General features: G+C 40.5%; 8 protein-coding genes and 1 non-coding gene across 15 annotated transcripts in view; 2 read left to right on the top strand and 7 right to left on the bottom strand.

The window, feature by feature from the left end:
- Window positions 1–4,275: 4,275 nt before the first annotated feature.
- On the top strand, window positions 4,276–12,988 carry zgc:113090 (uncharacterized protein LOC553741 homolog). Of its 4 annotated transcripts, none has more exons than XM_036590238.1 (3): window positions 4,276–4,342; window positions 8,270–8,484; window positions 11,217–12,988. In XM_036590238.1, exons 2-3 carry the CDS (start codon window positions 8,301–8,303, stop codon window positions 12,101–12,103), a joined length of 1,071 nt encoding a protein of 356 aa, XP_036446131.1. In that variant the 5' UTR covers window positions 4,276–4,342; window positions 8,270–8,300; the 3' UTR covers window positions 12,104–12,988. The 4 variants fall into 4 exon arrangements, with proteins under 4 accessions (XP_036446131.1, XP_036446132.1, XP_036446133.1 ...); XM_036590239.1 differs by having other exon boundaries at window positions 4,282–4,342; window positions 8,267–8,484; XM_036590240.1 differs by having other exon boundaries at window positions 4,336–4,483.
- On the bottom strand, window positions 12,859–29,839 carry rusf1 (RUS family member 1). Of its 2 annotated transcripts, none has more exons than XM_036590236.1 (15): window positions 29,797–29,839; window positions 27,753–27,918; window positions 26,399–26,476; window positions 24,582–24,696; window positions 24,446–24,491; window positions 23,860–23,892; window positions 23,667–23,772; window positions 22,983–23,084; window positions 21,167–21,237; window positions 20,708–20,892; window positions 19,828–19,885; window positions 19,658–19,722; window positions 16,762–16,899; window positions 15,142–15,207; window positions 12,859–13,120 (listed from the first exon to the last, which is right to left on the bottom strand). In XM_036590236.1, exons 2-15 carry the CDS (start codon window positions 27,903–27,905, stop codon window positions 13,035–13,037), a joined length of 1,302 nt encoding a protein of 433 aa, XP_036446129.1. In that variant the 5' UTR covers window positions 27,906–27,918; window positions 29,797–29,839; the 3' UTR covers window positions 12,859–13,034. The 2 variants fall into 2 exon arrangements, with proteins under 2 accessions (XP_036446129.1, XP_036446130.1); XM_036590237.1 differs by having other exon boundaries at window positions 27,753–27,915; window positions 29,797–29,838.
- Window positions 29,840–34,746: 4,907 nt separating this feature from the next.
- LOC118821265 (transmembrane protein 265-like) lies at window positions 34,747–44,685 on the top strand. Of its 2 annotated transcripts, none has more exons than XM_036589802.1 (3): window positions 34,747–35,199; window positions 42,503–42,710; window positions 44,138–44,685. In XM_036589802.1, exons 2-3 carry the CDS (start codon window positions 42,558–42,560, stop codon window positions 44,318–44,320), a joined length of 336 nt encoding a protein of 111 aa, XP_036445695.1. In that variant the 5' UTR covers window positions 34,747–35,199; window positions 42,503–42,557; the 3' UTR covers window positions 44,321–44,685. The 2 variants fall into 2 exon arrangements, with proteins under 2 accessions (XP_036445695.1, XP_036445696.1); XM_036589803.1 differs by lacking the exon at window positions 34,747–35,199 and adding an exon at window positions 41,453–41,494.
- A 5,038-nt stretch (window positions 44,686–49,723) lies between these two features.
- Window positions 49,724–70,665, bottom strand: prr14 (proline rich 14). Of its 2 annotated transcripts, none has more exons than XM_036589762.1 (9): window positions 70,510–70,665; window positions 68,698–68,853; window positions 66,309–66,468; window positions 62,221–62,264; window positions 57,864–60,774; window positions 55,958–56,093; window positions 54,426–54,535; window positions 54,257–54,325; window positions 49,724–50,490 (listed from the first exon to the last, which is right to left on the bottom strand). In XM_036589762.1, exons 5-9 carry the CDS (start codon window positions 59,735–59,737, stop codon window positions 50,157–50,159), a joined length of 2,523 nt encoding a protein of 840 aa, XP_036445655.1. In that variant the 5' UTR covers window positions 59,738–60,774; window positions 62,221–62,264; window positions 66,309–66,468; window positions 68,698–68,853; window positions 70,510–70,665; the 3' UTR covers window positions 49,724–50,156. The 2 variants fall into 2 exon arrangements, with proteins under 2 accessions (XP_036445655.1, XP_036445656.1); XM_036589763.1 differs by lacking the exon at window positions 70,510–70,665 and adding an exon at window positions 69,777–69,865.
- On the bottom strand, window positions 52,123–52,193 carry trnag-gcc. The gene has a single exon. It is a non-coding gene; the product is annotated as a tRNA-Gly (tRNA).
- A 3,488-nt stretch (window positions 70,666–74,153) lies between the features above and the next one.
- Window positions 74,154–86,666, bottom strand: cd2bp2 (CD2 (cytoplasmic tail) binding protein 2). Its single transcript, XM_036590244.1, is given in 7 exon segments — window positions 74,154–74,470; window positions 76,815–76,900; window positions 81,585–82,167; window positions 83,307–83,464; window positions 85,072–85,204; window positions 86,591–86,641; window positions 86,643–86,666. Coding segments are annotated over 7 exon segments (1,146 nt in total). The 3' UTR covers window positions 74,154–74,359.
- Window positions 86,667–95,413: 8,747 nt separating this feature from the next.
- Window positions 95,414–103,185, bottom strand: mylpfa (myosin light chain, phosphorylatable, fast skeletal muscle a). The gene is made up of 7 exons (XM_036589252.1): window positions 103,054–103,185; window positions 102,287–102,379; window positions 98,308–98,383; window positions 97,495–97,599; window positions 97,323–97,401; window positions 97,183–97,231; window positions 95,414–95,797 (listed from the first exon to the last, which is right to left on the bottom strand). Exons 1-7 carry the CDS (start codon window positions 103,054–103,056, stop codon window positions 95,696–95,698), a joined length of 507 nt encoding a protein of 168 aa, XP_036445145.1. The 5' UTR covers window positions 103,057–103,185; the 3' UTR covers window positions 95,414–95,695.
- A 13,934-nt stretch (window positions 103,186–117,119) lies between these two features.
- On the bottom strand, window positions 117,120–123,868 carry zgc:153733 (uncharacterized protein LOC556313 homolog). The gene is made up of 4 exons (XM_036589431.1): window positions 123,694–123,868; window positions 122,180–122,321; window positions 119,368–119,671; window positions 117,120–118,798 (listed from the first exon to the last, which is right to left on the bottom strand). Exons 2-4 carry the CDS (start codon window positions 122,258–122,260, stop codon window positions 118,356–118,358), a joined length of 828 nt encoding a protein of 275 aa, XP_036445324.1. The 5' UTR covers window positions 122,261–122,321; window positions 123,694–123,868; the 3' UTR covers window positions 117,120–118,355.
- A 7,937-nt stretch (window positions 123,869–131,805) lies between these two features.
- LOC118821021 (TBC1 domain family member 10B-like) overlaps window positions 131,806–144,179 on the bottom strand; it is a 35,882-nt gene continuing 23,508 nt past the window's right edge. Inside the window, exons 7-10 of the mRNA XM_036589430.1 lie at window positions 143,080–143,145; window positions 142,030–142,219; window positions 137,855–138,009; window positions 131,806–136,429 (exon numbers count right to left, since the gene is read on the bottom strand). Coding sequence (XP_036445323.1) covers window positions 135,518–136,429; window positions 137,855–138,009; window positions 142,030–142,219; window positions 143,080–143,145 — 1,323 coding nt within the window. The 3' untranslated portion in view covers window positions 131,806–135,517. The remainder of the gene's footprint in view (window positions 136,430–137,854; window positions 138,010–142,029; window positions 142,220–143,079; window positions 143,146–144,179) is intronic.

The following is a 144,179-nucleotide window of genomic DNA, read 5'->3' as shown; positions in this document are numbered from 1 at the left end:
AGACTCTGAGCTCTGTTTTATCTGCTTATAAACAGTCACTAAAGTAGCTTCTTACCATGTGAGAAAATCACCAAAGTTCAGCCTTTTCTCTCTCAGAGCGACGCAGAGAAACTCGTTGCTGCGTTTCTTCAGCAGAGTTGATCACTGTAATGATCTTCTTACTGGAGAAAACAGTCAACCCTCTAGAACCCGTACAGAACGCAGCAGCTCGGATCCTCACAGCACCTACACAGAGAGCTCATATCACCCTGTTACACACTGCACTGACCGCCTGGATCTGTTAGAGAGAGTTCAAAGCTCAGCTGCTGGTTTTTAAAGCTCTAAATGACCTTAAAGTTCCTGAATGTCTGTTTATGATCTTAGATCTGCAGATTCTGACCTTCTGCAGACACCTTGGAGAGGAAAACCTGAAGAGACTCGTTCAGCTATTCTGCTTCTAAACTGTGGAGCTCAGTTCAGCTTTTATTAGCCAGTCGAGCTCAGAGCTCACTTTTAATAAACATCTGAAAACGCAGCTCTTTAACTCCGCGCTTCAGTAAAACTCTACAGCTCTTGGTATTAATTTTTTCAATCTGATCTGTTTTTTTTCTTATATGATTTTAAATTAATACTCATAATTTCTTCTATTTCTGTTAAGCTTTATCACCTGTCTGTAAAGCACTTTGAGCTGCCACCGGCGTGAAAAGATTATTATTATTATTATTATTATTTTATTTTTTTATTTTTTCCAATATGTTAAACTCAGAAAATTAATAGAAACGGTGCACAAAAATCTGCAAAAAAATCCATATTTAAGTGTGTTAACTTTAAAAAAGAATCAACATAACTTGCGGTGTTAATTGGGGGTGTTCAAACTTTTGCATATGACTGTATAACAATAAATATTTGATTTAATGTTTCTCAGAATGGTATCATTTGTATTTGATGAGGATTGTATTTTAGATATTGTACTTATTATTATCATTATTATTATTATTATTATAGTTGCAGTTAAATAAACCATATTTATTGTTAACCTAGCTGAATTTTATTAACTTGGACCCAGATCTTCTGTCGTAATGACAGACAGTGAAGTGCTGTAAGTGGCAGCTCTGGTCACTGAAGGCCTCGGCGACTGAAGCATGTATGTACTGGGTTGTTTGTGGTTGTACAGTAGAATCCTTCACTTCCTCTGAACTCTCCTAATGCACTAGTCAGCACTGTCTGCACAGCCAAACGCCAAACGCCTGCCTGATGATGATGTCAGTATGTCGTTGTGCAGCATTTTGCTCTCGCTTCCACCCAAATAAACTCCGGTCAGATCTAAACCTCTGAGTCTTGGTTCTTTTGTCTGATTAACCTTCGTCTGCTTCAGCATCACTGAGCTCATTCTTTTAGGGGGGATTTAAAAGTTGGTCGTTCTCAGCACGTCTCTGACTCGGTCCTTTACTGGAGAGCTTTGTTTATACTAAGTTAAATGCAAGCAGGTGATTATGTACAGCTGCTGTGTACAGATTCTGAGATCATCTGAGACGGTTGGTGAATGAGGCCCAGTGTCTTCGCTGAAGAACCCTTGAAGAACCATCTTTTCTAAGAGTGTATCACACACAGGTTTTTTTTTAAGCAGGTTGCCAGTCTAATGATGTCAGTTCAGTGCACGGTAGCATTAGCTCACATGTAACAATATTCATATTTCAACTCTTTAATGACCTCGTAATTCAGAGGATCCAGTGATCTTCGAGAGAAGAATGTTCACAGGACAAAACGACATGCGACAGCGGTGATTTTCAAAAACTCCATTCCACACAAAATTCCTTTTAGACCCGGACTTCCTAATATGGGCATAAGAGCAGGACACCCACACGACCATAGGACTTGTAGAGAGGAGAATTCCCACTCCGTAATGTCTTCTGGGTTTCTCAAACACTAGAGGGCGCTCCAGAGCGAGTCCAAAATGAATGGGTTAGGATGGAGCATTTGAGCAAAATCATAGTTTATAAATGCTTAAACATTTTTAATGTAAAATAACTCTTTCATCTCCTGATCACAGATAAGCTGTTATATTTTTAAGAGCTTTTAAACTCGAGTTATAGGTGTTTAAAGCGGCCGCTCTTGTACGTTCATGATGTCTGTGAAGTCTGACTTGATCCTTTACTGGAGAGCTTGATTTTTACCAAATAAATGCACACAGGTGATTATATACAGCTGTGGCGCTGGATTCACATGAGCTTCTTAAGAAAGTTCCTTATTTTCTCAATGTGTAATTGAAACATTTTGTAGGGTGGGTTGTGTTTCGGACCCCTTCCCCAAGTGGATGAATCTGATGACTGAAAGAGAATTCAAAGAGAACTCAGTGTAAACTTGGTGAAGGAGCGTCTTCTGAGGATGTGAGTGAATTATCTACTATGGTCATCACATCTTCATCAGAATTGATGTTGATTTTGAGATCATTTGAGGCCGAAACATCGAGCCGGACCTTCTTTTTGAGTCTGTGTGATGTTAAAACGTAAAGATGTATGATGTTCTCTATAGAACCTTGTTGAAAATGGATCTATATAGCACCAAAAAGGTTCTTCTATTAGTGCACAATTAAACGGTTCTCTGCATGGTGAAATGGTTCTTCAGATTGATGGAGAATATGCTGTATGTGCTTCTATGTAGAACCTTTCTAAAAAGGGTTCTATACAGCACCAAAAAGGGTCCTACTACTGTTTACAATCAAGCTTGTAATAATAGAAGAACGTTCTCTGTGTGTGGCGTTAATACGTAATACTTAATGACATGCAATAGAGAAGCGTTTTGAATATGGTTCTGTATAGCACCAAAAAAGGTTCTTCTATTATTACAAGCTTGACATCGTAAACAATAGCAGAACCCTTTTTGGTGCTGTATAGAACCCTTTTTAAAAAGGTTCTATATAGAAGAACATACAACATATTCTCCATCAATCTGAAGAACCATTTCACCATGCAGAGAACCCTTCAGTCATGCACATGGTTCTTTAAGTGTTGGTGATTCTATACAGAACCATTGGACCTCATTCTCCAGTATCTTCCTAAGTTTGTTCCTGAATGTGTTTTTGAGAAAGGTTCTAAGAAAAAGTCATGACGTGTTCTTAAAGCGCGGAACTGTTCTCACCTTTGTGCTCTTGAGTGTGTGTAGATTCTGTTCTTACCTGAGAACAAACCCCAGATAAGAGAACACTGGTGAATGTCTTCGTAAACTGTGTGGGTTTTAAGAAGAAATTTCCTCTTAAGAACAAAAGGTGAACGAGGCCCAGTGCCTTTACTGAAGAACCCTCGAAAGAACCATCTTTTGTAAGAGGTACCACACACGTTTTCAAGTAGGTTGTCAGTCTAATGATATAAATTTGGTGTGTGGTAGCTTTAGCTCACACGTAGCAATATTCATACACCGATCGGGCATAACATTCTGACCACCTCCTTGTTTCTACGCTCATTGTCCATTTTATCAGTCCAGCAGTGACACTGAGGTGTTTAAAAACTCCAGCAGCACTGCTGTGTCTGATCCACTCAGACCAGCACCACGTCAGTGCTACTGCAGTGCTGAGAATGATCCACCACCCAAATAGTACCTGCTCTGTGAGGGTCCATGGGGGTCCTGACCACTGAAGAACAGGGTAAAAGGGGGCTAACAAAGTATCAGAGAAACAGATGGACTACAGTCTGTAACTGTAGAACTACAAAGTGCACCTATATAGTAAGTGGAGCTGATAAAATGGACAATGAGCGTAGAAACAAGGAGGTGGTCATAATGTTATGCCTGATCGGTATATATATATATGTATATATGTGCACTAAGTAAAAAACACACCTGCCAGCAAAATGACCTTTTTTTTCTTGAATAAATTATAAGATAATTATGATACATGCAAAATGTTTAGAGAATAAGCTGCGTGTGAAAAAAGAGGACGTTCAAAAATTACCCTGACAATATTATCTCAAGATAATTAACCTTAAAAAATATTCCAAGATAAGTATATCTCGAGATAATTTTCTGGACGTCTTTTCAAAAAATAAATAATTAAAAAATGAGATTTTGTACCTAAAATGTTAACGTTTTGGCAGATTAAATCCACGTATTCTTTCAATTTCAGCGTTGAAAAATGATTTTTAAAAGACTTGGCAGCCCAGTGGTGGAATCAAACTACGGGTCCGAGCGAAAAGCTCTGTAACTCGGTATAACGTGTGGTTGATTTAACGCCTGCAGGCGTTTAACTAAATATGAAGTCCTTATTAGGGGGATTTTGGTGCACAGCAGTGCAATCTGGCAACCCGGGCGGGAGGAAGCACGTGGTCGCGGAGCAGGAAGAGGAGAGATCAGCACAGCGCGAGAGGAGAAGGTAGGAAAATAAAGCCATAATAAAATAATAAAGAGCGGAATCTGAGCGCGGAGAGGAGCTTCAGCACAAACACAGCGCCCCAGCGCCCACAGCCGCTCAGCCGCTCAGCTGAGGATCAGCGCTCATCACAGCTCTGAGTCTGTGAGGCTCCTCATCACACACACACACTCACACTCACACTCACACACACTCACACACTCACACTCACACACACACACACACACTCACACACACACTCACACACACTCACACACACACACACACTCACACTCACACTCACACACACTCACACTCACACACACACTCACACACACACTCACACACACTCACACTCACACACTCACACACACACACACACACACACTCACACTCACACACACACATACACACACACTCACACACACACTCACACACACTCACACACTCACACACACACACACACATACACACACACTCACACACACATACACACACACTCACACACACTCACACTCACACACACACTCACACACACACTCACACTCACACACACACACTCAGACACACACACACTCACACACATTCACACACACACTCACACTCACTCACACTCACTCACATTCACACTCACATTCGCACACACACACTCACTCACATTCGCACACACTCACACACATTCACACACACATACTCACACACACACACACATACACATTCACACTCACACACACTCACACACACACACACACACTCACATTCGCACACACACACACACACACACACACTCACACACATTCACACACACACTCACACACACTCACACTCACTCACATTCACACTCACATTCGCACACACACACACACACACTCACATTCGCACACACACACACACACACACTCACACACATTCACACACACACACACTCACTCACATTCGCACACACACTCACACACATTCACACACTCACACTCACACACACACACATACACACACACTCACACACACACACACTCACTCACATTCGCACACACACTCACACACATTCACACACTCACACACACACACATACACACACACTCACACACACACACACACACACACACATTCACACTCACACTCACTCACATTCACACTCACATTCGCACACACACACACACTCACTCACATTCGCACACACACTCACACACATTCACACTCACTCACATTCACACACACACACTCACATTCACACACACTCACATTCACACACACTCACACACACACACAGATATTAATACAGTTTATTATCATCATACAGATACAGAGAGCCTGGTTTACATCAGAGAGCAGCACAGAATAATCATAATACTAGCACTGCTAATAATAACAACAGTCATAACTATGATGATGACTGAACAGTAAATTACCATGATAATAATACTAGTAATAACAGTCAGTATTATAGTAATAATAATAATACTAGTACTTCTAATAATAAGTCATTATCATCATAATAACAACACAGTAAGCTAAAACCATAATAATATAGTTTGTTGTTGTTGTTGTTAGTAGTAGTACTAGTATTATTATAGTTATAATAGCAAAAGTAAAATGATAATGATAATAATTATATTTGTTGTTGTTTGTATTAGTACCAGTGTTATTATTATTGTTATAATAATGATGATTGTTGTTGTTATTATTGTTAGTTTCACTAGTGTTATTGTTATCGTTGTAATAACAAAACAGTGAGTTATAATGACAATAATGATTGTTATGAATTTTATTAGTTTTATAGTATTATTGTTATCATTACAGTTATAATTAATACTAGCACTACAAATAATATCAACAATCATAAAATGATAAATGTAAATTATAATGATGATAATAAGTAATTAGTCATTATTATATCAAAACAGCAAATTATAAGGATGATAATAATACTAGTACTTCTAATAACCGTCATTATTATCATTGTAATAAGCAGTAAGTTATATTGATAATAATAATGATTGTTGTTATTTGTAGCACTAGTGTTATTATCATTGTAATTGTAATAACAATACTGGAAGTTATAATGATTGTTGTTTTTAGTAGTATTAGTATTATTATAATAGCAGAAGTAAATTGTAATAATAAGAATAATAATGATTATTGTTGTTGTTATTATTAGTACTAGAATTATTATTATTGTTAGTCATAATAACAAAACAGTAAGTTATAATGACAATAATTAGTTTTATCATTATAGTTACAATAACAATAAGTTATAATGATAATAAAAATTGTTCTTGTTATTAATATTGTTAGTTTTACTAGTATTATTGTTACCCTTGCAATTATAATTGATACTAGCACTACTAATAATAACAACCATTATGATTATGACAAAACAGTACATTATAATGATAATAATACTAGTACTTCTAATAATAACAGTCATTATCATCATTATAATAAACATTAAGTTATATGTTATTATTAGTACTAGTGTTATTATCATTATAATTATAACAAAACAGTAAGTTATAATGATTATTGTTGTTTTTGAGTAGTATTAGTATTATTATTATAGTTACAATAGCAAAGTATGACTGTTATTAGAAGTACTTGTATTGTTATTATCCTTATAATTTACTGTTTTGTCATAATCATAATCATAATGATTGTTGTTATGATTAGTAGTGCTAGTATTAATTATAATTGTAATGATCGATAAACAATACTTGTAAAACGAACAGTATTAATACCAATCATTATCACTATAGCTTATTGTTATAATTATAATAATAACAATAATCCTAGTAAAAGTAATGATATTAATAACAATCGTTATTGTCCTTATAACTTACTGTTTTGTTATTGTAATTATAATGATAATCATAATGATTGTTGTTATTATTAGTACTAGTGTTATTATTATTGTTATACTTATAATAACAAAACAGTAAGTTATAATGATTGTTGTTTTTAGTGGTATTAGTATTATTATAATAGCAAATTAAATTGTAATGAATAATAATAATAATAATAATATAATTATTATACTCATTATAATCATAATAACAAAACAGTAAGTTATAAGGACAATAATAATAATTGTTATTATTAGTTTTATTAGTATTATTGTTATCATAATAATTACAGTAAGAAAACAGTAAATTATAATGATGATGATGATAATAATAATAATAATAATAATAACAAACCAGTATTATCATTGCAGTTTACTTTTTTGTTATTACTATTGTTACAGCATATTAATTAGCATTGAATAACTTATTATTACATCCAAAATACTCAAAGTATTGAATAAAACATCTAAATATATATATATATATATATATATGTATATATATATATATGTATATGTATTTGTCGCTGTTGTTGGAAGAAAACCTCATATCTCCAAAATGGTAGCTTCACAGAAGAAGGAAAAAACCTACTCTACCTTTAATGTAAGTCAATGGAACCAGAGTTTTTTCTAAGTCATTTTAGGGTAACAAGTAAAGGGTAACAAGTATTTTCAAATTATGTCAAAAACTGACAAACGTCATAAATGGAGATACAAGGTTTTCTTCTGACAACATCGATATATGTATGTATACATGTATATACAGTGTGAAAGCTGTTATTGTGAATTCCTGTGCATGTATTCAGAGCTGTTGATTGACAGTGCCGGTTTCTGCAGCCCTGCAATCAAACAGATAAGATACAAAAGAGGAGCAGCCTGTAAAATGCACTGTGTTCAGAAAGCGCAGACTGCTGTCTGGTTAGATAACTGATCTTTTTCTTTCTTTTCTCAGGCCTTATAATACAGTTTTGAGTTGATATAGAAGAAATAATGCATCACTTTCCATATATATTCAGCTTGGATCAGCCAGCAGAGTGGACTTGTTAGGATTTAGGATGTTAATTTTGACACATGCATATTCAGTAGATGCTAATATATCTGCCCATCAGCAGATCCTGTGACTGAGGAAGCTCTAAACTGAAGATGACTCAGATGGACCTGCTGGTCACCAACGTGGCTGACCTCTTGGCCACTGCAGTACACGAAGTTCTGCGTCTGATGGGTCAGGCCGTGTCCGAGTACCGAGAAGAGTCGGCCAGAATGCGGCAGGAGAACCAGAAACTACAGCGTAAAATGGAGGAGCTGCGAAAGAGGCTGGACGTATCAGGTCTGCAAGAAGGAATTATATCTATAATTAATATATTGAGTTTTATTCAGTTAAGTAATCTAATCTGTCAGAATGACCATGCAGTTGTATTATAGAGGCTTTTTAAATGAAACAGTAGAAGCCATATCGCCCCCTACACTTCCTGTAGTGTATTACAGTCTGTCAGAATGACTGTGAGGATCATATGAACATTATAGAGGCTTTTTAAATGAAACAGTAGAAGCCATATCGCCCCCTACACTTCCTGTAGTGTATTACAGTCTGTCAGAGTGACTGTGTGGATCATATGAACATTATAGAGGCTTTTTAAATGAAACAGTAGAAGCCACATCGCCCCCTACACTTCCTGTGGTGTATTACAGTCTGTCAGAATGACTGTGAGGATCATATGAACATTATAGAGCTCTTTTTTTTTAAGTAAGTGATTTGTCCTAGGTGGAAACCCATACTTTTACTTGTATAAAATATATTTGTTTGCCCACTTTGGAGGTAAAAGGCTGAGATACGGAAAATCTAGTCTAACTAAAGTATATAGAGAATACAGAAAAAAGGAAAGAACCAAGACATGTCAATACCAGGGTTTGTTTCTGACTACATATAACCCATCAACTTTACTCCCATGTAAAATTAGCAGAGCTTAAAGCCTCCACATAACTAAGAAAGCATTACCGCTGACCCCTTAACCGTGTACCTGATCTTCTCCGGCTTTATGAAATACAACATATCCCTAATCCATAGTACAAATACCGGGGGATGACTATCTTCTCATCTAACCAGAATTTGTCGTCTAGTCACCAATGTGGCAAAAGATAAAATACATACTTTGTTGCTATTTAATGTAGATTTTGTGATACCACACCAAATAAAGAGAGAGGCTGGTGGTTCTAAGGATTCATCAGTAATATTAGAAAGCATGTCATGTATTGATTGCCGTTGATCATGATTTTTTGATGGTGGAATTTTCCATATGGGTATCAATTAATTGATACAGTTTGGAGGCTGTGAATAGAGGGTTTCCTGGCTCTAGAGATTGATGCCTACGTCTGCATACGTTTGCATGTTATATTGATTTTCTGAATGAAAATAAGTTCACGTCCTCTACAGCAGGGGTGTCAGACTCAACCACTAAAAGGGCCATATTAAATCAGTAAATCTGTGGGCCAGAGAACCGTCAACAGCAAAATATAGGCACTTGTAATAAACCTTCAAATATTACAAGTTTATACCTAATTAATTAATTAATTAATGACACACATTTTAGGCTACATTACATTGCTGTGTATGCTGGGGATTGTAGTGCAGTGCATTGTGAAATAGGCTAATATTAATAGAAAATCAAAATAATTTCTCCAGTTTCTGCCGCAGGGGCCTAGGCCACCAAGGGCCCCCCTGCAATCTCGCACTGCCTATATGGCACTGCACCGCTCCCCCATGCTGGACCTTGCAGGTGGACTCTGCCAGGGTTGTGCCCTGTCTCCAGTCCTGTTCGTGATATTCATGGACAGGGTGTCAAGGCGTAGCCGGGGTCAGGAGGGCATTGTGTCTGGAGGCCGGAGGGTGGCGTCTCTGCTATTTGCAGACGATGTTGTTCTTTTGGCTGGATCACATGGATGCCTCCAGCGCGCACTGGAGCGGTGTGCAGCTGAGTGTGAAGCGGTTGGTATGTGTATCAGCACCTCCAAGTCTGAGTCCATGGTCTTAGCCTGGAAAAGGATGGCATGCCCACTCCAGGTAGGGGGAAAGGACTGCCCCAGGTGGAGGAGTTTAAGTATCTCGGGGTCTTGTTCACGAGTGATGGGAAGAGGGATCGTGAGATCGACCGCAGTATGCGGTCGCTGTACCGGACCGTAGTGGAGAAGAGGGAGCTGAGCCGTAAGGCGAGGCTCTCTGTTTACCGGTCCGTCTACATCCCGACCCTCACCTATGGTCACGAGCTGTGGGTAATGACCGAAAGAATGAATTGAAGGAATTGCGAATACAAGCGGCGGAAATGAGCTTTCTTCGCAGGGTGGCAGGCTACACTCTATTTGATAGGGTGAGGAGCTCGGAGTAGAGCCGCTACTCCTCTGCATTGAGAGGACCCAGCTGAGGTCGTTTGGGCATCTGATCCAGATGCCCCCTGTACGCTTCCCGGTGGGGGTGTACCAGACACGGCCTACCGGAACAAGACCGGGGTCGTCCTAGGACCCGCTGGAGGGATTATATCTCCAAGTTGGCCTGGGAGCGGCTTGGGGTCCCCGGGAATGAGCTGGAGGAAGTTGCGGGGGACAGGGTCGTTTGGGATTCTCTGCTCTCCCAACTGCTACCGCGACCCTATCTGGACTAAGTGGTTAATGATGATGATGATGAATAATTTTGGCTGGATGAGATTGTGCTACAGGCCTGATTTTCCCCGCGGGCCTTGTGTTTGACACATGGGCTCTATAGGGAACACACTTAAATCTGGTATTTTAGTGCATAATTTGTATTTATTTGCCGAGTCTAACATAATAGAAATAATACAACATACAGTATGCCCTAACCTTCACACAGGCCATGTTTTATGTTGTTTTTTTCAATATGTTAAAGTAAGTTGAGTGCCCAAACTTTTGGACACGGCTATATAATGTGCTGACTTGTCAACGTTGTCGACTAACTAGCAGCATTCGTGTGTTGGGGGGTATTTGTAGTCAAATCTATTCGTTTACTTCACTAAAATCCAAATAAACGCTAACAACTTCCATCTTCTGCAGACGCAGTGCAGCAGGTCTCATCCTCTGGATCTGCTGAAGAGTCTTCCTTCGAGATGCACCATCAGCAGATGTTGGGCTGTGGAATGGAACAGGAGCCGATGGTCTCAGAGGAGGAGCATAAACATCCTGAGCCCCAGAACCAGTCATTCAAAGAGGAGAAAACAAGCGAAATCCAGCTGGAACCAGAAGAACAGGCTGTAAACAATGCATGGCTTCCTAAACCCACATCTCCAATATGCAACTCTTCTCCAAAGAGTAGGAGGCCTTTCTCAAGGCCGAGGAAAACCACCCCAGCTTCACCAAACATCCCCGCAGCACCGGAAAACGGTGAGTTTGAAACGCCACGGTATACGATTTCAAATAACGTTAAAATGGAGTTAAACCCAGAGCCTCCAGAATGTGTCCTAGCAGGCCATTCAGATGGATTCATGGCAAGTGATGCTGTTTTTAACCGTACGACTCTAGAAGATGGACAAAACCAGCAGCCCTACAGCCCAGACCACTCTGAGCCCAGCTATATCGTACAAGACCAGTACGCCTTACCGCATACAAACATCCTCAGCTCCAGAGTGGACAACATGCTGGATATTCCCAACCCTTCCCGCCTAAACATGAGGAGAGAAAGCTTGCACGCCTGCCACATTTGCGGCAAAACGTTTGCGACGTCCTCCAGCCTTGGCGCGCACTTTGTATGCCATTCTAACGAAAGACCCTTCGCATGCAAGTGCTGTAACTTCAGGTTCAGCCGTCTGGCAGATCTGAAGAAGCACGAACGGATCCACACCGGAGAAAGACCGTACAACTGCAGCCTGTGCGGAAGGAGGTTTAACCGCACGGAGAACCTGCGACGCCACCTGAGGAAAGTCCACCATGGAGCAATGCTCTAGAGAGTGGACTGACCTGTCCAGGCTCTGCCCACAAATGCATTCTACTGTAGATACTGTTGCACTAAGATTTGGAAAACATTAGCAAATATCCCACTTAACACAGTTTATATCACAATACCTACATTTAGAGTCAGTTATTCATTCAGCCTAATGAGAAACTGTAGAACGGACTCAGTTTTACGAGATATATATATATATATATATATATATATATATCTATCATGATATTCCGTGATATGTTTGGTAAGTTGGAATTGAGAAAAAGCCACATTTAAAAATACTATAAAACTATGAATACAACGACTTTACGTCCATATTTGACCCCCCTCGCTGTGCTAAGTGTACTTAAACAGCACTCATTCTGCTCTCTTTGTCAGGAAACATGCAGTCGGTCAGTGTTCTTTAGTAATGATATCCACAATATGCACAGAAATGTATAAATTCTATATGATCACAATAACAATATAGTCATATTGCCCTCAATTATTCTAAATGGACATATTCTGATATAAACTGTGTGCTGCTGTTTCTCTTTAGGTTGAATGAGATTTCTTTTTTTGAAATCAGCGGTTTGTAAACCTCGTTCAACCTAGCAACAGTTGCTATGAAAGAACGCATCTGTGGGCGGAGCCTGGACAGGAAGACCAGACTACAGTCGGGAACGCCTACAGAAAAGGGCTGTTTGTAACTGTGTGCAGTGACTGTGTGAAGAGAACTTTAATTTATGTTGGTGTGATAATATACACACACATTCATAAGACGTTTTCTTATGTTTAATAAAAACAAATCAGAACATCTTTCACACAGCTGGAATACATGAACTGATAAAAATGATAATAATGTCCAATGAAACACGAATTTCAGATTAAAAAAAAAAGCTCTTTTATTCTCCTTGTTTGTTTTTGTCCTCCGCTTCATTTCCACTGCTCCTCTAGTGGCTCTTCTTCCTCCACTCCACCCTCCATTCGTCCCAGTCCAGCAGCGTCTGGTCAGTTTGCCATTTTGCTCGTTCTAGGCCTGAGAGGAACACAGCAGAACCCACACAGAGTTACTGAGCAGAACATAATACAGATACACACATAATACACATAATATCATGTTTCAAAAAAGAACAATAAAGGAACGTTACACTGTCGCACATCAGCAGAGGGTCTGAAATCCACCATCCAGTAAAGGTACTGTGACTTCTTTATTAATGTATTATTATGACTTTGGGTTGTTTCTACAGTTCTATCTATGGCACAGGATTAATATAACCTGGGGTTATCACTATGTTTTATAGTTTGGGATTAATATAACCTGGGATTATCACTATGTTTTATAGTTTGGGATTAATATAACCTGGGATTATCACTATGTTTTGTTTTACAGTATGGGATTAATATAACACAGGATTATCACCATGGTTTGTTTTAAAGTATGGGATTAATATAACCTGGGATTATCACTATGGTTTGTTTTAGAGTACAGGTTTAACATAACCCGGGATTATCATTATGGTTTGATAGTATGGGAATAATATAACTCAGAATTATCACTATGTTTTATAGTATAGGATTAATATAACACAGGATTATCACTATGGTTTGTTTTACAGTATGGGATTAATATAACACAGGATTATCACTATGGTTTGTTTTACAGTGCAGGATTAACATAACCTGGGATTATCACTATGGTTTGTTTTATAGTACGGGATTAACATAACCCGGGATTATCATTATGGTTTGATAGTATGGGAATAATATAACTCAGGATTATCACTATGTTTGTTTTATAGTATGGGATTAATATAACACGGAATTATCATTATGGTTTGTTTTACAGTATGGGAATTAATATAACACGGGATTATCACTATGGTTTGTTTTACAGTATGGGATTAATATAACACGGGATTATCATTATGGTTTGTTTTACAGTATGGAATTAATATAACACGGAATTATCATTATGGTTTGTTTTACAGTATGGAATTAATATAACACGGGATTATCATTATGGTTTGTTTTATAGTACGGGATTAACATAACCCGGGATTATCATTATGGTTTGATAGTATGGGAATAATATAACTCAGGATTATCACTATGTTTGTTTTATAGTATGGGATTAATATAACACGGAATTATCATTATGGTTTGTTTTACAGTATGGAATTAATATAACACGGGATTATCACTATGGTTTGTTTTACAGTATGGGATTAATATAACACGGGATTATCATTATGGTTTGTTTTACAGTATGGAATTAATATAACACGGAATTATCATTATGGTTTGTTTTACAGTATGGAATTAATATAACACGGGATTATCATTATGGTTTGTTTTACAGTATGGAATTAATATAACACGGGATTATCATTATGGTTTGTTTTACAGTATGGGATTAATATAACACGGGATTATCATTATGGTTTGTTTTACAGTATGGGATTAATATAACACGGTATTATCACTATGGTTTGTTTTATAGTATGGGATTAACATAACCCGGGATTATCACTATGGTTTGATAGTATGGGAATAATATAACACAGGATTATCACTACGGTTTGTTTTACAGCACAGAATTAATGTAATGTTTATTTCCATGCTTTGTTTTTTGGTACAGGATTACTTAAACCTGGGGTTATTTCTACAGTTTGTTTCACAGTCTGGGATTAACACACCCAGGAATTATCACTACAGTTCATTTAATAGCACAGGACTGATATAAATGGGGTTATTTCCACACCTTGTTTTATAGGAGGTTAAAAACACGACATTTTACTGATGTGGATTCAGACACGACTGAAAGCAGTGAGAAACACTTATTACTACATTAAACCACCAACCCATTAAATATTAATTCTGTCCTAATAGTGCTTTGGACTCAGCCAACACTTAAAAATCAGTGCAACTGAACTGCCAACTTCAGATGGAGGCACTGTTTCACTCTATTAGCCACAGAGAGGCAGCAGTGCTTTGGTGCTGGTTATCTTATATGAGCACTAACACTGAGTAATACAGACAAACAGGTTCCTTTCCTACCTGTAAGGAATGGCTGGAAAATTCGGTCAATCAGCTTATGGCTTTCTGAAACCAACTCCCAAGAGTCTGTAAAAGACCAAGAAAACAATAATCATATATCTGTTTGGATATATGAGTGAACAGTTACTGTAGCAAGCAAAAACCTGCCACATGATATCCACTGCCTGTCAGTAGTTTGTGTACATTAAGATTTTTGAAGTGTTTTAAACCAAATTACCATGTTTTCTTTATCAGTTTGCAGTAATTTACCATATTTAAGCCTAATCTGATTTATTTAGAAAAGAAAATATCACACATTTTTAAGAATTTCTGCATAATTAAAGGATTAAGATGTAAATAAACAAAGTCATTCAGAGTGGTTTGGTGTGAAATCCTCTGATCCAGAGAAATGTACTTGTGACGCAAAATAGTCCCCAAAGAAAACTTTCCACTATTTTCCATCATCAACATTCCATATAAACTCAGAAGACTCGTGTAGGTTCACTGGTGGTTCTGGATAGTAAATAAAATGTCTATATTTGTGTTGTAGTCATGGCGACCCCTGGTTCCTATCATCACCACTGTAAAGACATCTGAACCATTTCACACCAAACCACTCTGAATCTCTCTGGTTACATCTCACACTGAGTTATGCAGACATCAGTGTGTTTCCTTTTAACAGTAGTTTGGAAAAGAATCATTATTTAGTCCAGGGTTCGGCAACATGCAGCTCTTTCACTGCCCTGTTGTGGCTCCACAGCTGAATCAGATTAGTAGGTAAAAATAAAATAATCCTCCTTTACAGTAAAATAAAGCTCTGCTGATCGTTCAACACAGTTTAACAGTAAATGGTCTTAAACTCTGGAGTTAATGTAGAACTGCTGATTCACCCTTTAACGCTGAAGATCAGCGCAGACTGCTGGTCACCATAGCAACACAGACAACAGTCTCGCCTAGCTAGTAGCTACGAAACGGCAAAGAGAGAGATTTAAGATGAACATCGATAATTTGGAGATGAATGGACTGATTAGTGTTTATAATCACTCCAGCTGGTTTCCTGATACACTAAAAAGTCACTGAAGTCAGTTTCTTATTCGCCAGCTTCTCGTTCTAACTTTCCCGTTCCACCTTAAACGGTGCCTGAGGCGCCAGAATGTAACTGCTGCCCCGTTTAAGGTGGAACGGGGAAAAATAATCGTTGAGAGACATTTGATAAGAAACTCTTCTACTTTTGAGGAAAAGTTTCCTGCTGGAGATGTGAGAAAAGCAGCTATAGCTGATCTAAAGCTTAAAGCAGAGCAAAGTCAGTCTGTGTTTTCATTTACTTTATATTTTTACTCTATTCTAGTTCATCAGCACATACTGATACACATTTACAGCCAAGATGGTAAAATGTTACATCAGTAAAATGGACATAAGGTGGTTTGATTTTTGTTGAAAGGACAAAATGGCTCTTCTTAACATTTGGGCTGCGACTCCTGATTTAGGCAAAACCTCTTTTTATACCAAGGAAGACTCTCTGATGAGCCTGCAGGTGTTGAAAAGTAATTTCAATTAAATTTTAAACATTAAGCAATTTTTTACAGGCAGTGTAAATTACGGAAACTATTTCTGTGCTATGATGATGATAAACGCTGGTACCTCTGGTGTTACACAGCTGTCTCAGTGCGCCGTCGTGCTGTGGTTTGTGTAACATGGCGCTGATACACACAGCCTGACAGGCTGCCATGATCTCATCACCAACTGAAGCATCCGCCGCCAGACAAACACACACACTCCCTACAGAGGACATGAACCATCAACACACTGTGGTTTTAGTGAGCTCCACTCTCATGTTCATTAAAAAACCTTGTTACTGCTATTTAAACACCCTTTCTGTAGCTTTTAAGATAAGATAAGATGATCCTTTATTAGTCCCACAGCGGGGAAATTCTCAGTGCTACAGCAGCAAAGGGAGAAAACAAGGCAATCAAGAAAAGAAGTAACAAGAAGAGAATTAACAAAGTAATTAACCTGGTTAATTACTCAACACGCTTACGGTTTGTTACTTATTACTGTAAACACTATATATATATATATATATATATATATATATACAATATTAAAGATAAAAAATATAAGAAAAAATATGAACTCTATCTTTCACATAAACTCTATTCACAAAAATTAACAAAATAAACAATTACAAATAAAAAAAGCAAAAAAATCAAGTGATATTGGCAGGGAAATATATCAAGAGAGCAGAAATGAGGCATATCTTTTTATAATTCATCTGAATTTGTAATTACTAATTTAATGTATTTTTATTTGTTTATTCATTTAATTTTGCTTTATCTTAAAACAAATGGTTTACCGATACAAATATCACAAAAAAAGAATATTTCTAAACACAAACATTGAAAAATAAAGTATTAACTACTTTTTCATTTTTCATATATTTCATCAAGTGGAAAGCCCCCTGAATGTTCAAAAACAGTCCTGAACTGGGTTGTACTGGTTTTGCTCTCCATTTTTGTCATTTTTCAGTTTTTGGTCGTAATTTGGAAATACCTGTTGTCTTTTACATTGTGTGTAAATTTTATGATGAATGGACCAAAAGAAACGGCCCAAAATGACTTGAAAAGAATTCTGGTTCCATTGACTTACATTGAAAGTAAAGTATGTTTTTTCCTTCTCCTGTAAAGTTACTATTTTGGAGATACGAGGTTTTCTTCCGACAACAGTGATATGTTTGTACTGCAGTTTGTGCTTAAATTCTGTACGAAGTCCTCAGTTAACACTAGTTAGTTTGTATCTAACAAACAACTACGAACGCTAAACACTACAGCTTTAGCATGACAACAAGTTCAGAATGAATCTATAAACCTGTTGCTGTGGAAACAGGTAGGTCAGTTTGTGCTGACTTTTTAGGTTCCACTGAAAAAATATCCAGTATAGAGAAAAACAATGTTACCAGTTTAGATTTTGTAGCACAATTTATTTATTCATTTATTTATTTATTTATTTATTTATAGGGAAGACCGTTGAGACCTACTTAAATGTGCAAATATGAAACTGAACACCTGTAGTCACTATTTATTTGTTAACAATAAGCTTTATTACTCAGTAACTACAGGGACTCCATTGCAAACTAATGGAGCTATTCTTAGGTTGTAGAAGTGTGTAATAAAACTGGCTTGTTAAAGGGTTAAATCAGAGTCCTGATTAGAGCTGAAAACCAAACCGCAGAATTTAGTGTTTTGTTGGCTTACACACAAAAATACACCAGCAATTTGTATTCTGGTCGTGTTTCTGGTCTTTCTTGTGCTGCATCTCTGGTTCCCATTGGTTTTCCCCAACACATACAGGCATGCAAAAGTTTGGACCTGGTTTGGACCTGGTCAAATTCCATGTTTTGTTAATTTTCTAAATAAAAATAAGTTAAAACATCCTCAACAGGGTAGACAGTTTTAGCTTTTTGCTAATTTTCATGCAACATTTCTACATATTTAACAAACTGGAAAAAATAAAACACAAAATAAAAAGAAAATGTCCTGAGTTCCACTTTTCATGTTTTATTTTTTCCTTGAATATGTTAAATTCGGTGAATAAACAGTGAGTGAGTTTACATGCACTCAATAATCTGCTCATAATCGGATTTCTGCAGTTATCCGATTATTTAAATGGCCATGTAAACACCATACTCCAATCTAGAAATCCGATTAATAAATCTGATAAAGAGGCTGGATTTTAGCTCAGTTATCAGATTTCTCAGTGCATGTGAACTCTTACTCTGATTTCTTTCGCATTTCTCAGTCTGAGCATGTGTGAAACAGACAGTGGTACTGGAAATAAGCGAGCAGCGTCACCGTGAGAAACACTTTTGGAGCGACGCTGAAACCAAAGACATGCTTGAAGAAATGAAGGATGTAAATAATCTTCATCTTCTAGATGATGTATGTTCATATTTTGAGGTGAAGTGGCTCGGCGCGAAGTGAGGTTTACGTTACATTTACGTCTCGTCTTCTTCTGAGAGTCTATTGGCTGGTTGTAAAGCAGAAATCTGATTACTGTCTGACCTGGAGTTTCCCCATTCTCTGATTACTCAAGTGCATGTAAACACGTTGATCGGATTACTGACAAAATCTGATTTTCTGCAGGCGTCTGATTATTAAGTGCATGTAAACGCACTCTGCTTGGGCATTTTAATGGGCAGTAGTGTGTCTCTGTAGAGGATGTGTTCACTTATTTACACTTAGAAAATCGACAAAACATGGACCGGGGTGCACAAACTTTTGCACACGACTGTACCCCTGCTGAGGGGGAGGTGTAGATGTTGAGCAACTATTAACTTCATCATAAAGACTGGTTTGTGTGGTGCAACCCGATTTGATGTAATAATGCATGAATCTGAACAAATGGGCTTATTTAACACTGACGTTGTAACTGGGCTGCGTCTGAACTCGCGTTCAGCTGGTGAAACCGGCCCCTCAGCTTTTCTCTAAAATCATCACGCCCAGTCAGTCTGAACAGGCTGTGTGAAGATCTGTGCTCGTACCGTTTTGTACTCCGATGATGTAGGATTTGTTGTTGTTCTTCAAAGCCAGCTGCAGCTCCTGAGGGCTACAACACACGGAGAGAGCGGCCACATTAATGGGCCAGGAGCATTTATGACTCACTCAGAATGAATTTGAGTTCAAAGGATACTTTAAATATAAGTGAACTCACTCTTTAACAGTGTCTCCCAGCCGCACTCCTAGTCTGACGGGCACTTTCCTCTTAAACTCTGAAAAGAAGAAGAACATTTAAATAGAAACAGAATATCAAAGTTCAGATTTCTTATCCTTTATAACTTCAGAGTTATTACTTTCATATTACTACACCATTCAAATGTAACTGCGCTATAACGTGTGTAATTACACAGTGAGTTGCACAATTAATTACTTTTGCCTTTGATGTGGCATAGATTGCTTCTGCTTGTTTTAATGTGTTCTAACCGGCCACTTTATTGGAAACACCCAATTTGTACTTCCACCTACTGGCCACTTTATTAGAAACACCCATCTTGTGCTTCCACTAACTGACCACTTTATCAGAAACACCTACCCTGTGCTTTTACTCACTGGCCACTTTATTAGAAATACCTACCTTGTGCTTCCACTCACTGGCCACTTTATTAGAAACACCCACCTTGTGAGTTCACTCACTGGCCACTTTATTAGAAACACCCTCCTTGTGAGTTCACTAACTGGCCACTTTATTAGAAACACCTACCCTGTGCTTTCACTCACTGGCTACTTTATTAGAAACACCTACCTTGTGCTTCCACTCACTGGCCACTTTATTAGAAACACCCACCTTGTGCTTTGGGTGGTGCTGGTACGAGTGTATCAGACACAGTGGTATACCTTCTAAGATGAGAGTGGACCACCCAAAAATATCCAGACAAGAGCAGCTCTGTGGTCAGAAACTGACCACTGCTGAAGTGAAGATGGCCAACACTACACTGTGCATCCACAGATGAGCTAGTCTCTAACTGTATTCCAGAGAGGTGGAGGGGTTTCTGATAAAGTGTCCAGTTTTAGTATTGCATCAGATCAGTACGTACCCAGAACCACAGGCTCTCTCTGATTGGCCTCTGCAGGACTCAGAATCCGTCCGTCAAGCAGATACTGTTGAAGGATGATTGACAGGCGAGCTTCATTCAGCGTCTCCATGACAACAGACCTAACTGCTTTGTAGTTGGCAAACAGGTGGAGAACGGTGAAGAAGAAGAAGAGGATGAAGGTCAACCTAGAGTGTAAGTGGAAAAGAGGAACATATCAATAATACAGCACATATTTATAAATTTGAGATGGTCATATTGACAATATTTATTGCTATCGTGATACTGCATTCTGTCATTTCGCCCACCTCTAAAATATTTTCTCCTGTCTGAGAATAATTTCCAGTGTGTACTATATATATATATATATATATATATATGTGTGTGTAAATCAAGTGCATTACATTCACTACATTATATTTTTTCAGTGGTTTTAAAGGCAAAATAACTTGAAAAACTCACACTGGGTTATTAGTGACGAGAGGGATGAGCACCAGGCTGACCAGCAGTCCAGCCAGGTTCACCAGAGTCTCCTGATGGACATACAAAGCACATGAGGCCACAAAATGTATGCAGGAAAACAATCAGCACCATTCCTCACTGTATTAGTAGTATGTTGTTTGTGGTGTTATTCAGGATTGTGCAGTGCAGCATCACACTACAACCTTCAGCCTCAACAGTTTGACAGAATTATTTTAGCTCGCTGTCCTCCTCATCTGGTCATTTCTGTGCTTTGAGTAATCCGTTCTCTCCACTGAGTGTGTTTACATACCCTTAATAATCCAATCATTGTCAGATTTCTGCAGTTATCTGATTAATCGAATGGTCATGTAAACCGCACTCTGATTTTTTCGATTGAAATCTGATTAAGAAATTCTGGACTTGAGCTGAGTAATGTTTTTTTTCAGTGCATGTAAACTCTTACTCTGATTTCTTTCATTTCTCTCAGTGTGAAACCAGAGCGATCCACCCCAAAGCAGTTCCTCCCATCCTCAAGACAAATCTTCAGAAGATGATCTGTCTTTAAACTGGAAAATCTAGAAAGTTCCTAAGGCTGTGTTCACATTACCAGGCTGAAGTGGCACAAATCTGATTTTCTGCCCTAATGTGACTCAGATCTGATGTTTTCAGAGCTGTGTGGACACAAATCTGATCTTTTCAAATCCGACCTCAGCCACTTTCATATGTGGTCCTAGATCAGATACGTATCCGATTCGTGGCCATGCGACCTTAATGTGATGCTCAGATCGGAATTCATGTGCTTTTCTTCCACTGTGCCATCATTCAGCGTTACCATGGCAGCAGCGCCGAACAGAAGTTAAAGCCTGTAAATGGTGGAAAAGCAGCTCATCTCACCTTTTTCTCCTTCGTCTCGCTCTAATAATGAAGCTGAGAGCTGATCAGAGTTAATGATCTTCTCAGCGAAGCTCGTTCTGCTCGTTAGTTTGTGCTGATGATGAACGTGATTCATTCACGTAACGTTACTGAGTAGGATGAGCTCATGAGGGTCATTTCAGGACGCCGGTTCGTCACATTAATGACAGATTTGAATCACTTACCTAAATGAGCGTGAACCATCGTGTCAGAGAGATCGGATTTGAGCAAAGAATCGGATTTGAGTAATGAAGCTTGTAATGTGAACGTAGCCTAATTCTCTTTTTTGGTTTCATTTAATTTTGTTGGTTCAGCTCATACACACTTAAAAAAAGATGGTTCTTCAAGGGTTCTTCACTAAAAAATGGTTCTATATAGACTCAAAGAACACTCAAAGCGCTTTGCATGATTAAAGGGTTCTTTGTTCTTCAGATTGATGAAGAATGTGTTTTATATGGTTCTATATGGGACTTTTTTGAAAAGGGTTCTATGTGGCACCAAAAAGGGAAGAACCCCTTTAGGTGTTACATAAAACTCTTTTCTTTACTAACGTACTCTTGAAGAACCATCATTTCTAAGAGTGTAGGACTGCCAACATCTCTCACTTTGGAGTGGCAGCATTTTATTTTAGACCAAAAGAATCCAAACAGAGAAAAACAGAGCTGTACAAAGCAAAGCACAGTTCAGTTCTGATGGAAGCTTGATGAAGTAAGAAGTTCCACTGTGGTTCTACAGTTCTGGACCTCAGACTTTTCTGACTCCGTGTTGGGTTTTGGTAGCTTCTTTTACATCTACTTGTGTGTTTATTTCACTGTCCTAACAACACATTCACTGCAGTCTGGGTAGAAATCTGCAGTGGAGCAGAGAACTAACCGAATTATTTCAAGAGAGTAAAAGCACCAACCTGACTGCCGTCTTTGGCAGAAATGTCAGCCATATTGTTCCTGCGAGCCTGGTGAACAGTTAAGGCAGCTCTAGTGGCGCCTCCGGCCACGCCTACAATAGACTTGAGTGGAATAAAGACAGAAAAAAGTCAGACAAAGTCATTCGGAGTGGTTTGGTGTGAAATGGTTCAGATGTCTTTACAGTGGTGGTGATAGGAACCAGGGGTCGCCATGACTACAACACACATATAGACATTTTATTTACTATCCAGAACCACCAGTGAACCTACACGAGTCTTCTGAGTTTATATGAATGTCGATGATGGAAAATAGTGGAAAATCTGAAATAATAGGTTTTCTTTGGGGACTATTTTGCCTCACAGCGCTCTCCATGTTATGTATCCCTCCACCATGAGTTCAAGTTCTCAAAACTATCATAAAACAGTGTCTCAGTCATCAGGCAGTGAATTCATAACCATTTCATGTAGACACTTTCTGTGAGGGAGCTTTTAGAGGTGGACGTCTGGTTCCTATCACCACCACTGTGAACAGTTCTGACTCGGTAAGTTTCTCTAGAACGAAGCACTTCACACCAAACCTCTCTGAACCACTCTTAACCATTTAACTATACAGATATTTTGGAAAATTGGTGGAGTTCCTCTTAAAGTATTTATATCATTTATGTCACAGTTTGTATGTTATACCTTAAATATTCCAGCGATGCACACAATGAGAGTAAAAAAGGGAGGAAAATGTGGAGCTGCAATCTCCATAAACATCGCAATGTCATTCAGAATGTCAGCGAAAAGCCTGAAACAGATTTAACAGCATGATTTAGAAAGTTTGTTATGTAAATATTTAAAGCAGGAAACTTTAAAATCATTGTGTACACTTTACCTCCACTTTTTGGCCTCAGAATCCAACTTACTCCTGGAAAATAGAGAAGACAGTCAAAGAACACCCTCTAGTTTATTTCAATTCCAGTCAAACAGCCATTAAGTACAAGTTATTCATTTTTTCAGGAGAAAATCAATATAAAAATAAGAGTTTCCTGTGAGAAGACGACTCAGCGCTGTGGGTCTGAAAGGATGTGTAGCTGTCAAGAAGAACCTCACTGAGAAAAGGAGACGGACACATCAAACAAAGAAGCTGAACGATGGACTGACCACCCCAGAGTCCAGATCTCAACACCACTGAATGTGTTTGATTACTTCAGAAAATGATCAACCAGCTTCTAAGACTGAACTTCGGAGGTGTGTCTGCAGATTCTTTGAGGAGCTGAAAGTGAGTCTCCTGAAGAGAGCGGAAGCTGTAATTTCTCCCTGATGCTGAAATTGAATGATGAATAAACTTGTACTTAATGTCAGTTTTGACTGAACATTAAATAAATGAAAGCATAATCTCTGACTTTTGCACAGTACTGTACACTGTAAACACAATCAGATCATATAATCTGAAAATCAAAATGCTTACAGTGACTCACCCTTTAAGCCAGGCAAAAATAATTCTACCCAACATCCCCGTCCCATCTGAGCAGAGAGAGAACAGTGAGTTTCATAGGGTAGAAAACACTGAAACCTGTGTTTTTCACAGATCAGCACCAATAAAATCACACACACCTCTGAGTAACCAGGTAACTGTAGCTGCAGCAACCGTTGCTTCTTGATTTCCGACTCCGACGCCCCTCAGTGAGGCCTGAGTAGCCAGAGTGCCGGAGAGGGAGCTGGAGAACGCCTTACGGAAAGAAAAAGAAACGCTCTGTTCTAGAGAAACTTACCGAGTCAGAGCTGTTCACAGTGGTGGTGATAGGAACCAGACGTCCACCTCTAAAAGCTCCCTCACAGAAAGTTACTACATGAAATGGTTATGAATTCACTGCCTGATGACTGAGACACTGTTTTATGATAGTTTTGAGAAGATCTAAACCAATTTTTTTTGGTTCTGGATAGTAAATAAAATGTCTATATTTGTGTTGTCATGGCAACACCTGGTTCCTATCACCACCTCTGTGAAGTAATCCGAGCCTGTAAGTTCCCGTACAATGCTCTATTTCTCAGTAAAACACTCTGAATGACACGTCTCAACAATTGAATTATTCCAAAATTTCCTTTTAGACACATTTTATAAACTGTTTTCTAGACTGCACTGATGTGTCTGATCCTGAGCAGCTTGTATCCATGGGTAATTTCAATAAGCAGCTTTATGAAACATCTTGCACAAAACCTCATCTACAGAGAACACGCGTCTGTCCATTTTAGTGCACAATTACTGTTTATTTGCTGAATTTAACATATTAGAAAATAAATAAAACATAAAATGTTAATTTATTTGCTGAGTTTTATATATTGGAACAAAAAAAACATTGAATATTTTAATAATACAGTATAATCGTTTTTTGTGGAACTATTGTTTTAAGCAAAAATAGTCCCCAAAGAAAACTTATTATTTCAGATTTTCCACTATTTTTCATCATCAACATTCCATATAAACTCAGAAGACTCGTGTAGGTTCACTGGTGGTTCTGGATAGTAAATAAAATGTCTATATCTGTGTTGTAGTCATGGCGATGTCTGGTTCCTATCACCACCACTGTAAAGAGATCTGAGTCTCAACAAACAACCATTTCACACCAAATGTGGAAAAGTCTAATGCTTCTCTATCAAAAGCCGTTCTGTTTCCAGAGTTTTCCATCATGAAAATGAAAGATATTGTTATAGGCTGTCAGTATATTCCAGTATATTCCTGTATTCCAGTATATTATTTACTGATGATATATTTAAGATGTTTTCTGTGAGCAACCTCTTATGGTCTAAAACAGGTATGATTTTACAGGTATGCTTTTTTGCCTGTGCTTATTATAATATACAATGTTTATTTTTTTCCCCAGTATATAAAACTCAGCAAATAAATAGATATTGTGCAGTAAAATGTGCAGAGAAAATACCATGTTAAGTATGTTCTCTGTAGAGGACGTTTTTACTAATTTTCACTTAGCATATTCATTGATTCTAATATAATGCTACTCTACATCACCACAACATAAGGAAGCAGAAAAGCCTAGAAATGCTAGGTGTGTCCAGAATGATGAACAGAGCTGTAGAAGATTCTACAATAACTGAGAAATCTGTAGAAGAACAAATAGAACTAATATCCAGAATGATGTTCTAATGAAAGTTAAACAGAAAATAACAGTAATTTTGAAAGTCAGATAATGTGACAAAAAATTGCAGTTTATTAATTATTACTTACGCTTGTTGTCCCCAAAAAAACTTGTAATATTAAATAAAACATCTAAAAACAGCTACTGGTTTCTAGTTTACAATTCAGTATACAATGTAAACCTGATTACTGAATAAACAACAATTAATAAAATTATAGGAGATTCTATTTGAACTGCATGTTCATGTTAATGTTTCTGTTCTGCATGCAGACTGACCTGTAGTGTGTCCCACAGCTGATACTGCAGGTAGTCCTCACTGACACTCTCAGGATAACCCTGGGGCAGGAAGACGCTCTGCGGGGAAGAAATCAGGCTTGTGTTAAAGCATATGACACTGCAAACAGCGCTGGGGTGTTATAAATACAGTACAGCAGCAGATGTACCCAGTGGCGTGTTTAAGAGGGAGCAGTGAGGCGACACCGCCCCAGAGAAATTTCACTGGTCATCATGAGTGACCCCATCTATCTGAAGATGATAGATTATTAATTAGATTATGAGGCCTAGAACTGACTGGGCTGATGATGTGCCAAAGGGGAAAACCACTGATTTTCCATTTACTGCATAACTCAGTGTGTGAGATGTAAACAGAGTGATTCAGAGCGGTTTGGTGTGAAATGGTTCAGATGTCTTTACAGTGGTGGTGATAGGAACCAGGGGTCGCCATGACTACAACACACATATAGACATTTTATTTACTATCCAGAACCACCAGTGAACCTACACGAGTCTTCTGAGTTTATATGGAATGTTGATGATGGAAAATAGAGGAAAATCTGAAATAGTAAGTTTTCTTTGGGGACTATTTTGCCTCACAGCGCCCTGCATGTTATGTATCCCTCCACCATGAATGGAGTTTAAGGCCAAAACCTTCTCAAAACTCTCATAAAACAGTGTCTCAGTCATCAGACAGTGAATTCATAACCATTTCATGTAGTAACTTTCTGTGAGGGAGCTTTTAGAGGTGGACGTCTGGTTCTTATCACCACCACTGTGAACAGTTCTGACTCTGTAAGCTTCTCTAGAACGGAGCGTTTCACACCAAACCACTCTGAATGACTCGCTTTACATCTTAAACATTTAATTATGTGGAAATGTCACCAATTAGTAAAGTCACATTGTGTAGTTTGGTATTGATTTAAGTTACAGTTAGTAAACAGATGGTCATTTTAGAGAAGCACAGTAATGTGGAGCTTTAATACACCTGCTAAGCCACACCGGTGTCGGTGTGAAACGGACTGGGATAACATCTTTTCTTTTGACTTTGCGGCTCATTCTGACCAGTTTGAGCTATTCAGTCGTTTCAACATAAGATGGAAGAGGTCAAGTGTAAGATAAAAAGCGCTAAAACACTTTTTTTTTCCAGAATATTTATAAACTGTGGTTAAAGACTTTTTGGTTTTGCCAATTTAACTGTTAATTCAAAGCATTCCTTGTTATATTAGGTATATAATAATATTGTATCCCCGGCCCAAAACCCATATTCTGTGCTCGACATGGACGCCCCCCCTTCTAAAACTGGTCTGGACACGCCACTGGATGCACCCCCGAAGCAAAAGAGACTGTGATGCACTTTGAAAGCTGCGGTGATGGAACTGCTTGGCTTCTCTCCGTCCTCTCCCACTCTCTCTCTCTTCATCCCTCCGCTCTTCATCCGGTACCTCCATGTCTCCTGAGAGCCAAACTTCTCTGTTGCAATCAGCCCTTCAGCGCCTTCCGTCTCCATCTCCACACAGCTGCTGTAAAGAAACAAAGAGGGGATTCAGCAAAACACTCCAGCTGCACTGTATTAAAGGAGAATTCCCAAAATGGCTGAAATGTAATCAGAGTGGTTTGGTGTCAAACGCGAGTCAGAACTGTTCACAGTGGTGGTGATAGGAACCAAACGTCCACCTCTAAAAGCTCCCTCACAGAAAGTTACTACATGAAATGGTTATGAATTCACTGCCTGATGACTGAGACACTGTTTATGATAGTTTTGAGAAGATTTTGGCCTTAAACTCCATTCATGGTGGAGGGATACATTATATGCAGGGCGCTGTGAGGCAAAATAGTCCCCAAGGAAAACTTATTATTTCAGATTTTCCACTATTTTCCATCATCAACATTCCATATAAACTCAGAAGACTCGTGTAGGTTCACTGGTGGTTCTGGATAGTAAATAAAATCTCTATATCTGTGTTGTAGTCATGGCGACCCCTGGTTCCTATCACCACCACTGTAAAGAAATCTGAGTCTCTGTAATCAACCATTTCACACCAAAACAAATGTGGAAAAGTCTAATGCGTCTCCTTCAAAGTAGTGTATAATCACCTGTAACTATGAATCGTTTTTTGTTTTCGTTATCTTAGAATGAGCCCTTCATATCTACATGAGGAGCAGCTCCTCGTCCAACTGAGGCTGCCGCCATGTTTCTACAGTAGCCCAGAACGGACAAACCAAACTCTGGCTCTAGAAGGCGCCTTTCGTGCTTTTATGTTAAAGCGGCAGCTTGAATTTGGTGGCGTTGAAGCAGAGAACTTGTAGAGAGGAGAATTACACTCTGTAATGTCCTCCAGGTTTATCAGACGCTAGAGGGCGCTCCCAAGCCAGTCCAAAATGAATGGGTTGATATGGAGCACTTGAGCAAAATCATAGTTTATAAATGCTTGAACATTTTGAATGTAAAAGAAAGCATTTATATCCCGAACACTGAATAGCATAAAACATTTTAACATTGCTGTTATATTTTTAAGAGCTTTTTAGCTTGATTTATAGGAGAGAAAGCAAGAGAGGTTGAATCTTTTTCATCAAATAAGCGAAAACATGAAGAAGCAAAACGGCCAGTGCAGGTTCTACTATACTCTTGGAAAGGGAGGAGTGAGGTAGGGGGATTCAGCTGGTTGTAATCTCCAACCTCACCACTAGATGCCACTAAAAATCTTACACACTGCACCTTCAAGGTAAAGGAAAACCTTATGGCTAAAATTTAGTCAAGATGCAAGTGACCACAGGGCCGTTTCTCAACATACTGTTTTGTATGCAAGAATAAAAAAAGAATTAAAATATTTCATTTTGATCAGAAAAAATATATATAACAATATGTAACTATATGAGGGGAAAATAGAATAAAGAAATAATTAATGATTTAAATAAAAAATGTAAGCCACATGTGTATCATGTTCTTTAAAATGCCAGGGTATTTCAAGGTTTGGAAACACTTCTTTTTAAATATTTATGTATATAATGCACAGTTATGTCTTTTATTTCCATCGCATGTTTTTCATGCTACTGTAACTTGCTTTACTGGAAAGCTGATGCTCCATTCTATCAGGTCTGTGTGGAGCAGCCTCATCTTTTTAGCTGTATTTTACTTTAGACGCACAAAAATACACTAAAATCAAACCAAAACCTCAGAAATCTGAATTCAATGGTGTTGCTGTAGTTCATTTAGGCACATCTGCTCTCGTTCACATTCAGCACCGCTTTACTGCCCTGAAAAATCCCATCAAACACGCTCAAATGACGCGATTATCAGCACAAAGGCGTTTTTACTTTTCATATTTCTTATATTTCATTCTGAAAAGCTGTGTTTAATAAAATCATCTGTAACTAAATCGCCACGAACACACACTCACCCTGCAGCAGCTTCCTCTGTTTACTTCCACCGCCACGTCATCGACACGGCTCGCTCCGATTGGTCGACAGAATCTTTCCGGGGGGTGTGGCTTGGACACAAATGAGCCAATCATAAGACAGGAAAGCGTGGAATATTTAAATAAAGTTCTTTTTTATATATTTATTTTGTGTTGCTGCTCTCATTCATAGAAAAGCAGCTAAAAGTATTACAGATAAACGTAAACGGTAAAATAAAGAAAGAAAATAAAAAGAAAGAAAAGAAAAAAGCTCCTTTTTAAACGGAAATGTCACCAGTTTTTCAAAATTTCTACATACAATTTCTACTGTTCAGAGTGGTTTGGTGTGAAACGCTCTGTTCTAGAGAAAGTCAGAACTGTTCACAGTGGTGGTGATAGGAACCAGACGTCCACCTCTAAAAGCTCCCTCACAGAAAGTTACTACATGAAATGGTTATGAATTCACTGCCTGATGACTGAGACACTGTTTTATGATAGTTTTGGGAAGATTTTGGACTTAAACTCCATTCATAGTGGAGGGATACATAATATGCAGGGTGTTGTGAGGCAAAATAGTCCCCAAGGAAAACGTATTATTTCAGATTTTCCACTATTTTCCATCATCAACATTCCATATAAACTCAGAAGACTCGTGTAGGTTCACTGGTGGTTCTGGATAGTAAATAAAATGTCTATATTTGTGTTGTAGTCATGGCGACCCCTGGTTCCCATCACCACCACTGTAAAGACATCTGAACCATTTCACACCAAACCACTCTGAATCACTCTGTTTACATCTCACACACTGAGTTATGCAGAAATATTGAAAAATTGATGGTTCAACAGTCCAACTGAAGTTTTCATGTAAACATTCCTTCATCTTAAGTGAGCTGCATGAAAAAATTCTTTAAAGTGAAAAAAATTGAATTATTATTGTCAGATTTATGTGAGCAGCCTCTTACGGTCCCAAAACTTTTACAGTTATGAATCTTTTTTCACTTTCCTTGAAGAAAATGTACATAGTTCACTCAGAGTGAAGGGAAAACTTATGGCCAAAATAGTTATTTTAGACAATAAAATAATGCAAGTGTATTATTTTTATTTTGTATGCAAGAATGAAAACATTTACTTTTGATCAGGGAAAATTTTTTTAAAAATCTCTAATGTAGACACAGTAAATAATGTATAATTAAATATGGAGGAAATAGAATAAAGAAATATTAAATTATTTAAATACTAATAATAAATAACCAAAATAAACTTTATTTGCTGTTTATTGGGAGTTTAATCAGCGTGTTTATCACACTCTTTACCATGTCAGTGTGTTTCACTGTTTGGAAGCCCTTGTCTTCAAATATTTTTCCATCTTATGTTTCTGATGCCTCTGCAAGTTGCTTTTATTTATGTAAAACGCGCTGAATTTCCTTTGTGTATGAAATAGGTTATATAAACAAACTCGCCTCGTCTCAGACAGAACTGATAAAGGGGTAAGACTGTCTGTTCTGCTGTACAACCCGTATCACATCTAATTCTAATTAATGTAGAGTCGGTCAGCAGGGGGCGCTCTGCCCTGTAATGTAGGCGCCGCAGGTCCTATTAGTCTGAACGGCGGTGACGGGGCGCTTGTGGGCGAAGCGCTGGTGGGCGGAGCGCTGATGAGTCATAATTCACCGAGTTTCACTGTGAAGTTACTGAGTTTGGTGGAGTTCACGGTGAATTCCAGACAGCAGATCATCCGGACTCAGCTATCCCATCACTGCCCCAACACACCCTACAGTAACAGTAACAACATACTACAGGTTATACAGGGGAGAGAGAGAGAGAGAGAGAGAGAGAGAGAGAGAGAGCTACTAGTTATATTAATAATAATGAGGATCCCCAAAGAAAAATCACCCATTCACAAAGATTCACCAATGAAATGATATCACACCCAGATTCACCTTCTGCCCTTCAGACACCAACCTGAAGGACTTCCACACTGATAACTCAGCTTGTCCCACAAAAAAAAATTAGCCAAGGTACATTTATAACGCTGAGCTTTAGAGTATTTACAGCCAAAAATAAACAGAACCAGGAACCAGCCCTCTGAGCGCCCTGTCCAGGAGCTCAAACATGACTGAGACTCTGTTTTATGAGAGTTTTGAGAAGACTTTGGCCTTAAACTCCATTCATGGTGGAGGGATACATAATATGCAGGGTGCTGTGAGGCAAAATAGTCCCCAAGGAAAACTTATTATTTCAGATTTTCCACTATTTTCCATCATCAATGTTCCATATAAACTCAGAAGACTCGTGTAGGTTCACTGGTGGTTCTGGATAGTAAATAAAATGTCTATATTTGTGTTGTAGTCATGGCGACCCCTGGTTCCTATCACCACCACTGTAAAGACATCTGAACCATTTCACACCAAACCACTCTGAATCTCTCTGTTTACACCTCAAACACTGAGTTATGCAGAAATATTGAAAAATTGATGGTTCAACAGTCCAACTGAAGTTTTCATGTAAACATTCCTTCATCTTAAGTGAGCTGCATGAAAAAATTCTTTAAAGTGAAAAAAATTGAATTATTATTGTCAGATTTATGTGAGCAGCCTCTTACGGTCCCAAAACTTTTACAGTTATGAATCTTTTTTCACTTTCCTTGAAGAAAATGTGCATAGTTCACTCAGAGTGAAGGGAAAACTTATGGCCAAAATAGTTATTTTAGACAATAAAATAATGCAAGTGTATTATTTTTATTTTGTATGCAAGAATGAAAACATTTACTTTTGATCAGGAACAGAGGACCAGCCCTCTGAGCACTCTGTCCAGAGGACCAGCCCTCTGAGCACTCTGTCCAGGAGCTCGAACAGAGGAACCAGCCCTCTGAGTGCTCTGTCCAGGAGCTCGAACAGAGGAACCAGCCCTCTGAGCGCTCTGACCAGGAGCTCGAACAGAGGAACCAGCCCTCTGAGTGCTCTGTCCAGGAGCTCAAACAGAGGAACCAGCCCTCTGAGCGCCCCTGTCCAGGAGCTCGAACAGAGGAACAGAGCCCTCTGAGCGCCCTGTCCAGGAGCTCGAACAGAGGAACCAGCCCTCTGAGCGCCCTGTCCAGGAGCTCAAACAGAGGAACCAGCCCTCTGAGCGCCCCTGTCCAGGAGCTCAAACAGAGGAACCAGCCCTCTGAGTGCCCTGTCCAGGAGCTCGAACAGAGCAACCAGCCCTCTGAGCGCCCCTGTCCAGGAGCTCGGACAGAGGAACCAGCCCTCTGAGCGCCCTGTCCAGGAGCTCGAACAGAGGAACCAGCCCTCTGAGTGCCCTGTCCAGGAGCTCAAACAGAGCAACCAGCCCTCTGAGCGCCCTGTCCAGGAGCTCGAACAGAGGAATCAGTCTTTGACAGTCAGAAAAAGCATGAAAAACAGTATCAGGATTATTACAGAAAATGCAGAGTGGTTGAACAGCCGGGGTAAATTTTGACACAAACCCATTTCCAGACCCTCAGGGACAGAGAGATGGGCTCTTCATTTAGAGTCACGTCTCTCCTTCAGCTCATGAAAGTGCAAGTATTTAACACAGCTCTGGTACAAAGCCTTCTTTCCAGCTGTTGAGAAAGGCAGCTTCCGTATCCCACTTACAGAGAGAAGCTGCCCCTCAGTAATCCCAGGTTCGGAAACAGAGGGGCTGACAAATAACTCTGGAATGACATTTCGGCCAATCCACCAGCCACAAAAGCCTTCAGAGGTGGAGGCAAGGAAGCTTTAAAAGTAGACAGAAAGAGAAAAGAGAGGGAGAGAGAGTTAGATAAAGAGAAATTAGAGAGAGGAAAGAGACAGGGAGACCAGGCTAAAGAGAAAGAAGAGAGAGAAAAAAATGAAAGACAGAAAGGAGAGAAAGATAGCTTCAGAGAATGAGGAGAGAGAGAGAGAAAGAGACAAAGAGAGATAAATATGTGTGTGTGTGTGTGTGTGTGTGTGTGTGTGTGTGTGTGTGTGTGTGTGCTCTTTTATTGAATAGGCAGCTCTGTTGCTCAGTGCTATTCAAGTGGTCAGGACAGCAGGCAGGTCACTTCTAGCCATACACTTTCTCTTGATGGTAGGCACGAACCCACAGCCCAGCACAGAACAGCATATCGCTGTCATCGGAAGAAAACCTCTTATCTCCATTTTTGACGTTTTTCAGTTTTTAACATAATTTGAAAGTACCTGTTACCCTTAACCTTCTTTGTCCATTTCATGATGAATGGACTGAAAGAAATGACCCAAAATGACTTGGTTGGAATTCTGGTTCCATTGACTTATATTAAAAGTAAAGTATGTTTTTTCCTCCTCCTGTAAAGTTAGATTTTACTCTGACAACAGTGACATTTAACACATCTACACTAATAACAATCATACAGCAGCAACAGGGTGTGCACCTTTTTTCTTACCGGGAGTGAGGCGCCTCCCAGAGCCTCTCCGCATGGTCTCTTTGCATGACCACGCCTCTTGCGCTCCTATGGCAGCATGGCCAGTGGTGGGACGCCACAATACATACAGTACTGTGGGAGATTAGAAGATGTGAGACAAGTGAAAAAAACAAGAGATTCTGAAAACTCTAAAAAAGAATAAAAGCCTGCAAGGCCGCTAAAACGATCCCTATCAGATAAATCACATCACACAGACCACCCCAGGGTCCAGACCTCAACATTGCTGAATGTGTTTGGATTATTTCAGAAAATGATAAACCAACTTCTAAACCTGAACTTTGGAGGTGTGTCTGCAGATTCCTTTGAGAAACTGAAAACCACTGAACAACGTTTTGTTTTTATTAGACATAACAACTCCAGAGAAAGCTGTGCGTCTGTGCTGAGCAATCTCAGCCGGGCTACTCAGCTCTCAGGAATGCAGCGAGTAAAGGAGGAACCTGGGCATGAATTGAAGGTGTGGGAGGGACGTAGGAATGGGCTGGGCGAGAGAGAGAGAGAGAGAGAGAGAGAGAGACAGAGAGAGAGAGAGAGAGAGAGAGAGAGAGAGAGAGAGAGAGAGAGAAGGAAGGCTCTGTCTTTACTGTAGCTGCAGGTCCAGAGGTGTGTTTTCACTCTCAGGTTGAACATTAGCAGCGACAACACTGCACACTGAGAAGAGAAGAAAGGAAGTGAAACAACCTTCTACCAGCACTTCTACCACAGAAACCAGCGCAAACCTACTGCTGGGAAGGGAACCGGAATCAAACCGAGGACTTATTTATTTATTTTCTGCTTCATTTCACTCAGTTACACCATAAACCTTCTTTATACAGCCTGAAAAAGAGGTACAGAAGCTCAAGGTCTATCAGAGCTGGTGAGGAAAAACATCTTGAACCGGGTGTTATATCACCTCTGACCGGAGGCGACTGAAGGCTGAGGAATCTAGAGCAGCTTTGATCTACTCAAGCCTGGACGAGTCTGTAAGTGCTGAGATATAATCTGCTACTCTTTCTGTTACAGTGGGCAGACGGGCAGACGGGCAGGTGGGCAGACGGGCAGACGGGCAGAGGGGCAGACTTGATTGTTTCTGTTGCAGTGGCACAGCGAACATCTACAGCACTCTGATAAACTGTATTTTTAGAGCATTTTCATTTGTGACAAAATCTCAGAGAGGTTTACACACGAAATGAAATAAAAACACAGTAACAATCAAAAGGAGAAAACTCTCCTTCACTCATTCTCCTCTAGTACTCTAAACATTATCAAATATATTTTTGAATGTATTCAAAATAAAGCTGTTCAAACTGCTTATTATTAGTATCTACTATGCGTTATTAAATAACTACTGTGAATTATTCAGCATCTACTTTGAATTATTTGGTATCTACTATGAATTATTCAGTCTCTACTGTGAATTATTCAGTAACTACTACGAATTATTCAGTATCTACTGTGAATTATTTAGTATCTACTACAAAACATTCAGTATCTACTATGAATTATTCAGTATCTACTATGAATTATTCAGTATCTACTATGAATTTTTCAGTATCTACTATGAATTTTTCAGTATCTACTATTTATTATTTAGCATTCAGTATAGTAGATATAGAAAAATTCATCGTAGATACTGAAAAATTCATCGTAGATACTGAATAATAAGCTATAAGATAAATAACTGAATAATAAGCAGAATAAACAGCCTAATTTTGAATGCAGTTAAAAACATATTTGATTATGCTTGGAGTATTAGAGGAAAATGAGTAACGGAGAGTTTCCTTCTTTTAATTCTAACTGTGCTGTTATTTCATTTCGTGTGTACATCACTGAGATTTTGTTAGAAAATTAAAGTGCTATGTAGTCTAGAAAACAGTTTAGTTTGGTAGTTTGCACTTTTTGACGCAGCTCTGCTCTTAAAAATGTTATTAAGTTCTTGACAGTAACTGTCTGACCCCTCAATTACCAACTTAATCATCATCACAGATGATATTTATCATAATCAACGTGCTGATGACCGTAACATTGAGTGAAACAGATTATTTTCTTCCCGAGGGCCTGACTGAGTCTAAAGCAGGCTGTAAGTGAAGGTTGGGGCTATTCCTGTAGAAACACCTTCAGAAACTGATAAGATCGTAGAGACAAAGAAAGCTTATCTGAAGACTGTTACATGCAGGTACTCAGAGGGCACCGGCATCCAGTCTGTGCTGTGCGGCCGGTTCTTGTGTAAAAGGGCTAAACTAGGTTTAAAGATGTATTTTGACTCTATCAAGCCAAACATCTCGCTGCCTTTATTGTCGGAAACACTGCGACAGATTTATTTGTTCAGATCTAATTTGATTTAATGAATTTCTGATAAGATAAAGTTTTTAGTTTTACTCTAATTGAGTGTTTGTTATGTTTACTGCACTACTGTATAAATGACCAGCCACTTTAGTGAGTCCACTTTCTTGTATTTACACTCACTGTCCATTTTATCAGCTCCACTGACCATATAGGAGCACTTTGTAGTTCTACAGTTACAGACTGTAGTCCATCTGTTTCTCTGCATACTTTGTTAGCCCGTTCTTCAGTGGTCAGGACCCCCATGGACCCTCACAGAGCAGGTACTATTTGGGTGGTGGATCATTCTCAGCACTGCAGTAACACTGATATGGTGGTGGTGTGTTAGTGTGTGTTGTGCTGGTACGAGTTGATCAGACACAGCAGTGCTGCTGGAGTTTTTAAACACTGTGTCCACTCACTGTCCACTCTATTAGACACTCCTACCTTGTCAGTCCACCTTGTAGATGTAAAGTCAGAGACGATAGCTCATCTGCTGCTGCACAGTTTATGTTGGTCATCCTCTAGTCCTTCATCAGTGGTCACAGGACGCTGTTGGCTGGATATTTTTGGTTGGTGGACTGTTCTCAGTCCAGCAGCGACACTGAGGTGTTTAAAAACTCCAGCAGCACTGCTGTGTCTGATCCACTCAGACCAGCGCAACACACACTAACACACCACCACCACGTCAGTGTTACTGCACTGCTGAGAATGACCCACCACCCAAATAGTACCTGACCACTGAAGAACAGGGTAACAGAGTATGCAGAGAAACAGATGGACTACAGTCTGTAACTGTAGAACTACAAAGTGCTCCTATATGGTCAGTGGAGCTGATAAAATGGACAGAGGAGGTGGCCAGTCGGTGTATGTTCTATACATAACAGAACGACAGAGAGAAGCAGATAAAGAAAGCTAGGATTAGAGAGAGAGAGAGAGAGAGAGAGAGAGAGAGAGAGAGAGGTGTTGAATGTGTGTTCATGTGAGCTGTAATCGGACCCTTTTGTATCAGCCCTCAGTTTCATACCTCTGATGCCAGGCACTCCACCAAACCGTGACTCTCTGTGGTTCTTCCAGTCCATCAGGCTTTTTCTGCCACAATACAGAGAGTCACTCAGCCCGAGAGCAGCTTAATTCTCAGGAAAATCCCTGGCACGCTGTAAAAGAACATCCTCCGCATGTCATCACAATAGCACCTGGAGACAAAAACAAAACTAACTGTTCATCAACCACAGTTATTCTTTACTGTTCAAAACAAAATCTGACACTGATTTGCTCCCCAAAACTGCTTCAGTGGTTTAATTCAACAGATAAGCCACTGAAAAGCTTTCAGTTTGGTTAGAGGGACTATATCCTGCATTTTAGTTATTTAATTATTTATTTCTCTCTATCTTTAGGTTCACGTATGCACCAAAAACTGCCATAATTCATTTTACGTGGCCATTTTCCAGCATCTCTGTCCCATAGAATTAAACAGGCTGCTTTTGTTACTGTGCCTTTAAGACTGATATATGTAAATGAGCTCTGTTCTGATTGGCTTTCCCTGTATTCAGAAAGCCGTCCAGGCTGAAGCACTCCTTATAACTTCAGAATGAGTGGGCGGAGCTAAACCACTCTAGGCTGAATAGGTAGTTACATGTACATACATCTGACATCGCAAAAACATTGAATTCAAAGCAGCTTAGTTTTCACATATATGGACTTTAATGACAGAAGAGTGAACTTTATCAATGTTTAAGTATCACATTAAACTACTTTTATATCAAAAAACGTGAGAAAAGGTGGTGGTTTTCCAAAATATGGGCCCTTTAGGATTGAAAATGTTGTACTCAGCCTAAGGGGGCAGTAATGGGCTGGAGGTTAGTGAACCAGCCTTGTGACTGGAAGGCCACTGGCTCAATCCCCTGAGCTGACAGTACATGACTGAAGTGCCCTTGAGCAAGGCACCTAACCCCCAACTGCTCCCCGGGCGCCGTGGATAGGGCTGCCCACCACTCCAGGGCAAGTGTGCTCACTGCCCCCTAGTGCATGTTCACTAGTGTGTATGTGGTGTTCCACTGCACGGATGGGTTAAAAGTGGAGGTGAAATTTCCCCATTGTGGGACTAATAGGGGTCACTTAATCCTAATAATAAATAGGTTCTCTATAAAATGTCATTTCTATCTATTTTATTTGTTTAAAAAAATTAGGTTCTATATTAAAAACTGCACTGTAAGATCCCAAATTCTGAAAGTATGAGTTTGACATTTAACAGTCCCTGGATTTATCACAATACTGACATTCTATATCTTTAAGAATCTCACAGTAAAGCATATCTTACACAAAATTAAAGGAATAGTTTGGCCAATAGTTTTAATTTCAAAATATAGTCAAATAACCAAGACAAGTTTCCGTCTTTAGTTTTGCACTTAGGCCTCTCACGATCGTGAGATTTTTGCCAATAATCAAATGACGTGTGATTAACAATTGCATTGTCTTTTTTGTTCACTGCATGCAACAAAAGGAGGATGGGTTCTCCTTTGGAGTCTTGGGTCCTCTCAAGGTTTCTTCCTCTTACTCTTAGGGAGTTTTCCTTGCCACTGTTGCCACTGGCGACGCTCATGGGGACTCAGACCTGGGCTTTTCTGTAAAGCTGCTTTGCAAAACTGCCTGTTGTAAAGATCAGTATATAAATAAACTTTGACTTGATCTGACTACTAAATATTAAAGTACAAGCCTAAAGTGAAGTGGCCAAATTTGGCTGATTAGCTACCTCGCGTCTTAGCTAGGTCTACTTTGTAGCTGATATTACGGTGCACCAAAGTTCTCTGAAGGTCAAATTACTGTTTCAAAAATACATTTTAAATCACAGATAAAATCTGACAACAACCTCATAATCAGTTTGTAGCGTTTGGCTCAGTAACCCTTAAAAACGTGTTTTTTGGGTTTTTCTGGCTACTGCACTTGCGCAGATCTCCACCACGAGGGGGCTTTTCCCGCTCACAGCTTAACCAGCAAGCAAGTTGACTCTTTTTCTTTGAGGGGCAGGACGTTACAAGCGTTCCCATTTCGTATTTCCACCAGTGACCGTCTCCTCCTTTATAACGTCTATGGTTGTAATAAAAGAGCTGGTTTATGAGGAGTCTGGCCACTTCCTATTTCCACCGCTGTATCAAAAACAGGACTGCATAACAGCAGAGGGCGCCCGCGAGCGAGTCCTCAATGAATGGAGGTAAATGGAGCTCAACGGCTAAAAACGAAAAAGTTAAAATAGTTTCTAATCACTGAACCAGAACTTTCCTTTAATGTTAGAAAGTAGAAATTTGTATTTCACTAAAAAAGCAAAGAAAACTCACCTGTATGTTTCCTTTTATCTACAGTAAATGGGTTTTGGGCAGCAGGACGATAACATTACTGCTACTGAGCGCTGATTGGCTGTTCGCACTCACTGACGTCATGAATGAATTCTTTTATATTAAAAATGTTTCAGCATTTATAAACTATAATTTTGCTCAAACGCTCCATATCAACCCATTCATTTTGGACTCACTTGGGAGCGCCCCCTGTTTGAGAAACCCGGAGGAGATTACAGAGTGTAATCCTCCTCTATATAAGTTCTCTGGTACTAACATGAAATTATATATGCACTGTTGTGCAAATGTGCACAATTAAATGATTACAGTTACACAGGATCATGTGTGGAGTCAAGCAAAGCCTCTGATTCTCTTCTGAGTGTGAAAACATGCTAACATGCCAAGAGTAGATGCTAACAATATTAGCATTAGCTAACAAGGAACATCACTCAGAGTACCAGCACAGAGCACCCAGTTAAAAGACTTCATTCCTAATTCACATTGTGACTGTTGTGTCACAATATGATTGTGAAGAAAACATAAATAATAGTGATAATCGTAAAAGATTGTGAACAGGCGTTTATGTAATAATTGTGAAAGGCCTGTTCACAGTGTAGCTACAAGGCTAGAATAGCTAACAAATAATGGAAAGCTTAGAAATTAGCACTGTGCTAACAGCAGGCCTATCATTGCACACTTCATTGCCCAAAACTGTTCAGTTTTTTGTCTGTTCTGACATATCAAACCTCATATATGACCATATTGCCCCTAGCAGCCCAGCTAGCGAGCATATATCGGTCCGCTTTCTTGATAAGGTCGGCACTCCACTGACTGTTTGCCACTGCCGGACCACCCTCGGACCACCCAGATTACTGTCCTGCATACAAGCTCTACCTATTTTTAATCTCGCCAAACAGATTTTAAATCAACGTAGAGTATTTTCTAAAATAAAAGGCTAAGACAAAAATATTACAAACAACTGAGAGAAAAAATTCATGACTCGGCCTGATATAAAATGGTTTTATAGAAAATGTTGTTGACACTGTGCTAGATTAAAATTATTTAATAAACTAATTTACAAAGTATAACTAAACAAGGAAGGAGGGAAGGAAAACGTTGGTGGACTGTGAGTGGAAAATAAACGCTGATAAGTGAAATTTTGTCCATAACACCGGTGGGCCGCCTGGAAAACGCTGAGCAAAATGCTAGCGAACCGTCAGCTTTGCCATCAGCAGGCCAACAGTGGTCCACTACACTCTTGCTATCAGGCAGCTAGCATGAGGCTAGTGGAAATGTGTAGCCTCTCAAATAACATGGCTAAGTCTGTTGTTCAGAGTTGTTCAGCATTTCTGATAAACTCACTGTTATCCATAAACATGGACTGAAGTACATTAGCATAGTTAAAACAGTAGCGCTCATCATTTACTTTGAATTTTGTCTACTTTAGTCCATCTTTGTAGATTACAGTGTCGTACAGCGTCAGAAACCACATAATCTGGCTGTTTGGTCACGTTATTAGCTGCAGGCACTGACGGCTTCAAATAAGGAACTACTTCTTATAAAAACGCCTTCAGTCTGAAAGCTGGAACTGAAGCACTGCATGCAGTAAACACAGTGTTTAAAGGTAAGAGGCTAAACAGCTTGAGACTGGTGGCTAACTTGTAGTTTTTAGAGCATGTAAGTCAGCCAGGTAGCAAAACAGCTGATCCAAAATGTTTTAAAAGACTGTGATCTGTAACATCTCTAATAGACTTAATTATGTGGTTTCTGACATCTGGTTATCTATGAACATGGACTGAAATACAGACAAAATTCAGACTTGAAGACGACTGCTACTGTTTTTAGCTATGTAACATATTTTTGACAATTTTTATGTTAGCATAGTGCTAAAAAATGACCATTAGACTATTTACATTGTGATACCAACCTGTTAAAAAAGCCAAAACACATTACAAAACTATCAGGAACCGAACACTTAATGGTTTCTATTGTTTTTTTTTCAGCAGGGCTGTTAGCAACATTAGCCTTGTAGCTCGAGTGCTAAAGCTAAAGAGGCAAACTTTCAGACACCAAATATGTCTTCACTCACTGTCTGCATTGGTTTGGGTGGGGAGGGAAACTATTCTTCTCTTCATAAATTGGGATAGTTTGAGAGTAAATCCAGACTTCAAGATGGCTGCTAATGTTTTTGGCCATGTAACACACATTTGACCATTTTTATGTTAGCACAGTGCTAAAAAATGACCATTAGACTGTTTACATTGTGTTACCAACCCATTTAAAAGGCCAAAACACATTACAAAACTCAAGAAACCGACAGAAACAATGGCTTTTATGTGTTTTTCAGCAGGGTTGTTAGCTACATTAGCCTTATAGCTCCAGTGCTAAAGCTAAAGAAGCAAACATGCCTTGACTGACTGTCCTGATTGCCTGCATTGGTTTAAGAGGTGGGGGTGTGACTGTGTAAATGTGAAACTATTTCTTCATTTTGGGAAGTTAAGTTGGGAAGGTTTGAGGGTAGTTGCTCAATGTTTCCATGATTGTGTCACAGTGCAGCTTATCGATGACGCTCATCACGTCTCTAAATGCAGACTGTGCTGTGATGTCATTGTGGTTTCTTCTGTCTCTGCAGAAGCATCTCAGTCGCTGCGTGAGCCAACCTGCCCAACTCCTCTCCGCCGGGCGAAATGAGTACAAAACTAAATCACTCACAGGATGTGGAATGCGGCCTCATGGCTTCCTCTGGCGGTCAGCACAGAGACTACAGGAAACTGGCCATCGGCAGCATCATCTGCGGCCTTTCCTGCCTCGGCATCATGTCCCTGATTTACTCTGTCAAGGTAATCACGCTCCATATATACATACATACATCCTCCATATATAAATAAACATTCTCATGATCTTGTACACCAATCTACAACTTCTAATACTCTCCCGGCCGCTTTATTAGAAACCCCCTCACCTCAGTGGTGGACAGCTGGACACTGTTTATGCACATTTTGTGTAAGCCGTCCTCCAGACGTCCTCAAAGTACTGACTTGGTATCTCAAAATAATGACCTTTCGTGAAATATTAACTTCATATCTGTAAGTAATGATGTTCTCCCAATATTGACTTAGTAACTCAAAAGAATTTGTTTTCTCAAAATATTGATTGTGTCTTGAAATAATCACTTTCTTGAAATACTGATTAGTATCTCTAAACTCTAATGTATTTTTTGGAATATTGACAATATCTCAAAATAATGATCTATTTTCTTGAAATAATGACTTAATATGTCTAAATAATGACCCATTTTCTTGAATTATTGGCTTAATATATCAAAATAATGACCTATATTCTTGAAATATTGACTTATATGTCTAAATAATGACTTATTGTCTCAAAATATCGATTTAGTATCTTGAAATAATCACTTTCTTGAAAGACTGATTAGTTTCTCTAAATAATGACCTTTTATTGAAATATTGACTTAATGTCTCAAAATAATGTCCTATTTTCTTGAAATACTGACTTAATACCTCTAATTACTTATTTTCTCGAAATATTGACTTAATATCTCTACATAATTACTTATTTTCTCAATATGTTAATTTAGTCGCTTGAAATAATCCCTTTCTTGAAATACTAACTTTTCTCAATATAATGACTTATTGTCTTGAAACATTGACCTCAAAGTCTTACTTTAATATCTCGAAATGTCTACTTATCTCAAAATATATACTCGAGATATATACTTATATAATGCACTTATGTTCTCAAGATTTGAGGATACTATGTTAAAGAGTTAGTACATTTTAAGAAAGTGAGTAATTATTCTGGGATCATTATTATGAGATAGTAAGTTGCACATGCACTCTCCCACTTGAGGGGAACATGGTGAAGGAGGACTCATCTGACCAGATCACTGCTTTCCACATCTCGGAGACCAGTGCTGATGGTTTTTACACCACTGACCTCTCAGACGGTCATTCGTCTCTATAATGAGGTGCTGCCCTGCTATAATATCCCCCTGTATGTGGTTGTGGATGGACTGTTCTTGCTGATATATGGCGCTAATGCACGAACATCACGCACACTGAATGTGACCAGCCCTGTTTACTAAATGCAGACGTCACTTTAGTCACTGTTCTTATTGATACACGAGGGGCAGCTGAGCAGTTCTGAGGGTCATAAAGGATTTTAGGATGTTAATAGCTTAATTCCATCATGCAGTTCACCTGTCTGTGTCCCTATATGTCCTAATGTGTCTCCCAATTCCCACCAGACTCGGGCGATGAACAAGGGAAAGCTTAACATACCAGAAGCAGACAGAGCAAAGAAAGGCAAGGAGTACTCTAAGAAAGCTCGGAATTATGGGATATTCGCCATTGTGGCCTGGGTGGCCCTGCTGATTCTCATCCCTCTGCTGACGGGACTGGTGTCGTACCTCCTGACCTTAATAAACTGAGAGAAAACCACAGAAACACTGAGCAGTGAGCCTGGAAAACCAAGGGAGACGTGACTTGTTGCTATGGACACGGGTTCCAGATTTCTGGACTATGAACTATAAGTGGACACGTCCATCAACAAACTCAGAATAGTAGCCAACCATCTGTCTGGCCCAGCTCATACTAAAGCGTCCAGGAAACGGATTCTATATTGGAATAAAGGCCAGGAATTCCATTATCGTTCAGTCAGTGAGAGTGAACGAGGGATTTAAAGCACCTTCTGCAAACTGAACAAAACAAACCAACACTAACATGTAAAGAGGAATTCCACTGTTTTTAAAACTCCTGTATGATTAACTGGTTAAGATGTAAACAGAGTCGTTCAGAGTGGTTTGGTGTGAAACGCTCCGTTCTAGAGAAACTGACCGAGTCAGAACTGTTCACAGTGGTGGTGATAGGAACCAGACGTCCACCTCTAAAAGCTCCCTCACAGAAAGTTACTACATGAAATGGTTATGAATTCACTGCCTGATGACTGAGATGCTGTTTATGATAGTTTGTGTTGTAGTCATGGCAACCCCTGATTGCCCATCACCACCACTGTAAAGACATCTGAACCATTTCACACCAAACCAGTCTGTTTACTCTACAGAGCCCTGCTGGTGACGTCCCATATAAATAAAACTAATGCATGGCCACAACTGAGTTAAGTCGTGGGAGCGAGTTAAGTCGTGGCCACAAGATCATGCCTTATAAAGCTGTGGTCAAGGCTTGACTATCTTGTGGCTACACCTTACTAAGTCATGACCAAGCATTAGGATGTCGTTGCCACGACTTAATTATCTCATTCCCATGCCTTACTAATGCATAGCTATGCATTAGGATCCCGTTCCCACACCTTACTAAGTCATGGCCATGACTTAATTAACTCGATTCCATGCCTTAATAAGTCATGGCCACAACTTAATTATTTTGTACACATGCATTAATATGGCATGGCCACGAATTATCTCTTTCCAACTCCTTACTAAGTCGTGGCCATGGCTTAATTATTTTGTTCCCATGCCTTACTAAGTTGTAGCCACACATTAGGATCTTCTTCCCACACATTAGTATGTCGTTGTAACAAAATAATTATCTCGTTCCTATGCCTTACTAAGTCAAGGCAACAATTTAATTATCTTGTTCCCATGCCTTAATAAGTCATGGCCATGCATTAGGAGCCCACACCTTACTAAGTCATGGCCCGACATAAATATGGCATGGCCATGAATTTGTTATCTCGTTCCCACGCCTTACTAAATCGTTCCCATGACTTACTAAGATGTAGCCACGCATTATGATCTAATACCCATGCATTAATATGCCGTTGCCACAAATTGTCTTGTTCCTATGCCTTACTATGTCATGGCCATGACTTAATTATCTCGTTCCCATGCCTTGCTAAGTCGTGGCCACACATTAGGATCTCATTCCCACACCTTACTAAGTCATGGCCATGACTTAATTATCTTGTTCCAATGCCTTACTAAGTCGTGGCCATGACCTAATTATCTCATTCCCAAGCCTTACTAAGTTGTGGCCACGCATTAGGATTTTTCCCACACATTAATATGGCGCGGCCCGACTTAATTATCTCCTTCCCATGCATTATTAAGTCATGGTCACAACTTAATTATCTCGCTCCCATGCCTTACTAAGTCGTGGCCACGCATTATTTTTATTTATAAAGCATGTCACCAGCAGGGCTTCGTATCAATCACTGCTTTATACAGAAATTTTGGAAAACCGGTGAAATTCCCCTTCCTTGTGTCCACTTAAGGACACATTCTGTGCTACTTTTGAGTTCTAATCACACACAGTGTCTGAAATACACTGTGTCTGATACAAAACGTGCTAAAATAACATGAGACAGTTTTAAACGTATACATTAATTTGCTGTGAAGTCTTTTATTCATACTCTGTATTCTGGACAGTAAACAACAAGGATGGACAAACATCGTTAATACAAGCTTTCTGATCAAACTACCTTTAAAAAAAGGCTTTGTTACAATATTTTTACATTATTACTATTTAGTTTTAAGCTTCTTTAAAAACTTTATCCGTGCCGGACTGTGCTTCTGTATTTTTGTACAATGAAAATGTTGATGTGAAAATGCTTCTTAATAAAACGTGTAACAGTCAAAGCTTTGCAGCTGCATCTGGATGCAAATCCTTGAACTTTTGTTGGAGGGGAATAAAAAAAAGGATCCAAAAACATTCCATACAAAGCAAAACCAATCACAAACACCAATTTCCAAGCCACAGCATTACTTTGGTAACTACAAAACTATTAAACTGAGAAAATACTCCCCATGATGGACGAAGTGGTCTGGATTTAATCTGGATTCTGCCTGAGCGAAACCACAGAAACAAACAGTGGAAATCTGTGTTACGCAGCAAAACAGCGAACATTCCCATGATGAACAAGTCACAAACTAGAAATCCATCACTGGGAAACGGAAACATTATTGCTGCCTCATGCAGTTGAAAACAAGACCAGTATAAACGCTCTCAGATCCACCTATACAAGAGTTTACACGAACATATGGCACGTTTAAAGAGAACATGGTCATATAAACATGAGTACCCTGAGAGAGTGAAGCGTTAAAGGCACTTCATGACCAGCATTCAGATCCATTCTGCACTTTCCGATCAGTGAAGCTCACCGAACATGTTACAGAGGAATTCCACAGGTTTATCTACACGTTCCTGGCCATGGTCGAGACGGAAAGTCATTCGGAGAGGTCTGGTGTGAAATTCTTGGTGGTAGAGATTCTTTACAGTGGTGGTGAGAGGAACCAGGGGCCGGATTCACGAAAGCTTAAAGAAAAAACTTGCGAAGGTTATTAAGATTAACGCTAAGAAGTTCGTAAGAAGGTTCTTAAAGGCAATTCTCGAGAAAGAAGTTCTGAAATGTTCTTTAAGATAATCTTAATTATTTTCTTAACCCTTTAATGTCCTCACCAAGAGAAAAGCAATGGATTTATATATATATATATAGCAGTTGTTGAAAGAATTTTGTATCTCCAAAATGGTAACTTTACAGGAGAAGGAAAAAACATACTTTACTTTTAATGTAAGTCAATGGAACCAGAATTTTTTCCAAGTCATTTTGGGTCATTTCTTTTGGTCCATTCATCATGAAATTTACAAACAATACAAAGAGCAACAGGTATTTTCAAATTATGTCAAAAACTGGAAAAACATCATATACTGAGTATTATATATAATAGAATATATATAAAATATTGTTTGTTTGGGGAAATAATAAAAACAGTTTTTTTTGTCATTTTTTTTTGACCCCACAATTTCAAAAATATTCACGTCTACCAAAACGGTCAAGATGGTACTTTGTGGCATATATAGTGACTCAAAATGTGCCCCCCTAATGGCTGAACAGAACATTAAAGGGTTAAGATAATCTTCACAGCATTTTATCATGTACCATAAACGTCATGAGATACAGTTTGAATTTGTATTAATGGTTATTTCCATTATTTAATCCACTCAGAGGAGCAAAATGGAGGAAAAACATCAAACCAAGCATTTAAAAAATTTAGCAAACAAGATCTAGAAGTGATGGAAGAAGAAACAGCTGACAGGAAAAAAAATCTGCCTTAGAAAAAATATGATAATTGTGGGGAAACTGATGAGGATGAGGAGCAGCAGAAGCTGCGTCCGAGATAAATACGGATGATCAACTCATCGACTCTTACAGCCTGAGACGAGTGTGAGTCTGTCGTAAAGAGGAAAAAAAAACACATTTAAGATTTTCTTTCTTAAGACACTTTCGTGAATCTGGCCTCAGGTGTCGCCATGACTACAACACAGACATTTTATTTACTATCCGGAACCACCAGTGAACCTACACGAGTCTTCTGAGTTTATATGGAATGTTGATGATGGAAAATAGTGGAAAATCTGAAATAATAAGTTTTCTTTGGGGACTAATTTGCCTCACAACACCTCATTTATTTATATATATAAAATGTTTTGGCCAAAAAGCTTGTATCAAAAAACTACTGAACATATTAAGCATTAAACTCTTCAGACGCCTGGTTCCCATCACCACCACTGTGAGCAATTCTGACTCTAGAACAGACCATTGCCTATAAAACCACTCTGAATGACTCTGTGTACATCTTAACCATCTAATTATGCAGAAATTTTGAAAATTCTGTGAAATCGCTCTTAAAAAATGTCTCCTAATGCATGTTTAGGGGTCTGGAAACTCAACAGGTAAAATCTTTCCTTTTATCCAAAGAGGAAACGGGGAAATTCTGGGCTGAAACACTCGAAATGAAGTGCTCTTGTTTTCAAACATTCAGGATAATAAAACGAGAGCTTGTATTAATATATATATAAAAATAAAATAAACTGTCGCTGTCATAAGAAAAACTCCTCCAAATCTCCATAACGGCATCTTTTCTGGAAAAGCAATAATATGTTTACATTTAATCTCAACCCTGGTTAATGCCATTAGATTTAAGGTCATTTTGGACTATTTCTATCAGTCCAGTTCATTTTTACACAATGTAAACAGCTGGTGTTTTCAAAAAGAGTAAATTAAATAAATAAATAAAGAAGATATGAGGTTTTGCTCTGACAGTGATGGGACATGTATGTATGTATGCGTGTGTGTGTGTGTGTGTGTGTGTATATATATATATATATATATATATATATATATATATATATATATATATATATATATATATATACACACACACACACACACAGAGTTCTATGCAAGTTTAGGCACCACTGATCAAATGTTGATTTTCAAAGTAAAAGTTCCTCTGCAAGGAACAAACAAATGATAAATTTCAGTGCGCAGCTCCCATTTATTTGTCAGCTTAACAAATTGGTGGGAAAAAACATAGAATATATGATTTGGCTTAACACTTTGCCATATTTTATGTTTTATCCCCCCAAAATATGTGAAATTCAGTAAATAAACAGTAATTATGTATTAAAATGTACAGTTCTGTGTAGTGGATGTGTTCTCGTATATTCAGAACACGTCATTTGACCAGGGGTGCCTTGACTTTTACATATCGTTGTTGTCGGAAAAAAAAAAAAACTCGTATCTCCAAAATGGTAACTTTACAGGAGAAGAAAAAACATACTTTACTTTTAATGTAAGTCGATGGAACCAGACATTTTCCCAAGTCATTCTGGGTCGTTTCTTTTGGTCTTTTCATCATGAAATTTACACACAATATAAAGGACAACAGGTATTTTTAAGTTATGATAAAAACAGAAAAGGAAAAATGGAGATACGAGATTTTTTTTCCGACAACAGGTATGTATGACTGGATGTGTCACTGCCATAAGAAAAACTCACACCTCCAATATGATTATTTCACAGGATGAAGGGAAAAAGTTCTTAATTTTAATGGATGCTAACGTAACGATTTTATTCAGAGTAATTCTGCACCATTTCCGCCGGTCCATTCATCGTGAAACGCTCACACGATATAAAGGGCAGCTGAGGAGTAAAAAAACAAAACCAAAAGAAAGGAGATAAAGTTTTTCTTTGACAGCGACGATATAAACACAAACCCGCAACAAATAAGCACGAGCACACTTCAAACACAGATAATGGCATTACTAGACCCGACCTATACAAATATACAAACATACAGCTTATGTATACATAAAGTACAAAAATGTACATTTCTGCAGGGTTTTAATATTACTTGGATGTGCTTAATATTCTCGAGTGGTTGTACACCAAAAAAGAACTACAAGATAGAAGAGCGCACAAAAATAAACAAACAAACAAACAAAAGAAAAACTACACAAAGGTGTTCAGTAGGCCAGCTGCTCCAGCGCCATCCAGGAGTCCAGCTCGTTCAGCTTCGAGCACAAGAGCGAATCCAGGTCCTGCAGATTCAGTGCATCTTCGTCTCTGGAGGAGGCCCAGACGCCTCTGCGTGTTCTGCCCATCCCAGAATTCCCTGCAGCTTTCCTCTGAGCTCCGCCCACCCCGGCTCCACCAACCAGAGGCTTCCTTGGCTTCCTTGGCTTCCTGGCCACGCCCAGTTCAGGGAATTCAATAAAGCGCTTCATCCGTTTCTGACCAAACAGGGACTGGGAGCTGTCCTGTCGGCTCTGAGGCACCTCAAATATGGTCTCAAACCGCCTGCAGGAATAAAGGACAGTGACAAATCTCACAAACGAAGACCTACACATGGACTTGGGGTGGACGATATAGCAAAAATATAATATGGTGCTTCAAGATAACAGCCCCTATTCATCAAAGCTGCGCAAGAAGAATGCAGATTTGACCGCCTTTAGTCCTAGTTAGTGCTGGGCGATACGACCTCAAATCAATATCACGATTAACTGAACATGCTATCTTGATTACGATTAATGAATGGATTATTTTGTTTGTTTTTTTGCCCTCACAGTTCATTGACAAGGTCTGTACTTTAAATATGCTCACTTATTACAACTGGGATATTTTTTCTAATAAAAGAGTGCATAATAAAAGAGTATCTGTGATCTCATGAAAAAGGTCAAATTTTGGTTTTAATGTAAAAAAAAGTTCCCTAAATAAGTAGGAAATAAATAACTTGAAGTAGAAAAGAACTTGAATCTAAATATACACATAAAATATACAGTAAACAAATATTACTTTAAAAAATTTATTTAAAATAATTAATAATTCACATTAATTATTAAAATAATTAATAATTAAATGTGAGAAAAAGAAATGTAGTGCAAAGTAAGGCTCAAATATGGGTCCACCATACTACTTGACCACAGATCAGATATGGCTGAAAGTGCTGAACAGATTTCAGAGTTCAGCAGCTGCCTTCGTACAACATGTTGGGCAGCGCAGTTTGGGAAAAATATAAGATCTTCTGTCGAGGGTTTTAACGAGGTGTCTAAACCCACTGTGCTCCACTGTAGCTACGGGAGCCATATCCTTCGCGATGTAGTCGGAAATGGCATCACCTACTTCTTTCCTTCTTGTTGAATCCTCTTCTTATCGTGTAGCATTTGTAAATAATGTGTTAGACAGCTGCTTGTTGCCGAGCACTTGTCAGTCTGTCTATCGGTGAGAGCCATGCACTGCTCATATTCGGTAACACGATTGCGCTCCAAGTGTTGAAACAGATTAGTGACATTGCCTTTGGTCGCTAAAATTGTTTTTCCACAGTGTTTACATTTGACTTTGGTCTTGTCTTCACTAAAGCCAAAATGTGTCCCCATACCGGACACGGCATTTTTCTGTGGTACAAGCTGCTTGATTTGCTCAGATGGCTCAGTGTTTGAGTTACCATGTCACAGACTGGACGGGACGGAGTCACGTGACTACACATGTGGTACACAGAGCATGAACTCCTCTGTTCTGTCTTCCCAGTTGTAGCCTCATTCCATGATCCAGTCCTTGTTTTCAGCTCATCAACACTCGCTCCAGTCCATAGTAGTTAATACTACAGTCCATAATACAGTTAAGATTAAGATTAAGAGACCCTTATTAGTCCCACAGTGGGGAAATTTCACCTCTGCATTTAGCCCATCCATGCAGTGAAACACCACATACACACTAGTGAAGACACACACTAGGGGGCAGTGAGCACACCTGCCTGGAGCGGTGGGCAGCCCTATTCGCAGCACCCAGGGAGCAGTTGGGGGTTAGGTGCCTTGCCCAAAGACACTTCAGCCACAGACTGTCGGCTCAGGGGATCGAACCGGCACAAGGCTTCCGGTCGCAAGGCTGGTTCCCTAACCTCCAGCCCACGACTGCCCCAAGCCACTGCATGGTTGCATTGGCCGGGAATCGGACCCGGGTCTCCCGGGTGGCAGGCGAGAATTCTACCACTGAACTACCAGTGCAAGGACACCATGTTTCTGCCCGGTTAGATTATGACGTCATCAGGCAGGAAGAACTAAAGAGGCTCCCTGGCTCCACCAACAGCTGTTGCTCTTTTATTGCCCGTTTAATCTCCGACTGTTGGCCTTTAGACTGCTTTGTTTTGACCTTGATGTAGCTCATTTAAACCTGTTGGCTTGCTGTATATTTTGTGTGTAGACTCCCTAGTTTTTAGTAGATTTTGTAAATGGCTTCACCAGGTGTAATGTTTGGCTGCCACTGTGTCTGGTTTGGGGTTTTGTCTGTATTGTGTCAGTCCAGGCGTGAGCTAAGCTGTTTGTCTTTTGTTTAACCCTTTTGTTTTGGTTAAGGCTAGTTCAGGGGTCGCAACCCAAATGCTAAGAATAGCCATTCTGTGCTTTCAACAAAAATCAAACCACCTTGAGAGCCACAACATTTTATATCCATTTTATTGAAGTAACATTTTACCATATTGGCTGAAAATATGTGCTAGCTAGTGTCCGGATATAGGCTAAATAATATAACAGAAACAAAAACACAGACTTACTTTCTGCTTTAAGCTTTAGCTCAGCTATAGCTGCTTTTCTCACATCTCCAGCAGGAAACTTTTCCTCAGAAGTAGAACAGTTTCTTGTAAAATGTCTCTCAACGTTCAACTTTTTACGAGGCTGAAGTCGCTTCTCATTCGCCAGCTTCTTGTTCGGATTTTCCTTTTCCACTTTATATGGTGTCTGAGACGCCAGAATGCAACTGCTGCACCATTTAAGGTGGAACGGGACAATCTGAACAAGAAGCTGGCGAATGAGAAGCGACTTCATCTCCACAACTTTTTAGTGTTTTGTCAGTTTCTCGTTGCAGATTAAACGTATCAGGAAACCAGCTGGAGTGATTATAAAACACTAATTAACTAACTAAGTCCATTTATCTCCAAATTATCAATGTTCATCTTAAATCTCTCTCTTTGCCGTTTCGTTAGCTACTAGCTAGGCGAGACTGTTGTCTTCTAAAGCTTCAAGTGCTGTTTATCAAATGGGGACAGTTTTGGGGAGTACCAGGTCTTCCAGGTGGATTATCTTATATCTAATCTCCTTAGAAACATCTCCTTTAGCCTTTATTTTAAATGCACATGAGAGAAAAATGTATGAGGCAGCTGAGATGTGTTTGGGTAGTTGCTTGTGTTAACATTAGTGTTTGTTTGAGGGGGAACGTAATGCCAGTGACTCCTTTGGGAACAGGTGTTAGCAGATGCAGCTGTAACAGGTTGGTTTTAAGATTGGAATGATGGAAGAGTTAAAGGTGAGTCAATCACTCACTCCTAGATTTGATATTGTATTCAGTGTTGACTTTTTTTGTAATTTTCTTTTAAATATGTTTCCTGCTTTTTAAACGGTTAAGATGTAAACAGAGTCGTTCAGAGTGGTTTGGTGTGAAACACTTCATTCTAGAGAAACTTACTGAGTCAGTCACAGTGGTGGTGATAGGAACCAGACGTCCACCTCTAAAAGCTCCCTCACAGAAAGTGTCTACATGAAATGGTTATGAATTCACTGTCTGATGACTGAGACACTGTTATATAATAGTTTTGTGAAAGTTTTGTCCTAATGTTTTTTTTTTTGGGTCTGCAAAGAAAACTTATTATTTCAGATTTTCCACTATTTTCCATCATCAACATTCCATATAAACTCAGAAGACTCGTGTAGGTTCACTGGTGGTTCTGGACAGTAAATAAAATGTCTATATTTGTGTTGTAGTCATGGTGACCCCTGGTTCCTATCACCACCACTGTAAAGACATCTGAACCATTTCACACCAAACCACTCTGTTTACATTTCACACACTGAATTATGGAGAAAGTTGTAAAAATCAGTGGAGTTTCCATTTAATAGCAACTTTGACTGGTAACTAAATGAATAAAATTATGGTCTCTGACTTTTGCACAGTACTGTATGTACTGTAGCTTTCTAATTATATTTTGTACAGTCAACCTAAGTGCACTATTTCTCTACACTCTTGTAAAACCAGCCTGTTTAAAATGCGGTCTGAGTAAAGCTTGTTCTAGACTCACCCCTCAGGGGGTTTGCTGAAGTTCTTGTTTGTGTAGATTTCTTCCACGCTGAACACCTTCTTCTTTATCCTGGGAAAACAAAACGTTTGTATCTGTACAAATACAGACAAACATGCATGCGCACTCATTTTACACTCATCACATACGAATGAAGCTTGTGGTGACACACCTGATAGCTTTAGGAAGGCCCATCGGCGTGAGGTTGTACTGAGGCTTGGGCAGAGTTTTCCGAATGCGGATAGAGGACACTTTTCTTCTCTCTACTCGCTTGTCATCAGTCTGGAAGGAGTCAAAAACAAACGCCATGCTGTTGGTGGCAAACTGGGACATTTCAAAACAAGTAAAAGGAAGGAATTTTGGCAAACAAAAACATTTAAAGACTTTTTTGTTCCCCAAATGCTGTCGATCAGCCAAGCAGTGTTTGGTGTTCAAGATTATCTCCTTAAAGCCCAGGACACACCAAACCGACGTTTAGGAACTAGCACCAACTATGTCCGACTGTTCGTTCCCGCTCATCTCCTGTGAAAATTGCCACTCCATCACCCCACAATCACTACAGCTGATGGTTGACATGCATGTACCTAATGTGCCTGGTCTATTGTGTGGTCTATTCAAATGTACAGTGTGCGTCACCAAAGAACAAGATTTCTACCATTACAAAACTCCACAGAGAGATCCTCGGATGCGTTAGCCTCGGATGTGATTCCTGCTGTCGCTGTGCTACAGACTCTGTTCTTAAAGGACACAGAGAAGGATCAAAACTATGAAACATACTTTACTTACGAAAGTGCTTTTATGATGTGGAACAAAACCAGCGCTACTCAGTCCAAGGTATCTAATGTAGCATATCTAGCTAATGCACACAATTTAGAATGAGTTAGATGTTAATGACTGTAATTTGTTATGGAATCACACTCTGTATTGGCGAGTGCTGAAACATATATGTGTACTCCGTTTTGCACTTGTCTAAAGCCACGCTGAGTTTGAGTTGACTGTGTGGTTTCTCACTGTACGACATACTGTTGTCTATAAACACGGACAAAAGCTAAATATTAACGTCATGTAGATACAAAACAGCAGCTGCCGCACTCTCAGAGCCTGAATCCAGTCTGTACTTCTGTCTATGTTTATAGGTAACAGTGAGTCATACAGTGTCAGAAACCACATAATTAAGTCTATTAGAGATAACGAACACCTTAAGGCATTAAGGGCATGCAGTCAGCACCAGGCTAATTCGTTAGCTACATTAGGTGGGGCAGTCATGGGCTCCAGGTTAGGGAATCAGCCCCGTGACCGGAAGGTCGCCGGCTCAATCCCCTGAGCCTACAGTACGTGACCGAAGTGCCCTTGAGCAAGGCACCTAACCCCCAACTGCTCCCCGGGCGCTGTGGATAGGGCTGCCCACCACTCCAGGCAAGTGTGCTCACTGACCCCCTAGTGTGTGCACATTCACTAGTGTGTATGTGGTGTTTCACTGCACGGATGGGTTAGCTTGCAGAGGTGAAATTTCTCCCATTGTGGGCCTAATAAGGGTCACGTAATTTAATCTAATTAGCCTTACAGCTCTAGTGCTAAATCAGTACGAACTTCAAACACCAAACATGTCTTGGCCAATTGAGTAAACTTTATTTTATGGCTTTAAATAAATGATCACATTATCAATTCACTTACACATTTCATTTTAAAGAAGAAAACTGGCACCTTTATCTCAGAGTCTGACAAAGCTCTCTCCTCCGAAATGGATCTGGATGAAAGCTCAAGACTGAAGTTGGACGGCGAATCCTCCTCACGTTCTCGCTGGACCACATCAGCCTCCATTGGAACAGGCTCAAAGACACTGGGGAGGAGTAGGAATTAAATCGTTTAGTATGTCATCAGCTGAAAAATAAGCAGCATTGTGACTACACAGTGTTTCGGCTTCAACTACTGATATTATTACTATTCCGATGGCGTCACAATCGCGCTGCCACCATTTTGGACGGCAACTTTAAACTCATTCGGCAGTGCTGTGGCTGTGTGTAATGAGAAACTTTTGAAGCACATTAACCAGTGCATTTGAGTGTACTGACCTGAATTCTTGTAATTTGTGGTTGTAGTGATGACAAACGAAAGCTATAGTCTAAACGGCTGAGATTCCCCGTCACATTATTTTCACGTTCCAAACCGCATACTAGCTCACTAAATAGTGTTAAGAAAATTGCATATACCATTAGAAGTGCACTCAATAGTGCAATAGGTGAAGTACATTAGTGTGTGGTTTGGGACGTGGCGTTAGATTGGCAAATGAAACTCGTTCAGCAGCTCCAATGGCTGATCGCTGTACTGCACATTGGCTGACAAGTAAGTTATTTATTGATTCAGGATCATTTATTAATGTAAATTATTTATTGAGGTAATATAAATTAATGAATGCATTTGTTGAGCTAAATTAATGCATTTATTGAGAAACTAATGTATTTATTGAGCTAAATTAATGCATTTATTGAGATACATTAATGCAGTTATTGAGCTAAGCCGATATTAGCCTCGTATTCACCAACTTTCGAAATCCGCTCTACGTTTAAGGTGCCTCAGCGTAACTACAGCTCCATCAGAACACAGTCAGAGTTACAGCCTGCCTACCAAAATGGTGACGTGGTCTTCTTAGTGACGTAATCGAATACTATTAATTAGCGCAGTTCTCTGCTCTTAGATAAAGAATTATATAGTTAGAGTAAAAAGAGTGATGTATCTCATGTGTCTAACTGATTTCCAACTTACAGACCTACATACAAACTCAAAAGACAGATATACAGTATCAGTTAAAAAGGACTGTATATCTACTCATTTTTCTTTATTTTACTACATTATTTCAAATGTGAAAATAGCCTTGGAAATAAATTCATTAGGGCTGCATGATTAGTTCAGTTTTATCGTTAATAAGATATGAATTCCTATGATAAACGCATCATCTAGGGCTGTTGTGATTATTCTCAAGCTAAAGAGTCTTGTCAGGCCTGTATCACCAATAGGAAATTTTTAGGACATTACATAGATATTTACTAGTTTTGTTATTTTTATGCCCATTTAAAAAAAAGCAGTTAAGGCTGAATTTTTCCAGCTTTACAATACACAAAATATGCTTGTAGTTAAGTTGAAAGTAGCTATGAACACTTTGCACAGAAGTGAACTGTGATCTAATTTTGAGACTTTTGCTATTTGCTCAATGAAAAGGTCACAATAATGCTTTTCATCTAATAACAGCTGCAAAATGCAAATCAGTTATGAAAAATATTGAAACTACTGTTATATACCATCGAATTAAAAAAAGTTAATATTTTTTAATTGCATAGCAAAAAAGAAGTAACGTAAATACATAATTTATTGCATTTAACAGCATCATCACAACTCCCAACAGTTTACTGCATATCGTGTTTTATGTTCATATCATGCAGCCATAATAGGACTCAACTTGGCTATTTATATATTGTATTAGAGATAAATGTTAAGCATTAAAGCATAATTTCACTGAAGATATCCAAGATTGTCAAATTTTTGACTGATCTTGACCTAGAAACAAATCTGGGTATGTGCTTTTGGAGACAGATGACAGAATGTGATAGATTACCTGCAAGGAGACGATACAGAGGCAGAGGACTGCTCAGGTGTGGGAGGGACACTGGCAGAGAAAGCAGGATTGGCTGTGAGGGTTGGGGAAGTGGGGAATTTCAGGAAAGAGGGTGATGGGGATTTGATGAAACTACGTGAAGAAGTGGAGGCAAGGTCAACGTCATCATCACTACGTCCTTGGCTCGATTTCTTGGACAAGAACGCTAATGGACTGGACAGAAAACAGGAAGCGAGGGCTGTGAGGGAGCTGGAGTGTGAATGTGGGTACACATGGTTGGAAGCACTGCTCCAACCAGTGGGGTGCACTTCCTTGCGGAGGCACCGGGGAGCAATTTCCCGCTCTATTTCGATGCTACACACTGTGTGTCTGCGGGCGCGTTTGGACGGAGAGTGAGGATGATGAGCATGTGGTGGTGCAGGGCAGGACTTTTTGGGTGGAGAAGGAGGGATCTGGTCATGCAAGGGCGCCAAAGGCACATGGTCACTGTGCAGGAGAAACGGGATGTCGGGACAGGAAAAGCTTCGCAGGAGGCGGCTGGAACCGCTACCTGACGACGAGACAACTGGGACGGCCTCTTCCGTTTGATTCATTGTCTGCTCTTCGTCATCTCGAGCATCTTTCTTCCTTGCCAAGGAGACGCACTTTCTTCTCTGTCTGCCTACTTTGCTTAACTTTTTCTCCTCTTTTGCTTTGCCCAACTGTCCAAGCTCCTTGTCAACGAAGCTCTGATCTTTTAAGCGTACCAGTGCTGTTTTGGAGGTGTTAATCTCCTCTGCAGGGGTGCCCCCTTTCCCCATTCTTCTTGTTGTTCTGCAGTTTTCGATGGGTCTTCCTGCCTGCCACCGAGACATAGAACCAGTCTGAACAGGCGACAGTATTAAACTGCCTTTTTGTTCATCTGTTTCGGTGCCAACCTGCAGAGTGAGAGACATAGATACCCTCTGCTCTTCAACTGCATCAATATCTTTAACTGCTCTACTTTCCAACCGCTTGATATGAACTAGGGGCTTTTTAGAAGCTGACAGAATTGGAGCAACTCCTGAGGCATCCAATTTATTCTTAGCCTGACGAACATTGTTCCTTCGTGCAATTTTTGCCTGTTCTTGATCAGTGGCATTGCTTGCTTCCTCAAGATCTCGATGCCCATCTTTGGCCCAAGGTTCCCCAGGCTGTTCAGCTGATGAACCTAGAGGCACCCCAGACTCAGAGTGGCGTTCCACATCCACTTTCAAATCCTGATCAGTTTTTCTTTGTCTTGTGTTCCAGGGTTTAACAGACTTGACTGAACCACCAACAGTAACCATCCCTCTGGATCTGAGTGATGGACGAGCTTCCCCCGGGGTGGAATCATTACAGTCACTCGAATCCATTCCACTTGTGCCCTTACCCTGCAAACAGTTGTCCACCAAGGCACTTTTTGAAGCATCTGAGGAAGACAAGCTGCCAATGGTATCGTTCTCAATCCCTAAGGCGACTGGTGTTCTACCTTTTGCACCCCTCCTTCTTCTACTTCTGGACACTCTCTCCTGGCCTATTTTGTCTCTCTCTGAGGATTCACAAGAGCCTGACTTCTCTGAGGCGTAACTCATCATCTCAACACCATCACGACTGCTTAGGGTCGAGTTATCCGAGACTTGGACCTTCCTCCGTTTACCAATCTGAACAGACGTCTCATTCACAGGACCTCTTGCTAGTATGTCAGCAGGGGATTCTTGCTCAAAGTTCGCTTTGCTTTCTATTTTGGTCCTCCTTGAACTACTTTTCACCTTCTTGACCAATTCATCTTTCTCCAGGCCTCTCACCGGTTCCGTCTTAGGTACTGCTTTCCTTTTTTTCTCCATCCCACAGCCTGGAGAGGGGAACTCCATCATCTTTAGACAAAGGCTGAACGTGTGCCTTATTGTTATATGTACATTCTGAGTCTTTTGTTGCACCACCCAAAATCTTTTGCTCAGACGAAGTCATGGATACTTTCTTAGCTGATCTCAAAGGAGACAATCCTTCAGATTCCGACAGCAGTTTGGACGCTTTTCTAGGGCTTGTCCTGATAGGCATCCTCAAAAAGGACTCCTCACTGTCCACCAGGCCTTTTCCATTTGCGTCTTTAGTCAAAGACAGCGAACAGGATAAGGTATTTGGACAAGTAACTTCAGCACGTGCCGGCTTTAAGTCAATGGTATCTGTTGTGTCCGTTAAAAGTCTTGGATCTGAAAATCTAGACTTTTCCTGAGATGACTTAGAACCACTCTGTTCAGAAACTGAGGTAGCATCGTAGACTTTGTTTTCACATTCGTTTGAAGGCCCCACGTGACAGGACAAATCTCTGGCACTTGAAGAATTCAAAGAACCGTGGCCCTCTTGGATGGACTGCGACAAACCCGGGACACCATCTCTTTGAATGTCTGATCTACTTGGCGAAACCACAACTTTATTCTCGTCTGAATCACTTTCATTACTTGAGTTTGTGTTGAATTTCAGTCTCTGTACAACTATGGATATTTTCGAAGGTGTACATACAGTCTCTTCTTTAGAGAACAAGTCTTTCGTGACATCACATTCTATATCAGGCTGTTCCTCTTTACTTATAGAAGAACTTTCTGTATTGGAACCAGTCAGCTGTTCACGGTGGCTAGTTAATGAGTTTGAAAGTGAGGAGTCGGTGGGTTTGAAAAGCCGGACAGGACTCATGACGATCTCCGTGAAGCTTGCCATCTTAGACTTGAACGACTGAAAAAGGGGCCCAATCACCCATCTCTTCGCTGGTGGAGGGCTCTCTGGGCATTTTGGCTCCATGTCCAGTGAGCTACGGCTGTGTTCCAGAACAGTGGATGAATCCTTCGAGACGTGTGACTGCGAGGTTATAGATGGCAACTCCAACTTCCGCTTACAGCCCCTCACAGTCTTATCTCTGCAAGAAAAAGCAGCTGTTACAAACTTCACAAATGTACATTCACATACAGAAATATGTATACATTTTTCCATATACACTGAAAAGTCAGAGACCACCCTTTCATTTAATTAATTTCCAGCCAAAATGGCCATTAAGTACGGCTTATTCATTTTTCAGCACTAGGTAAAGAAACAGAAAATGTGTATTTAGCAAAATCACACAAAAGCCTTAAGAACTAAAAAAAAAATTTTTTTAGCATTTAATATGTCCACTCTTTACCTTTATTACAGCTTCCATTCTTTTTAGGAGACTTGCTTACAGTCTTTCAAAGACGTTTGTCAATAATTTGAAGACTTTCTGAACTCCAGTTTTGGAAACTTCTGTTTTTTTCCACTTATTTTCCTATGACTTACTTCTTCCTCATGGAAGTGAATTATCATAAATTTAATGCCTTTAGAAATCTAATTTTGTTGCTTGTGTGAAGGGGAACATAACGTCAATGACTCCTTTGAAAATCTTTCTTTGGGAGGACACTTGCTGGAGCCGTAACCTGTTCATCTTAAGATCGGAGGAACAGTGGAATCAATGTGGCAGCAGGTGCACAAAAGCAAGAGTGAACAAATTACGTACTGATAGATTTGAGATCGTATTTATGTGTTGGAGGCTTTTTAAATTTTCTGCGAAATATGTTGACATGAAAGAAACAAATAGCTTGTACTTAATTTGCTGCTTTGGGGGCAGTTGTGGGCTGGAGGTTAGGGAACCAGCCTAGAGACCCCCAACTGCTCCCTGGGCGCCGTGGATAGGGCTGCCCACCGCTCCGGGCAAGTGTGCTCACTGCCCTCTAGTGTGTTCACTAGTGTGCATGTATGTGGGTGTTTCACTGCACAGATGGGTTAAATGCAGATGAGGTCTAATTGGCTGATGGGTCTGAATTCATTCATTCTCAATTCATTCATTCATTAAATGGAACCAGTTGACAGAGAGCATTAGAAGAGCCCCGACACTGGACACTTAAATTTGGCCTGAAAACGTTCCTCTTTGAGCAGCTTTTAGCTCTGTTTAAACACTGTTATTGTTTCTAGCCCATCTCCTCTTTAACGTCACTTTACTACCCTAGTGTAATTTTTAAATTTTTCATTATGTTTATCCTAATTTCATCTCAAGTCTGATTTTAATTTAATAATCTTCTTTATTAATCTACTCTTCTAATCATGTTTTTAATTTCTATTCTCCTTTACTTTTCAAACGACTATATTCTCATCTGTGAAGCACTTGAATGACAGACGTGTATGCAAGTTGCTATACAAGTTACCTGTCTTGCCTTGGCAATGAAATAAATGAAAGGTGGTGTCTTACTTTTGCACAGTACTGTATAAAATGAGTACAGATGTGTGCCTAACCTCACCAATGCATGCCAATTTATCAACCTTTAAAATGCAATAAAACACAAAATGCACTTACCCAGGCCACTCGTCTGCAGTCTCTTCATTGTCTTCATGGTTCATCTGAAAAAAATAAAAAAAATAAATAAATAAATAAAAATACTTCCATACCATGTTCCATCAAATAATCTCTATTTCACAAGACACACTGGTGACGTCCATACTGTATATCTGATCTATCAAATCAGTACTAAAAAAAAAATAAAAATGGATGTACAGCTTTTCTGAAACTATTTCGAATAGTGTCAATAATTCAGAATATTCTTATAGCTATGATGATGATGAGGCTACAACAACAACCACACAAAACTATACAAACAAAACGTATCATCTAATGGCTGGTTTGGCTAATCAGTGCTTAAATCAAGAGTGCTAATGATTAAATTTAACCATTTAATGAGACGTCTGTGGACGTCCATAGAAATCTGGAACCAATCTTTGTTCTTCAAGTTATGCTACGTGAACCTGAAGTGAACATGTTAGCATTTATAGTGCCGCTTCTCCACTTACTATATAGGTGCACTTTGTAGTTCTACAGTTACAGACTGTAGTCCATCTGTTTCTCTGCATACTTTGTTAGCCCCCTTTTACCCTGTTCTTCAGTGGTCAGGACCCCCATGGACCCTCACAGAGCAGGTACTATTTGGGTGGTGGATCATTCTCAGCACTGCAGCAACACTGATGTGGTGGTGGTGTGTTAGTGTGTGTTGTGCTGGTCTGAGTGGATCAGACACAGCAGTGCTGCTGGAGTTTTTAAACACCTCAGTGTCACCGCTGGGCTGAGAATAGTCCACCAAGCAAAAACATCCAGCCAACAGCGTCCTGTGGGCAGCGTCCTGTGACCACTGATGAAGGACTAGAGGATGACCAACACAAACTGTGCAGCAGCAGATGAGCTATCGTGACTTTACATCTACAAGGTGGACCGACAAGGTAGGAGTGTCTAATAGAGTGGACAGTGTTAAAAAACTCCAGCAGCACTGCTGTGTCTGATCCACTCATACCAACACAACACACACTAACACACCACCACCACGTCAGTGTTACTGCAGTGCTGAGGATGATCCACCACCCAAATAGTACCTGCTCTGTGAGGGTCCATGGGGGTCCTGACCACTGAAGAACAGGGTAAAAGGGGGCTAACAAAGTATGCAGAGAAACAGATGGACTACAGTCTGTAACTGTAGAACTACAAAGTGCACCTATATAGTAAGTGGAGCTGATAAAATGGACAATGAGGGTAGAAACAAGGAGGTGGTCAGAATGTTATGCCTGATCGGTGTATATTATTACATACTAAATTAAATAAATACACAAAAAAAAGACAATAAATAAGCCATAAAAAAGCAGACATATGTTTTGCATGAGTACTGAATGCACAACATGTTAGGACTGTCCTGTAACTGAGGTCATGCATGAATTAGGGTGAAAACGGTCTTGTCTGTGTTTACAGTCACTCACTGAACCATGAAGACGAATTAAGATCACTCAATTAAACCCAGACAAGCAATCATAAACCACAGCCCAAGGCCATATATTCAGGATACGCTGCCCACACCCAACTGAGCAGTAAACAATGTGTTTGTAAGATTCGTGCTGAATTCTTCTGCACTGACAAACCGATGTAAGCTGCTGTGCTTGGACAGAAATAGAGGTAAACAACTGTCAGTGTGAAGAATTATCAGCGTAGGCCTCTATAAGCCCATATTGCCTGTGTTTACAATCGGTGCTCTTCTTGAGGGATGTCTGTCATTTTCCTAGCAATTCACAGCCACAAAGGGTGTGTTCAAAAACCGAGGAAGGAAATCATAAACATACAATTGTGTTTTAGACAACAAAAGCAGGCTCAGCTAAAACTGACTGATACAGGGTTTATAATGAACCTCTTATTTCCGTACAACACCAAAAACATCAACTACAGTTTAAATAAATATGAACATCACTAGCACTTTAGAATATGGTATAATTACACACTGACAGCTTTGATATACATCTTGGTATGTGTGCGCGCATGTGTGTTTATATATGTTTTTCAGTTTTTGACATAATTTGAAAATGCCTGTTGGCCTTTACATTGTGTGTAAATTCAGACTAAAAGAAACAGTCCAAAATGACTTGGGAAAAATTCTGGTTCCATTGACTCACATTAAAAGTAAAGCATGTTTTAAGCTACCATTTTGGAGATATGAGGTTTTGTTCCGACAACAGTGAGATAACAGTGTCTTATTATTCCTGGGTGTCTTGACTTGTCTTGCCCAAATTTCAAAGACTGGCTTCTTTTTTGTCAGCTTTCAGTTCGAATATTCCTTCCACCTTAAATGGAGCGGCAGTTACATTCTGACACCTGTACAAATACCTGAATGTAACTGCTGCACCAGTTAAGGTAGAACAGCGAATCTGAATACGAAGCCAATGTCAGCGTCGTTGAGTTTCTCAAGTCATTTGTCTCGTGCTTGAGTCCCATATGGCTTTTACTGATAGTCAGACATGCCAGACATGGCTGGAAGTTGTGAAATCATCCATTCGTGCTATCAGCAGTGGACACTTAAATCCGGCCTGAAAACTTTCCTATTTGAGCAGCTTTCAGCTCAGTTTAGCTCTGCTGAACTTCTCTCATATAACATCACTACTATCCTAATGTAAGTTTTAACCTGACTTAATTTCATGTTTAATTTCTTCGCTTTTCAATCTATTGTTTATAATCGTGTTTTTAATTTCCATTCTCCTACATCAGGGGTCGGCAACATGCGTCTCCGGAGCTGCATGCGGCTCCTCTACTGCCCTGTTGTGGCTCCACAGCAGAATCAGATTAGTAGGTAATAATAAAATAATCCTCCTTTACAGTAAAATAAAGCTCTGCTGATCGTTCAACACAGTTTAACAATAAATGGTCTTAAACTCTGGAGTTAATGTAGAACTGCTAATTCACCCTTTAACCCTGAAGATCAGCGCAGACTGCTGGTCACCATGGCAACGCAGACAACAGTCTCGCCTAGCTAGTCGCTAACGAAACGGCAGAGAGAGAGATTTAAGACGAACATTGATAAGCTGACAAACACTAAAAAAGTCACAAGACTGAGGTCAGTTTCTCTTTTGCCAGCTTTTTGTTCAAATTGTGAGGTTCCTTCTTAAATGGTGCAGCAGTTACATTCTGGCGCCTCAGGCACCATTTAAGGTGGAACGGGAAAATTCAAACAAGAAGCTGACGAATGAGAAGCGACTTCAGCCTCGTAAAAAGCTGAACTTTGAGACACATTTTACAAGAAACTACTTTTGTGGAAAAGTTTCCTGCTGGAGATGTGAGAAAAGCGGCTATAGCTGAGCTAAAGCTTAAAGCAGAGCAAAGTAAGTCTGTGTTTTTGACTATATTATACCTTTAAGCCTATACGAGCACTTTAGCACATACTGAGACATATTTAAAGCGAAGAAGGTAAAATGGACATAAAATGTTGTGGCTCCCAAGGTGGTTTAATTTTTATTGAAAGGACAAATTGGCTCTTCTTAACATTTGGGGTGCCAACAACACGTCCTACATCTTTTTAAAATTTGCGAAGAATTATCTCTGTATTTTCACATTTGTAAAGCGCTTTGAATGACCAGTCCAGGAAAGGTGCTTTGTAAATAAACTTGCTTTGCCTACCAGCTGTCTTGTTGCACAGACCAGCCCTGAGAGTGCAGCGTTGCCACATGCAGCCCACCGAGTGAGGCAGTGCCTCAATCGCTACGAGGATACAGAAGTGCGGCAAGCGGTCTGGTTTCCACGTTAGGCTGATGCTAACTAAAAAACGATTTAATTCTTTATGTCCACTGTCTCAAAACCAATCAGACCGCAACAGACTAGACAGCAGGAGGTGATCGAGGGTCTGCCGCGCTTCCATTTTCACTTGAAATGTGACAAACATCCCTGACTCAGACACTCAGCTCAACGGTGTAACGTGAGCGTGGTTGCTCTGTTTGTATGTCATGTTATCTGTGCTTATTTGTGGCTTTGTGGCATTACGGTGATGACAAAGCTCGAACCATGAGTGAGAATTTTGACCAGTATATCTGAGAATAACCGCAAATCGTCCCATAGTCCCACCCCCAGCAAACAGACGGAGATATTACCCAGCTGTCCCTCTCCTTCATAACGAGGGACGTGTTCTTCTGCTGCTGTTTTGGTGTTCTGACGCTGTTCTCAGGCTTGATTCTCTCCTCAGTCTGGCCTTTTCCCTTGAGAAGCCGTCCACTTCTTCTGCGTGGAGATGACCTTCCGACTTCATCGCAGCTGCAAAAAAAGCACAGCACAGGTCAACAAAGATCACAGGCTTAGGTTTACGCCGCAGATGTGACGAGATGCTCTCTAGAGTACATAAAAGTCGGTTTCTCACACCCAGATTAAGGTTAACCTCTTGAAATCTCAGGTTTATTACATACTAAGGCTTATTATTCAGTAACTACAGGGACTTCAATGCAAACTGGCTGAGCTTTTTTAGCTTATAAAGGTGTGTGATAAAACTAAAGCGGTTAATTCAAGGATAAAAAGGCTTTTCAATGATCACTGTGACTGATTTTCAGTTTGTGGAATCACTGATAGACATTATATCCATGATGACATTCTATACAGTACTAGCCAAAGCTGTAACAGTACATTATTTGCTTTCTAATGAGCCAAACTGGCATTCCAATTTTGTAAATAAAATAATGTGTTAGTGTGTGTTGCGCTGGTACGAGTGGATCAGACACAGCAGTGCTTGTACCAGCGCAACACACACTAACACACCACCACCACGTCAGTGTTACTGCGGTGCTGAGAATGACCCACTACCCAAATAGTACCTGCTCTGTGAGGGTCCATGGGGGTCCTGACCACTGAAGAACAGGGTAAAAGGGGGCTAACAAAGTATCAGAGAAACAGATGGACTACAGTCTGTAACTGTAGAACTACAAAGTGCACCTATATAGTAAGTGGAGCTGATAAAATGGACAATGAGTGCAGAGACAAGGAGGTGGTCAGAATGTTATGCCTGATTGGTGTATATCCTGTGTAAAAGGAGTTTGAGTACAGAAGCACTCAAAGAAGCATTTTCACATACAAAAAGCATATTTACTGACCTACCTCAATGGTACAATACAAATCATTAAAACATGTAAACGTACAGGAAAAAAGTTTTTATGCAGCAATGTGGGATGTTGACTGAATTCCCAAGCCAACAACAATGCTAATGACACACTGCCTTCACTTAAGAAAGCAAAACAGATGGTTACAGTAAACGGAATAACAGCTAAATAAACGTTCTGACATGTTTTCTACTCTTTTCTGGATTAAAGGCAGCATCTAAATCAAGCAGCCACTCCCATCTCTGTCATTTACATTACATACATATATATATATATATATATATATATATATACTATATATATATATATATATATATATATATATGCGAACTGTTCTTAAACATTACAGACGTCCTGTTGCAAACTCAATGCTGTACCTCCCCGTGGAAAACTATTTCCATCTGAATAGTGCTTTAGTGTTTTATTAGCACTCGATATACGGGGTGATTCAAAAAAGATTCATCCGATTTCAAAGCGCCATATTTTTACAACTGTGGGGTGCCAAGGAACCAATCACATACTAATTGAAAGAGGAAGTCATAGAGTTTCTGACTGTCAGTCTGGCAGTAAACCTCCAACAGCTCAGAGCATTTGTCGTTGGTACCAATAGTTCCAAGTAAAAGGTCACCAGCATCACCAGATCTCACACCGTGTGACTTTTTTGTGGGGGGGTACGTTAAGGATTCTATTCACGTGCCGCTCCCAACAACACTGGATGATCTCCGAAATCTCACTGAAAGAGCCGTGAGTGCAGCGACACCCGACATGCTCAATCGAGTACGGGATGAATTGACTATGGCATTGATGTCCGTACAGCTGGAGAAGGTTCATATTGAGCACTTGTACAATTACATAAACTTTATGCTCAATTAAACCAGTTACAGTTTACTGCATTGTTTTGTAATGATTTACAAGTGAAATAAATCATTGAGATCGGATGAATCTTTTTGAATCACCCTGAATTTCAGCTCAGATCAGTCAGATTTAACTGTCAGCAGTTGAATTCAATATTTAAGATGCAATTTAGACTCAGCATGGCTTTAAAACTCCAAACTAAAAAAATACTAAGGAGCACAGCTTTGACATGTTGAATTCCTGCATGAATTAGGTTGTTTGGGCTTGATTTTTCTTTCACGGAAGTCTATGACGTGATCAGAGAAGGCCTAGGTGAGTTGGCGTGGAACGACAAACAGGGCAAGATGGGCGATCTGAGTGAGGGTACTTGCAAGATTAGTCGTCGAGGTTGAAGAGGAAAAACCAGAGAAACAGCAAAGACCCTCAAAACCCATAATACAAAACTAATTCCTACACTTTTGATTTAATGCCAAAACTATAACTCTGGAACATGCATTCAAAACAAAGAACATCAGATCATATATAACTCAACACTGTGCACCTGTGCAAAACTGAAGAACAGTGGACGGTTTGGGGTTGTGGTTCAGCGTGATGGACGGCACAAAGGACATCTTCCTCCATTGGTGAGACACTGCGAGGGACACGCTCTTGGGAAGAGGTCAGCATGACCCCCGCTAATCCCTCTGAACTCCTCAATCTGCAAGAAAAGCAAGAGACACTCATTAAAGGCCGGCAGAGTGTTTCTCCAACCAGTGAGCTTAATATGAAGAACTTATTGTAGCAAATAAATGTTCAGGATAGGAACTTTTTGCTTCTGCCACATGAGACAGAATGAGAGAGTTAGTATTTTATTTTATTTTATTTACAGGGAAAATCTCAACATTTCTGCATAATTATTTGGCTAAGATGTAAACAAAGCCATTTCCAGTGTACTGATGCGAAACGCTCCGCAGATACAACACACTCTCCATCAGTCTGAAGAACAGTTTCACCATGCAAAGAACCATTTAAGCATAAAATGTCTATATACAGAACTCGTCTTTCCAAATAGAACCATTCCCTTCATGAAGAGCCCTTGAGAAACAATCTAAGTGTGCAGACAGATACTGTTTCAACAGAAAACATACGAGGCTTAATATAATTGGTTAGGAAGTATAATTAACTAATAATCTACACAATAAAATTAAGGTTTACACTTTAATACGTCAGTATCTCAAAATCCAGCCTGTCTGGGGGACATTCCGTTTATCTTGACAAGTTAGATACATTAACGTTAGCTCATGCTAATGCTAATGCTAGCTAACATTACCCGCCGAAAAATAATTAAAATTGGATTTATTTTAGCTAACCTAGGTGACATTTTAGTCTGCATAAGTCACAGAGTCGTCGCACATGTGAACAATACCGGTGATTCGTCCCTTAATACGTATAAGTAACGTGATTCAACGTTTGTATACTTTGTTAAACAGTTAGCTTTAGCTTAGCGGCGCTAGCTACGTTAACTCGTACGTTTGGTCGTTAAAAGCTAAAAGCCAGCGGCTGCTATGTAAGTAAACATCTTGTGGAGCATTTTAATGAGGACTTTCTTGCTCGAAAAATAATGAAGAATAGATATTTAACTATTTTTTGAGAAACACCGCCACCACAAGGGGTTCAGAGTCGAAAAGTGCAGAGAAAGAAACGTTTACGGTGCCGAACTTGACTTCTTTTTTGGAATTGTCCGTTCCACCTTAAACAGTGCAGCAGTTACAGTCTGGCGGCTCAGGCACCAGAATGTAACTAATGCACCATTTAAGGTGGAACGGATAATTCCAATAAGAAGCCGGTGTTTTGTTATTCACGATGGGATTGTTGGTCATTTAAGATGAAGAATGAAATGATTAATCGACATGTACGTGTATCAAGTGTTTCCATTATAGGCAAAAACGGATTTTTTTAAACTGAAAACAAATTTATTACATTTTAAGACCTAATTTTTTTCTCTAAAATTCAGTAGTAGTAACGTTATCTAGTATCAAAACAAAGCTCAAATTTAGATTCATGGCATCTAAACCCTTTCTTTGAAGCATTTAGAGAGAATATTTTGAATCTAACTGGGGCTGTGTTCTGTAACCGGTGCAGCCGGTGAACCTACATTACTGTACCGACGCTCGGCTTCTTGTTCGAATTTTTCCGTTCCACCTTAAATGGTGCAGCAGCTACATTCTGGCGCTTCAGACACTAGAATGCAACCGCTGCACCATTTAAGGTGGAACGGCAAACTTCGAACAAGAAGCTGGCGAATAGGAATCCAACTTCCCTCATCATAACTCCGCCCGTGCCGTGTATAAAATAAATAAAATTGCTCGCTTACCCACAACCTTAATCGAGCATTCAGCTCCACTGAGAAAGCACGACTCCGGCTCGGTTTCGGTATTTATTTGTTCAGATCCTGGGAGTCGTTGTTTGTATGACATCTCCACGCCGCCCAACTTTCGCCATTTCAATCCGCTCCATCAAGCACAGAGCGCCGAACCGCGCCGACCAATCAGAGCTTCGCACGAAGGAGCTTACTCGAAAACGGTCCGCCTCCTGAGAACGAACCAATAGGAACGCCGATCTGACCAATGCGATCGTAGTATGCAGATTGTCTTGGGCAAGCAGCCAATAGCTCCACAGCAAGTCGCCCCGCCCACGCTTATCCCCGAGTGAACTTCGAGCAGCAGAGCGAAATATTTACGCTCACCGGCCTCTGACGGAGCCCCGAGGGCGACATGGTAATCATTTTTAATAAGGCGTGGCCACGAATTAATATATTGAGGCCACAAGTTAATTTTCTCATAACTCGTGGCCTCAATATAGCAATTTGTGGCCATGCCTTATTAAAAATAATCACCATGTCACCCTAGGGGCTCCGTAAGAGGCTGGTGAACTGGATGGAAGCGTAAATATTTAGCTTTATTTACTATACTGAAGCCATGAGTTATGAGAAAATTAACTTGTGGCTACCCCTTATTAAAAATAATCACCATGTCACCTAGGGGCTCCGTAAGAGGCTGGTGAACTGGATGGGAGCGTAAATATTTTTGCTACATTTACTATATTGAAACCGTGAGTTATGAGAAAATTTACTTGTGGCCTCAATACAGTAATTTGTGGCCACGCCTTAGTAAAAAATAATCTCCATGTCACCTTAGGGGATCCATAAGTGATCGGTGAACTGGACGGGAGCATAAATACTGTGCTTTATTTACTATATTGAGGCCCCGAGTTATGAGAAAATTAACTTGTGGCCTTAATATAGTAATTTGTGGCCACACCTTATTAAAAAAATAATCACCATGCCACCTTAGGGGCTCCGTAAGAGGCTGGTGAACTGGACAGGGGCGTAAATATTTTGCTATATTTACTATATTGAGGCCGCAGGTTATGAGAAAATTAATTTGTGGCCTCAATATGTTAATTTGTGGCCACGCCTTATTAAAAACACTAACCATGTCAACTTCGGGCTCCGTAGCCACTTTATGAGGTCCACCTACACTCTTAAAAAAGATGGTTCTTCAAGGGTTCTTTAGCTAAGACAGTGGTTCTATTTATAACCATGAGTTCTATGTAGAACCATTTCATGCTTAATTGGTTATTTGCACGGTGAAATGGTTCTTTAGATTGATGGAGAATGTGTTATATATGGTTATATATAGATTTTTTTTTTTTTACAAAATGGTTCTGTATAGCACTGAAAAGGTTCCTCTAATGTGACAGCCTTGACATCGCAACAACAGCAGAACCCTTTTTGGTGCTATATAAAACCATTTTCAAAAAGGTTCTATAAATAACCATATACTACATGTTCTCCATCAATCTAAAGAACCATTTCACCATGAACTATTTAAGCATGAAATGCCTCTATATAGAACTCATGGTTCTAAATAGAACCTTTGAAGAACCACCTTTTTTAAGTGTGTACACTGTATAGGAGTGCAATAACAGACTGCAGACTCTCAGTGGAGGGTTTCTGATGAACTGGACGATGAGTCTGTTGTTATTGTTACTGTTACTGTTGTTCTTAAAGGGGAACTGATATTTTTAAGAGTTCTCCATAACTCAGTGTGTGAGGTGTAAACAGAGAGATTCAGAGTGGTTTGGTGTGAAATGGTTCAGATGTCTTTACAGTGGTGGTGATAGGAACCAGGGGTCGCCATGACTACAACACAAATATAGACATTTTATTTACTATCCAGAACCACCAGTGAACCTACACGAGTCTTCTGAGTTTATATGGAATGTTGATGATGGAAAATAGTGGAAAATCTGAAATAATAAGTTTTCTTTGGGGACTATTTTGCCTCATAGCACCCTGCATGTTATGTATCCCTTCACCATGAATGGAGTTTAAGGCCAAAATCTTCTCAAAACTCTCATAAAACAGTGTCTCAGTCATCAGACAGTGAATTCATAACCATTTCATGTAGTAACTTTCTGTGAGGGAGCTTTTAGAGGTGGACGTCTGGTTCCCATCACCACCACTGTGAACAGTTCTGACTCTGTAAGTTTCTCTAGAACAGAGCGTTTCACACCAAACCACTCTGAACGACTCTGTTTACATTTTAAAGGGGAATTCCACTAACTTTTCTGCATAATCAGACATAATTGGACATTTTCTGCATAAAATCATGAACATTTTTTCACAATTAGATCGTTAAGATGTTTATAAATACACAGCCTGACGGTTGAGACATTGTTTTACAAAAGTTTTGAGATGATTTTGGCCTAAAACATATTTTTAATCTTCTTTTTTTGCATTTATTGTTTCAACATTTTAAACATTACAACTCAGAAGACTCGTGTAGGTTCACTGGTGGTTCTGGATAGTAAATAAAATGTCTATATTTGTGTTGTAGTCATGGCGACCCCCGGTTCCTATCACGACCACTGTAAAGACATTTGAACCATCTCACACACTGAATTATGGAGGAAACGTGAAAAAGTTTGTCTACTTTTTCTATTACCATGGATGAACATGTTAGCAACAAACAAGTAAACTGTAAATAGTTCCCTTCATACTTTGGCAATATTGTACTTGATGCAGCCAAACCATTACAGCTCTATGGAACCAAACATCTCATTTAAGTATTGCTGCTGTCTTGCAGTTAAACTGCTCTCCATTATGGAGGATGACGGCCACCCGTTGCACACCATCATCACGGACAACAGGAGCATGTTTAGTGGCAGGTTGCTGTCACAGAGCTGCTCAACCGACACATTAAGGAGATCCTTTGTCCCTCCAGCCATCAGGCTCTTCAACTCTTCCCAGTGGGGCCAGAAGAGAAGAGAGAAGGAAGAGGAGAGATGAGGACTGAAACTCTAATGCTAAATCATAGGTTTATATTATCTATCTGTACATATTGCACTTTCTGCACACCTTATAGCACATCTTGCACATCTGGACACTCCACACCTGGACACCAATATCTGCACATATTTATTCAGTATGGTCATTATATGCCGTAACCTGCGCCTCCTTGTACAGTCATTATTGCACTGCCTGGTTCATCTCAGGTTATAGATCTTATTGTAGATTTTTGTATATATGCCTGTAGATTGTTTTTTATTTGTATTTATTCTTCTTTTTATATTGTATCACCCTTATTATTATAACTGTCCTGTGTTGTGTGACTGATACTGGCTGCTAAATTTCCTTTGGGATCAATAAAGTGTCTGTCTCTGTCTGTCTGTCTGTCTGTCTGTCTGTCTGTCTATCTGCTTGCCTATATAACTATCTATCTATCTAAAATGGCAAAACTGCTGTTGTGATATGGAAACAGAACAGCACTTCTAGTAGCCCCAGGTTCTTAATAGGAAGAGTCAGTTTTATCTGTAAAGATCCAAATTTAGTTTATTAAACACTGAAGCAACTGATACTACATGCAATGCACAAATTGTTGTTTTGTAGTTTTGATTAATGGTCAGATTCAGATCAGGTCAGATTCCAGTAATCACTTTCAGTCTCAAAAAAAAGCCACTGATCTGGTGAGTCACCAAAATTTATTTTAAAACAAAGATACACGCTCAGGTATCAAATAGTTAGACAAGAGAACAAACACTTAATCAGGGTTTCCATCATGTTCGAATTTCAGAGAAACACTGAGCAAATGCTGATTCCGGAAATCTCTCTCACAGCTGATGAACGGGGAAAAATGAAGGTTTGGAAACGTAAAGTCGAATCACGTATAAAGGTCGAAGTCCAGTCTTCTGGAGTTGTAGAACTGTGCGCCCTCCTGGTCGATCCGTCTGCAGTACACGCCGTCCTTAAAGTAGCCCTGATCCACCCAGTCCTGCAGAAAGGAAGAGAAACATGAACCAAATTTAAGATCTGCAAATTTTCTTAGGGGTGCTCGATCAGAATCAGCACATATCGGCCTAACGTGCACTTTTTTATTTATAGCTAATCTGTAATGTGATTTTATGGTGTAAATAATGTGAGTCAGTTATGTACAAACGTTCTACACTAGAACGCTGATGCTAGATCAGTCAAACTTGAGTTGAAACACAAGCGAGACGCTCCTGCTTCATATCAGTGTGTTCAATTTAGCCACAGAAGCGTGAGCTTCAGAAACAGAAACATAAATGTTACTGTCTCTTTGTTGCCTTTTGCTTAAATTGATTTTGAAAAATGTTTGCATGATTAAATTGTTAGGATGTAAGTGAAGTTGGGAGGTCAGAGTGGTTTGATATGAAATGCATTTTAAAGAGTAACCACACCCAACTGTTTTCTACGGAGCCCCTAAGTGGCTGTGGTTTTAAAAATAAATAAATAAAGAAAAAAGTTAATGTTTTGCGTTACAATGCAAACAGTTTGCATTTGCATGCAAAAGCTGTGCTTTGCTTAAGCTCAGAGACGGAGCAGCTCACTGAATTTACGTTGATCTTGGATTGAAATGTAGAGACGGAGTGTCGCTTCTCAAAATCAAACATGATTCTGCTCTTAGTGACTCAAACTGACACTGAGTTTCCTCGTACAGTAAAAGCTACATTTACAGAGACTGCAGAGAACAACAGCTGAATAAACTCAGCACAGACTCTCTCTCTCTCTCTCTCTCTCTCTCTCTCTCTATATATATATATATATATAGGAAATGGTACTATATAGCACCAAAAAGCGTTCTTCTGTTGTTACCATGTCAAGCTTGCTACAATAAAAGAACCCATTTTAGATTTTCTTCCCTACATGTTCAACTAAACAGAAAATAAATGCAAATAAGCAGAAATTGTGCAAAAAATGTGCAGAATATGCATGTTTTGTCCACTGTAGAGAATGTGTTTATATATTTTCACTTTTTTCAGACTGCAGGTAAAGTTTCCTTCTGATGACTCCTCCATGCAGATCATGTTTGTGCAAGCAGTGCTGCACAGTTTAACGCTGCACCACCAGGCCTGTGTCAGTGAAACCTTCCTGCAGGTCCTTCGCTGTCATATGGGGGTTTTGCTTTGCCTTTCTAGCCAGCACACGAGCAGCGCTATCTGAGTGTCTTCTTGGTTTTCCAGATCTTGCCTTGACTTCCACAGTTTCCCTTAACTGCCAATTCTTAATAAAATCTCAGCGAAAACTGCAAGCTGGAAACGGCTTAATCTGCTTTTATAGTTTTCTCCTGCTTTGTAGGAGAATTAGGCTATGTTTACACAGCAGGTAAAAGTGGCCCAAATCCGATCTTTATCCTCAAATGTGACACAGATGTGTGTCTGTGTGTCAGTGTGAACAGATAAACACACTGAATCTGACATTTTCAATTCTGATTTGCAACGCTTTCAAATGTGGTACTGAAATCCGATACGTATCCGATCTGCGGCAATGTGACTCTGAACAGCCAGATCAGAATTCATGCGGCTTTTATGTCAATCCAACTCGACATTCGTTATAATTTTGCACTGCTGAGACTCAAACATTTCAGCTGATGTTTCTGTACCAAAAATTAGAAGAGATGTATCGCAACCGCTACGTGTTCGAAGAGGTTTTGAATGAAACGGCCGAATGCGGCCGGAGGAGACCGAGGCTGCAGCGTCAAAAAAAAGTTTGAAGAATATGAGGACACGAACTGAAGAAGTGCCCGTGGCTTAATAACGAGCCCTTTTTACGGTGAACTCGAACTCACTGTGGGTGATGAGTCCAGCTGTCAACCACTGGAACTTTATACTCGCTCCTGTTATGCTGGTGAAGACGAAACTGATCCTCTGGGAGCGACTGGCATTCACTGGCCGTCATGACTGTTTACCTCTGGACGAGCCGCCATGTGAAGCTCTGTTCTTTTGTGCTTGTGGGTTGGTTTAGGAGCTGATCTGTTCAGACTGATGTCGCACACAGATCACATTTAAAATATATTGGGAACAGCCAAACAAAAAAATTGGATTTGGTGAGAAAATCAGATCTGGGCCACTTTTACCTGCTGTGTAAATGCAGCCTTAGCTTCACTTTCAGATCCAGCTGCTTAGTGGAGCTCATGGTTCTTGAGTGTTGGCACAAGGTTTAAGGAGTCAGAGTATTTATTTCGTTCTGGAATCATCATCAGATGACAACTCATAATGACAAATCTTGATCTGCCTAACCAGTTCTGATGAGTCATTTAAGGCCTAACGAGGTAATTAAGCTCTGAGAGTTTATAGCTAAATCCAGAAGATTCTGACCTGCATCTGCTGGCTGCTGAAGGGTCCGTAGAGCTCTGAGCTTTCCTCATTGTCCCATTTATACTCCCACATCACCTCGTCACTCACTGCAGAGAAAACACAGCACGTTTAGGTTTTAAGAGACCCCCAGAATAATTCACACCTTTCAGCTCAGTGTCTGAGGACCCCTTAACAAAGCCCACTTTATTCTACTAAGCCAGGGAACCAATCCTAGTGTCATAAAATGTGATACTGTAACTTTCTATATTTTTCATTATTCATATAAATAGACTAACACTATGTTGATGTTGTGATCTTCCTATAGGTGAATTAAACTGTGCTAATTTGTGCTACACACTAATTTGACTTGGATGAGCAGAATATTCTAACATTTGAAGAGTTTTGTATTGATTGAACTCAAAATTCAGATGAATTAATCAATTAAGCCGTAACAATTTGACTACTTTTCTGTGTCCAGCCAAATAACCGCAGGGTTCACAGATGATAAGTGTTTTTAATCTTTTATCTCATAGTTTTCACATTTTTTTATAGCATAATTAGTAAAAATATAAATATATAACAAATGTTTTTCTATTTCTGTTACTGTTGCATTTTGTTGCATATGGCAAGAGCACGTGACAATCTGCAATGCATACAGTTGAAGTAAATGACTGCAGTACCACAGGACCCATTTATCATCCAGGCATTGGGAAAAATTAACGTGCATAAGAGTAATTTGTTCATAAATGTTTTAAAAACACAGATAAGTATGACAATAATTATAATGACTCACAAAAAACTTAACTTGGAATATAAAGAAAGTGAAAAAGGTAGTGTGGTGTAGGGCTGAACGATTTGTGGAAAATATCTAATTGCGATTTTTCCAACAATTATTGCGACTGCAAATTAAATTGCGATTTCTTTTTTAAATTGAGATTCAGGCCTGTTTTTTTTTGGCCAAGAACACCAGAACATCCACCTTTTTTGGCTTGAGGCTCGACTCCTGAACGCAGTGTGTCAAACTGCCAGTAAGTTGTGGTTGTGATGTCACAACACATGGAGATTTGGTTGCCTCTGATTGGTCTAACTCACCTACAGGCAGTTCACAAACTCTTATTAGGTTCCGTTTCCCCTCTTAAAACCTAAAACACTGGTTTTGCTAACATACACACTGAATAAAGATGGTTCTTTTGTAAAGACAATGGTTCTGTGTAGAACCATAAGGACCATAAGGTTCTTCAAGGTTCAAAAAAAGATGGTTCTTTAGTAAAGCCAGTCGTTCTATATAGAATCATGAACACTTAGACCCATTTGCATTCATAGAAAGTTCTCTGCGTGGTGAAATGGTTCTTCAGATTGATGGAGAATGTGTTGTATATGGTTCTATATAGAACCTTTTTGAAGAGAGTTCTCTATAGGACCAAAATGTTCATCTGTTGTTATAAGCTTGACATCAACACACAACAAAGAAACAGTACCAGAACCCTTTTTTGATGCTATACAGAACCACATACAAGACGTTCTCCAATCTGAAGAACCATTTCACCATGCAAAGAACCTTTTATGCATGCAAATGGGTCTGAGTGTTCATGGCTCTATATAGAACGACTGTCTTTACGAAATAACCATCTTTTTTTAAGAACTTTGAAGGACTATACTTTTTAAGAGTGTAGGCTATAATTAAAGAAAATTGCAGCTCTTCCGATTTGAAAATTGCGATTTCGATACAAAAAAACGATTAATCGTTCAGCTCTAGTGTGGTGTTGCGTCCATTTACTGCCACTGTATGGCAACAATTACATAACAGATTGTGTTTCAGTGGTTTTTCCCTCTTCAAGTTGTGTATCATCACTGGATTCTTCACACAAATGAAACTGAAGTACCTGTTGCCATGGGGCAACATCTGCATCCTGTCTATATCTCAATTCCTGTGACGTGTAATCAGCAGTGCTGAGTGTAACAAGACGAAGTCCATGGCTGTGACTCACACTGACAAATAAAAGCAAAAATGTTTGGTACTGATGACCTACATCTGAATGACCGCTCCATATTAAGTCATCAACGTCTGCTAAATCCACCTAAAGAAAGGGTTCAATCTAATTTTATCCACCTCGTTTTAAAGAAAGGCTTATTATGACAACCCTTATAATGATCTGCCTAAAAAAACAATGAACTAAAGGCAATAAACATAAACATGAATAAATAAATATTTTCCATTGTAAAGTGTAAATAAACTATGTTAACTATACACACCAATCAGGCGTAAGATTACGACCACCTCCTTGTTTCTACGCTCACTGTCCATTTTATCAGCCCCCCGTGGACCCTCACAGAGCAGGTACTATTTGGGTGGTGGATCATTCTCAGCACTGCAGTAACAATGATGTGGTGGTGGTGTGTTAGTGTGTGCTGTGCTGGTACGAGTGGATCAGACACAGCAGTGCTGCTGGAGTTTTTAAACACTGTGTCCACTCACTGTCCACTCTATTAGACACTCCTACCTTGTCAGTCCACCTTGTAGATGTAAAGTCAGAGACGATAGCTCATCTGCTGCTGCACAGATTATGTCGGTCATCCTCTAGTCCTTCATCAGTGGTCACAGGACGCTGCCCACAGGACGCTGTTGGCTGGATGTTTTTGGTTGGTGGACTCTTCTCAGTCCAGCAGTGACACTGAGGTGTTTAAAAACTCCAGCAGCACTGCTGTGTCTGATCCACTCAGACCAGCACAACACACACTAACACACCACCACCACATCATTGTTACTGCAGTGCTGAGAATGATCCACCACCCAAATAGTACCTGCTCTGTGAGGGTCCATGGGGGTCCTGACCACTGAAGAACAGGGTAAAAGGGGGCTAACAAAGTATCAGAGAAACAGATGGACTACAGTCTGTAACTGTAGAACTACAAAGTGCACCTATATAGTAAGTGTTGCTGATAAAATGGACAATGAGCATAGAAACAAGGAGGTGGTCAGAATGTTATGCCTGATTGGTGTACACTATATATTATGGTACACTATATTAACTTCATACACTATATATTTAACTGTAAAAAATACAATAAACTTCACATTATTTGCTAAAGCTGTAGCATTAGTAAAAGTAAAACATTTCACCGCTTTGACCCTCACTTTCTTCCAAGTGTGTCCAATTTACCGTCTTTCGTGGAAACCTCGGCCAATGATCAAAACTGGGTGTGTCCAATATCACTTTGTATTGTTTATAGCTCAGCTGAACTGTTTTTAGATCACCATTTTGCACAAGGACATTAGACTTTTGTTTTGTAGCTAAATTTAGCTACTCCGTATAACGACATACAGGCGGCACGTAATACTGAGTTTTACATGTGCTTAATAATCTGATCGTTATCGGATTTCTGCAGTTATCTGATTATTCAAGTAGTTGTGTGAACAGCACACTCTGATTTCTTAGATCAGAGTAAGGTCTAGAAATTTGATGAAGAAACCTGATAAAGAGGCTGGATTTTAGCCAAGTAAGATTTCTCAGTGCATGTGAACTCTTACTCTGATTTCTTTCATTTCTCTCAGTCTGCGCATGCGCAAAACCAGAGCAATGTTCAACGCAGCACCCGCGAGATGCAACACAACACTTTTAAAGTGATGCTGAAACCAAATACATGCTTGACGAAATTAAGGAATTAAATATTTTTCATCTTCTATAGATGATGTATGTTTTCAGGTAATTAAAAAAAAAGCTGCAGCATGAAGTTTTTCGTTACGTTTACATCACGTCTTCTTCTGTGAGCTTATTGGCTGGTTGTAAAGCAGAAATCTGATTACTGCCTGACTCATGTGACCCCATTATCTGATTACCCAATAGCATGTAAACACGATCACCATATTGCTCACTGCAGTTATCAAATTATTAAGAGCATATAAACGCACTCATTGAGTGAGTTTACATGCACTGAATAACCCGATCATTCAAATGGTTGTGTAAACAGCGCACGCCGATTTCTTAGACGGGAGCAGGGTCTAGAAATCCGATAAAGAGGCTGGATTTCAGTAATCTGATTTCTCAGTGTATTTAAACTCTTACTCTGATTTTGGAGCGACGCTGACACCAAATACATGCTTGACGAAATTAAGGATTTAAATATTCTTCATCTTCTAGATGATGTATGCTCATATTTTCAGGTAAAGCGGCACAGTGTTTTAAAAAAAAGTTGTGGCATGAAGTTTGAGTTGTACGTCACGTCTCCTTCTGTGAGTTTACTGGGTGGTGGTAAAGCAGAAATCTGATTACCGTCTGACTCATGTAGAGACAGAGTTTCCCCTTTATCGGATTACTCAAGTGCATGTAACGTGTTGATCGGATTACTGACAAAATATGATTTTCTGCTCAGATTATTAAATACATGTGAACTCAGTGTTAACATCCAGCGCTCCTGCACGTTTGTTTGGAAACAAACATACTGCCAAACAGACGTCCTGGACCTTCTTCTGGACAAGCTCATCCTTTTGACTCTCTACCATAGAGCAGATCTGATGTATCGGAGTTTTAGTTTCATTTTCATTTTCCCAGCATTTGCTGAAAATCTATAAGCTCTTCAACTGGCATTCGAAGTATATACGCATTTCTTTTAAATGTCTTACTGAATGTTTCTGTGTAAACCTCTAAGATTAACACAATACTAGAAAATATTAATTATTCCCAACCGAATCTGTAAACACACTGTGCTCTTTAGTGAAACGGATTCACAGAGAATAGATTATTGATTCAGTTTGAACATTACAGTCACCACATTCACTCCCCTATCCTTCACCTCTGCCGTTATCCTTCTCCTTCTTCTCTTTCTCCGCACCATGCCGCTCGTCAAACTTATCAGCGAACATGTCCAGCTCGTCCTCCTCCTCCTCGTTTTCTCCTGGCTGCTGTGCGGCCGCTCCCTGCTGCAAGTTCTTCAGCTTGTAGGCCAGTTTTTCATACGTCTGCTGATAGATCTCATATTCGCCCAAACCCACCAGTCTGTCCGCCAGAGCCGTCAGCTTCTCCAGCTTCTCAGTGTCTCTGTTCGTCGTCTCGTCTTTCTCTTCCTCCGCTCCGTCCCTCAGCCGGCTTTTCTTTTTCCGTGCCCCGAGCCCCCCCAACCTGCGGAGGGCAGCGGAAACGGTCTCTCCGGGCAGCAGCAGGCCGACCACAGCTTCTGTCAGTTGATAGAGATTGTACTTGGCTAATGGATCTTCCTCTGGCTCTTTCTCCTCCTCTTCCTCATCTTCCTCCTCTTCTCCCTGCTGTTCTTCCCGCAGTCGCTCTTCCTCCGCCTCGTCCTCGTCTCCTGCTCTTCGTCTCCGTTTAGCAGAGAGGCCCTTCTTTTTCTTCTTTATCGGCTGCTCTTTGATTTTCACCTGTAAGACAGACAGAGGTTTACTACCTACACTAATGAGAACGGACACATTTAGAAACACCAGGGATCGGCCGCACCAGCCGTACCGAAGTTCCCCTCTTGTCACTGGGGTGGAACCCTCAAGGCTCCATCTCGGTACCTTTAGTCAGGGAACATAACTGAACCATAATCCACTGAAATGATATGTTCTAAGCTGTACTGACTCCACACACCCCGTCTCGTCTCCAGGCTTTTATTTTACTGTTCTGTTTAAAGCATTCGGTTATGAAAAGGTACAAATACGAACTTTTCACCTGGAAAAACTGATTTAAGGATCACAATCAGACCTTAAAACCACTGTTGGACCTTTGAGGGAAAGTTTACACTGTTTGTACCTTGATGAAGGAAAAATGTACCTGAACAGAACCTTTATGTCTAACAGTGTACATACAGCGTTTGAGCTGCAAAGCAGCGAGAAAGTTATACAGACATTCCTTTTTCCAGACAGATAGATGGTCACAGTCACGCTGCTCAACAAAAATCTAATTTATGGAAGTGCACGATATATTTGTTTATCCTCAACAGTATTCTGACTTGTAATTGGGCAAAAGTTTAAAACCTGACAGACCAACCGGGAATTTTTTTAAATTTTTAAAAATTGCGTTTTTAAGTTTGTACAGTTTTCTATTTAATTTTCCCTGATTTTCATGGTTTATTTCAGTGTATTTTGCTGTGTGATGCGCGGAAAAAAATGGCGTTGGGTCTATTCTCTAAACACTGTGGCACTTCAGTGATGTGAAATGCTGACCAGTTAACATGGGCACCAAAATGAAAAGCAAGACTTTTCGCGTCGCTCACGCCACGCAGACGCAGTATGTGTGAATACGGGCCTGAATGTTGGGAAAACTAGGAGAGAACAAGTAGACAGCACAACAAAGAAAAAAAAAACTCTTTTTGGTTAATTTGAGTTTGTGATCCACCGAAATGAAAACTCTTTACTGAAACTAAAACTTAAATTCAGTACTCACTGGGCCAAAAACCTAACTGGAAGCCAAAAGAAAAAATTCTTCTACATATAATTCACCATTTTATTGATCTTGTGAATTACCATAGCACTTTTAATTTTAAAACAACTTAAACAACATTAAATGCACAACCTACCCAGTCGATGTTGTCCAGCCAGTTGTCCCTGATGTCCTTTTCCTTTTTGATAAAGTAATTCCCCTCCGAGTCAAAGTGCCCCTCCTCCATTTCTTCGTTCAGATTGAAGGGAGTGATGGGCACTCCTTCATCGCAGTCAATCGTCGCCATTTCCTGCCCTATAAAAACACAGACATGATCATATAAGACATTATTTCACCTTATTGATTATTATCATATGCACAGAAGACAGAATGACAACTTAATAGTCCATAAATACGAAGTAACTCTGCACATGAGCAAATACATCAACTGAGCTCTGTATTAAGGCAAAAAATTTGCACATACACAGCCAACAGTTTATAAGACTACACTGAACTGCCCTGCTTGTCAAAACTGTTTGCTGCACTTATTGTTTACAACAAATTAAATTGTTATAAACATTTTTGCCTTTAATCATATTGTTTTATTTTGCTGTTTTATAGAAACACTTCGTCCTCTAGTCCCTCATTAGAGGTCAATTTCTGATCCAGCTGATAGTTTGATAGTAGAGCTGGTTTAATGGAAGCCTGGCTACTACTGAGCGCTGACTGGCCGGCATCACTGCTACTGAGCGCTGACTGGCCGGCATCACTGCTACTGAGGACTGATTGGTGGGCATCACTGCTACTGAGCGCTGACTGGTCGGCATCACTGCTACTGAGCGCTGACTGGTCGGCATCACTGCTACTGAGGACTGATTGGGCGGCATCACTGCTACTGAGCGCTGATTGGTGGGCATTACTGCTACTGAGCACTGACTGGCCGGCATCACTGCTACTGAGCGCTGATTGGTGGGCATTACTGCTACTGAGCGCTGATTGGTGGGCATCACTGCTACTGAGCGCTGATTGGTGGGCATTACTGCTACTGAGCGCTGACTGGTCGGCATCACTGCTACTGAGGACTGATTGGGCGGCATCACTGCTACTGAGCGCTGATTGGTGGGCATTACTGCTACTGAGCACTGACTGGTCGGCATCACTGCTACTGAGGACTGATTGGGCGGCATCACTGCTACTGAGCGCTGATTGGTGGGCATTACTGCTACTAAGCGCTGATTGGTCGGCATCACTGCTACTGAGGACTGATTGGGCGGCATCACTGCTACTGAGCGCTGATTGGTGGGCATTACCGCTACTGAGCGCTGATTGGTGGGCATCACTGCTACTGAGCGCTGATTGGTGGGCATTACTGCTACTGAGCGTTGATTGGTTGGTATCACTGCTACTGAGCGCTGATTGGTCGGCATCACTGCTACTGAGGACTGATTGATTAGCTTTACTGTTACTGAGCGCTGACTGGTGGGCATCACTGCTACTGCTAGTTTATTTCTGCCTAATTTATGTCTATTTCTATTTTTATTTCTGCCTTATAGGTCTTGCTGTCTGTCTATCTGTCATCTGAAAGCATTCCTCGTGCTGCAGGTTATGGTTAATGTCTGTTTATGGCTCCTTTATGACAGCAAAATAGATTATTTTTGCTGAGAGCTGATACATTAAAATATGCTCAAAATAAACACAACTAAAAGTAAAAACAATACATTTTTGCGACACTTTAGGCTTTTAAATTTGTACATATCTATTCTAAACCTCTATAATATTTTTTAAGGATGATGGGAGCCCTGCGAATACGATTAGGAAACATTTGTCCTCTATGTCACCACAACATCAAAGAACACAGATCAAAGAGAGATCATTTCTTCTTCTTTCACTGTGTGGGGCAGTGAACGTGCACAGGCAGGCACCTTCAACATCATCGCTGGCGAGTATGTTATATTTGCTGCTGTTCTCTCCATCCTCTTCCTCGTCTTCCTCATCACTGTCTAAAGAGTGTTTCTCCTTAAACCTGGAGCCTGGACCGCTCACCGCGTCATACATCTGCGGAAAAACACAGACACAGCAACACATTAAAGGGCGGATAGCATGGAAAACATGTTTTTTCCTTGCTTTGTTTAGGAATAAAAGAGTTTGATGTCGTATGTAAGCACGGAGTTTCTTTCACTCCCATTCACTCTCCACAGTCGATATCATGAAGTTCCACAGTATTTATTATTTTTTCAGACATCTGATGAGTTGAAACAGAGAAGAAAAAGCCAGCAGCGCTACATTTTTAAAAACACTTTTAAAAACTGTGAACACAGTGATTTTTATTTTACATTTGGCACTAAATCCAGTTAATCAGGACTAATTTTGCTCTCTTTGTAATGAAACATGCACTTGGTCAGTGTCAACAAGCCCTGATGATAAACACGATATGCTCAGAAAAGCATATTGTGTTGTGACATAATGTATCACAATAAACATATATATTGTCATATCGCCCAGCCCTACGTGTAATTATACTATAACATTTTGGTGCAAGTTTAGCAGCAGCATTCAAAAATTTGCCTATTCAGCCTGAACTGTATTTTGAATGAGGCACAATACAGGGCAGCCAATCAGAAGAGAGATCATTTACATTTTATGTAATTTCATTTTATGTGATTTCTTGAGGTATCGCGATATTATACTTTTGCCATTACGCCCACCTTGCGCTGAACAGCCAGTTTCCTCCTTCCAGTTCTGTAACTGATTCAAGACATTTAATTTTTGACATCACTTTGACCCATTTAAGAGCAAATGATGTTGTTTACATCAACTCAATTCTGTATTTATGCAACAAGTTATTAAAAACTTATGCAGCTTAGCTAGACAGGCCTACTGGTAATACGACTACACTGCTACACTGACCAGCTGAACTGCTGACTGTAATTAATACTAATAGAAAATTAATTTATGTATTAAACAGTGGTGTATTTATAAGCTGCTTTTATTATTCAAACAACATCCATGTTATCTCACAGTTTAGGTCCTGCTGTGCCTCAGAATAACACTGAAATCGTAAACAATCAGCTCAGTGTTCCAGAAATAAAGGTACTAAACTGTCACTGGGGTGGTTCCCTCAAGGCTCCATCTCAGTACCTTTAGTCAGGGAATATAACTGAACCATAATCCACTGAAATGATATGTTCTAAGCTGTACTGACTCCACACACCCCGTCTCGTCTCCAGGCTTTTATTTTACTGTTCTGTTTAAAACATTCGGTTATGAAAAGGTACAAATACGAACTTTTCACCTGGAGAAACTTATTTAAGGTTCACAATCAGACCTTAAAACCACTGTTGGAGCTTTGAGGGAACATTTACACTGTTTGGACCTTGATGAAGGAAAAATGTACCTTTATTTCTAACAGTGCAGGTCGATAAATGAGAATAAACAGCTCACCTTCTTCTTTGGGAGATCGTCATCCAAATTAAACTCCCCATCTCCATCTTCAAAACGTGACTTTTCTTTTCGACATTCTAGAAGACAAAGAACAACATGAGCCTCCTGACTGACACCTCAGGAAACGTCATAAAACTATGGATGTCCAGAGAGGCCATGAGCTGTGGGTATAAATTTCTGGATTGTTCTGGATTGATTTCTTTTGTTGTTACCCAAAATGGGGGGACTCTGCATTTTAACCCCTCCGTGCTGCGAAAACACCCACATGCACCCTAGTGAACACACACACTAGGGGGCAGTGAGCACGCTTGCCCGGAGCGGTGGGCAGCCCTATCCGCAAGATGTGACTTAGGTTTTGTTCACACAGCAAGTAAAAGTGGCCCAAATCTGATATTTTTCTTCATATGTGACACAGATGACACAGCTTTCATATGTCCGATCTGCGGCAGTGCAGCTCTGTCTGAACAGGTAGATCGGAATTCATGCGACTTTTACACAATCCAACTCCACACTCGTCATAATTTCAGGCTGCTGAGACTCAAAACATTTAGGGTGATGTTTCTGTACCAAACTCAGAAGAGACTCATCGCAGCCGCTCCGTGTTTGAAGAGGTTTAGGTAGAAGTGTCCGAACGCGGCCGCAGGAGAACGAGGCTGCAGCGACAAAGAGCAGATAAAAGTCTGAAAGCAGTTTAAAGAATCCGAGGACGCGAACCAAAGAAGTGACCGTGCCCTTTTTACGGCGAGCTGAACACATTCTGGGTGATGAGCCCAGCTGTCAGTCAGTGAGGCTTCATGGTGGCTCCTGTGATGCTGGTGAAGATGAAGCTGAAGCGACTGGCAGTCGTGATTGTTTACCTCTGGATGAGCTGTGAAGCAGCGTGAAGCTCTGTTCTTCTGCGCATGCAGGTCAGATTAGGAGCTGATCTGTTCAGACTGAGATCACATTTAAAAGATACTGTGAACAGCCAAACAACAAATTTTATTTGGTGAGAAAATCAGATTTGGGCCACTTTTATCTGCTGTGCAAATGAGATAGTCAAGTGGTGATCTCAAGATATATACTACCTCATGGCCTCTTTGGACTTAAAACAGATTTTCATTTCACTTTTTGCACCGCTCCTCACTTTTCTTCCACCTATTTTTCACATTTATGTGTCATCTGTTTGCATTAGCAGGTTACGGTGAGTAAACAGGTGTTGAAATGGGTTTCTGTGAAGTATAACAAACACAAACTGTGTATCAGCCGATGAGCTGCACTGTAAACCCTGATCAGTTTACTCAAGCTAATCGAGGTGACCTGGTCGAGGCCGAGTTAAAAGCTTTCAAACTTTACGTTTAAAAAAGTATAAATACACACTCTTAAAAAATGGTTCTTCAAGGGTTCTTTAGTAAAGAACATTCTATATAGAACCCTGAACACTCAAAGAACCGTTTGCATGATTAAAAAGTTCTTTGCATTGCAAAAGTGTTCTTCAGATTGTTGGAGAATGTTTTTGGAAAGGGTTCTTAATGGCACCCAAAAGGGTTCTTCTACTGTTATGATGTCATGGTTGTTGCAATAGAGGAACCCTTTTTGGTGCTATATAGAACCCGCTTCAAAAAGGCCTACAGCACATTCTCCATCAATCTGAAGAACACTTTCATGATGCAAAGAACCATTTCATCATGCAAGGGGTCCTTTGAGCATTCATGGTTCTATACAGAATTGTTTTCTTTACTAAAGAACCCTTGAAGAACCCTCTTCTTTAAGTGTGAAACATCTGACAACCTATACTGTTCAGGAAAGTTCAAGTAGCCAACTTTCACTTTCACACCAACATAACTGTGATGATCACAAGATGAAATGTCAAAGAAAACTTTGTCAAAGAGTTGAGAAAATCTAAGGCAGCAATCTAAGCTGTTTAGTAACAACCAGACTGACCAGAGACACTAAACACTAGAGGTGTGGGGGGGGGATCGATTCTTAGATGCATCGTGATGCGGACGTGAACGATTCTGAATCGATTCACAAATGTTGAAAATCGATTTTCTGAATATTTAATTGATAACGTAACGTTGGCGGAATTTGGAAGCGCAGCGCCCGGACAGTCTGCAGCGGCACATAACAAAAACACTACTGGATGAGCGAGAAATCCGACCGGCTTCCTCGGCATTAAAGCCAGGTTAGGTCAGGAGTCACAACACAAATGATAAGAAGAGCCATTTTGTCCTTTCAACAAAAACCAAACCACCTTGGGAGCCACAACATTTAATGTCCAGTATGTCTCAGTGTGTGATGATGTTCTAGTATAGACTAAACAGTATAAACAAAAACACAGACCTACTCTGCTCTGATTTAAGCTTCAGCTCAGCTATAGCTGCTTTTCTCACATCTCCAGCAGGAAACTTTTCAAAAGTAGATCAATTTCTTGTAAAACGTCTCTCAGCGTTCGACTGTTTTACGAGGCTAAGTTGCTTCTCATTCGCCAGCTTCTTGTTCGATGTTTTCCGTTCCACCTTAAATTCTTACTGAGGCGCCAGAGTGTAAATACGGCACCATTTAAGGTGGATCGGGAAAATTCGACTTCCGCGATCTCCGCAACTTTTTAGTGTGTGACAGCCTCTCTTTGCAGGTTTGACGTTCCAGGAAACCGACCGCGCTGCTTATATATGCGAATAAGTCCATTCGTCTCCAAACGTTCGTCTTAAATCTCTCTCTTTGCCTCTTCGCAGCTACGAGCCAGGCCAGACTCTCTGTGCTGCTGTGTGACCTGCGGTCTGCACGCCAGGGGAAAAGGGACCTGGACAGATCAGAGCCACACTACATGCTATAAGTTGTGTCACATTAAACTATTTTAGAAACACGAAATGTTTCCACCCGTTTTCCTACAGGTTGTACTTGCTGCCAACCAGAGGACCATCGAGCAGGCAGCAGAGCTTCCACCCAACTCTGAAACGAATTATCACAACTTTTACTGCCAAGGATTTGGGGTGGTTTCAGTCGTTTGGAGCCGAGAGACGGAGTCCAGTCTCGAAGATAGTTTACTTGTTGGAATTCACCCGTTCCACCTTAAATAGGGCAGTAGTTGCACTCTGGCGCTGCACTATTTAAGGTGGAACGGGTGAATTCCAACAAGTAACGGGAAAAATCGAAATACAACAAGCTGGCGAATATGAAGAGGCATCTTTGTTAAGAGTGTGAAATGGCATTAAGAAGGCCGTCTCTTCATAAGCAGGGCTGATATTAGCGACGTTAAGCCCGGTTAAGTTCAATAATAACGGTATGCAGTCTGAGCCGTTAGCCGGCTGTGCTAAGCTACACTCCCGCTGCACTGCTGAACGCCTCGCCGCGCAGCTTCAGCGCTTATTTACTCTACAAAAACACCACAAAGTTCCAGACACCATGATACGAGCTCGGCGAAAGTCTGACAGACAAAACCCGAGCTTAATTTCATTTCTGTGGCGCAGAAAACGCGCTGTTTACCTTCTTACGGCGCTGTCGTGTTTTCCCTCTGCGCCATTCAACTGGGGACGGAAACGCCGCCCACTTTTACTGAGGCAAACTGCACACAGCGCCGCCTGCTGGAGACACCGCGCACTCACCGTCACAACCCGCCACTTTTATTTTGTTCACTGAGGCGATGTGGCGATTATTTTAATAAGGCCTGGTCACGAACTAATACACTGGGGCTACAAGTTAAGTTTCTCATAACTCGTGGCCTCAGTATATACATCTGTAGCCTCGATATAGTCATTTGTGGCCTCGATATAGTAATTCGTAGCCTTAATCTAGTGAATTGTGGCCTCAAGTGTACAGCAATTCATGGCCAAGTTATGTTTCTCATAACTTGTGGCCTCAGTATATACATTTGTAGCCTCGATATAGTAATTTGTGGCCTCAATTTAGTAATTTATGGCTTCAGTAACTAAATTTGTGACCTCAATATAGTAATCTGTGGCCTTATTATTGTAAGTTGTAGCTTCAATATGGTATAATGGTACAAAAAATGAAAATGGAAAGATTTAGTCAATTGTGGCCACAATATAGTAAATTGTGACCCCGGTAAAGTACTTCGTGGCCATGCCTTATTAAAAATAATCACCATATCACCCATTGGGCTCCACACTATTTTATTTTCATTCATTTTTTGACTTTGTTGCAAATATTCTGATGAGTTTTATATTTGTACCCTTGCTATTTCTGTATCTTAATCTTCTAAAAAAAATATATAGAGAGAAATAACTTATTTTAAGTAGTTCTCCATCAGTTTCCATGAAGGTTTTTGGCGTTACTGCCTCCTGCAGCGCTGACAACTTAACGCTTCCACTCAACCGCCACTGGGTGGCAGCGTTTCACCTCAGATCATTTTCAGAAATGACGCGAGGACCGGTCAGACGGACGTTTCTCACTTTAGGTTTAAGTTATTCAGCTTTACTGACAAACCCCGCTTTAAGACGCACCGCCGATCCGTTTATCCTGAAAACACAGCTTTACTCTGCTGAACAAATGGAGCACCTGATTTCTAAATACCAGCATCTAAAGCGATTAGAGGTGAAATACCGCCACCCAGTGGCAGCTGAGTTAAAGCGCAATGTCAGTACTTCGGAATCGCACAGCTTTTCTTTTTATTTACACAGGATTTTCACGCGCTTATTGTAAATATTCGGGGGATATGTCATCACAGGACATTCACCAGGTAGCTGAGAGTGAAACAAATCGCAGTCTGTTTAAAATTCGAATAAATGTCATGGGTTCGGGATTAATACAAAAAATCTGTATAATAACAGTTTAAAGGCGGACAAAGCTTTGGGAAACATTTCGTTCTGGATTTATTTATTCGTTTGTTTGTTTAATATTTTGGGTTTTTTTGGGGGGTGTGTGTGTGTGTGTGTGTGTGTGTGTAGGGGGGGGGGTCGAATACCACAGTAGCCGTGTCGTCATTTTGTAGTCCGCTCTTATGCCCATATTAGGAATTCCGGGTCTGCGCTCCATTTCTCTATGGCCAGAATGAATAGGGTTTTTGAAAAATCACCTCTAGCGCCCCCTGTGTTAAATAAACATGCCCAGAACCCGACACGTTTTGTCCTGTGAACATTCTTCTCCTGAATATCACTGGATCCTCTGAATTACGAGGTCGTTAAAGAGCTGAAATATGAATATTGCTACATGTGTATGGAGGACCAGATTTGCCAAAATGAAAAATAAATAAAATTAAAAATAAATGACTTAGTAAATTAATATATGAAGCAGAATTGCAAACAATAATGATGATAAATTAAAAAAAAAAACATAACAATTAATATGTTAAAAAATAAAATCTTATATAAATGAATATGTCCATTTAGTAATTTCCCCTTCTCACTAATTTTTGTATTTATTTTTATGTTTCTTTATTAACACTTTTTCTGTTTTTCTATTCATTTATTTTATTAATTTATTTCCATAACTATTCATTTCTATATTTATTTATTTCTCTATTTATTTCTGTATTTCCTTGTCCTTATGCTAATAAAGGGGCTGTCAGTCAATGATGTCACAGCATCTTAATATTCCTATTGGTTGATCGATGTCAGACTCTGTAGATCGATTGTTCATGTCTTGTTCTATCAGTGGTAACTAAGGACCAGACAGTACAGTAACGGCTTCAGTCAGAGATCTGAGAGTCTCGGCTGGTCTGGCTGAAAATGCCGGTCTGGATTATTGACTCTCCCGTTGGAGGCTGTGGGGACAGTTTGGTCCATTTTGTGGCCTCTGCTGATCCAGAGGTTGACCTGTAGTGTTCAGACCTTTGGAGGAGGCGGCTCAGCATCTTTTTCTGCAAAATTCAGATCAAACTCAGACATTTGGACGCCCGTCTCACACTCGGCCTGTGGAGCCATCGAGAGTTACTCATCAGCAGGTCTGTCTGTTTGTGACTCTGCAGCTCTTTATGGAGTGAAAGAGCAGTTTAATCAGCTCTTCTCCTCCTGGGCTTGATTGCTAAGCCTGAACGTGAAAAACACGCCCCCTCATTATCATATGAGCAAAGAAATACAGAAATAAATAAATGAATTAATGAAAAAATAAACAATTCAATTAATGAATAAATAAATAAATGAATTAACACATGAATCAATTAATAAAGCGAACAATTGTTAAAAATATAGATATGGAAAAAATATATAAAAATGGCTTTAATAAAACAATAAATAATACAGAAATAAATGAAATGAGAAATATAACTGCAGAAAAAGGAAATATGTGTATAATTACAATCACAATAAGCAATATGTACTTTATTTAGTTTTTTTATTTATTGATCAATTTACTGAGCCATTTATTTTTTTTTATTTTGTTTATTTTTCAATTTGGCAAATCTGGTCCTCCATACATGTGAGCTAAAGCTACTGCGCACAATTCACGTCATTAGACTGGCAGCCTCCTTAATCAGGTTTTCACCCCCTTGATAAACTGATTTCAGCTCTCAGAATATCATAATTTTTATTTTAATGCTGGTAACATTTTTCTGAGGACATTTTCCTGAGGACAATCGCCAGCTTTTTGTTAGACTTTTCCCGTTCCACCTTAAGTGGTGCAGCAGTCACGTTCTGAACTGCTGTGCCATTTAAGGTGGAACGGGAAAAGTCGAAAAAGCAGCCGAGAAAAAGAAGCTGAGTTCAGCTTCATGGAGGGTTGAAAGGCCTGATATGAGGAGGTTTCTCTATTTCTGCTTAACAGCTGAGAGACATTAACTTATTTCTGCTGCTTCACAGACAAGACAGGTCAGTATTTTGTCTCGTTTGCTAATGTTCGTGATAGCTAGTCACAGCTGCTGCACCATTTAAGGTGGAACGGGAACATTCAAACAGGAAGCTGTGAAAAAAGAAGCTAAATTCAGCCTCGTAGTTTTAATGCTGGTAGTATTTTTGATGAGGAGTTTTAGTCTATCAAAATATCCCACCTAGAGGTTTTATTTACGGGTAATAACTGTAATTTTGTGCTACAGTAGAACATTTCGATAAGGGTAGCACAGCTTGTCAGAGCAGCGCCACAGCCCACCTTAGTTTAGTGTAGCTTAGTGACATCAAATTGATGCGCAGTAGCTTTAGCTCGCATGTAGCAATATTAGTATTATAGCTCTTTAACGACCTCATAATTCAGAGGATCCAGTGGTATTTGGGAGAAAAATGTTCACAGGCTCTGAACATTTGTATTTAACACAGGGCGATTTTTCGAAAACCCTATTCATTCTCGCCATAGAGAAATGGAGCTCTGACCCGGAGTTCCTAATATGGGCATAACGAGGACTACAGAATGACGCACGACTACAGTGGTCTATGGGAAGGGACGGGGTGAGTGAACAGCAGGAGGTCAGAGGGGCGGAGTCAGTGCCCTGTTATCATTTTAAATTGGGGTATGTCTTTGTTATGTTTGGGGCTTTGTGGGTTAACTGGGAAGGTAAGACAATGGATGTTGTTCACCGCCTGTTCTGATGGGAGGCTGATGTGAAAGGAAAGTGTGAATATTTCTTCCAAATAAAAAGGTTTGTAGTGCTCACTGGCTGCAGTGTAAAGCTAGGCGCACAAGTGTGTAATGGGTTTGTGAGGTTTCAGGAAGGCCTCTGGGAAATATATGCGTTTTATCCGTTTTCCCCAGCACCCTGTTTTACCCTGGGCTATTTAAGTGAGCTCTAGTGTCTGGGTTTGGGGTGGTGTAAATAAACTGTATGTTATGCTGCGTAGTTTGTGGTCTCCTGAATATGTGCCCAGTCATTTTATAGCCTTTGTAAAGATCTGGATTGGGGGAATTATATATTATATATTAGCCTAGTATTTTGGGAAGGTTACATCTAGTCACGCCACTTCACAGCTCATGGCTTTTGTCCCATACTGGATACTGTACTGAATACTACTATGTAGAGCAGTATACACTGATGTAGTATGCAGTATACAGTACACTGTACTGTTCAAACACAGCCTTAAATCTTTACATCTTGCCGTTTTGGTCCAAAATTGAGGTCAGCTAGGCCTCAGAGCACGGTAGGATGTTAATTGCTTAACTGTGTCATGGGGCACACCTGTCTGGAAGCACCTGCACTTCTTTCCCTTTTGTCACCTGTTCATTAGGGAGCCTCAGGAGAAAGTTCTCCTCCCCAACAGCTTCTTCTTCGTCTTTATGCTGCTGTTCGGTCTAGCATGTACGGACAGACGCAGAGGTACGAAAGATAGGTTTGCTTTATTCACAGTTTCTCTCTTTTTATTGGTTACAGAAGAGTGGGTGACAGAGCAAAGCAAAGCCCAGGATGAGGATAGAAAAGGAGTGGATGGATTAACACAAGACACAGGACACGGAGGAGGGGGGAGAGGGAGAGAAGAAGGAAATGGTTTCTTTCCATCGCCGCTCCCCGCTCCTCTTCGGACCGCCTCTCTTCCTCTCTCCCTCGGTGACAAGCCAGCCATCGCTTTTAGGAGACCAGGCCTTCTCATCGCGCCTTTCCTTCTTTTCCCCCCTTCTCACCATTTTTCCTACTCGTGAAGGGTCGGAAAACGAAGCGGCGGGTCCACGTTCCTCTATTGTAGAAAGAGATCCCACCGTTAGCGTTTTAGCCCCCCAGAGTGGGCGACTTCAGCTCTTTCCGATCAAACTAATCAGCTGTTGCAGCTAAGACAGCAAAGAGCCGCCTAAAGCGGGGCTAGGCTAGGCTAACTGTGTACATTGGCAAGGCTAGCCCTAGCTCTCGCGCATGCTAACGTAGCACGTGGCTGGTGGTGTTAAACGACAGAGCGGTCAGAGAGGTAGGACAGAGAGGAAGGAACAGGAATGAGTAAAAGAGAGAGAGAGAGAGAGAAGGAGAGATGGAGATGATGTTATAAGGTCATTTTATTGAAAACAATCCCGTTTCCCCACCGAAGGACACCACAGATTTTAGCCTCTTCCGGGTTGGAGTCTCTAGGAGACGAGTCTTTGCTTGCTTTGGATGAATGTTTGAAGAGGGAACAAGTGCTGGAGGGTAGCAAAAGGAAGGAGGAAAGGAAGGAAAGCACGGAAAAGGAGGACAGAAGGACAGACTGAGGGGGGGGCAGAGCAGTGAGGAACGCAGAGTCATCGCTTCTTCTTTCTTTTCTCCGAGCTGTTTCTCTTTCCTTACTCCTCCTTCTCCTCTCCGTGTGTGATGACGTAGCAGATGTTCTTGTAGTCAACATTGCCAGCCACATCTGGGGGGAAGGCGGTCCACAGGTTCTTAATCTGAGGGACGGAAGGAGACTTAGGTTAGAATCTTTTGCTGCAGCTAATGTGCCGTAAGAGTGCAGTATTCCGTACGGTACATCGGCACTTTTCCGCGTTTCAGTAGCTATTGTGGAAATACTCGAAGTCTTCTAGGATGTAACGATTGGTCGGACTCTGCAAAATCTGCCTAGCAACCAAAATGCATTCTGATTGGTCATATTTGGCCCAAAACTTTTAAAGAAATAAGAAAAAAACCTCATCTGTGTCATCGGTTTGTGCCGTCAGTATTCCGTACACCAGCTTCCACAGAGGGAGCGGTTTTCCATGCATTTTATTTGAAGTTTTATGAAATCTAATGGCATAAAAATAGACATTAACTGATTATACCGATTATACAATTGAATCAATATAAACAATATGTGCAGTGAATGAGGGTATCATGGAAAAAGGCCTAGTGAAGTGAGACTGTGTGGTGAAGCTGCTAATGTGACTTAGCTGACGGTGTGAACTTTAACAGCTCAGTACTAAACACACTCTGTTTCATGGTGATGATGGCTGTTTAAGATTCGTTTAAATGTTAAATGTGATGTTTAAACGGGCTAAAATTCATTTTAACTGGCCGTGAACGTTTCCCCACCCCATTCACATTCGCATGGGTTTTCCCCACCCGCCATTTTCGTGTCGCACTGTGGGCAGTCGGTCACTATTCGCACAGATTTGATGTCCAAACCCAGCTCAGATGGTCTGCTAACTGTTTTGATGGAAACAGGGATATATGACAATGTCTCAGATGTATGGTTGATAAATGACAAGAAATTGTATGATTACACAAATAGGAAAAAGTCACAAGTGTATGGAATATTGAAGTGTACGGAATACTGTGCTCTTAACAAGTAAAGGAAGTTTGTGTGTCATTAACATGGTGCTAACTCCTATAACTCGAGTTTAAAAGCTCTTAAAAATACAATAATAATTAAAATAAAATAAAAATATTTCTGCTGTTCTGTGTTCAGGAAATGAATGTATTCTTTTACGTTAAAAGTATTTTTATGTGTTTTGGACTCGCTCGGGAGCGCCCTCTAGCGTTTAAGAAACCCAAAAGAAAATCACAGAATGACAGTTCTAATCTCTACAAACTTCTCTGGTTATACTAATGTACTGTCTGGTTATACCACACTGTGCTTCTGTCTGATTTTGCCTGCTAACATTAGCTGCTTTAGCCTTATAGCTCCAGTGTTTCGGTGTTAAACAGAATGAAAGTTACAACACCAAACACGCCTTGACTGATCGACCACGTTTTGGAGCACAGAGGGGAGAACGGTCTAAATGTTATTTTTCACCAAAGTATTACTTTACAACTGACTAGCTTGCCCAAAATAACGTAACGGCCCCTTTGAGCTCACCTCCTCTTGTGAGAACCTGTCGCACTGAGTGGTCAGGAGCTCCTCCAGGCTGTGGAGGAACGAAAGAGGAGTTACAACATCATGAACATGACTAACACATCAGAATGGAAAAGGGGAACTGAAGGAGACGCTCTACTCACAAAGCCTTCTTAATGGTGCCTGTGCCCTCGGGGTCCAGCACCTTGAAAGCGGCCAGGATAACGTCCTCGGGGTCAGCACCTGGACGGGACAGAAGGATGCTGAATTACACCGAAAGCCCTGTTTATGTTCATGATTTTACTGGAGTATGTGTAGACAAAACTGAAATGGTACCCTTCAGCTTCTCTCCGAACATGGTGAGGAAGACGGTGAAGTTGATTGGGCCACTGGCCTCCTTGATCATGGCCTCCAGCTCCTCATTCTTCACATTCAGCTGACCTTCAGGCCGAGAGAAAATGAAAGAGAGAGAGAGAAAAAGAGAGAGTTTAATTAATATAAGATTAAGTTAAGATTAATGTAAACTGACGTATGTTATAACCCCAAATAATATCTTCAGAATGGCGGTCCTGTGCTCACAAACTGACCAATGATGAATGAAGTAGCTTATAAACTGTGGAGAAACAGAGGGACTACAGTCTGTAACTGTACACCTACATAGTGGAGCTATAAGGTAGATGTTTCTAATAAAGTGGCCAGTTAGCGGAAGCACGAGGTAGGTGTTTCTAATAAAGTGGCCAGTGAATGGAAGCATAAGGTAGGTGTTTCTAATAAAGTGGCCAGTGAGCGGAAGCACAAGGTAGGTGTTTCTAATAAAGTGGCCAGTGAACGGAAGCACAAGGTAGGTGTTTCTAATAAAGTGGCCAGTGAGTTAAAGCACAAGGTAAGTGTTTTTAATAAAGTGGCCAGTGAACGGAAGCACAAGGCAGGTGTTTCTAATAAAGTGGCCAGTGAGTGGAAGCACAAGGTTGGTATTTCTAATAAAGTGGCCAGTGAGTTAAAGCACAAGGTAGGTGTTTCTAATAAAGTGGCCAGTGAGTGGAAGCAGAAGGCAGGTGTTTCTAATGAAGTGGGTTTTAAGTGTAAACAGTGAGGTTGAAGCTCACAGCTCTGTCCAGCATGTAGTGATCAGAGTGTTAAATATCGTACCCATTGAGGCCAAAACGTCCCTCAGGTCATCCTTGCTGATGATACCGTCTCTGTTCTGGTCAATGATTGTGAAAGCCTGCGGGTTTGAGAGAGAGACTGTTATAGGCAGCCTTCGTTAACTCCTCTCACAGAACAACACTTCATCATTATTAGGGCTGCAAAACCAATTATTCATCAATAACATGGGGAGTGGACAAAAATTGATGTGTTGTTTACTAGTGATCTGTAACGTTCATATGATCCACACAGTCACTCTGACAGACTGTAATACACTACAGGAAGTATAGGGGGCGACGTGGCTTCTACTGTTTCATTTAAAAAGCCTCTATAATGTTCATATGAAGGTTAATGGAAGAGATGGATGGTTGGATCAACAGAACTTTGAATAAAAGTGGCATTAAAGAGAGAAATGATGGATGGAGGGTAGATATTGTATAAATAATAATAAATATATATATTTTTTAAACTGTAGACGTCCGTCTGAGTCATCTGTCGCTTTTAAATCAGAAGTGGTCGCCGTTCTCCTGGCAGCCTCCTTCTCCTTCCCCCTTTTTACGCTCTCATGAAACCCAAGATGACCCTTCGCACTTGAACTCATGAAGACAGTTGCACCGCCTTCCTTCATCTCCTTCACACTCACTCACCCACCCTCCCCTCCATCTCTCCATCAGCCCAGTATGACCAATCAGTCCAGACTGTAATGCCACTAGTCTCCTTAAGGGCTGTATCGCTTACACACACATGCTCCTCCTGGACGTCTCAGAGTCCCAACTTAGCTCACACACACCCTGGCCGAGTCCGCGGCCACATAACTCTCTAAAGCCCAACACACACTGTCCCTCTTATTATCTATCATCTGTCCTTCCTTCTCTGGTTAGCTGAGCTTTACTGTCCTCTCAGGCTGTTCACACCACAACCGCACGACTGACCAACTGCGTCAATTTCGTTGTTGTTGGAACGAAACCTTGTATCTCCAAATGGTAACTTTACAGGAGAAGGAAAAAACATGCTTTACTTTTAATGTAAGTCAATGGAACCGGACGTCTTTCCAAGCCATTTTGGGCCGTTTCTTTTGGTCCGTTCATCATGAAATTTACCCACAGTGTTTAGGACGACAGGCATTTTCAAATCATGTCAAAAACTGAAAAACGACAAAAATGGAGACACAAGGTTTTGTTCTGACAGCGGCAACTTATTAGAGATGATGTATCGTATTGTATGATATCGTTGTATCATGTTGTATCATATATTATGTTGTATTGCATTGTATCATGCCCTGCGATGGACTGGCGACCTGTCCAGGGTGTATCCTGCCTTCCGCCCAATGACAGCTGGGATAGGCTCCAGCACCCCACCGCGACCCAGAAGGATAAGCGGTTTGGATGATGTATGTATGTATTTATGTATGTATGCATTGTATCATATCTAAGTTTCTAAACATGTATTTTATGCTCTTACATAATATTATGTTACTAAAACACTTATAAATTCAATGTAAAGAGCAAATTAAGACTCTAATACGTTATATATTGTACAAAAATATGGGAAGAGGTTATTTTAGGCCAATTTAAACATCCTCACAGGCCAGCTTTGTCATGCGGGTCACACTTTGGGCAGCCCTGTCTGGACCCTATAAAGTGGCTTCTTTTATATATTGTACTTTTACAATGTAAAATGCACAAAATAAACAAAAAATAGAAATATAACATCTTAATATGAGGCACATTTTTTTTTATTTTTGCTGTATGGAGAAATATTCCGCTCCACCTCTAATATCTTTAAAGAATGAAGAAAAAAATTGTTAAAAAAAGATGTTAACCTGTTAACCATTATATGATTCTGCTTTGAGGGTGGAAGATACCAAGACTTTTATAGTGTTGCATGATATTCTTCACAATTTTTTGCTTTAAAAACATATGAGCATGTATTTTTTTTAATTGATTGCAAAATTAAAGGAGGATGAGGAAGATAAATAAACCAAAAATTGATGAAAAAATCAATTATATTCAATAAAATAAGATACTAGCATCTATCAGCTAAATTGTTACTATGTATTTTATGCCACTAGTGGTTGTTGGTATTTACAGGCTCTCTATAATTGATCTGAAAGTGTCTTTGTTTATGATCCATGCAGTTCTATGCGGAGTATTTTGATATCATAAAAATGATATCACCCATTTGAGCACTCTTTCACTTATATATGAATAATAATATACATATACATGTGTATATATGAATACTAATATACATATAATAATAATAATAATAATAATGTACTTAATAAATAATGTACTTCACATTACTTGCTCTTCGATTGTGGCTCAAGGCCTTTAAACATTCACTCTTCTGACCAGCTCAGCTCTCATTTCACCAAACATGTTGGCTTAATTAGGTTACAATGTCACTCTTTTAGTCTCTTTCTCTCTCTTTCTCTCTCTCTCTCGTCCTTCTTCGGTACCTCACTTCCTATCCATCGCTAATTTCTCTCTCTGTAAGGCACTAAAGCCCCTCAGCTGCTGCTCTGGTGGGATTAGACAGTGTAGAAGTGAAGGAGTGAATGAACAGATGAGTGCTGGAGAGGGTGAGAGACATTTCAGATGCTCCACTAATGACATTCCTGTTTTTTATTACCGCACGAGAGAGAGTGAGAGAGAGTGAGAGAGAGTGAGAGAGGGGGATCATTCCTGTTGACTCAGCTGAGCGTATGTGCGCCCCACCATAATTCCTTCCATATTAATGCCCCCCTAAAGCCGCTAAAGATAGACGTGGCTTTCCTTTCCTTTTGGAGGGAGCTCAAACTGACTGCTGGATAATTAACCTGTCCAAGCCCCGCCCACCTGGCGCTAACTCCATCAGACTTGACAGAGTGTTGGTAAAAGTCACTTTTACCCCAATGAGAAACTGAACAGCTCAGTTGTGGCCAACAATATGATTTCATATTCAGATTTCAGTTTAAAACCAAACTAATCGAAACTGGGCGTTAAATATAGTTTTATGTCCTGCAGATCCAAAGAAAGCATTCATGTGTGGAGCTCGGATTGGTCAGTTGACCTAAAGACCTGCCACTAAAGGAATAAAGTCGTGGATAAACTACTCAACCTAAACTTCAGCTGCCAGAAATCCATCTACTGGATGGCCAACTGACTTTTCTTCAGGTAAAAATGGACAAAATCACACATTTTGACCTCTGGGGTCAGTTTCCCAGACCAAGATTAAGACTAGTCTAGACGGAAAAAGAGTATACAGTGCACTTCAGTCTAAAATTAAGCTTAATTCATGTCCAGGAAACCAACACCAGGGTATAAGGGTCCTCATGCCAAACTATCACTCTCATAACTTACACACTCATAGTAGATACTGAATAATTCATAGTAGATACTGAATAATTCATAGCAGATACTGAATAATTTGTAGCACATACTGAATAATTCATAGCAGATACTGAATAATTTGTAGCACATACTGAATAATTCATAGCAGATTATGAATAATTCATAGCAGATACTGAATAATTCATAGTTATCTATTAAAATGGTCTCATCTTTTATCCTTAATTCATAATACATACTGAATAACTCATAGCAGATTCTGAATAATTTATAGTAGGTGCTGGATAATTCATAGAGGTTCCTGAATAACGTGTATTATTGATATTGAATAGTACTGAACGGCTAATGTGCAACAGGATAATAACTGAATAATAAGTTTGCCTTTTCAGTGGTTAAAAGGAGCGACGACAGGTTTGATATTTGACCCATCAATGTCACGCTCTTCATCTGAAACCAGCTTATGGGCTGCGAACAGCTGTCATCTTGTCTAATAGGCTGCGTCCATTTTTCTCCGCGGAGGGATACAGGATTGGTGCCGTTATGCGGTATAACTACATGAGTAGAGCCCAGACTGCGTGGTCAGCACTAAAAGCTGTAGTATTTGGAGTGGACTCTGGTGCTGCTGGTGTGTGGGTGCTAGTGATCATCACCTCTTTGTACTCCTGAATCTGGCTCTGCTCAAACATGGAGAAGACGTTGGATCCCTCTCCTCCGCCTGCCCTCCTCTTGGCCTTCTTGGGTGCCTGCGGGTCAGCACAGTTGGCACAGTTAGCGCAGTTAGCACAACACATTCACTGTAAGTCACTGACAGCATCACGTCCAGTTTCCTAGCTGCACACAGATGCTGTCTACTCATTTCCTCCGGGGCATAGCCAGTAGGAACAGATGAGGCACTTGTGGGAAGCATTTTCCGGTTGCCAAATATTGTTTTGAGTCAAATGAAGCTCTCTCTCGAGAAAGAGCGGAACATTATGCCAGCGTTCATTTGCTCAGGCATCCACAACGTACCGGAAATGAGTTCTTTGCTATACCGAGTAATCTCTCATCACCTTTTATAAGATTTTATGTGAACTAGATTAGATTAGAGCTAATTTTATAGCATAAACATTACAAAATTTTGAGTTCGCTCCCCCAAATCGCTCAATTTCATCAGATTAATCTTGTTCGGATCTGTTTAAAGTCAGCATAACTCCCGAAAAATTCTCTGAAGAAATCTGACTGTTGGCAATTTGACTATATCCCGGCGAAGGACGTCCGAAGATAAGAACAGACCATCCGCAAATAATCCAAGACGGCAGAAACGTTAACCGTTCTGAAAGCACCAAAGCTTCAGATAAGCGCCACCGTCCCTTCGGCTCAGTGCTAGGTGCACACCTGGCCGTCAGGTAGGGCCCGGTCAGGTAAGGCTGCTACTCACCATGCTGAGACGGTATGTGTGAAGTGTAAGAAGCTCGAAGAAGAGAAGAGTGAGTGAAGCCGCGGCTTGGCTCCTTCCCCGGGGGCTTATATACCTCCCACCCGGCGCTAATTATAGCAGCAGCCTTAAGTTTGGCTTGGGGAAAATGACAGACACCGAGAGGCAGAAAGATGGAAGGAATGGATGGGGAGAGAGGGATTCGGGGGGGGTGATGAAGGGACAGACGGAGGGACGCTATCGCCTTACGGCCGCTCTGAAATAGCCGCGTGTCTTGGAATGGGAGTGAATCTGATACTCTGGAGGTGTTGTGACAGTCCCACGTGGACTAATATGGACATAACAAGTTGGGTAACTGTCCACACAATCCGCTCGCTGACCCTTACTGACCCCCTCCCTAATCCGTTCCTTCATCTCTCCATCGCTTTGCGCTAGGCCATATTGGTGGAACCTATATTTTGGGGTTATGATGTGCGCTTTACCTTTTAATGGCACGTTTTATGTCCTCGGCATCGGATGGATACGGGTTTATATTTTTACCCCCGAAAGGCCGACGTACAGCGTCTGACCTCCGTATATCTGTACATTCACATACTCACCACTGCACACTCCACATGGAATATATACCAACATACAGTATCATTACAGTCATTCATTATTCAGGAGATATTTCTGAGGAAGAACAGGAGTTTCCCAAACTAGAGGCCAAAAACTGATTAAAAGCTCCAGAGAAAACGTGGCTCCTAACAACCACCTGGAAGAGCTGGTCGACCCCAAAACTGCCCCCATCAGATAAACAGCACTTAAAGCTTTCATCTCTGAGAGAGAGGAGAAAATCAAGCTGCTTCAGATCTGAAAACATCCACAGGTGTTTCTGTCCATCCTTCCACTGTGAGAAGACGACTCAGCGCTGTGGGTCTGAAAGGATGTGTAGCTGATCAAGAAGAACCTCACTGAGAAAAGGAGACGGACACATCAAACAAAGAAGCTGAACGATGGACTGACCACCCCAGAGTCCAGACCTCAACACCACTGAATGTGTTTGATTACTTCAGAAAATGATCAACCAGCTTCTAAGACTGAACTTTGGAGGTGTGTCTGCAGATTCTTTGAGGAGCTGAAAGTGAGTCTCCTGAGAAGAATGGAAGCTGGAATAAAGGGAGAGAGTGACTCGCTGAGCTGAGGCTTCTGTGTGATTTTCTGTTAATTTTTTATTTATTTGCTTTTTCTCCCTGAAACAAAAAATTAATAAATTGTACTTAATGGACATCTTGACAGGTAATTTAATACTGTGTTTCATTTTCTACTGTCTTCTACTAAGCAGGTCTATTTAGATGAAAACAATATCACACGTCAATATCGGTGGCAGTTTATGTTAATAATTTAAATGTATTTTTAATACATTTTTAAATACATTTTTCTTACTTTGTTGAACAGTAACAGTGCAATAATTGAAAAGACATGGTGTCCCCAAACTTTTGACAGGTAGGATATGAGATAGTGATGAGGCTTAATGAAGAAAGAAATTAAAATACTTTAATACAAAAAGCAAAAGTCACATTATACAAAACATCCCAAATATACCTTAAAATATTACCACGTGAAATTTTTCAGGAAGTCAGAGCTTTCCCCCCCCAAAGAAAAAATGTATGTGTTGTCAGTAGATTCCAAAATATAAACAAAATATATAATAATATATTACTTTTTAACTACATCCAAACTGGCACAGAGAATAATTAGTGACATTATAAGGAAAAACACTTTGACTAAATATGTTAAACACTTTTTCTATATTTTTACATTTTAAAAGCTTTTTTTTTTTGCTTTTTAAATAAAATAACTTACCTTAAAATACATAATACATCATTTTGAGGTTCCTTTTCCAAATCATTCTGTTTTACCTCCAGTCTTTCCTCTCACTCATGCTTTTCATTACTGGTTGAGTTTGTTTTGTTTTGTTTTTTTTTGAGCAAGTAGCATTTATGACTAATACATATTTCTCATTCGATCATAAGCATCAGCATTAAAAAGACCCTTTTTTCACATTTTCTTCTTTTTATTTTTCTCACTTAGCATCTGGGTGGTTTTGTGTACCAAAACAGTCCTAATTCATTTGTACATGACCATTTTGTAACCTCTCTTTATGGCTCGGAAAAAGCGAACTGTTTTTTGTTACTGCGCCTTTAAGACCAATATATGTAAATGAGCTCTGTTTTGATTGGCTATGTTGGCTCAAAAATCAGTCCAGGTTAAATGTGTAACAAACTGTTCAAAAGAAACTGAAATCTTCTGGGCTGGACGTGGGGGGAAAGAAACTTTATCCGCTCCTTTCGGATGTGTGGATCCTTTGGAATCTGCTGTGGTCGCTTTGCTGACTGAAAGACAGGAACAGCACAACGTTTAATCATTTCATCACAACGTCTGCTCCAGTAACTGCTACAGACTGTCTGCAGGAACAACACTCCACATCACTTCAGCGGGAATGGGTGGAGCTAAACTGCTATAGGCTGGATGGGTGGGGCTAAACTGTTGTAGGCTGAATGGGTGGGCTAAAAACTGCTGTAGGCTGAATGGGTGGGGCTAAACTGCTGTAGGCTGAATGGGTGGGGCTAAACTGCTGTAGGCTGAATGGTTAGAGCTAAATTGCACTAGGCTGAATGGGCGGGGCTAAACTGCTGTAGGCTGAATGGGTGGGGCTAAACTGCTGTAGGATGAATGGGCGGGGCTAAACTGCTGTAGATTGACCGGGTGGAGCTAAACCGCTGCACGTTTTTTGTTTTTTGTGTGTTTTGCCTGCACCGTTTTGCATTTTGTCTGCACATTTTTTCTGTTTTGTCTGCACATTTTTTCTGTTTTGTCTGCACATTTTTTCTGTTTTGTCTGCACATATTTGTATTTTGTGTTTTGCACATTTCCATGTTCATAAACTCAGTAACTCCTGAGTTGGACCAGGTGTGATTGAGCAGGTGAAGCACTGCGCTGTGCAGCATTAAGGCGCTGCAGGCGCAGAGCTGTGATCTTCAGTTTGGTCCCTTTAATGCTCTGCATTCACTTCTGCTGTCGGCTCCAATCAAAAATAGGTTTTAATACCCTTCCCATTATGGAGATGACCAATGATCCACAGCCCCCCCACAGCCAAGTCCATATTCATAGACACACTCCCTCTTCTCTCCCTCCCTCTCTCTCTCTTTCTCTCCCTCTCTCTCTTTCTCCTCTCTCTCTCTCTCCCTCTCTCTCTTTCTCCTCTCTCTCTCTCTCCCTCTCTCTTTCTCCTCTCACTCTCTCTCTTCCCCTCTCCCTCTCTATCTTTCTCCTCTCACTCTCTCTCTCTCTCTCTCTCTCTTTCTCCTCTCACTCTCTCTCTTCCCCTCTCCCTCTCTCTCTCTCTCTCTCTAATCAGTGTAAGCTGATCTGCAGTGCTGCAGCTGTGTAAGTGCTGCTCTCTCTCCTTTTTCTCCCTCTGTTTTCCTCCTGTTTGTGTGGGCTGGTGTGGGCGAGTGGTCTGCAGCTGTAGAGGGCGTGAAGACGGCCCGCGTGAAGGAGAAGTGTGTGTGTGTGCGTCTGGAGGAGTTCCTGAGGGGCCGACGAGGTGCTGCGTGTTTCTGAGAGACAGCTGAGAGGCCCCAAAATAGCAAAACAAACTCGTCTTTTCTTCTCCTCCTTCGCTCGGTCCATCCGTCGTCTCCTTCTCTGGTGTGTGAATGGACTGCTTTGTTTGCATTCCTCTCCCCCTTCGGGTCCATCCGATATCCTGCCGCCTCTCCGTGTCCGTCCACTCCGGGCTGGGAGGGCTCAATGAAGTTATTAAAGTTATTAAACTGTGAATGAACAGCTAGAAAACTGTACGGTTGTTGAGGTCAGTGCTGACAGAATGGACTGTCCTCTCATCAGGTCACTCACAGCTCCTGTCCTCTCTTTCTGCTCTGTATTTCACTGTAATTACAGTCAGCCAGTAACAGCATCTTCTCCCAGCCTTACCATGGAAATGAGTGTAGCACAAATGTGGAAATGGCTGTAGCATCAGCATGAAAATTGGTGTAGAGTAACCATGGAAACAGATGCAGTCTAACAGTGCAAAATGGTAAAGCGTAAGAAAGGAAGTGGATGTAGTTCAACAATAAACTTTGGTGTACAATAAAACATGGAATGGGTGTAGCTGAACCATGGAAATGGGTGTAACCATGGAAACGTATGTGGTGTAAGCATGGAAACAGATGGGAACTGGTGTAAACAAGGAAATGGGTGTAGAGTAACCTTGGAAACTGGTGTAACAGATGCAGTTTAACAGTCGAAAATGACACAGTGTAAGAATGGAAAAAAAAACTGGTGTACAATTAAACATGGAATGGGTGCACTTTAACCATATCATTGGGTGTAACCATGGAAATGGATGAAAAATGGTGTGAACAAGGAAATGGGTGTAGAGTAACCATGGAAACTGGTGTAAGAGATGCAGTGTAACAGTGGAAAATGTCAAAGCATAAGAATGAAAATAGATGCAGTTTAACAAAACAAAATTGGTGTACAAAAAACACAGAATGGGTGCACTTTAACCATGGAAACAGGGGTGTTATATAATATAATTATGTGATATATATATATATATATATATATATATATATATATATATATATAACCATAGAAACAGCTGTCACCCAACGAACAGCCACAAAAAACAGTATCTTGTCAAGTAAAATGACCTTAAATCTAGTCAATATATCTAATATTTCCCATTTTGAGATGGTTGTGCACTGATTATAAGATTATCCATCTTATTTCTAGACATTATTTGCTTGTTTTATTAAGTAAAATTATTTTGCTATACTGGCAGATAAATTTACTCAATAAAATCACTTAAAACAAGTAAAACATGTCTAGAAATAAGGTAAATAATCTGAAATTAAGCTTATAACAATCTCAACAGGAGAAATATTGGATATACTGACTATATTTAAGATAATTTTACTTGACAGGATCCCATTTCTGCAGTGTGTCCTCTGGTGTAGCTGTACAGATTTTTATTGATCAGCCCATATTATAATTCTATTTCTATCATCTGGACAATGACAGCTGGGCATTAAGAGCAGATCTGCACTATGTACACGTTTCCCCACGTGTGTGGTGGTGGTGGTGGGGGGGTGACCTACAGCACTCATCCCTCATGGAAACTACAGCCTTCACTCTTTCATCCTGCTGTCCTCTCTTTCAGAATTAGGTGCTCCTTTTTTCTCCTCCGTGTTATTAATATTAATAGGTTCCACTGTTTTCCACTGCTTGTTATGTAAGAGAGAAGGTCAAGGGTCAGCTCTGACGCTCTCCTTCCTGTCCTCTGATCTCTGATTGGATTAGAGCTCTTTCGTGTTTGGCTCCTGAATCAGCACCTGTTTCACACTCTTTGTGACCTCTGACCACTCTGATTAACCACTGACCCCTCAATCCGCTGTAAATCCCACTGCGATGTAGAGGACGGTGGAGGCTGTAGATTTTCGGTCAGCCTCTCATGAAGTCCGCATTTCCAAAGCTGTCCTGCAGGAAGTCCAGTATTTACCATCAAATACCCAATTAATCTAATCAGTCATTATTAAATTAAACCCGGTGCTGCTGATGGAACAGAATAAATCCATACCATGGCTGAAGTGCAGCAAGAAGGCAGAAACCAAACTTGCATTATTCCAACCTATATATTCATAGCTATACAGTAAACAACATATTCCACCTGCTGATTTCTGTATTTCTGTTTATTTATGTTTATTCTAATGTCATGTTTTCACCAGCAAAATCACACTTACTGCCCATATGAATAGTTTTAAATAATGTTTGCTGGAATAAGAATGTTATATGCTTTACTTTTACTATAATAATAAAAATATTAAAACATAAATTAGCATAACAAATACTTTAAATCTAAAATGCTGTTTGAATTTAAGCTGGGGCGCCCAAACTTTTGACTGTACATTGTAATTATTAGTTTACGAAGTTACAAGAATAATAAAATGATAAAACGTACTACATAAAATAGTTAATTAAAAAATTAAAAAAAACAATTTATTTATTTATTCAGTTCATTCTTTAATGTGTCTAATTTGTCAGCTTATGGAGGAGAGTTGTTCTCAGATGTCGCTGTATGAGGGTGTATATTTAACCCCACGTCTCTCGGCCTTATATGCTGTTGGAGTAGCCATGTGGAGGGGCAGCAAGGTGGGGGGGAGGGGGCAGGAGGTTAAGCTGTCCACTGCAAATTCTCTTAAGAGATATTGCATTTCCAAGTAATGACTTATTTGATCTGGATTATTGAAATATAAAACAATTCAATAAGAAGAAAAAAGAAGTGCAGAAAAACACTGATTACACAGACTATATACATGCATACATTATATATATACACATGTGCAACCCCGTTTCCAAAAAGTTGCGACACTGTGCAAAATGTAAATGCAAACAGAATGCAATGATGTGCAAATCATGTAAACCATATTTTCAACTAAAAATAGTACAAAGACAACATATTAAATGTTGAAACTAGAATTCAAATTGTATAATGCTGAAAAAAACACCTGGTGGAACATCTCACAACTAATTAGTCACAATTAATTCAATTGTCAACAGGTCAGTAACATGACTGGGTATAAAAGAACATCTCAGAGAGGCGGGGGTCTTTCAGAAGTAAAGATGAGGAGGGTTCACCACTCTGTGAAAGAGTGCACGATCAAATAGTGCAACAATTCAAGAATAACGTTTCTCAATGTAAAATAGCAAAGAAGCTTTACTTTTCATCATCTACAGTACAGAATAACATTAAAACATTCAGAGAATCTGGAGAAATCTCTGTATGAAAGGGTCAAGGCCAAAAACCAGTATTTGCTGGCCGTGATCTTTGGGCCCTCAGACAGCACTGCATTAAAAACAGACATGATTCTGTAGTGGAAATCACTGCATGGGCTCAGAAACACTTCTGAAAACCACTGTCTGTGAAAACAGTTCATCACTGCATCCACAAATGTATATAAACTATATAAAATATAAACAGGATCCAGAAATGCTGCCACCTTCTCTGGGCCTGAGCTCATTTAAAATGGACTGAGCTGAAGTTGAAAAGTGTCCTGTGGTCCGACGAATCAACGTTTGAAATTCTTTAAGGAAATCACAGACGCTGTGTCCTCCAGACTAAAAAGAAGAGGGACCATTCAAAAGCACAGTTCAAAGCCAGCATCCATGATGGTATGAGGTGCATTATTGCACATGGTGTGGGTGACGAGCACATCTGCGAAGGCACCATTAATGCTGAACGATATATACATGTTTTGGCAACATATGCTGCCATTCAGACGACGTCTTTTTCAGGAAAGGCCTTGATCATTTCAGCAAGACAATGACAAACCACATTCGGTATGTATTACATTTTAATTTTCAATTAAATATATATGCTCTGCGATGGACTGGCGACCTGTCCAGGGTGTATCCTGCCTTCTGCCCAATGACAGCTGGGATAGGTTCCAGCACCCCACCGCGACCCAGAAGGATAAGCGGTTTAGATGATGTATGTATGTATTAAATATATACTTTAAACGATTTGCAAAGCATTGCATTCTATTTTAATTTAATATTTACGCAGGGGTTGTATAATGAGGTGAGGATTTATCAGGATTCAAACTTTAGAAGAAGACAAACCTGTAAACATTTCATTTTGTTTAAATGAAACACTAATACATGAGTTTTAGGAGTGTAGAGCTGATATGAGGGGTCGATAATAAGAGAAGGAATGTGATCAGATCCTGTAACAGATCTATCCTGGTACAGACTCACTCTCACTGTGTGATGGTGTTAACTGTGTAGTTCTTCCTGTGAGGTTCATTGAGTGACAGTAGTTTCAGTATCATAGACTTTACCCATCATTTTAGTGACAGGTTTCGATTAAAACAGCTCTTTTTAAAGCGCAGTAGTTTTAATAATATACTGGATCAGTATCAGGCAATACTCAAGGTTTCAACATCAGTGTCTACTATGAATTATTCAGTATCCACTATAAATTACTCAGTATCTACTTTGAATTATTCAGTAACTACTATGAATTATTCAGTACTCACTGAGTTATTTAGGATCTACTATAAATTATTAAGTACTTACTATAAATTATTCAGTACCTGCTATGAATTATTCAGTATTTATTATGAATTATTCAGTATCTACTACAAATTATTTAGTATCTACTACTAATAATTCAGTATCTACTATGGATTATATAGTAACTACTATGAATTATTCAGTATCTACTGTGAATTATTCAGTACTTACTGAGTTATCCAGTATCTACTATTAAATATTCAGTATTTACTATGAATTATTCAGTATCTACTATAAATTATTCAGTAACCACTATGAATTATTCAGAAGCAGAATAACAGAGAGAGAAAGACGTAACGCAGAAGCTCTTTTAACCCCTTTTCCACGTGTAGCTGTTTAACCTGCCCTGCGTGTCGTCAGGTCGCGGGTTTGTTTATCTTTCTCTGCAGGTGTCAACATACAGCTCAGCGCGTGTGGTGAGTCTATACGTACGACGTATGTGGAGTGTAAAGTGACCTGCTGTGTCAGATCGCCGGAACGTCCATCTATCAGAGCTGAGATGACTGGTATGCACACAGTCGGACATGGCGGAGGCCTGCGCCGGGCCTGCACTGGTGCACCCTGGGAAAGGTTAAGGATGAGGTGAGGAGCTCCGGGGCGCATCCGGATATTTAAGACGGACTGAGTTGTTCTTTCTCTTCTCACAGCTGTGATATACGTTACTGTCAACACATAAATCTGCAGCGCTCGGCCTGGAGCTCAGCCTCAATTCAGCTTTACAGCCTTATTGTTGTAGGAAAGGTAGTTATACAGCACTGTAACAAAGTCAGAGACCACCCCTTATATTTCTCAGTGGATTAGATGTAAGATAATCCACTTGCATAAAGAAGGAAGAAGTCAAAGTGAAAAAACATGATTCAAAACTGATTAAAAGCTCCAGAGAAAATGGGGCTCCTAGCAACCACCTGGAAGAGCTGGTCGACCCCAAAACTGCCCCCATCAGATAAACAGCACTTAAAGCTTCCATCTCTGAGAGAGAGGAGAAAATCAAGCTGCTTCAGATCTGAAAACATCCACAGGTGTTTCTGTCCATCCTTCCACTGTGAGAAGACGACTCAGCGCTGTGGGTCTGAAAGGATGTGTAGCTGATCAAGAAGAACCTCACTGAGAAAAGGAGACGGACACATCAAACAAAGAAGCTGAACGATGGACTGACCACCCCAGAGTCCAGACCTCAACACCACTGAATGTGTTTGATTACTTCAGAAAATGATCAACCAGCTTCTAAGACTGAACTTTGGAGGTGTGTCTGCAGATTCTTTGAGGAACTGAAAGTGAGTCTCCTGAACAGAATGGAAGCTGGAATAAAGGGAAAGAGTGACTCCCTGACCACTCAGACAGCTGGTATATTCCAGCACCTCAATATTCTGATCTTCCAGAGCATAAAACAGTGGTGTGCAAAAGTTTGGGCACCCCCGGTCCAATTCCATGCTTTGTTGATTTGAGTGTAAATAAACACACGTCCTCTACAGAGACACACTACTGCACACTTTAATACACACATACTGATTATTTGCTGAATTCATCTATCTATCTCATATTTCTTATTGGAGATGGTTGTATTAATAATATAAGCTTATTTAACTTATATTTAGATATTTTTTACTTGTTTTAAGTCCTTTTATTAAGTAAAATATTCCCACTGTATTGGCAGCGTTTCTTAAAATAAACCAAATTATCTAACAATGTAGTGAGAAACTTCAAACAAGTAGAGATGGTGTCACTCTTAAAGGGTTCTTCAAGGGTTCTTCACCAAGGCAGTGGTTCTATACAGAATCATGAACACTCATGCTTTTGCTGGCTTAAATGGTTCTCCGCATGGTGAAATGGTTCTTCAGATTGAAGGAGAATCAGCTGTGTGGTTCTATATAACACCAAAAACTGTTCTTCTACTGTTTACAAATTCAAGCTCGCAACAGTAGAACAACGCTTTTTGGTGCTATATAGAACCATTTTCAAATAAGGTTCTATAATAGAACCATCTACAGCACGTTCTCCATCAGTCTGATGAACAATTTCTCCATGCAAAGAACCATTTAAGCATGCACATTGTTCTTTGAGCGTTCATAGTTCTATACAGAACCACTGTCTTTACTAAAGAACCCTTGAAGAACCGTCTTTTTTTTTAAAAGTGTAGAAATATGTTATGTATTTTATCATCAAAATGAGAAATATTAATACATCGACAATATTTAAGATAATTTACTTGATAAGGTACCATTTTTGTGCAGCAAACAGGAAAATAAAACATTTTGCATTATTATATTTTTAATAAGAGTAAAAAATAATTTTTTGAAAATCAGGGCAGGAGATGATTGGGAGTGTTTACGAGGTTTGAGTTGATGTAAAAATATTGTTTTTGTTCACATAAACTAAACTTTTACTTTGCATTGTTTAATTCAAAGTATTTATTGTTGAATTGTTTGATACCAAATGAGCTGAGAAACTGATTTCACTGTGCTCAATCACTCCCCCTGGTGGCCAGAGACAACCTGCAGAACCAGGGGCATAGAACCAGTTAACTGCACTTGACTAATTGCACAAAATAATCACATTTAACACCACAGCGTAGCAGCAGGCATAAACATTAGACAGCAGTGTTGAACCTGCACAAATCTAAAACTTCTCCCTACAATAAAAACACCTTTTCCCAGCCGTGCAGTCTGAGGAGGAGGACTGTGGGGGGCTGTAAATCAGCTGTGAGAGGAAGTGAACTGAAAGGGGAAGTTAGTTTGTAGTCTGTGAAACTGTGAGAGGTGTAATAACCTGGAGGTTCTGAGGAAACTGTTCATTCACTGCATCTCTCAGTTTAACCCTTAATAACAGCCTCACACTGCATGATGAACAAACAGTGCTGTTACAGTGCTCATCTGGCCAAGGTGCAAAATACAGGGGGTCCTGGGGGGGCAGGACCCCCTGTATTGGTGGTGGTGTGTTGTGTGTGTCTGTGCTGGTACGAGTGGATCAGACACAGCAGCGCTGCTGGAGTTTTTAAACACTGTGTCCACTCACTGTCCACTCTATTAGACACTCCTACCTTGTCGGTCCACCTTGTAGATGTAAAGTCAGAGACGATAGCTCATCTGCTGCTGCACAGTTTGTGTTGGTCATCCTCTAGTCCTTCATCAGTGGTCACAGGACGCTGCCCACAGGACGCTGTTGGCTGGATGTTTTTGGTTGGTGGACTATTCTCAGTCCAGCAGTGACACTGAGGTGTTTAAAAACTCCAGCAGCACTGCTGTGTCTGATCCACTCGTACCAGCACAACACACACTAACACACCACCACCACATCAGTGTTACTGCAGTGCTGAGAATGACCCACCACCCAAATAGTACCTGCTCTGTAAGGGTCCATGGGGGTCCTGACCACTGAAGAACAGGGTAAAAGGGGGCTAACAAAGTATCAGAGAAACAGATGGACTACAGTCTGTAACTGTAGAACTACAAAGTGCACCTATATAGTAAGTGGAGCTGATAAGATGGACAATGAGCATAGAAACAAGGAGGTGGTCAGAATGTTATGCCTGACCGGTGTATTCCATACACAGGTTTGAGCTTTGCTGTGTTGTGAACAGAGAAAAGGTGAATTTATGAACTGAACTATTTGCTGAAAACCATTCAGGCACAGTTGGGTGGGTCGGTTTGTTTCCACAGCTGTTGATCTCAGTTCCTTTTCGTTCTGAAGACAGGAACAAAGCAGCGTGGGTGAGCAGAAGAGGAAGAGAGAAGAGTCTGAGGACTGATTTACCGTAAAGATTCAGCATCATTCAAACTGAAACTGGTGACCTTTATTGAACAGGGAATAGCCTGAGCTACAGCGCTACAGCTGCTGTTCTCAAACGGGCAGGAACACTTCATTTACACGGACATCTTTGAGATCTCAGGCAGGTTTTCATGAGAATATAATTTACACATTCACCCCCCATATTAGCCCAAATGTAGTCGACCAGTCAAGACTTGTTTGGTGTCCAAATCTGTACAAATAGACTAATGTAGCTATAAACAGTAGCTGCATCTTGAGGCATGAATTTCTGTACTTTAGTCCATGTTTATAGGTAACAGTGAGTCATACGGAGTTAGAAACCACACAATCAAGTCTATTAGAGATACTGAGTGATGATTTAGGCATACAGTCAGCATAAAGCTATTACAGAAACATCCTGTCTTTAGTCCTACATTAAGAGCTGACAAGCTAAATTTGTCTTATTTTATGAATTGAAATGCAAATATGAGACAAAACTGGGAGACTCATTTTAAATTCGAAACCAGAATCAAAGGCCTAAAGAAAATTATTTTGTCCAGGAGATTTAAGATTCTTAAAACTCTAACATTACTTAACCAAGTTACTCAACAGATGTTTGACTGGCAGTTTTCATAAAAGCTCAAAAGTTAACATGCTCCAAATATTAATCACAGATACTGGATCTCAAAAAACATCAGGGTCACTGATTTTTCCTCAACCACTAAATATGTTCACTCGAAAAACAAATGACTGGCAAAAGAGCAACATGCAGCTCAAGAGGAGTACCTAGACCGGTTGGTGGGTCAGCCACCTCTCCTATAACAAAGCAGGCATGGTCGCTTACCATCCTCGCACCGGCAGCAAGTTCAGGGCGCGACTGCGCAACAATTACAGTGCGACTGCGCAACAATTACAGTGCGACTGCGCAACAATTACGGTGCGACTGCACAACAACCACGGTGCAGGCTCCTCCTGCCGCACAGCCAAGTCAAAGGGGGTCGTAACGTTAGGAAGTCCTGAACTAGGACTACCAAACAACCAACTCACAGCTAAAAATAAATATGCAAAATTACGAAAACAAACATGTAAATTACGGTTAGCTAGTCTAACATTCGAACCCAACTCCAAATAAGTTAAGACAGTAGGTAAAATGCAAGTAAAAGCAGATAACAATCTACGATCTGCTTAGCAAAAGAGGTATAAAAAACAGGATATTTAACGTTTTATCTTATCAACTTTATTTTTTTTAATAAATACAAGCTCATTCTGAAAACTGCTGCAACACATGGAGGTAATTTAAGACTAGAAACGCCGTTGAATGTTCAGAAAACATAAACCGGTGATGCAATCATGATTGGCTGTAAAAAAAAACATCCAGGATGAGTTGACAACACTTTGCATCAGCAAGAAATCTACCAGTTTAAAAATAACATTACTCAGTAAGTGATTTCGAGGACTTTAGGTGCTTCATCCTCTAAATTGCATAGTACCATCAAAAGATTCGGGGAATCCAGAGAAATCTCTGCAAGGCTGAAAACCACAAACCCCTCAGACGACACTGCAATTAAAAACCATCACGTTACCACTGAGCATCAAATGAGCTCCAGCCCAGAGAAGTCGGCAGCGTTTCTAGCTGTTGATATATGACTTGCGCTGTACATAGTACAGTCTTAACTTGCATTTATGGATACAGCAATGGACAGTGCTTATTGACGTGTTCTTCAGGCCAAAGAAGAAAAGGACCATCCAGATTGTTACCAGTGTAAAGTTCAAAATCCTGCATCTGTCATGGTGTGTGGGGGGATTAGTGGGTAACCTGCACATCTGTGAAAACACCATTAATGCTGAACACATTTTGGAGTGAATACGCTGCCTTTTAGACGCCGTCTTTTTCAGAGACGTCCATGGTTATTTCAACATGACAACACCAAGAAACATCCTGCACTTGTTACAACAGCATGGCTGCGTAGTCAGAGAGTGCTGGCGCTAGTCTGACCTGCCTGCTGTCCAGAACTGCCTCCCACTGAGTGAAGGCCTCCCACTGCAGTGAAGGCCCCAAACAGCCTCTGCACAGCTGAATGTCTTAGCTATTGTTATTACTTTTTTTTTACTTTTGTACTTGTATCTCTTGACTTTTTATCATTCTTTTTATTCTTTTATTTGTTTTATTAGTATTCTTTTCATTTATTTTATAATTGTCAATTTATTGTCTTACATCTATTTCTTTTATTTCATTAAATTGTTTTTATTTAGTTTATCCTTATCTGCTCTGTTACTTGATAAATTGTTACATTGTAATTTTAATCATTTATTGATTCAACAGTTTATTGGTACCTTCTAATTATTAAATTTTACTTTTATGATTTTTATTATTTAATTACAGCATTTGATTTATTTTTTACTGTACAACTTCTCAGTCCCTGATTCCTGTATTACTTGGCTACATTGTAAATGAGGGTCTCCCTCAATGTATTCCGAGTTTAAATAAAGTTGATTGATTTTGGAGTGAATGCGCTGCCTTTTAGACGCCGTCTTTTTCAGAGACGTCCATGGTTATTTCAACATGACATCACCAAGAAACATCCTGCTCTTGTTACAACAGCATGGCTGCGTAGTCAGAGAGTGCTGGCGCTAGTCTGACCCGCCTGCAGTCCAGAACTGCCTCCCACTGAAAACGTGTGGCAAATTATGAAGTTCATAATAATGCAGTGAAGGTCCTGAACGGCTGCACAGCTGAAGACTCAGATAACAGAAGAATTGAAAAAATTCTGCTTGATCAGTTTGTTTCTTCAGGCCGTTTATTTAGTGATGTTAAAGGGGAAGCTGATGTAACACAGCGGTAATCATGGAACGTGTTGTTGCATCAAATTTGGAATGAGCATATATTCACAGAAAACCAGTAGAAATGATGAGGTAAAACATCAAATATTGTGTTTTTGTAATGTTTTCAATTTAATACAGATCAAATAGAACTAACTAAATCACTGCTCTCTGTTTTTTGAGCATTCAGATACGTACTTGGAAAAGCTTCTGTGGCTGGGTCTTCATGCCACAGTCGCCTAAGAGCGATGTGCTTTTGAATAGAGCAGAAGTGAGGACCCTGTTGGGGTTCATCCTAAAGTTAGGACAGGATTTAGGAGGTTTAGTCTGGTTAGGATGTTTGTGTGATGCTGTTTTCTTATCTGGAGTTCATGAGGAGATTATGAAGGTACTGTTATTCTGGAATAGCTACTGAACTAAATTCAGTCCGTACTGAAGTTGTAGTGGGTATTAAACTGATTTCAGAGTTTGGACGTTTCTGAAAATGCATCCCATAATATCTACATCTTGACTGATTTACTACATTTGGGCTGGGGGAGGGGGAGTAAATTTAAAGGGGTTGTCAAACTTTCCTTTCAAAGCAAATAAGGCAGCAGATATTTGTGGAATAAGGAGACATTTTAGCCCAAATCAATCAGATCCTCTTCAACATGTCCCTCTTTCTCCCGTTTGCTCCTCAGCCAATCAGCTCTCAGCTGCTTCACTTCATTTCCATAATACTCGTGCAGTCGACTGAACTCCTCCAGCGGATCAAAGCAGACTAAAGGCCACTCCCCGTGGGGAGGGGCGGGGCCGTTCAGAGGCGTAACGTGGGCGTTCCTCTTTGGCCAGAGTTTGGGGGATCTCTTGTTAGCAGGTTTGAGGGGGGCTGGCATGGCGTGGGCCTGCAGCGCGGCGCTCGCGCTGTAGCTTCTCCTCTCTCTGGGTAAAGCTGGGGGTCTCTGGATGAAGAAGGGTGGGCCGGTGTTAAAGGAGGCCATGGCAGTGCCCGAGGCCTTAACGCATGAACCAATCACAGTGGGGGAGTGGGAGGAGTCACTGAGGTTTTTCTCCTGTTTAGCTTCTGTTCAATTAAAACACATAAAAAGAGCATAATTATTATTATTATTATTATTATTATCATTATTATTATTATTAGTAGTAGTAGTAGTATTCCATATAAACTCAGAAGACTCGTGTAGGTTCACTGGCGGTTTTGGATAGTAAATAAAATGTCTATATTTGCGTTGTCATGGCGAGCAAGAAAGAAAGAAAGAAAGAAAGAAAAACAAAGAAACAAACAAACAAACAGAAAAAAGGAAAGAAGGAGGAAAGGAAGTAGAAAGAAACAAAGAAACAAAGAAAAAAGGAAAGAAGTCAGAAAAGATATAAAGAAAAACAAATAAAAAAATAAAAGAAGGAAGGAAGGAAGAATAACGAAACAAAAATAAACAAACAAAGGGACAAAGAAAGGGTCAAAAAGAAAGAAAACATTTGTGAAAAGATGAACAGAACAGGTGAAAAGCTGATATGCTACAGCGAGAAGTCTGAAAAACATCATCATCTCAAACACTGAATTATGAAGAATTTTTTTTTTTAATTTCATTCCCCTTTAAAATTGAATCTCCACCTGCTTAAAACCCCTCAACTGACCTTCGTACAGCCTCTCTAGGTCTTTGACCAGCAGTGAGGTGTAGACGTGGCTGGCGGTCAGCAGGGCGCTGACCCAGCTCTCCTGGCTCAGGTGGTCCTCGGCGGCGAGTCTGTAGGTGCGCAGGCCGGGCCCGGCGAACACCAAAGAGAAGGAGAACAGTCCTTCTGGATCTCCGGCCTGCACTGCACAGCCCTCCAGAACGATGACCCCCAGCAGGCTGCGGTCAGCAGGACGCTCCTGATAGAACAGCAGGTTCCCCTTCAGAACGAACCAGCGGCGCAGGTAGGAGGTGTTCCGCTCTCTCTGCACGACAGACACCATCAGAGATCTACAGCACGACTACAGCCTGACTACGGCCTGACTACAGCCTGACTACAGCCTGACTACAGTCTGACTACAGACTGACTACAGACTGACTACAGCATGACTACAGCCTGACTACAGCCTGACTACAGCCTGACTACAGCATGACTACAGCCTCCAAAGTTTTTGACGTACAACCACCAAATTTTGTACACACGTTCCTCATACACAGGAATAGTGCGCTCATACACAGTACACACAGACTCACAGCCTAATGCACAGCAATAACAGTACTAATAACAATAATAACCATGAATTTAAAGTGGCAGTGAATTTAAGGTCGCATTGAAGTTAAGGCGGCAGTGCATTCAAGGTGGCCACAAATTTAAGGAAGCATTGGATTTAATGTATCAGGGAGCAGTGGTTTGAAGGTAGCAGGAGATTTAAGGTGGCAGTGAAGTTAAGGTATCAGCTAATTTAAGCTGGCAGAGAATTTAAGGTGACAGCATTTAAGCTAGAAATGCATTTAAGGTGGCAGTGCATTTAAGGTGGCACTGAATGGGAGTCCATTTTACAGTAGCAATGAGTTTAAGGTTGCAGTGGATTTAAGGTGGCAACGAATTTAAGGCATCAGTGAATTTAGGGTGGTAGAGGATTTTAGGTGGCACTGCAGTTAAGGTAACATTGACTTTAAGGTGGCAGTCAACCATGCAAAGAACACTTTAATCATGGAAAGGGTTCTTTGAGTGTTCTTGGTTCTTTACAAAAGAACCCTTGAAGAACCATCTTTTTAAGATCGTATCATTGTCACTATTGTCACCCGCAGATGGCCCTCTGTCCCAGAGACGCCTCGGAGACGTTTAATGGGACAAAACGGTCACTTCAAAGTGTGAGCACACTTTCTTTGACTTCGATAAAACGGTATTAAACAACACTTGCGGATAATCTTGGTAGAACGTTCCTCCGCTTTAGGGCCCTAACAGAACCACACCTGTAGAACAGCGAGAACCACTGATAATCCACACCACCAGGTTTAGACTGCTGGGGTCAAACTGACCGCAAAGATGAAAGATGTTAGTAAATCTGAAGCGACCAGGCGAGTTAAAGTCTGCACAGCGTGACGAAGAGGGCGGTGGCTCTGCAGACGCGGGAGCAGGTTTTAAGGAATGTGAAGCAGGTCCTCCCGGAGCCGCAGGATCAGGGCACCACGCTGTATTATTAGCCTTCAAAGACCTCGATCATAAACGCTGTTATTAATGAGGAAATAGGACAGGCGGCTTCTGAGCGGCGCTCTATGTTTAGTAACGATGCGGTAAAAAGCGCTGCGCTGTGTCGAACGTGTCCATCATTTCCACTTAGAATAAAATGAAACACACTAAAGAGCCCATAGGCTACACGTTTCCCGCATTTCATTTTTGTTATTCATTATTATCATTTAGCTGTATTTATGTACAAGTCATAATTCATGTTTACATGTGAAAGAAAGAAAGAAAGAAAGAAAAAGAAAATAAGGAGGGAAGGAAGCAGAAAGAAACAAAAACTAAGCACAAAGGAAAGAAGTAAGGAAAGATATGAATAAAAAAAACAAAAAAAAATAAAAGAAGGAAGGAAGGAAGAATAACGAACCAAAAATAAACGAACAAAGGGACAAAGAAAGGGTCAAAAAGAAAGAAAAAGGTCATGAAAAGATGAACAGAACAGGTGAAAAGCTGATATTATACAGCGCAAAGTCTGAAAACCTCAGATGAGTTTAATGGACAGTTTCACACCAAACCTCTCTGAATGGCTCTGCCTGCATCTCAAACACTGAATTACGGAGAAATTTTGAAAAACTGGTGGAATCCCCCTTTAAAAAATGAATCTCCACCAGTCCGGCCAGAAACACTCCTCATAACTTCAGTGTGAGTGGGCGGGGCTAAACCACTGTAGGCTGGACAGGTGAATAGATGTAAATGTGCTGATTTTTATGACGTCACAGTGAAATCAAAACGGGCTGTTTCTGCAGCTTAGTTTGCACATATGGACCATATGGAGTTGGGGGGGGGGGGTGTTTATGTACTACATCAAACCTCTATTTCAAAACAGTGATAAAAATTTAATTTTCCATGGTAAATAAAAGAAGAAAACAAAATAAAAGCAAATGAACTGCAAGATAAAATTGTGCTGCTTTAATATATTTTATTCGTGTGGAAATTATACTGCGCTCTCAAAAATGGTTCTTCAAGGGTTCTTTAGTAAAGGCAGTGGTTCTATTTAGAAATAGTTTTCTATAGAACCATTTCACCTTTGCAGGGTGAAATGGTTCTTTAGGTTGATGGAGAATGTGAACCTTTTTGAAAATGGTTCTATAGAGCATCAGAAAGGGTTCTGCTATTGTTTATGATGTCAAGCAATCTGAAGAACCATTTCACCGTGCAAAGAACCTGGGATGGGGGCGGGGGCGAAGGGGGGGGGTTAGTCTGACAACTGAACACGTTATGATGAGAACTCCAGAAGTGTTTGTTTCACCTTTTTGTACAGATACCCCTCTTTATCTACAGGTGAAGTACAGGACAGGTAGTACGTCAGAATCTTCTCATGGATCTTCATCACAGCGCCCCCTGGAGTGGAGCCAGACACCGAGTGCAGAAGGCACCAGCTTTAAAACTTACTGTAAACACAATAAATAAATAAATAAATAAATAAATAGACCCTAAAAATTATTTACACACACACATACACATACATATATACATATATATACATATATATATATATATATATATATATATATACACACACACACACCAATCAGCCATAACATTCTGACCACCTCCTTGTTTCTACGCTCATTGTCCATTTTATCAGCTCCACTTACTATATAGGTGCACTTTGTAGTTCTACAGTTACAGACTGTAGTCCATCTGCTTCTCTGATACTTTGTTAGCCCCCTTTTACCCTGTTCTTCAGTGGTCAGGACCCCCATGGACCCTCACAGAGCAGGTACTATTTGGGTGGTGGGATCATTCTCAGCACTGCAGTAACACTGACGTGGTGGTGGTGTGTTAGGGTGTGTTGCGCTGGTCTGAGTGGATCAGACTCAGCAATGCTGCTGGAGTTTTTAAACACCTCAGTGTCGCTGCTGGACTGAGAACAGTCCACCAACCAAAAATATCCAGCCAACAGCGTCCTGTGGGCAGCGTCCTGTGACCACTGATGAAGGACTAGAGGATGACCAACACAAACTGTGCAGCAGCAGATGAGCTATCGTCTCTGACTTTACATCTACAAGGTGGACCGACAAGGTAGGAGTGTCTAATAGAGTGGACAGTGAGTGGACACAGTGTTTAAAAACTCCAGCAGCACTGCTGTGTCTGATCCACTCGTACCAGCACAACACACAGACTATAGTCTACAGTCTGTAACTGTAGAACTACAAAGTGCACCTATATAGTAAGTGGAGCTGATAAAATGGACAATGAGCGGAGAAACAAGGTGGTCAGAATGTATATGTGTGATACAAACTCGCTTCTTTGGAACTGAATAACGTAATAAACTCCAGAAATCACCAATAGTAATGAAATGTGAGGAATAATTTGCATAAAAAGGTCTTAGATTGCTATAATGCATTTAAACACCTAATAAGACATTTATTAGTGATCTTCATGTAACAGACCTCCAGTTATGTGCTTAAGCATAGTGAATAAACAGTATAGACGAGTTTAATTTGGGCTTTACTGTGTAATAAACCTGTAATATGTGTATATTATATACAGTATCTGTGTGTATATATGTACACACACACACACACACTCAGCTCCTCTGAGGGTCAAAACACTGACTCGATTTTCTAGCTTGACTACAGCAGCAGACTCTAATAACCAGTTTGACTCGTCACACATGATCAGCCCCGCATTCAGCCTCAGCCTCCACATCTTCAACACACTCAGTTCTTTATCAGCTCCTCTGAGAGGCTGAGGAAGTGAGACTGCACTGCCTCTTTAACAGAGAACAGGAAAGAATAAGCAGCAGGTTTAACTTACTGTGCCCCTCAGAGCCCCCGCCGTGCGCTGCGAGGTGCTGTGTGTCCGTCTCTGTCCATCCTCAGGTGAGTGCAGTGGATTGTGGGATGTCGTCCAGGTGTCCTGTTTCAGCCTCGCTCCTCCACTCTGCTGAAATATAAATAACACGACCCACTTCCTGGTAACAAAAACCTCCTACAGCCGCACTTTTTTCCCCTCCACCTGTGATTCAGCAAGCCCCGCCCACCCGCGCTGGGATTGGCTGTCGGCGTCCTGCCTCTTTTGACATCAGCCACTGTCTGAGTTCAATGCAAAGTGCTGAAGAACTAGATCTAGTTTTGTAGATGTTCTCATGTTTAATTTTGCCATTTCACAAGTGTAATAACAATGTTATAGATGTATTTCCCATTTATATATAAAACTGAGGAATGCAAGGAGTGAACGTGGTTGAATACCTGGATGACAGTTCAGTTCAGATCAACTATTTCAATTCAGTTCAGTTTAATTCAGTTAGTTCAGGTAATTCAATCCAATTCACTTCCAGTTCCATCCAGTCCAACTCAGTTCAACTCCATTCATAAATTCAATTTAACTAAGTTCAGTTAAATTCAGATAAATTCATGTTCAGTCTAGTCCAATTCAGCTCACTTAACTCAATTCAGCTCCGTTTCATTCAGATCAATTTAAGTTCAGTTCAGTCCAATTTAGCTCAGTTAATTCAATTCAGTCTAGTTCAATTCAGATTTAGTCCAGTCCAACTTTAGTCCAGTCTAGTTCAACTCAGTTCAAGTTCAGTACTATTCAATTTAGTGTAATTCAAGTCAGCGCAATTCAAATCAGACTTTGTGTTCTGTAAAACGTAATAAACCTCATAATTCGGTCCATTCAGTTCCGGTAATTCAGTTCAATTCACTTCAAGCTCCATCCAGTTAAATTCAATTAACAAATTAAATTTAATTTAGTTCCATTTAATTCAGATAAATTCAAGTTCATTCTAGTCCAATTCAGTCCATTTCAATTAAGTTCAGTTCAGACTAATTCAATTCAATTCAAATCAGTCTTTGCGTTCTGTAAAGCACATTCAACCTCACAATCCAGTCCAGTTCACCTGAGTTCAGTTAATTCAACTCATTTCAGTTCAGTTTAATTCAGATCAGTTCAAGTTTAGTCCAGTCCAGATCTTTTTTTAGTCCAGTTCAATTAATTCAATTTACTTCAAGTTCAGTCCCATCAAATTTAGTTCAGTTAACTCAATTCAGTCCATTTCAATTAAGTTCAGTCTAATTCAATTCAGTGTTCTGTAAAGCGTATTGAACCTCACAATCCAGTTCAGTCAATTTAATTTAGTTCAGTTCCATTAAATTCAGATCAATTCAAGATCAGTCCAGTCCAATTTAGTCCAGTCCGGTTAAGTTGAATTCAGTCCAATTCAATTTAGTCTAATTCAAATTATATATTAAACCTAAATAGCAGCTAGGAAAGAATGTGTTTGTGGGCGGAGCCTGGTTGGGCATTTAATGCCTAAACTGACCTGGTCTCCCAGTGGTCAGGTCACTTGAAGGAGGAACACTGTGCTGGTTCATACCTGCGTTCGTTGTGTTTAGCGCTCGGCCTGAGTGCTTCAGGACGGCCGCTGCTACTGTTTTAGCTGTGCTAATGTACTTTAGTCCATGTTTATAGATCACAGTGAGTCACACGGTGTCAGAAACCACATCATCAACTCTATTAGAGACACTAAAATACTTCACATGATTTATAATTTTGATATTACACTGAATTATCGCTTTGATGTTGATATGAGGGAAGAGGATAAGAGAGCAATGAAAGCAGTAGTGAAACGCGGCCTGCAGACCAGAGCACAGCGGGCAGCGCTTTATCAGCACAGCCTGAGATCACAATGGAAACTCCCTCACTTTCTCAGTTCCCTCTGTATAAACACTCATTAGCCCACACGACTTTCACTGACAGAGAAGGTGAAGGAGGCCGATTTTAAGGAGATTTATTTTGCCCATTTATCAAAGATGTAAGCGATTCTAATTTCCCCAGTTTCTTTAAAACTGAACGCTTTTAAAACCTACATATGAGGATCCACTGACTCACTCACATAACTACTGAACGTACACATCAGTCTCATAGTAGATACTGAATAATTCAGAATCAGGATCCAAATCAGAATCGAGCTTTATTGGCCAGGTTTGCTTAAACATACAAGGAATTTGGTTTTGGTTAAAGGAGCTCACAGAGCAGAATCAGACAGATATTAACATGAATAAAATAAAATAAAATAATAAAACATGCATTCCTACCATCACTCACTCACTCACTCACACACACACACACACACACTCTCACACACACACACACACACACACACACACACACACACTCACTCACTCACTCACTCACTCACTCACACACACACACACACACACCTGTAAACCTTACAATGTGCAAAGTATGAGTCTAAAGTTAAAGTGCTGAGTGGCAAAGAAAGGGATCAATGAGGTAACAGTCAGATAAGTGGGGTAATAAGGCGGGTAAGTGAGGTAACAGTCAGATAAGTGGGGTAATAAGGCAGGTAAGTGAGGTAACAGTCAGATAAGTGGGGTAATAAGGCAGGTAAGTGAGGTAACAGTCAGATAAGTGGGGTAATAAGGCGGGTAAGTGAGGTACCAGTCAGATAAGTGGGGTAATAAGGCGGGTAAGTGAGGTACCAGTCAGATAAGTGGGGTACCAGTCAGATAAGTGGTGTAACAGTCAGATAAGTGGGGTAATAAGGCGGGTAAGTGAGGTAACAGTCAGATAAGTGGGGTAATAAGGCAGGTAAGTGAGGTACCAGTCAGATAAGTGGGGTAATAAGGCAGGTAAGTGAGGTAACAGTCAGATAAGTGGGATAACAGTCAGATAAGTGGGGTAATAAGGCAGGTAAGTGAGGTTACAGTCAGATAAGTGGGGTAATAAGGCAGGTAAGTGAGGTACCAGTCAGATAAGTGGGGTAATAAGGCGGGTAAGTGAGGTACCAGTCAGATAAGTGGGGTAATAAGGCGGGTAAGTGAGGTACCAGTCAGATAAGTGGGGTAATAAGGCGGGTAAGTGAGGTACCAGTCAGATAAGTGGGGTAATAAGGCGGGTAAGTGAGGTACCAGTCAGATAAGTGGGGTAATAAGGCGGGTAAGTGAGGTACCAGTCAGATAAGGGGGTAATAAGGCGGGTAAGTGAGGTACCAGTCAGATAAGTGGGGTAATAAGGCAGGTAAGTGAGGTACCAGTCAGATAAGTGGGGTAATAAGGCAGGTAAGTGAGGTACCAGTCAGATAAGTGGGGTAATAAGGCAGGTAAGTGAGGTACCAGTCAGATAAGTGGGGTAATAAGGCAGGTAAGTGAGGTGCTAGAAGAAACACTGGTCTGAGAAGGTAGTTTCAGAGGATGGACTGTTGAGTGTGATAATAGATACCAGTATATTCAGAAGTGCAGTTTAGACCCAGATACTGATTACTTTATATATAATCTACAGTTTATATACAGTACATGCCAGTTTATGTACAGTATATATGGGGAGAGGTGCTGCCTCAAGCATGTACTTCACATACAGGACATATAATGATCCTGAAACCGAGACTGAAACTGTGATGCAAACATCCAGTCTCTTGGTGTGGTTCCAGAAGACGGAACTGTGAGGTTCTTCCCCAAACTGTTCCCACAAAGTCGGAAGCATACAATTGTCCAAGATGTCTTGTTCTGCTGAAGCATTAAGATTCCCCTTCACTGGAACTAAGGGTTCTAGATCAACCCCTGAAAAACAGCCCCATATCATCATCCCTCCTCCACCAAACTCTACAGCCGGCACAGTGCAGTCAGGCAGGTAACGTTCTCCAAACCCAGACTCATCCATCAGACTGACAGATAGAGAAGTGTGATTGGTCACTCCACAGAATACGTCTCTACTGCTCCAGAGTCCAGTGGCGGCGCTTTACTCCACTCCATCTGATGCCTGGCATTGTGCTGGGTGATGTAAGGCCTGCATGCAGCTGCTCAGCCATGGAGACCCTGCCATGAAGCTCCCGGCTCAGTTTGTGCTGATGTTGATTCCAGAGGAGGTTTGAACTCTGCAGATATTGATCAGCAGAGCGCTGGTGTCTTTAATGCTCTATGCTCCTCAGAACTCGGCGACCCGCTCTGTAACTTTACGTGGTCTGACTCTTCGTGGCTGAGTTGCTGCGATTCCTAAACGTTTCCACTTTTCAATAACACACTCACAGCTGATTGAGGAACATCTAGAAGGGAAGTCATTTCACAAACTGACTTGTTGCAATGGTGGCTTCCTATTACAGCACCACGCTGGAATCCAGTGAGCTCTTTAGACGCATTCTTTCACTAACGTGTTTAAAGGCAGGCTGCATGGCTAGCTGCTTGATTTTATACACCTGTGGCAATGAGACTGAATGAAACACCTGAATTCAATGAATAAGAGGTGTGTCCCAATACTTTTAACCATATAGTGTAGTTTAACCTCTGTCTTGATGGTGTGCTGTGCCACAATGTTTTAAAGAATCACTTATCCCTGTGCCTAAAGTCGCTAAAACCTTCATACTCAGATTTTAGACCCATAGCGCTTAGTTTGGTTGCTATGAAGGCATTTGAGTGAATATCTTTACCCAGCTTAAGTCACATACAGCTTCGGTATCGGATTCACATCAGTTTGCTTATCGAGCCAATCGATCAGTTTATGCCATTAATCCAGCTCTCCATCACATTTTGAGACAGAGATCTTGCTAATTGCTAAATGCGTTCTTTTCATAGATTTCAGCTCAGCTTTTAATACGGTGCAGATCACCAAGCTCTTTCAAAGGTTACTGGATTTAAACGTAAACCCAGCTGTCATTGGGTTTGGCCTTTTTAAGTGGAAGAAAACAGTCTGTTAGACCCCTCGCCCCTACCACTCAGCACTACCCCTGTTTTGTGCATTCATGTCTAGGGGTAGGGGTCCCGATTCTTGTTGAGATAGAGGGGTGGGGTGAAGTGTTGGGGCTACATGACCCTCCAAACGGAGGTTTTTCAGAGACTCCAAACAGAGAGTTATGAGAAAAAAAGAAAAACCATCAAGATGGAGAACAAGAGACCAAAGAAACACACAAATGTGAGAATTTTCTCTGTTAAAAATTACGATAATCATTTTATTATCTTAGTTTAATGTTGTTTCAGTGTATTATGGTCGTTTTATTCATAGCAAACATAAAAATCACTAATACTTTGCTAAAGTCTGAATAGTTTCCTATCACCTTAAATAGTCCAGCCGTTCTGATGCCTGAAGCGCCAGAATGTAACTGCTGCTCCATTTAAGGTGGAACGGAAAAATTTGAACAAGAATCTGGTGAATATCTGACTTCAGCTTCACATCACTGAAGAATTAGTGGAGGGTGATAATAAATAATTGCCCCCCTCTTTGAAGTCATATAATGCCCTAAATGTAACTAAAGCCCAGCAGTGAGGAGCTGAACTTTACCCTCCTCTGCTGTCACTGCAGACTGGCAGGGTCGCCTACAGAGCAGCGCTGGTAGCTGTTAATGAAGTGATGCTCTTTTTATTTGAGGGTCCCATTTCAGAGGGAAGATTTCAACCACTACCCTGTAACTCAGTTCCAAGGGGTTAGGGTGACACTCGAAAACAAGGGGTAGGGGTGAAAAGAAGAAATGGGACTGGACCTTAAAGTCAAGAACTTACCTTTGTCACTTAGTTCAGGTGTGCCTCAGGGCTCAGTACTGTGTCTGTGACTTTTTTTCTCTCTGCACTAATGATCTGGTATCTGACACTGAATCTGTTAGTGGAAATCATTGTGGATTATAGAAAGAAACAGAATATAAAAACTCCAGTCCAGGTTTTGGGAAAATCAATATCTGTTGTAAAATCTTTCAAATTTTTGAGAACTCATACTTGTAAAAAATCAACTTGGTAATAGACAATATAAAAGATAATTGGGATTTCCCACAGCTGACTGTTTATACTCAACACACTTTTAAAAGGAAACAGATTTTTCAAAAAAATTCTGCATAGTTTAATGTTTAAGATGTAAACAGGGTGAAACTTACTGAGTCAGAACTGTTCACAGTGGTGGTGATAGGAACCAGACGTCCACCTCTAAAAGCTCCCTCACAGAAAGTTCCTACATGAAACGGTTATGAATTCACTGCCTGATGACTGAGACACTGTTTTATGATCGTTTTGAGAAGATCTTGGCCTTAAACTCCATTCATGGTGGAGGGATACATAATATGCAGGGTGCTGTGAGGCAAAATAGTCCCCAAAGAACTTATTATTTCAGATTTTCCACTATTTTCCATCATCAACATTCCATATAAACTCAGAAGACTCGTGTAGGTTCACTGGTGGTTCTGGATAGTAAATAAAATGTCTATATTTGTGTTGTAGTCATGGCGACCCCTGGTTCCTATCACCACCACTGTAAAGACATCTGAGTCGGTAAATTTCTGTACAAAGGAACCGTTTCACATCAAACAACTCAAACCACTCTGAATGACTTCGCTTACAGCTCAACCGCTGAACTATACAGAAATTTTTGAAAAAATTGATGGAATTCCCCTCAAAGCGAGAAAAGAGAATCATTACAGATTCCACTCATTCAGCAAACCATCGTTTTGAACCACATCTGTCTGGGAGGAGCTGCAGATCTTTACAAACTATGACAACCCACTTCAAGAACGCCCCCCCCCCTTCTGTGATGAGGTTACTAAGCTCTTCTGAGCGGTGTGGATCATTACAGTCTGTCTGTAAGATTTTCAGCCTTTGTAAGAATAAACAGATTTAATTACTGTCATTTTCCATGAGCCGTCAGTAACAAATGTCGTATACTGTTTACTGTATCTGTATTCTATTGTATGTTTATTTATTTATCTGTGGGCCAGAAAAAAAAAAGTTTTTATTTTATTTTTAATTGATGTGCTGTAACCCAAACCAACCACTGCTTAAGTATCAGGATTTTATTTTTATATATATATATATATATATATATATATATATATATATATATATACATACATACATACATACATACACACAGCAGCACAAACACATCTGTCTCTCCAAGACACATTTAACAATCAAAACTCCTAGTACAACTGAAACTCCTTCCAGTACAACCAAACCTCTCCTACTACAACCAAATCTCCTCCCAGTATAACCAAACCCCTCCTACTACGACCAAAACCCTTCCTAATACAACAGAAACCCCTCCCAGTACGACCAAAACCCCTCCCAGTACAACCAAACCTCTCCTACTACAACCAAAACTCCTCCCAGTATAACCAAACCCTTATGACCAAAACCCTTCCTAATACAACAGAAGCCCTCCCAGTACAACCAAAATCCCTCCCAGTACAACCAAACCTCTCCTACTACAACCAAAACTCCTCCCAGTATAACCAAACCCCTCCTACTATGACTGAAACCCCCCCAGTAAAACCAAACCTCTCCTACTACAACCAAAACTCCTCCCAGTATAACCAAACCCCACCTACTAGGACCAAAACCCTTCCCAATACAACGGAAGCCCCTCCCAGTACAACCAAAACCCCTCCTAGTACAACCAAACCTCTCCTACTACAACCAAAACTCCTCCCAGTATAACCAAACCCCTCCTACTATGACTGAAACCCCTCCCAGTACAACCAAACCAAACCCCTCCTACTATGACCAAAACCCTTCCCAATACAACAGAAGCCCCTCCCAGTACAACCAAACCTCTCCTACTACAACCAAAACTCCTCCCAGTATAACCAAACCTCCTTTCCATGCAGGGTGTCACTGGGAATGTGATCTGTGTCTGCTATGAAGATGGAAGGTAATCATGGAGGAATTATGGTTGGACCGGATGAAACGATTAACAGCAACATGCAAACCACAGACGAAGAGGTTGAACAGATGAACAGTTGGTAACTGGTTGCCAGTAACGAGTGGAAGTGCCCAGGTGTAAAGGGGGTCTACAGGTACAGAGCCTCTGTTCTTACAGTCTCGCAAGAAGCTTCTTCTCAGGAACACAAGTCTGGTTTTCAGGCAGTTCATTCTGATGACGAGGGAGGGTCAATAAAGGGGGACCATTTCACAAACCACACAGGAGAAGTGATTTAATATATTACGGTTTATTATTTCATCACAACTGTCATTTTCTTAATCATTAATTAAATACACTGTGTACATTTTTCCTCTTCTGCGTTTAAGGAATGACTAGGTATGATTTTATTTATTTTAATGGTTTGTAAACTTACAGACGCACAGCAGGATGGGAAGAGAGGAAACTACAAAAAAAAACAATCAAAATAAAACAAAAAGCGAATTAAAACGATTAATCCGACCAAGAACCCTACAAAAGAGCGACAAACTTCAATGAACGAGGGACCGAAGCGGAAATGCATACGACAAACTGACGCGTGTACCAGTTCCAGACGTTTCTGCTTGAATTCCTGGTCAGCAAATGATCCGTTTTTGGGGTTTGTGCCCACCACTCCGGCGTACTGACCGAGGTGGTGCCCAGAACCAGCAGAGTGGAGCGTGAAGGTTTTGTGCTTTGCACCTTCAGTGGTTCCAAAGCCGCCTCGTCTTCAGTGCTGTCAGAGATAAAGGATGAAACAGTCATGACGCGGAGATCCTGCGGGCTTCCAGGAGTTTTAGGGTTTGCATAGACTTTCTTTGTTCGCCTTCAGCCTTTACAGCAGCGCCGTTGGAGGAAGCATTGGATTCTTTTATGAAAAGGCGCCACCTACAGGCGAAAAGGAGGTACGACGAACAGCAGCTCGGACCAGTATATCAAAAACAGGTGGGGAAAATGTAAGAATCAACAGGATGTGTTGACTAACGGTACCACAAAGTCCCTCTTCAACAAGAAAACACCAACGTCTCAGCGAGTCGGTGTCAGAAAGTCGACAGCATCATCCGAGAGGTCCCGAACGCTGTCTTTCAGTTTGTTAGATAATACTGAGGAGTGAGTGCGTTAAGGTGGAGTTACACAATCGACTACGGTGCGTATTAATGTTTAAATCACATCAGAAACTGCAGGCAACTCAAACTCAAGACAGTCCAGTGGTTCAACGAGACTGGATTTAGGGTTGTTTTAGGGCATCTGAGCAGAGTCCCCCTTTCCTTTAAAACACAGAAAATGCCTCCCAGATCTTTTTACAGTACAGATTTGGACCACGGCCTCCTACTCCCCACCTTAAATAACCATCACGCTCCAGGTGAGAAAGAAGTAAACCAACCCTACCTTGAAATACTGCTACAGTTGGAAAAAAAATAAAAGAAAATGTGATTTTAAAAAATACTAAAATAAATAAGTACTGCTTGGCTTCGTTCTCCAGGATGTGGGGAGAGAGGAAAATGTGCAAAAAAACAACTTTCAGCACTTGAAAATAAAAAGAAGAGCCATAATACATAAAACTAAAAAAAAAAGATTCGTTTAAAATACACCTGCGCAACAATCAACCTCACTCCGATAAGCCACTGCTATTCCAGTCAACCAGGCCGCTGCATTCTTGCATAGAAAAATAACGATCGAGTCGAAAATAAGATAAAGAGCCGGAATAATACATAATATAATCGCTCATCTGGTTAAATTAAACTCTGTACATTAATACACTACAGGCCAAAAGGTGAAAGCCTCTGAAGATTAAAGCTACAGTGCGCCAGTCCAGACCGGACGGGACCGGACGGGACCGGACTCTACTACTACACATTGAAGCGGTCAAAATTAGTGGTGCTGTTAGGATGAGTGGTGCTCTACAAGTTCAGTGCAACATCAGACTAAATCCTTCATAAGCAAATAAATAAAAGTCCACCAACCGAAGTCAAGTAAATTAAACTCTCCCCTTTAAGGTGTCATTACAGATTAAGCTTTTAATACTTAACGAAACGAGAAATTTCCTCTCCGTCTCTTACTTTTCCACACTGATTCCAGTTTAGCCCGTATTTAGAAACAAAAAAAAAAAGAGTCTTACAGGGAAGAGAAGTGAAAAAGTAGTTATTTTTGGTGACATTTTTGCCGACAGTGAGCGAGAGAGGAGAAATCAAAGCCTCTTGAACTGCAAATCGACTGTAAACTTACAGGGGAACTCCACCAATTTTGTAAAATGTCTATAATTATACCGATAAGATGTAAACAGAGTCGTTCCGAGTGGTTTGGTGTGAAACACTCCGTTCTAGACAGAGTCAAAACTGTTCACAGTGGTGGTGATAGGAACCAGACGTCCACCTCTAAAAGCTCCCTCACAGAAAGTTACTACACGAAATGGTTATGAATTCACTGCCTGATGACTGAGACACTTTTGCAACAGATTTGAAAAGATCTCAGCCTAAAACGTGTTCATGATGGGGATGTACATGCAGGGCGTCATATAATTCCGCTTGTATCCAGAAAATCTGGGGCCAGCGATGAGATATGCTGTGCTAAGTGGTGTGGGGTGAATGCAGACTTAATTAGGGTGGAAACAAACTGATAAGAACCAGGTCTCTAATAGGTACCTTTCACAGAAAGTTCTTACACCTGAGACACTGTTTTATCATAGTTTGAGCCTAAATCTTAATTATGAAAATGCATTCATGGCAAAGATTCACATGCAGGGCAATTTCAAACATTTTGTAGGCCTAAAATGCATGTTAAAATCCATGCAGGGCGTTCTAAGGCAACACAGCCCTCTCTATCACCATTACCAACATCACACCACTGACTACGTTTGTGTTGCTGACATAACGACGCCTGGTTCCTATCAGCATCACTGTAAAGAAATCGCATCAAGCCACTCTGAATGACTGAGTACGTCCTAACCTTGGAATTGAACTGAAATTTTAAAGATTTGGGTGGAATTCCCCTTTTAAAGATATTCAAAAATATCTAAAAGTCAAACAAAGTCCCTCGAAACCCCCCCAAAAATGTGGTTCTTGTTGCATATTTTCTCACTTTTCTGTCAGACAGGGCACCAAAAAATCTGACCAAAGTACCATTTCTAACAATCCTCATTCAGTCTTTTCAGATCCTCTGCTCCCCCTAGTGGCCAAACCACCCAACGCTCACGATTTCTTTCATTAGAATGAATAGAGGAGACTCGGTGGAGTGGATGGGGGACAGAAGAGATTAGAGCAGTTAGCAGTTACACTATGGACACGTTACACTACACTACCAAGGCACAAACATATAAACGCACACGCTAACAGACGACACTACAATAAATAGAACTCCCTCCACATCCATTAATAACGTTATTATTACTAGTACAATCACTATAGTCACTGCCTGCTTTAGTAGGGTGATGATTTCAGGGTTTTCTCTTTTTTTTCTTTTTTTTTTTTCTTTGTCAGGTTATCCAGGTAACCTACAGCATTACATACAGTACAGAGGAAATGGGCGCAGACCGGGGACGCTCAGTTGATTCGCAACTGACCTATTTACACTGCTACAGCACCCAGACCAGCACACGATCACTCAACTACGGCTGATCTTCCCTCAAGCTTGCTTCCTCCGCTGTAAGACCAGGCTAAAAAAGAAAAAACATAACATAAAACTGAACGTGAATATCAGACATGTAAGTAGGACTGCATGTATAGTGAAATATCCCCTGTATGAGCCACAGTAACGTGGACAAATTGCTGCCGAGTCAATGGGGGAGGTGTAGCCCGGGGCCAAAAACAGTCCATAATGCAGGATCCAGTTATTTTCACGAGATGAAATGGACCTCACAGGAGCGCCTCTTCCTCCCCCCCCCTTCCGTCTCACATGTTCCGTCTCTTTATCACCCTTGCCTGATTCTTTTGTTCCCTCCGTTAGCAAAAAGAAGGCGCTCCAAAAACTACGCTGAATCTTTCGCCGCTGCAGCTCCGTTTTTCTCCTCAGGCTCGGCTGCTGCCCCCTTTTCTTTATCCTTCTTCTTCCCACCTTTCTCCTTTTTCTTCTCCTTCTCCGCTCTTTCCTTCTCCTTCTTCGCTCTCTCCTTCTCGGCCTTCTCCCGCTCCTTCTTCTCCCGAGACCTCTGCTTCTCCTCCTCCTTCTCCTTCTTCTTGTCCTCTTTGCTCCTCTTCTTCTTCTTGCCCTCGTCTTCTGTCGTGCAGGGTGGTAGAGGGGCGTTGTTGGCCGTGGGTGAGGGGATGGTGGGCGTAACCTGCTCTGAGACCATTTTGGGGGTGGGCTGCAGCATGTTTGGGGTTGGAGTGTGCGCTTGTGTGGGCGCTTCTGGCCCAGGCTGTGGTGCAGATGGTTCAGACGACGGTACTGGTGCTGGTGCAGGTTTTGTCGCCAGTGGGCTTGGTCCGAGCTGGACTAGCGGCCTGGCTGTTGATCCGCCACCAGGTGGCGCTGCTGCAGCTGGAGGTGGCCTGGAGGCTCCGGGTAAAGGCGGTGAAGCCATAGCAGCGGATCCACCTCCAAAGCCCTGCAGGGAAAAGGCCTCCAGGCCTGAAGCCCCTGAAAAAGAGCTCTTCTTAGCGTGAGAGAAGGGTGTTTTGGACTTGCGGAAGCCGGGCAAGGAGAGCAGGCTGGAGGAGGCACGCAGGGGGCCGGGGGGCGGCACAGAGCTGCCCAGGAACGACAGGCTGCCCCCGGAGCTGATGGAGGCCGCACGGCGCTTCTGCTCATGGATAGCCCTCGTACCGTGGAGCCGGCGGCCGGGCTGGTGGGTCAGTTCACCTCGAGACTCGCGCCATTTCCGCACCTGAACGCTGCACTCGCGCTCTATTAGGGCCTCCGTCACCGGGAGAGTGATTACCTGGCGAGAGAGAGAGAGAGAGAGAGAGAGAGAGAGAGAGAGAGAGAGATTTTTTAAACTAGGATGGAAGCATTTCATGTATGTGTGACAGATAGAGATAGATATATAAATCAAAGTCTGAAATTCGTGGCCAGAAAAAAAAACAAAAGCTTAATTAATACCACACCAAAGTGTCCAAATCTACACACTTAAAATGTCACCATAACTCCTTTTTAATATAAATTCAGTTCAAAACAGCTGCAGCAAAGAGTAAACACCCAAAGGCTCTACTGTTTTTCTGCTAGCCAGCTGGGCTACTGAAGTTCGCTACCTCACGCCCCACAGAGTCCTTCGTTGCACTTCGTAGTTCTACAGTTACAGACTGTAGTCCATCTGTTTCTCTGATACTTTGTTAGCCCCCTTTTACCCTGTTCTTCAGTGGTCAGGACCCCCATGGACCCTCACAGAGCAGGTACTATTTGGGTGGTGGGTCATTCTCAGCACTGCAGTAACACTGACGTGGTGGTGGTGTGTTAGTGTGTGTTGCGCTGGTCTGAGTGGATCAGACACAGCAGTGCTGCTGGAGTTTTTAAACATCTCAGTGTCACTGCTGCACTGAGAATAGTCCACCAACCAAAAATATAAGCGTCCTGTGGGCAGCGTCCTGTGGGCAGCGTCCTGTGGGCAGCGTCCTGTGACCACTGATGAAGGACTAGAGGATGACCAACACAAACTGTGCAGCAGCAGATGAGCTATCGTCTCTGACTTTACATCTACAAGGTGGACTGACAAGGTAGGGGTGTCTAACAGAGTGGACAGTGAGTGGACACAGTGTTTAAAAACTCCAGCAGCATTGCTGTGTCTGATCCACTCAGACCAGCACAACACACCCTAACACACCACCACCACGTCAGTGTTACTGCAGTGCTGAGAATGACCCACCACCCAAATAGTACCTGCTCTGTGAGGGTCCATGGGGGTCCTGACCACTGAAGAACAGGGTAAAAGGGGGCTAACAAAGTATCAGAGAAACAGATGGACTACAGTCTGTAACTGTAGAACTACAAAGTGCACCTATATAGTAAGTGGAGCTGATAAAATGGACAATGAGCGTAGAAACAAGGAGGTGGTCAGAATGTTATGGCTGATCGGTGTATATAAACCTTCCCTTGCCAAATGAGTAACATAATTAACTATAATTAACCACACAAAACAAAAACAGCCTCTTATGAATTATTTAAAACCTAGCTGTACCCTCTGTATTAGAGCATCATATTAGAATCACTTTAAACATTTCCCTACAATCAAACTGGTTTCATATCATTTAAATCAGTGACTTTTGACCCATAAGGTTCACGGCTCAGGACGTTTCTCTGTGTGTGTGTGTGTGTGTGTGTGTGTGTGTGTGTGTGTGTGTGTGTGTGTGTGAGACGTGTGTGCACTGACCTCCTGAACCAGCAGGTCTTCTCTGATGCTTTCTGGAGGAATGTTCCGGAGGCGCTCCATCGTTTCATACATGCCCTGCAGCTCCCGCAGTTTATCCACTGAGCCCAGCATCTGCTTCAGCAGCACCAGCCCAACACGGAACACGATCTTCACCCCTACACGGACAGTTCACAGTGAAAGGGCTGTTCCACCCTAAAACTAGACTTCAGCCTGCTATTCATCATGACAGGCAGCATTCTGTATACACTTACACAAAAAAATAAGTGGTTCTACATAGTACCATGAACACTCAAAGAACCATCTGCATGATTAAAGGGTTCTCTGCATCATTAAATGGTGCTGTAGATGTTTCTAAATAGAACCTTTTTGAGACTTCCATACAGCACCAAAAAGGGTTCTTCTATTGTTAAAGGCTTGACATCATAACAACAGAAGAACCCTTTTTGGTGCCATGTAGCTTCTTAACAAACTAAGTTTAAAAGGGAACTCCACCAAATTTTCAAAGTTTTTGCATAATTAAATTGTTAACATGTCAACAAAATCATTGAGTGGTTTGGCGTAAAATGCTTCATTTCAGAGAAACTTACAGAGTCAGAAGCGTTTATAGTGGTGGTGATAGGAACCAGAGGTCTGAAGAGTTCAACGCCTCTAAAAGCTCCCTCACACAAAGTTATTACAAGGAATGATTGTGAATTCACTGCCAGATGTCTGAGACACTGTTTCACAGTAGTTTTATGCTAAGATTTCTGGTCTTAAACATATTTTAATCAATTTATTTTAATCAGTTTATGGTGGAATGATACAAGAAGGGTGCTATAAGGCAAAATAGTCCCCAAAGAAAAGTTATTAAACATATTTTCCAGATTGACCACTATTTTACAATCATCAACAGTACATATAAAGACTCAGAAGACGTGCGTGTTCACTGGTGACTTCAGGCAGTAAATAAACTGGCTACATTTGTACTGTAGACATCACGACGCCTGGTTCCTATCACCACCACTGTAAAGAAATCTAAGTTGGTTAAGTTTCTCTAAAAATTAACCATTTCATATTAAACCAATCTGAATGACTGTATACATCTCAACCAGAAATTCTGAAAAATGAGTGGAACTCCCCTTTAAGGCGCCAGCACAATCAAGTGCATGTACACATAAAACTACCCCACTGATCACATCTTTACATCCACAATCCTCACTTAACCTTTTCAACTCTTTGAGACCACCAGTGGTTCCAAAACGCACTGCCTCATATTCTTCATAACTTTCGTATTTCATAAGCTACATTCTAAAGGTGGGGGTCGTATGAGGCTGTAACTGTCTTCTTTCCAGTCAAATAGATGGGTGATGTAATTTAAACACTTATAATAAAAGAAGCTGAACTCATAATTTATTTTTTCTGCTGAAAGTCGACCCATTTTTCCACAAATCTGGGCTATAAACTATAAACAGACGGCGTCTTTTCAGTGATCTGCTCTGTACAAATTATTTTTATAAAATAGTACAAAGATTTTTGGCTTTCAGCAGTAAATTGTAAGCATATAACAATGTGTGTGATCATAAAACACATGTTCTATTAATTTGAGGGGAGCTTTTACAAAAAATAAATAAATAAAATAAAATAAAAATGTACATTTTTTTCATGCAGTTACTGAATAATCTGCCTTACGATTTGGTCATGAAAATTCAGATGGAAAAAACAAAATACACCCTGGTCAATACATTCACCTGTTACGTCTTTACTGTGTCAGAGCGAACAGCAGCAACAAGCGGATTCGAGTTGTTCAGTGTGTGATTCCCAAAATTCCCAATAAAAAATCAGCACTGGGTGGGATATCCAGTCTTTTATAGTCTGTCAGGACTTTAAAAGCAGTGTAGTGTATCCAAGGCTTTAGCTACCTGCCTTCCTTCTGTACTGACTATCTAGCTAAAAATTACAACAAACAAAAGCAGCTGGAGTTTTTTTTTAAGAGTTCCTCGCACCTTTAAAATACATCAGAAGGGTATTTAACTCGGTTTAGCCTTTAAACTGGTAACTCTCTCTCGAGGCTCCTGCAGCACCACTGTAGGGTGCGAGTCGGCATGTTTACAGCAGACACAGCAATCATTTAATTTTGGTCACAGTGTCCCTTTAAATAACCCTAAATCCAGTCAGCGCTGTGGAAACTGCTGGAGGCCGAGACCTGTGGAGACAAATTCCACACCAGTGTGTCTCTGATGATCAGATAAACCAGAGCTTTCCCTTTTTCTTAGCTTAGCGGCAGCTAACAAGCCCAAACATTCAGACTGGATTTCAACACCACCAGTCGCCTCAGTTAGGTCTTCTGTTTTTTTTAATAGTCTTACTTATCATAATACATTATAATACATTGTACATTCAATGCATGAATGTAACTTAATTTAGAAAGAATAATGAACGACATCAGTTGTCAAGCTAGCTTGGTAAATAAAGTTAGTTTGGATTAAGGAATGAAAAATTATGGTTCTGATATCATCCAACTAAGAAAGTGTTTTATCCTGGCTAGTTAACTATCTAAGGAGCCAAAAAGATCCGAATTAGTCAGGGATTATTTTCAGTATTTTATTGGCATTAATATACATACATACATACATACATACATCATCTAAACCGCTTATCCTTCTGGGTCGCGGTGGGGTGCTGGAGCCTATCCCAGCTGTCATTGGGCGGAAGGCAGGATACACCCTGGACAGGTCGCCAGTCCATCGCAGGGCAGACAGACAGACAGACACACACACACTCACTCACACCTAGGGGCAATTCAGCATGTCCAATCAGCCTAACTGCATGTTTTTGGACTGTGGGAGGAAACCGGAGTACCCGGAGGAAACCCACACAGACACGGGGAGAACAGGCAAACTCCACACAGAAAGGACCCTGGTCACCCGGCCGGCAATCGAACCCAGGCCATTCTCGCTGTGAGGCAACAGCGCTACCCACTGCGCCACCGTGCCGCCCTGGTATTAAAATACATATATTTATATTTCATTATGTATATATATTGTTCAGTTGTTAAAAATATTGTTATATATCATTTACTTTAGCATTAAGTTAACTTTTTTCTGATCTAAATGAAATACGGATTCATTGTCTGTGTTTACATGCAAAGATTTTCTCCAATCTGATTGAACACATTCCGATTACAGATTCAGACTGAGGTGTTTATTCTCACTCTACTCAACAGTCTGATGGAGAATCTCCGTTTACATGCTCACTACAAGTAATCTGATCCAGAATGACGCTCATGCGTAGAGAACCACTCAGTGTAGACGTTACCATGACGACGAACATCACGTGAGTCCAGTCAGAGTGAGATGAGCAGCAGTGAGCAGCGCTTGTGTTTTTAACTGCTTTAAAATGATGTCAGACTCAGGAAAACGTCCCTCACATGTCCTTATTAACGAAGGAGAGGAAGACGTCGTGTTCTGAGACACATAAGCTGGACGTCCGTCCCACCGCCGTCTTTTAAAGATCAGAGCAGAAACTTCGTCTCCTCTGCAGACCAGTTTCTGCTCCGCCATGTTGAACGGTATAAACTTTCACTATGGCGTGACGAACATGATCAGAACGGACTTAAACTTTCCGATAGGGAATGTAATCGGATACAGGCGTTTACACGGATATTATTCTTCTATTTAACGGATTATTTACAGGATTACGCACCTCGTTCAATCAGACAGAAATTATATTCCGAACGGCTTCAATTGGACTAGTCTATTCTGATTGAGCTATTAGCTATTAACAGATTATTAGGCTGCATGTAAAAATGGCTATTGTCATCTGTAGTTTTTGTGTTTTTTTATTGAGGTGGGTGGGAGGTCCCTTAGGGCCCTCAAATGTTAAGAAACAACCCTATCGGGGGCTTAGAGTTAAACTGTGTGATTGGACAGGATCACTGAGGATGCCGTGTGTGCGGGTCTCGCACTCCCTCTCTGGACTGACAGTACCAAAAAGCAAAAATACAGTATCAATAAGCGGCCCACCAGCAGCCGCTCCATCCCTAACACTGAAACTACAGCTTTTGTCAACAGGAAAATAAGCAAGAAATCAAAATTACTGTCCTTTGTTTTTTTTTTTTTGTTTAAAAAATTTTCAATTTCAATTCAAAATTTCTGTCCAGATGAATGACAATGATTATATTACTATAATTATCTCACCCTCGCAGAAGAACATGTCCCAGACTCTGAGAACGGAGGCCCAGGGCAGCGTCCGCGAGAAGATGCACATGAACCACTCCGTCATGTAGAGGATGGGGTCGATTTTAAATTTCTTCAGGTGACGGTAGGCCATGGGACACACGCGCCTCAGCAGAGAGAAAAATATTTCTCCGTCCAGCTGGATGGCCTCCTGTGAGCGGAGAACCAAAGAAACAGAACAGTATGAGATCTTGGGCTTCCTAACCGTTCAATTCAGTTCGACTCATTATAGAACGACACAAGCGTGCAGTGTGACGAGCTGATCCCCCCTGTGTGTTTAAAAAAACACAACACCCATAACAAAAACAAAGTAATATACATCGATCAGGCAGAACATTCTGACCACCTCCTTGTTTCTACACTCATTGTCCATTTTATCAGCTCCACTTACTATATAGGGTCACTTTGTAGTTCTACAGTTACAGACTGTAGTCCATCTGTTTCTCTGATACTTTGTTAGCCTGGTCATCAGTGGTCACAGGACGCTGTTGGCTGGATGTTTTTGGTTGGTGGACTATTCTCAGTCCAGCAGTGACACTGAGGTGTTTAAAAACTCCAGCAGCACTGCTGTGTCTGATCCACTCAGACCAGCGCAACACACACTAACACACCACCACCACGTCAGTGTTACTGCAGTGCTGAGAATGATCCACCACCCAAATAGTACCTGCTCTGTGAGGGTCCATGGGGGTCCTGACCACTGAAGAACAGTGTAAAAGGAGGCTAACAAAGTATCAGAGAAACAGATGGACTACAGTCTGTAACTGTAGAACTACAAAGTGCACCTATATAGTAAGTGGAGCTGATAAAATGGACAATGAGCGTAGAAACAAGGAGGTGGTCAGAATGTTAGGCCTGATCAGTGTACATCTATATATCAACAGATTAAAGAGCTCAAACAAGTGATTACAGCCTAGCACAGCAACAGCACACCCAGGCCGGAGAGGGGGGCTGTAACAGCTCAGAGGGGTCATTGATATAATATCAACATATCAACGTAAAACAACTCACCAGTCCAGCGCTGTAGTACCCAGGCAGGTATTTCTCACAGATCTGCACTAAACACCAGAAGGCTTGCTGATACACACAGAACAAGACAAGTGTTAAAAAACAAACTTTGAACACAAATATAACATTTTCTATAACTGTACCTTTCAAAGGCTGATTAGGGAAATTTGGTGAAAATACTGCAGACGCGTTCACATCACAAGCCTCAAATCTGGTCTCTCTGACATGATGCTTCACACTCGTTTAGGTGGGTGACAAACTAAAGGCTACGTTCACATCACCAGGCTGAAGAGGCACAAGATTTTTTGCCCTAATGTGACTCAGATCTGATGTTTTCAAGGCTTTTCAAATCTGATCTGTTCAAATCCGACCTGAGCCATTTTCATATGTGGTCCTAGATCAGATACGTACCCGATTTGTGGCCATGCGACCTTAATGTGATGCTCAGATCGTAATTCATGAGCTTTGTGTGTACGGTGGAACAGCAGCTCATCTCACCTTTTTCTCCTTCGTCTCGCTCTAATAATGAAGCTGAGAGCTGATCAGAGTTAATGATCTTCTCAGCGAAGCTCGTTCTGCTCGTTAGTTTGTGCTGATGATGCAGTGATTCATTCACGTGACGTTACTGAGTAGGATGAGCTCATGAGGGTCATTTCAGGACGCCGGTTCGTCACATTAATGACAGATTTGAATCACTTACCTAAACGAGTGTGAACCATCGTGTCAGAGAGATCGGATTTGAGCAACGAGGCTTGTAATGTGAACGCAGCCACAGTGGCTCAGGTCGGATTTGAAAAGATCAGATTTGCTCTGAAAACATCAGATCTGAGTCACATTAGGGCAAGAGATCAGATTTGTACCACTTCAGCCTGGTAATGTGAACGCAGCCTTGGACACTCAGGGTAGGACATCGCATAATACTATCTACTGTCTTAACAGAATCCAGACACGTCATATCACAATATACCAAAAAACTAAAATAATTAAAAGGCCCATAACATGGAAAAACAACTTAACCTCCTTTTTCCTAAAAAAAATACATAAATAAATAAATAAAATTAATATAGTATAAAAAAGTACAGTCCACATATGGAAACTCAACT

This window comes from Colossoma macropomum, unplaced genomic scaffold (assembly GCF_904425465.1).
Source record: "Colossoma macropomum unplaced genomic scaffold, Colossoma_macropomum, whole genome shotgun sequence".
Taxonomy (NCBI): domain Eukaryota; kingdom Metazoa; phylum Chordata; class Actinopteri; order Characiformes; family Serrasalmidae; genus Colossoma; species Colossoma macropomum.
Note: the sequence above shows the minus strand (reverse complement) of the source record. Positions and strands in the feature narration are given on the sequence as shown.

Coding starts and splice junctions, on each gene's coding strand:
- zgc:113090 (XM_036590238.1), top strand. CDS start 8,301: ATGACTCAGATGGACCTGCTGGTCACCAACGTGGCTGACCTCTTGGCC. Junction 8,485..11,216: donor AAAGAGGCTGGACGTATCAG/GTCTGCAAGAAG, acceptor CATCTTCTGCAG/ACGCAGTGCAGCAGGTCTCA.
- rusf1 (XM_036590236.1), bottom strand. CDS start 27,905: ATGGAGACGGAAGGCGCTGAAGGGCTGATTGCAACAGAGAAGTTTGGC. Junction 23,085..23,666: donor GCATCGCTGGAATATTTAAG/GTATAACATACA, acceptor ATTCCACTCAAG/TCTATTGTAGGCGTGGCCGG. Junction 20,893..21,166: donor CTCGTCACTAATAACCCAGT/GTGAGTTTTTCA, acceptor CTTACACTCTAG/GTTGACCTTCATCCTCTTCT.
- LOC118821265 (XM_036589802.1), top strand. CDS start 42,558: ATGAGTACAAAACTAAATCACTCACAGGATGTGGAATGCGGCCTCATG. Junction 42,711..44,137: donor CCCTGATTTACTCTGTCAAG/GTAATCACGCTC, acceptor AATTCCCACCAG/ACTCGGGCGATGAACAAGGG.
- prr14 (XM_036589762.1), bottom strand. CDS start 59,737: ATGATGGAGTTCCCCTCTCCAGGCTGTGGGATGGAGAAAAAAAGGAAA. Junction 56,094..57,863: donor TCTGTATCGTCTCCTTGCAG/GTAATCTATCAC, acceptor ACTCCTCCCCAG/TGTCTTTGAGCCTGTTCCAA. Junction 54,536..55,957: donor TGTCAGACTCTGAGATAAAG/GTGCCAGTTTTC, acceptor GACTCCTTCCAG/ACTGATGACAAGCGAGTAGA.
- mylpfa (XM_036589252.1), bottom strand. Junction 97,232..97,322: donor GGCACCATTAAGAAGGCTTT/GTGAGTAGAGCG, acceptor GTTCCTCCACAG/CCTGGAGGAGCTCCTGACCA. Junction 95,798..97,182: donor ACAGGTTCTCACAAGAGGAG/GTGAGCTCAAAG, acceptor TCCGTCCCTCAG/ATTAAGAACCTGTGGACCGC.
- zgc:153733 (XM_036589431.1), bottom strand. CDS start 122,260: ATGAAGATCCATGAGAAGATTCTGACGTACTACCTGTCCTGTACTTCA. Junction 119,672..122,179: donor AGGGGTATCTGTACAAAAAG/GTGAAACAAACA, acceptor TCTGTCGTGCAG/AGAGAGCGGAACACCTCCTA. Junction 118,799..119,367: donor CCTAGAGAGGCTGTACGAAG/GTCAGTTGAGGG, acceptor TTAATTGAACAG/AAGCTAAACAGGAGAAAAAC.